Genomic DNA, 123,122 nt, shown 5'->3' on the forward strand with positions numbered 1-123,122 from the left:
GTTAGAGAAGCGTGCAGAATTGTGCAGCCCTGAGAAGAGTTGCCACTGCTAACAAGCAATTCCTGGAACTCTCTCGCCGAAATGTGACAAGATCCTGGTGAACAAAAATAAGCCGGAAAACATAAAAATACCGCAGCCCCTTAAAAACACCAGAGGGACAGGTCACAATGTGATACAGTAGAGCCGAGTACGACTGCCATCAATCCAAACACACAAGAAACAAAAGCAAAAAAAAAAAAGAAAAGAAAAGAAAAGAAAAGAAAGGGACATAACAAGCACAGATGCTCGCACACAGAGAACAAGGGATCACTGAATGTTGTGATACAGTATATGGACACACTGTGAATGGTATAGCAGTGAATTCACTGTCACCTGAACTCTCCAAAAGTGATTCAACAAAACGCTGCTCTCTTGTCATCTGAACACCTAATGAGGGAATATGTTAGAGACAAATGATGCCTCTCCTCAGGAAGGGTTCATACAGCTGGAAAATATGGACCAGCCTTTCTCAAATCCGAGGTACATCTCCATTTCCAGCTAATGACACACAGATAATGTGATGTTCTGTCAAAGTAATAGGGACACACACTTGCAGAGGTGCCGTGATCTCCTCCAAAATGCCACAAGTCAACGTGAGATATCTCTACATGTTCTCTGTTTAAAAAAAAAAAGATTGATGACACATTCCCACATTTCCCCCAAAAAAACTAACTCCCAATACATCATCTAGTCTACTGCTGTATCCAACTTGAGGCAGCAGGGTGTCGGAGCAAATCCAGGCTGATTATGGGCAAAGGGCTGAGTACATCCTGGACAGATCAGCAGTCCATCACAGGACAAACACAGATGGACACACAACTACATAAACATTTACACTTACAGGCAATTTAACCAACCTCAAACACAGGAAGAAAACTGAAGTATCCAGAGGGAGAGAGAACATGCAATCGCCACATAGAAATGTCCCTAAAGTCATAATCAAACAGGGGACATTCTCCATATAAAGAAGTGCAAAGAACAATACTCTCTTTCTATCTTTTTGGACAGCACAGCCAGTTTTGAACACAAAGGTCTGATTTACTACCATTCTTCCCAAACAGTGCTAAATGGCCCACCCATGCAAATAGAATAGCAAATAATTGTTTCGTGCGTATTGTCGCCTCAAGCGTAAAGTAAAATGCGATACGTGTTGGTGGAGGAAGTTGTCAAACTCATAGGAGCTTTACAGCAAATAACTGCAAACTAAAAAAGCAATATAGAAGATGACTGGTCTCAAAATCAAAGTTTGAGGTCAAACACACAAAATATCTTTAAACAAAGTGGACAAATAAAAGTTGTGGCGAGGTAGCACATTAAATGTTTGTCAGTACAACAACAGTACGTCCTTCAATTCAATGGCCATGTTTGCATATGCTTTTGTACATGCAAAATTCTGTGACACAGGAATGATGCATATATCATAAATCTATTTTGAGGAAAGACTTATTGCTTCAGGCGGTTATTTGCAGTATAAAAGTGCAGCACTAAGTTCCAGTACAGTAGCAGATTGTAGGTATGATGTGGTACTTTGGCTCTCACTGTCATTGGTCAGCACGTCTGAAACATTTCAATGCTTCTGATTACAGACTTGCAAACACAAGGGCAGTGACAAAGAAAGATAAATACAAAATTAAAACATTCTAGTGACAAATATAAAGAGCAAGCATTACTTAGTCTGGGTATGCACGGAGAGAGTGTTTTTGTATTCAAACACACATTTAATTTGTGTTTTGCTCGTTTAAGAGAACAATTAGTAAAGTTCTATACTTTCTAAAGCATTAAGCAGTTGATAGTGAAAAAACACAATATCTGAAAATGTCTACTGATCGGATTTTATCAGCATACTGTTAACCAGGATAAGATTTAATCTGGTCAGATCATCTAGGAATGTACAGTCTAGAGATCACAGTACAGTTTACTTGTCATTTCCTTTATAACACGTCATTGAAGCTGCCTGAATTTAGTTTGACGAGTTTATTGTTGTTCTTCGCTGCACAGAGTTCAGGTTCGATGCTGTTAGCCAGGTTACTTTGTAATGTGCCGCTACGTGAAGATAACTATACGTATATATTTCACATCAGCAAACACGGTGAGCTGCTGCAACACGGACCATAATTATGCCATGGGAGGAGCGGAGACTCAAAGGCCAGACACAGCAGGAAGTGAGCAAAGAGAAAAGTGTTCTCTTTCTTCCTTCTTAGGGGAAAAGGAAAGGTGGAGAGCGGCGTAGCAGAGCCGCGGTCGTGCAGGCGAAGGTCAAAAATCTTGAATGTCAGTCGAGGGCTGGACGGGAATCTTGGTCGGACCCAAAAAGGTCAAAATCTTGAGACTTGGAACAATAGAAGAAAACTGGAGCGACTGGTGAAACAACACGGATGAACTGGCAACAAGACACAGAACTGAATCCCAACCTGTAGCGCAGTCACCAGGTGAAACACATCAGGACAGAGAGCGACAATCAGACATGAGGAGAAGAAGTCAAGGAGACAGAAATGAGAGACAGTGCGAGACTTCAAAATTAAATAGGAGTCACGCAAAATCTATCAAACATCAATCCGATTTAAGTAGAGATTTCTTTCTGAATAAATTGGCCCTATTTGATTGGATTGGAGCAAGTGGTGCAACACTGCTGATCAGACTCCATGTAAACAGCACATGTGACTGTTTTCTCACTGTCAGAGCTTTGTACACACGTTTGTTAATTCATGCCACCATGTGACACCACATGCACAGTGATTGGAGAGCGACACAACAGGTCGATTCAAGACCCAGCGCTGCTCTTCAACATGTTGCCATCTGTTGCTGGTAGCACTCTGAACAAGGACAATGTTTCCCAACAAGCTTGATTAGTCGTGCTAACAAATCAATCTGCAATACTAAACAAAGTGCTATGGAATTGATCCACTACGCATTCAATGAGTCTTTTGGTGCAAATAAATCATCAGTCACTTTATTAAGTGCTCGTGTAAACGGGGCAATTTCATCCCTCAATTCTCAAGAATTAAGTCAGTTTGAAGAAAAGGGATGACGTAAACGCAGCTAATCGAGTCTCTACACGTGATGAGTTTATATTCTTATTAAGTAATCTGAAATGAGAGTCTGGACTTGAACAGATGAAGCTTTCAGTACTGACATCAATTTCCATTTACATGGCCAATCAGCAGCCTCGCTTTGATACGTCACATATTCATGTTGAACGGCCGGCTCAAGTTCACTCAAAAATATAGTAAATATGCAACTTTTAAATACATGATATTACATATCTCCAAAAAACAGGCGAGAAAATTCCAATTGAAATCAAACTTATTTATATGTAAATTTCATCAAATAAATGAGTACAAAGGGAATTATGTTAATGTTTCATAGGTTGCACAAAGTTACACCATAAAGATGCTGAATTTTTTGAGCCTGCTCTGTTTAAATTACCCTCTGATGATGATGATGATGATGAAACAAGGGTCTCTGTTTGTCAGTTCACAATGTTAACAAAGTCATTGTTTCTTTTTCTTTTAACAACTTTTTCATTTGAACAATGAATTCCTTTGCTGCGCGACCAAGAGTCTCCCATCACACACTCAATTTCTACCGCCCACACAAAACAACTCTGCACCACACATTATTGAAACAAACAAACAAAAAAAAAGAATCAGTCATAGAGCTGTTTCTACTTCTCATTATCTCTATGGCGTGCTCCCTGCTTAACTAGAGCTCAGTCCTCCACTGTAACTGTGGAAAGGCACAGTGTACGGTACCCCTTCCAGTTTGCCCCATGTTTCCCTAATCAGACCTAGTAACGACGTCTACTTTCCTAACACAGAACCGATACATCTTCTACAGGTAGTTTTTTTGGGGCAACAAAGAAAAACACATAAGCAAATGTGACAAAACTGTCCAACTCTGATTCAGAAAAGAAACATCTTCCAAGGAGGATTTCTTCAATATGAAAAAAATAAAATAAAAAAAAAGCTGCAGGAAATGATGAATCTGTGTCCTCTTCTCCAGAAATGTGACCTTTCAAAAAGAGCTGTGAGCATTCAGAATATATAAGGTAATACTCCAGAGTAAAACTATCCCATGCAATTGTTTGCTGTCAATAGCATATAATCATATAACGCAGTGATTTTCAAAGTGAGGGGAGTAACTCCAATCATCTGCTGAGTAAACGTCACCTTTACATCGAGGCAGAATCAATGAGTATTATTTACAGTAAGAAAGGAGGTCGAGTCTGAAGAGAAGACAGAGGAAACATGATGATGATTACTTAAAAGGTCGTACTGTGTAATTGCAAAATGCTCATTAATCCCAGTGAGAACTTGCCGACGCGGTTGTCATGTTGAGACAAAACACTGACGTTTGGTGACCAAACTAAAGGAATTTCTGAACGACAGCTAAAGGAACAGCATTCACAGAAAAGGAATCATAAAGCACCGAGAATGCAAAGACAACAGAAGCTTGGTGGTTCGATGCTTAACAGTGAATTTCAGCGCATAAACTCTGTTGTTCAGTTTTCCCTCGCAGTTTAAGCTCACTGATTAAGAAATTCATCATAATTCAGATGTGCTGGATGTGATGAAAACTCTAAAATGGATATTAAAACCCGATTCATCAAGTTAATTACAGGGAAAAGAAAACGTTATAAATGTGGCAGCGACGCTATTCCCTCCTTTGAGTGGGTGACAAGGGTCAAACTCTCTAATAGCCTTTCAAGATTGGACCTTGATCACCCGACATCCCAAAATAGCTCACTGGCTGGAGATGAAAAAGCAGAAATTACAACATTCATGGATTGACAAGAACTTTCTAAAGCATTTAACTTAAGTAGAGGTATTTCTTGCACAGTCAGTGTAGTGACGAGCTTTGTGGTTTTAAAATGTCTCCCGATAAACAATATCAAACTGGCAGCAGCTGTCATTCTGTAGATGCTGATACACAAATGTTTAAGTTGAACGTGTTTGCACATTGCTCGAGTGGAGTGCTTGATGGCCTTTTTCTCCTGGCACAGCCTCCATGCTACCTTGTTTTCATTCTTAAGATGAAAGATGCTGCCAAACCAGTTTCTCCAGTTTCCCACTGTGCTACAGCTCTAACTAGTGGCTGGCAGCGACTTGACAGCTCAGCAGCCTTGCAGTGAAACGCTCACCGCTCTAACCAACTAATACTTATATTTTCAACTGGGGGGGGGGGGGGGGGGGGGGGGGGGGGGGTAATCATTAAAATTGTTTTGCTAACTAATCACATGCATCCCTAGTTAGAAAATCTGGGTTGTAACACAACACTGTGTATCATGCTCTGCTTCCTTAGTTGGAAAGACCATTACTTTATTTCAATATTCTTGTACTTGTCTCGACCGATGGTTAAAAACAATGTGTGTTTGTTTTTTGTGTCCTTATTGAACCGCTCTCTGAGGATCAGTGAAGAGACGGAACCACTCGCTTTCGTCAAGTCAACACTGACAGGAAGGAGGAATAAAGAATCATCTTTGAATTCTAAAGAAAATAATTTTGGTCACAGATTTTTGAAGAGAGTACGGAGAAAAGTAGCCTACTGATGAATGTTAAAAGTGAAGGTTATCCACAATTGGTGTGATGTGTAGAGCTGCATATTATCAATACCGAAAGTTACTGTTGTGTTTTTTAAAGTGGAAACTGGACAGAGTATATATGAATTGAAAAATCAATCATGTGAAATCAGTATATAAGAGATGGGTGATGGGGATGAATCAAATTTAAAAGTTACTCCGGCTGTTTGGACACCAGATGAAGTGAAATGCAGGTGCAGCAGTGCTGGGATTTATATGATTTTCCAAACTGAACGCACAAGGAGAGGCATTATACTGTAACTGCTGCAACAACACTGAACAATCGCTGGAGGTAGATGTTCATCAAACTGGTCAGAAAGTTCACAAATATCAACAAAAGCAAGTACAACTATGCGGGTGGACAATGGATGTGTTTGGCTTAGGGAGCCTTGTGGATTTTACTTTCTAAACAAACAAAACTTGTTCACATTCACTGCAGCGTCTGCACCCTTGCTCTGACAAAACACGTATCGTGCTCTTCCAGCCACAAAAATCTGTTTACATGTTTGCAGTCCTCTGCGTCCCCGTCTTTCCTGGGATACAGCAACACGGACTGAAATAAAAACAGTATCGCAATGACAAACAAAATCACAAAACTTATTTTGTTTACGTCCTACATTGTGAAATCCTGGGAGCGGAGGACATTCCACTAAAATCATTCTAAATATTTTACATTGACATTATTCTGTTTAATGTGGCACTAATTAGAGCAAAGTAAGACCATGTGTTTGTGTTATTATGTGGACAGATGTTCTACTGCGAGCTTTGTTAAAAGGACATCAAACCACAAATGAAAACAGTATTACTTTGCCTCAGACTTGCAGCCCGTTGCTTGAACAGTGACCTTGTTTCGTGATCAAATCCTTTTCCAGACTGACGAATGCTCGACGTCTTCTTGTGTGTTTTTGTAGGAACATGAGTGCTGACGACAGGCTGAAAGGGTGAAAGTCTGAGGCTGTTGCTTCAATGGCGTGGACTGACCGACAGTCCCACCCAGACCCAAAGCCACAACCAAAACAGACAATTTTCAATCTCGGGACTCACGCAGCTTCATCATCAGCTGTCCTCCTCCTCCTCCTCTTGTTTGCTGCCTTCGCAGGCCTCTGTACGGCTGGTCCTCCCAAGCCGGCCCGCCCCCCTCTCCTGTCTGGTCAGCCTTTTATTATCTTTTGGGGGATCCCTGACTCCACCTGCTCGGGACGGACGGATCCCAGATCTTTTGGGATGGAACGGGCCGGTCGCGTAGCCGTCTTTTATGAAGACACCCTGGGAAACTACCCCTACTTTATTGACAGAGACACTCCCGTAAACGGGGGGCTACCACAGCACATGCGCCTGGACAATCATCTGCAGAAGACACAGCTGGATCTGGACGCAGCTTTACCAGCGCCGAGGTACCTTGGGCTGGGGGTGCTGCGCTGGGCGGAGTGGGTTCCCCAGTGGTCCAGGAACCGAGAGAAGCAAGAGATGTATCGAGAGGCGTCAAGGAAGCTTCTGCAAGCTTTCTTTCCTAACTGGACCCCGGAGGAGCTGGAGAAGTGGTCAAAGGTGAGACAAGTTCATGGAAAAAATGGCTTTTTAAAAAGAGTGGGAACAAAAGATGGAAATAGAAAAGACAGAAAACAAGTCAGTTAAAAAAGAAAACAATATAAAATATATAGAAATGGAACTTTAAAGGTTTGATGTAATGAGGACAGAAAGAGAGAGAAGACACGAAAGAGTCGCTGGCAGATGAGGGGTAGGGTGCAATTTCCTCTCAAGAGGAATCCTGTGCCGCTTAATTAGACAAGGAGTTTGGACTTCTTCGCTTTTGGTCATCAAACCAAAGTATCGGAAATAAGCTGGCAACATTTCAAAGTGAGGATGTGAGTACCTTTAAAGAGGGACCAGATACGAGGAAGGGAAAAGTGAGGATGCAGCAGGATGAACACAAGTGCTTCACTCGTTGCTGTACTTTAAGAGATAAGCCGCCAGCACAAAGGCATGATCCTCTGAAGAGCTACAGAGCTGCTCTGGAGAATGAAACAAAGACTGCACTTGGATTCAAAACCAGAAATTTAATTAGAAGTTGCTTTTAAAAAAAATGAATTCCTGTTTATATCTAATGAGGCCATTCAGACTCATCAATAACTGGAACTATGGCTTCTATTAAGATCAAACGAAGAAATTAGGAATAATGAAAAGCAGCCATGGCAGAACTAGTCGATTTGTTGTTTACTGGAGCATTTTTTAATGAAGTAGAGGTGAAAAACACTGACAAAATTCTACATTTAATCCGCTTTCTCAAAGAATTTGATCGATATTGCTCTCACGTAGCTCAGTTTGAATCATGCATGAGCATAAGTTTTATGAGGTGTGTGTTACATATGCATCATAAAACCTGAATTGAAACAGTTGTGATTTGGATTGACGGTCTGCGAAAGTAATCTTATTTTTCAATCGGTTATCTCTTGATACAGATAGTTCAGTGATCAAATCAGGTGCGAAACGATTGAGCCTTTTATCAGCATCCTGTGAAATATCAGTGGGAGGCTGAGTGAATTTCTCATCTTGTCACAGGTGGACTTTGAAGCAGCGGCTCAGTCGGTCATCACAGAAACTCTCCGAGAGGCCAGGAGGCTCAGGCCCAAAGCGTTGTGGGGCGTCTCTCCTTACCCCAGCTGCTACAATGGTGACCCCGCCCAAACTATGTTAGCCAATTACACTGGCAGGTGCCCCACGTCAGAGGTGTCCCTCAATGACGATCTGTTATGGCTCTGGAAACGAAGCTCCGCCCTCTACCCTTCCCTCGGCCTGGAGAAGCTGCAGGTGAACAATTTTTCACATTTATCTTCATTAAAAAAAAAAAAAAACTCATTTGTTTTTGTCCACACCCACTTTAACCTAAAATGGACCTGCAGGAGTCAGAAAAATGAAAAGTGGTTGTGTCAATACTGTTATCTGAGATGAATATTAAGATAAGTAGTGAGATCCAGAACGATCAATAGATTGATAATGATACTGAGAGTGCGGAAGACACTTTAATCAAGACTTACAATGAGAATGAAGGAGAGTGATATCAGAATGAGAATCTGCAAAGTAAAAGAGGCGAGCAATGAAAATAGAATCAAGTGAGATTAGGAGTGAGTTTCTGGAACATATCGGAGTGAGAGAGACAGAGATGAGAATGAGAGCTAATGAGATGGTGACATTATGAATGTGATTTAGGATGAGAATTAGTGTGTGTGGGTACCAGAGAAAGACTGGGATTAAAAGCGCGCTTATCCTTAGAATGAAAAGTATTTTCTGAATGAGATCAAGAATGAGACTGAGAATAAGATTACAAGTGGGATTTAAACAGGTAATGAGAGTCAGATTGAGACTGGGCACGCAAATGAGACTGACAATGATATTTTGATTGAGAATAAGATTGACAGTAAGACTAAGAGTTATGTTAATTATTATCAGACTGATATTGAGCGAGGTTGAGGGAGAGTGAGATTGATAATGAGAGTAACAGTGAGTTCAGTGACAAACTGACCATTAAAAAAAGGAATGGACATAAAAATGAAAACTAGAATGAGAAAGTGAATACAAATTGTAATTACCTGAAAACTAACTTTGAGGTGAAGATTATGGAGGAGACTGGGAATGAAACTGAAATTAAGATTAATGCTATGTAGTACAAAGTGGATACAATCTAATTTTACCTTTAAAAGCTGATCAGTAAATGTTTTGTCTAAAGCTGAAGTGATCATTTTAACAAATGAGGCAATTAAAAGTGTTTTACAGTTAAAGCGATTTAAAAAAAACAACAACAAAAAAACGGTCTGACGAGGTTTTTCATGGTTTGTAGATACTCACTGTTCAATATGCTCCTCTTTCTTTAGGGAGGGACCACTGGAGCCAAGCTTTTTCTATCCAGTCAAATTAAAGAAGCTCTCCGAGTATCATCGCTGACTGGGGCGGAGTTTGATCTGCCCGTGTTCCCGCTGGTCAAAAGTGTCTACGTCTCAACGAATACGTTTCTATCACAGGTGGGATATAACTTATTTGTCCACTATTTTGATGCAGGTGGGCTACAAACAGATGATAATTTGGACAAATAAAGTAAATAAAGTAAATCATAATGCAGATTAAAGTATCATTGATCTGTTTTGTAGATGCTTTCTAAGAGATTTATGCTCCTGCGTTTTCAATTTGAGGTTAAATGAAATCATTAAACAAACACATACAATTTATATTTTATTTTAATCGACATAGAAAATGATGGAAAGTCGCTGTTTGTCATTTATTTCATTGTATATTTATGTTTTCAGGCTGACCTGGTCAGCACAATAGGAGAAAGCGCAGCCATGGGAGCAGCGGGAGTCGTCATCTGGGAGAGAAGTGAGACCAAGACTGAGGTAGTTGTTGTATATTCACATTCATTTAAGGCTCATTTGTGACCCTAAATCACACGCAGGTGTAAATTTAAGTGTGTGTTGTGATGGACTAGTGACCTGGCCAGGATGCACCCTGTCTAGCCAGCTGGAATCATCTCCAGCGGGAGAGTTTAATAAAGCCGTACAGAAGATGGATGGGTTATCGGATAAATGAATTGAAGTCCTTATAACTGCACAGGTGACCTTGCTGTATACTGAAATAAAACTATCCACCTCTATTTCATCCCAGAGAGAGTGCCAGGACTTGGCAGAGTTTGTCCGCAAGGTATTGGGACCCTACTCTATCAACGTAACCACGGCAACGCGGCTCTGTTCGGCCTCCCTTTGCCAGGGAAGGGGTCGGTGCGTCCGTCAAAATCCAGATAGCTCAGCCTATCTCCATCTGCCACCCCCTCCCACAGCAGCAGAAAAAGTCACTGAAAAGGTGAGACAATGTCTCTTAAAGTCGATCTTAAGAAGTAAGTGTGGATAACAGAGCTTGCTGATGTGTTGTACTCCGGTTATTATTAATTGTGTGCAAGACCCTGACTCTAACAGCTAAAATAAGCCATTAGTGAATGCTCAGAGATGCCCGTTTAATGATCTTCAGATACAAAGCCTAGTCGAACACTGGAAGCCTTGTCAAAGCAGCTATTGTGCAAAAGGATGACAAACTCCAGGACAAGTGGTGACCAAGTCCTCTGACAGATGAAACTTGTTAAATCTGAAATGAGTTTCCAGTTAATTAGCTGCACTCAGACAGAACCGCCGGAGTCTAACAAAACAGCCGTGATTAGGAATGAAAATCTCAAAATGTTGAAGAAACTTTTTTCGAAAATGTTTCTTTAGAATGGCTCTGATTAACTCTTGTGCTACTCACAGTCCAGTCTGTGTGTACATGGAGAAAGGCACATGCAAAGATAACTAAGTTCTCAAGTTATGCAAGAAAAGTTGGGAACAGAAAAACAAATTTTGAGTCAGGACTAATAAAGACAAGCAGTCACGCTGTATTTAAAGGGGGGGGGGGGGGGGGGGGCACAGCAGGGAGTCCAGTCGCCTGAGGATCCCACTGACAGAAAGAGGAAAACTATAGTGGAGACACAACAGAAGATGATCGGGTGGAGTTTCATACTTCAAAACACTGGAGCACTGCTATGTATCAGTTTCTGAAAAACCTCAGATGTCAAAAAGAAGTATTCCAATATGAAATCTGAACATGTCTGCAGAACGCTATGAAAAATGTTACATTGGGGTATTTTTAGACCGGAGCAGAATCAAACTGATACAGTATAATGTGAGCTTATTTCCTCTGAATGTAAAAGTGACTGTTTGCATTATTTTCCGTCTTCCCTCTCAGGAAGAGGTGACAAAGGCCACAGAGCAGCCAGACACAGACGCTAAAGCAGCCGAACCGGATCCAGCCGAGATCTGGAAGAAAGACTTCCAATGCCAGTGGTACAAGACTGCAGACAGGGACGTGTCAGACCAGCAGTCCCCTAAAGATGGAGTATCTGTTCGGGGAACAGGAAAGGACAGTCCTGGAGATGTAGTTAGGCCCACGATAGCCTCCACCACAGGCCCCGTGACAAAACGTGCCTCTGTGACCGAGTTTAGAGGAGGCACTTCGCCTGGAACAGGAAGTCCGATGCCTTCGCTGGAAGTACCTGCAGATGGGGGAACCAACCCCCGGATTGCACCCGACTTGACTGTTCTGCTGTTGCTGGCGGCTGGAAGCCTTTGCCTGGTACCTTAAAATGTGAACCGACCTTCCCCCGGGGGCTCAGCGTGAAAACTGCAAGTCCAAACTCGTCTTAAGTGCCCTTGACAACAAATCCCTGCAAGATGCAGGTTTGCTGCTTTGTAGCGGAACATAATCTGAACACAGTAGGAAATAATAAGAGGACAAACTATAGCAGGATGTGGAATTCAAAACTATCACTACATGTGCCAAGAGACAGTGATCCAAGCACTTTTTCTCATTTTTCTACTGGCTGGTTTGAGGCTTTCAGACGGGGCGTATTACTATACTCATTTCCATGGTTTTTACTGTATTCAGGAACTCATCAACGTAGTTTTGAATTATTAACGCTTACAATAATTCATCAAGGAATGTCCCTTCATGTAAAAGTTGTTTTAGCTTCAGTTTCTTTGAGACGGCCTGAAAGCCTGCCTACATCTGATAGGCTGGAAAAAGCAAAGGCTTCGAAAACCAAAGATTTCAATCGACAGATTTAATTATTCTAGGAATGACAAAATTTGAAAGGCTGAACATCTGTGACAGATTTAAAAAAAAAATAAATAAAAAAAGCAAACGTTTTCAGTTTAGCTACATCAAGGTGGTGACTGAATCTTTCAGGAAAAAGGTGAAAACACAAAACAAAATATCTCAAAATGTTTTGCTGCAAGGCAATTGGTCACATATGATGAATTCTTATATATTCTACCAAATACTTTTAAGCAAGGATGTAATCTGAGCAAAATCTGTGGAAGAAAAATCTTGCAACAATCCACCTCCATGTGAAAATCAGTGCTTACCTCTTTTAAGTTTTGGCAAACTTTAATATATCATCTACATGACAGAAATCATGGATGAAAGATGGCTCCCTTAAAAAAAGAACACACACAAATATGTTGGAATCATAACTGTATTATTTAGATAGATTTAGCATTGTGCTCATCAGCTAATAACTCAACCGCTTGTTGTTACATATACATGTAGGTAAACGTTATCTGGAACTCAATTTTTCATTCTGAGGCCTACAATACTCAGGGTTCTACTTTCACTGGAGAGATCAAGGGGCAAGTGCTGTAAAGTAATTGGATAGGGATAATACCATATTATCCTCTGACAGCTTGGTCGTTTGGTTCATTGCTTTTCAGTTGGAACATTCACCTGAAACGATGGATGGTCAAAGCGGAAACATGTTACATTCTCGACAATTGAAGCCAAACTATGTTTTTTTGGGTAAACTGAACCTTTAATATGCCTTAAAAAATATATATTATTGGCCATTGATGATTTATTATTTGGCTCAAATTTCATTACCACACCAGGCATTTAAGGAAAGGTTTAAAAATGCTTTTTTTTTTGTCAATATTGAGCTTGTTAATATGTCATTATAATGTATTTTAATATGATTAGAGAGTAGAGATTCTTAGACTTGTGGTAATTCAATGAGACACGCTTGTCGTTTCTTAAATTCAAACACTGCGCAAGTCATTTAATCTTCAGACTTTAAGAGACAGCGTTACCTTTATCTTCACTTCCCTGGAGAAGCATCAAATCCACAGTTTTCAGGACGAACTTGAATGAATTGAAATTACTACCAAGGTGATTCAGCTGCACTACAGAGTCGTCACAGTGGATCACGTCACCTGGATGTCTTCTTCTTTCCTCAACCTGAGGAGTTTGGAGGGTTAAGGTCTTCCTCAGGGACCCACACAGTGGTGACCCGTCGGCTCCGACAATCAAACCAGGGAACTTCAAGCATTCTTATCTAACCTATAAGCTCCACCTCTGCTCCAATAACACAAAACCAAAAGTGAAAGGATGCAGACTATTAGACCGATTCTTCAAAAAAGTTGAATTCAAACAATGAAACTTCATACAATTTTCAGTATCTTTTGTTTAAAAATGTTTTTATCTTCGATCTATTTTTACCTTTATATGTAATGGGGATCAAAAATACAGTACCTTAAAATATGACAATACTTTATAAGATCAATGATTTTCCAATTTCTTATTTCAACCCGAGGTCATAAATATCATAATTTAAATCTTAGGAGGGCTTGAAGAGAGGCATTGATGTAAGACAAAAGTTAACACGAATATTGTTCATGTAAATCATATTAGAAAGTCTCATTGACAGTGTGACTATATGACGTGGGATAAGGCGTTTGTGGCGTATGAATGAGTCTGGCTTCGGGCAAGGATTGTAGAAGAAGTTTGTTTTTAGTATACCGACTCATTCACTTTGCCTCCTCTTAATAGAATTTTTTTTTTTTTTAATTACAACTCTAAAACAACCACCTTTACGTTTCACCAATGTGACACTGACTTCTGTGAACCCCCCTACACTCCGACTGAGCTCTCTGGCCTCCTCTGCCTGAGATCCAGAGAAACTACACATCTCAACGCCGACCTCCTGGGCCTTCGAAGGAGCTCGATTGTAAATAATGAAACGAAGGTGACTCCATCACTCTCGGGATTACGGTCGGCGGTCACAAGAAACCTGCATCCCTCCTTGTAAATCACATCAGACCGCTTTTGCTGCTCATGTAAATTTATTTGCTTTTCATTAAAATATACACTCAAGACCAAGGGTATCGAAATCATTTGTTACAGAAAGAGGTCGTATGTACACAGATGCATCTGATTGTAACACAGAGAAGTCATGGATCAAACATTAACACATATATTATGAACAGGCAAATGACATTTCCCTCTTTCCTCGTCATTGGATCCTTTCTCGCTTTCACACAATACTACGGAGGCTTCAAAAAGGCTTTTCTCTGTGACACTTTCCCCTTCACCTACAAAAGAGCATTGACATCTTTACAGCAGTCTTTTAGTACAAGATGATGATCATATCTTTACGTACATTTTTCCAGAAGAATCTATCACTCCAAATGTTTCTTTGATTCGCTTTCTACCTTTTATTTCTTCACAAAGTTGAAAACAAGAAGAAAAACTTTATTTATGTCTGAATAGGCGTCGTCTACGTGGAGCCAGTGAAACGATCTTTCCCAATACGGCCCATTTAACACATTTCAAGCATTTATATCAAGTCTGACGTTCGTCTCTTGTAGTATTGCTCTTCAGTGGCTGGCTTGAGTAACCTATAAAGGTGTCCAGTTGAGGCGAGCCGATACCCCCACCATTCATCGCATTACACTAATAATCAGTAATTAGGGACACGTACGAGTATTAGCTTAAAAATCTAGTACACGTACCATGATCTACTACACAAGTCCCACCAGTGCAAAAACAGAAGTACCAGAGTCTCTTAAAATCAAGTGTCATGGTTCATGAGAAAAAAATAAATCACCATTCAGTAAAATAACAAAACACTACCTTTTGGTGGAAGTCCGTCTTAGTCGACGTCCAAAGGCCGACGACTGACTCCAAACAGCCTGTTTCCCAAGTTTAACTCTTCTTTGTTCAAAGAAAACAATGCAGAGTCTTTGCTATGACGATGAAAAGGTTCTGCAGAGAAGTTGGAGTGACGGCTGCTTAAATTTTTGAACTAGATTTTTTGTTGGCCGCTACTTAAACAGTCGTATTTAATGGGTGCGGTCAATGAACGGCCGACATCGAAGACATAAAGTAAAACCTGAAGCTTGAGCAAAAACCTCAAGATTAAAGTCCTACAACTTGGCTTAGCTGTTTCCGCACAAACACCATCCTATTTAAAGACATTAAGCAGACTGTGAGCTACTTGTATTCCTGGAAATGAAAAGTAGTTTCATTTGGTTGCACTAATGAAGAATTCCTAATCTTGAAATCAAGCTTTGCGTTTTCTGTCCATACTTCTTGTGATTGGTAGTTGATGTTAAAAGGGAATTAAGTTATTAAAGCCTCTTCGTGTTATTTATTTAAAACATAAATATCCATTATGAGCCATGACCACAATCATGAGCCAAATGAGTAACAGACTGAAGAAAATACTCACTGATGGAGCAGATCTGAGGCCTCCGTTTGTCTTGATAAAATGTCTCCGTTTTACTTTATTAACCGCGTCCCAGCAGGGGAATGAAAGTGATCCACTTGTCCTCAGACACCAGGCGGACATCTCAACAACACAGACACATTTTCTGCATTTAATTTCCTCCAGAAACACATGAAATGACCTTGCATATATGATGGTCTAGAACCAGTGATGGAAAATGAAAATGTTGCCCATTTGTCCAGTATGATGACATCTTGTAAAGGCGAATCTCAAATTTATCATTAAAATGTCCATTGTTTGTCCAGTTATTTCATTACTCATAACTAAATAGTTTTGAGTGTCCAGTTAAATTTTTGTTTTTCATCCGAAACAAATAAGACTTGAAGTATTTCAGTTACACTCCAGGTAATCCTGGATTTTGTGGATTGACATCCATCCTTCAAATCAAACTCATTCTGAGTACTGAAAGCTTTTGGATGACGGAGCATTTCAGAAATAACGTTAAAAGCCAGTGTGAAGGCTCCAGAAGGGTTAAACTGCTCTGATCATTTCAGAAAACTGTGGAGGCTTGAGAGCAGCGGATCTGTGATTTACATGTTAAAAGCTTCTTCTGCACAGATGTGAGTGGATGATGGAGTGAAACAGTACTGGTGGAGCTTAATACACAGTACTCAGTACTGACTCTTCTACTTCCCAATGACACAAACAGATTTGATCACACGTGCATGCTGACAAAGTGAATAAATAAACAAACATATAAAAACAGACAGACAAGATGCTCCTTTTCCCTATTTCAGCCTGCAGTGAAAGAATCGGATCTTTGTTGCATAAGATAAAAAATAGACTTTCAGTTCCTGTGCAAAAGTCACTGTCTTCTCAGCAGTTTATTCTCGCCTCTCCACAGACAAAGAGGGAAACGTCGACCCCGTGTGGCGAGGAGAGGTTAGTGCAATCTGAACCAAGCAGGCTGGACGGAGGAAATCCCACTGCCGACACCGTAAACTTGTAAAAGAGGTCGTCTCTCCCAACATATCCCAGGATTTATTTGTGTTTGCTGTTCCACACGTGTCTTAATTTGTGAGATTTGGTTTCTTGACAACTTGATTAGCGGAAATGAGTGACGACAAAAAAAAAAAAAAGGGAGAAAAAGCTGAGCCACGAGAGCAAATTAAGCACGATTCATTCGAGAGCTCACGACACAGACATGGTCTTCTCCAAACGAAGGGACAGAGAAACTATGAGTGCCAATCATCCATCATGCCTAGTAGCAATGGTTCCAGGACTCGGGAGGTGCACGATGCCTCAGTGTGTGTGCTACCTGCAGACGAGCGAGCTGCTTACAGACGTCCTCGCCGGGGACGTGCTGAGTCGGATCTTTGAAGCGGGGATGTGTGCGATCGCAACGGGCAGGTGGAGTTACTTGCAAATGGTTTCCAGAGTGTCCAGGGTACGTTTGATGTCGCGGATTTGTGCCGCCAGGGTGTGTATGGGTTGCATGGAGCGGTCCAGCTCCTCGCAGCGAGCCATCAGCGTGTACATGCCCTGTGGACGCAAAGAACACGGGGAATGTCAAAGAGCTGTGATACTGCATCTAATGGGGCAATAAAATAAAAATGAAGAGACAGTGTATCTCACCTTTATGCTCATGTCTACAGACTCTCCCAGGCTGTCCACCGAGTCTCTGTAGGTCTGGATGTAGCCCACACTCAGGGCTGTCATCTAATGGACAAACAAGAGAGATCCATCACCGACACCGAATAAACGATCAGTCGTGTGCATAAAATTGCTCCTGTAATAGTTTAAAGTACTTTTACTTTTCTTGATACAATTCGGCTAAATTGAATGCAACATTGGCAAACAGTTTTATTGATGAGTTTTCCCAGAACTACTTGATTTACGACTCAGGGTCTTGGTACAGATTCAGACTTTTGTGATGAATTACACGACGAAAAATAGTCTAAAAACTTCTTGAGGCAACTGCCGATATTTGAGACTCACATTCTGGATGGTTCCATTGAGGCTCCGCATCATCATCTCCACACTGTGCGCCACTTCCTGTGTGTGCTTCTGAAGGTCCAATAGGACGGTGGGATCGATGGGAGGAATATCGGCTGGTCTTCGCGATAACCCCCGGCTTCGGTAGATGGGGCCCGAACAGTCCGCTGGGGGGGAGGGAAAGATTGTGTTATGAATGTGAAGTGACCGATGCTGACACACACCAACCGCAGGTACAACACCGCTTAAAGAGACAAACAGAGTAAACAAAACACAAACCCAGCTCAAGCGAAACTGAAGAATTATCCTCATTTGAAGAAACACCTGCTCTCACAAAAGCCACTCGACACATATTTTTACAAATTATGCACTTAACCAAAAGGGCACTCGTGCCTGGAGTCATTAAATCTTGAAGCACGCAACACACAGGTGGCTGATGGAGTTTTAAAAAAGGCGTTTTCATCCGTGAAAGAGTTTCCTGTCAGGCAGTGGCAGGAACTCAGTAATAAATCCCTCCAGTCTAAACAACGTCTGTGAGTCATCCATCTTAATTGAATCAGCAGGTAGCGGGAATGAGCTGCCACAGAGGGCATATTGACCGTGTTCCTGTGTTTAAATTGAGTGGCCAGTTTAGCTGACACTCCCATCCAGAGGGGCTTCTGAGTGAAGGGCAGTGCTTCGGCGGCTTCCTCCCTGAAAAAACCTGACAAGACAGACGGCTGGTAATGGACAAACCCCACAGACTCGAGCTGCTGGACTTTGGGAGATTCGCCAAATGACAGAATATATAGTATGCGTGTATGACCTTTAAGAAAATATATCGGTTTCCATCTGACTCTCTGCAGTCTCCTTCTTACATGGTCTGAGGCTAATTTATTCTGCTGGGAGAAAGGAGAGGGACGGCGAGAGCAGAGGAGAGAGTGCGAGTCTTCTTCACCTTTGAATTATTCAGCTAAACATCTTCCCCAGTGAGGAGAGAAAGACTGGAATGGATCCTGAGAGCCAGTCTGTGATGTGTATGAAGCTTTCTGTAACCACGAGTTCCCCTTTACCATGTCACCCCAGCTGCACTGCGTTTCATAAGATGAAAAGTTATCCAAACACACGCAAACAGGATTTTGCCATTACAGTGATGCAACAGTTCTAATGTTATCAAATCAAACCTCGATAAGAGTAAGTAAAGTAAGATGATTTGATCGCTATCAGAAAGGCTGCTGAACCACATATACATGTTTTCTGTGTGTGTGTGTGTGTGTGTGTGTGTGTGTGTGTGTGTGTGTGTGTGTGTGTGTGTGTCTATAAGAAAAGGTTAACTGACCTTGTGTTTACATGATTCCTGAGCAACGAGGAGATTTTTTTCAGAAACCTGAACAAGGTGTTTAGACATTATCCCTGTTTACACATTTCTGAAAACACAGCAGCATTTTCTAACCCAACCAGTCAATTTTAGCTTTACATGTTTGGCTCTTTTACCGATAGTATTTAGTGAGGAGACTACATGTATTAATACATGAATAGCTAAACCGTGTTGTACCGAATGTCATCTAATAACTGCTATTTTAAGTTAAGATGGACATCAAAAAATATGTAAATGTATCTAAAATATATTTAAAAAGTGATTCGGGACAAATCACATGACTGCTTGCATAAACACTGGAGAACATCCGATGATCCCGTTCATGACAAGTCAACAAACACGGCAATTAATTTGCTGAAGTGAGTCGAGTGCTTCAGCTCCTCTTTACCTCTCGTGGTTTGTAAATGACCGAAGCTATGAATAAATAAATAATTGAATGAAAGCTGACTGGGCCAAAGGGGAAAACTGTGTGCATTTCCACTAATCTGGTCATGAGTTACAAAGATTACAAAAAGAAAGATCTGCCTGAATGGAATAAGTTGGGTTCAGCTCTGTACTCACAGTCGCTGCAGTCCAGACTGGGCTTGGAGCTCATTTTGATCTTCTGCTCCAGGTTCTTGGTGATGAAGTTGGTCAGGTCTCCCTCGTGGCTAACGGTCCCCTCCAGCTCCAGAGCAGAGGAGATGGTGGCCCGCCGGCCCTCCGACTGCCCACTTCTGCCGCCGCCTCGGGCCCCTGAGCCACCTGCGAGACACACAAATACCAGCCGCTGGCTTAACTCGCTAAGAACCGGGGAAACGCTTGAGTCAACACCTCAATACTTGTTTACAATCTTTTATTCCTCTTGAGAGCTGAAAATGATCAAATGGAGGTGGTTAATGTGTATGAATATCAAGATGGGCTTTTTTTCTTTTAATATAAAAATGCAACTTGATGCTGCCATTTTTTTAAAAGCCTGTTTTCAACCTATGTAGATCTTTTGTATACGACTGCCTCTGTTAAGGGTGTTTGAAGGTTTGGATCCGACTACAATTCTCCTCTGAGGTTTAACCCTAATAGCAAATCACTGACACACCACTCTGAGTTGTATGTTTGGGTGAGTTGGCCTCTACTGGCCACCTGAAGACTGACTCATTGGTTCACCTTCAAATACAAGGTAATTCCCAGGCCCCTGCCTTCCTACTTATGTGAGCTTGTTGTACAGAGAGAAGTGGTGGCTGTCATTGTTTTCATTCTCTAACTATATTCTCTCTATTTGTTGCATTCCTTACATGGAATATGTTGCAGAAAGACGAGAGACTTAGATACTCACACTGAGTGCTTTTAAATCTAAACTGAGAGCACTTGAACATGGTTCTATCCAGCTTCTATACCGCTTCCATTCTGTTCATTCCCAGCTAACTGTGGGCGAGGGAAGGGTACACCCTGGACAGGTCGCTCATCTATCACAGGACAAACACAGTGACACAACCACAAACACACACACCTCGGGGCAATTTAGTGTCGCCAATTAACCTCAGGTGCATGTTTTCAGACTGTGAGAGGAAACCCGCATACACACAGAAAAGCCCGGCTGGTATTTAAACCCATGACCTTCTCGCTGTGAGGCGAGAGCGCTAACCACTGTACCACCATGAGGCCCTGAATTTTAGTTCCACGTGAGGCAATAGTTTTTTTTCATGATGTGCTGATTTAATTTTAACCTAACATTGTCTTACTTGTGTTTTAAATGTGTGAATTAGTAACCGTTCGATAATATCTCCTTCTATTTTAGCACTGATTCTCATGAAAAACTGATTTTTAACCTCAATGGGACACCCTGGTTAACGAAAACCTACACATAAAAAGAAGATAAAGTCTTTTGCTGCCGATGATGACCGATTTGATTTTGCAATGGGTCTTTAAAAAGGTGGAATCATATGGACAAAAAGATGTCATATTTAGCTTCGAAGGTTCAAACTCCAGTTAACAAGGTCAAAGCTCTCCGACAGGCATCTACCTCCGCACGCTTGGCTGATTTCATCCAGGCTCTTGCTATCCTGCATCCCCCGGACATTGCGAACCCACACCTGGGCCATGATGTGAGGAGGACAGGGGGCGTCATCTGAGGGGAGGAGCGGAGTTTGAGGAGACGAAGAGGACGAGGTGCTGGGGCCAGGAGCTGAGGAGGAGTAATGTCTCGAGGACTGCGAACATAGGTGAAGAGGTGGAATCCAGAAGAAGATGGGTGAGATGGAGAGGCCGAGTTAAATCACTGCTTATTAATTAAGAACACATCATAGACATGTCTACTGCTATTTAAAACTCTACCCTTCTCTTTGATAGACAGCTTCTGTTCTCGCTTTAAAGTTTATCCAGTGGAAAATCTATAATTACCTTCCTGTCAGTCAGCCGGCTGTACTTCATTTCAAGCATACCAAAATCTCTGTGGACTCTGCTGAAAAGGAACCGAGATCTGAAGGCTCACCAACTTTCCTCTGCACTGGCACTTTGTTGACATTGTTCTCGATTCATCTCTTAACTCTCATTCTCTCTCACGATAACCTGCGGCCCTTCTGCTTTAGCTGAAACGTCAAAAGAAAAATCCCAGAGCTCACCTCAGCCTCTGCTCTCTTTCCTGCATGCTGATTTCTCCATTTGCTTTCATTTTTCTCATCGTCCTCCTCATCTTGTTTCTCTTTCTCTCCATCTTCCTCCTCCTCATCCTCCTCTTCTGGGCAATCAGCACCTTCATCTAACGTCTCCGCCTCTGTCTGCTGTCTGTCCGCAGTCATGGCGCCTCCTCGCTGAGACGACTCTTTGGACTGTCCAAGCTGTGCCGATTCCCACAGACCATCGGGATGATACACAGTCTCAGTGGTCTGACAAATGTTTGAGTTTTTGGGTGCCGAGTCAGTGTCTTCCGTGCTTGTGGAAGCAGAGACAGACGAATGTGCCGTCTGAGAACTGAGTAACGATAAACCAGACATCCTCCCGCCAATGTCCATCTCTGTGTCCAAATGGCCTTTGCCATCATTCACTCTGTTCTCCGCGTCAACATGGTTCCCTGTGTGTACAATGGGCCTGTCTGCTGAATCCTCTCCGGGATCGGGCAATGTGCTCCCCCCACAGTGCACCGACACGGCTCCGTGGGGGCCGTTCTCCAGAGCAACAGGAGTCACAACCCCGTTAGGTGTTTCTGGCACTCCAGTGCCAGTCACAGGGGAGAGACTCATCCCTCCACCTGCTGGAGAAAAGAGAAAGCATGTCACTGTAATACAATGCACATGACTCCCGTTTCGTGACTATATTAGCAGGTTTTACCATGTTGACCGAGTACTACTGCTTTTTGAATAATTCTGTCAATACCATGGCAGGTCTAAACACTAGTTTTTCAGAAACAATACTATGCTTCTGACATTTTTTTTGTGCTTCATCATCAGTGCAAAGATCCTTGCAGATCACAAGCAGGTAAACCATCATCCACGAGCAACGACTGAAACTCTTACAGAAACAGCGTGAGCAGTTGAAAGTTAACAGCCTTGCACACAGACCTACAGTGGCGATCTGTAGGCAGTGCAGCTCAAACCAGTGAACTTCTGGTCACAAGCTTGCTTCCCCAATCTTTGAATGCCAACTCCATCTAATATTACCTTGTGAATATGAGTTGATGTTCAATGCTAAAGGATTAGACAATGTGGGTGAATTCTTCCCTTACAGCACACTAAGTTTTAAGTCCACCACCTGTTTATCCATCCGTTAATCTTCTAGACCGCTTGCAAGGTATTTTACAGGATATAGCAACTGGAAACAAAATAAGGACACGTCAGCAAATGTAGCTACAGATTTTATTCACTTATGTTCTATACTGCTTGGATCCGCAGTTTTGAGGCGAGTCAGCAGGGTAGCCGAACCCATACCAGCTGACTACGGCAAACACAGTAAGATAACCACACATCCACATCTACAAGGCACAACTAGCCTCACATAGATGTCTGCAAGCTGTTGAATAAAACCCGGAACCCCAAAGAAAACCCATCGATGCACAGAGAGAACATGGAGACTCCACACAGAAAGGTCCCCCAGACCCAATTCGAACCAGATGTTCCTGCTAACCAACTTATCATTGTGTAGCAGGTTTACAAATGAACAATAAGGTTTTCCAGCTCACATTACACTTAATGCAATATGTGTTTTACTATGTAATTATATCGCCCTTATTGAATATTGTTGATTCAGTTTTGCTGATTCAGTTTTACTGGTTTGAAGTCCTCTCCCACTCAGTCTTATGATCAACTAACCCAATCATCTCTGAGTTTGAAGGAAGACTCAAGTAATAGAAGTGGAAAAAAAATATTACATTAGTTATCAAAAAAGAGATCAGTTGAAATAGCCTGGAACTGTGAGTCGGTTGGTGTCGAGAGAGTTTTTAGGTTTTAGAGAGTGAAAAATATAGAATAGGCCTTTCATTTGTGTCTTTGGTTGTTTATACAATAATATTAAGCCAGCTTCACTCAATGTGAATAAATATGTTCCAGTTACAGCTGCCAAAAACACCATTACAGTCTTAGTTTTCAGAATCCCTCCTGAGTGAACTAGAAAGGAGACTGCACAGTGGAGCAGCCCTCTCGGCTCAAAGCAAGAATGTCGTGGGTGCAAATACCGGGCTGGCCTTACTGTGTGGAGTTTGCGTGTTCTGCCAGTATGTGCGTGGATTTCCTTCGGGCACTCCGGTTTCTTCCCACAGTCCACAAACATGCATGTAAGGTTAATTGATGACGTTAAATTGCCCCATGTGTGAATGCGAGTGTGTGTGGTTGTCAGTTATTTTGTGATGGACTGGCAATCTGTACAGGACAAAGTGGTATAGAAGGAGGATGAAACTAGAGAGTGATGAAGGGTAACCTTTCTTCTGACTTTTTCTGAGGAAAAGCCAATGAACCAGTACTTTGGAAAGTAAACTATAAACAAGGTAATATAAACATCAGACTTTTCTGCAGAGCATCACCAAAACAATGAAGTAAAACAGTTGTTGGCAGTAGAGCAGTTCTATCAAGTTGAAGCATTGTAGATGAATAATGCAGTAGAGGGATGTGGCCTGTGTGAAAATTAGATCAAATATCCATAGACATTTCACAGGTTAGGAGTGTTGGTGTGATACTGATTTACTGTCACGCAGCTGACATTCATGTCCTGGTTGTGTGGATGGAAGACTGACCATCCTAAAGATGTAATGTGTGATCATGAAACAGCTCTGACCCTGGTATTTTCAGAACAGGCTGGTTGTGGAGGATCAGTCTGGTTCTAGCGGATCAGTCTGGTTCTAGAGGATCAGTCTGGTTCTGGAGGATCAGTCTGGTTCTGGAGGGTCAGTCTGGTTCTGGAGGGTCAGTCTGCAGATAATGTGCGGTGCTCGGTACCATTTTACAATAAATGACGTAATATCACGACGTTGGCTTTAACCCCACAGCTACACTCATTGTTAACCTGCTCCTTCAAGACTTCCACGGGGCAACTTGCAGAGTAGGTTGTTTGCTAAAAAAACACAGAAATAGAGAAGTGCAAGCCTGCGCTCGTGGATGAGGAAGTGGCTGTGTCGCCTTGTTAAACGCTGTTAGCGCAGTGCGGCTAACATTAGCTGTCCCGGGGCCTCTGAACCACAACATCTCCACTGCTCTCCTTCTATTATCTGACACGCTTTCACAATGAAGGCAATTAAACTTCATCATCGATAGTTATGTGTCGATGTGTTCACGCAGTGTCTGTAAAGTGCATTTAGGTAAAGTAATCACTCACCAGAGCAGTTTAAACCTGGAAGATGTAAGCCACCACCGAGTCCGACCGAAATAATCCTCCCCTCAAAGTTGTTAACAAACAAACGTTCCGCCTCACAAAACTACGCTTGACAATAGTAAAAGAGATAACAACGACCACTACTTCCAAACAATATTTAAAAATATTAATCAAATTTGATATGCTTTTATTCGAGTTTGTTCTACATTTCGACAATAAGTTATTTTAGTTCCAAATCACCTCGTTCCCCAGTGCCATTCCTGTTAGTGAGTCTAAATCAGTAATATAGCTTTAGTACGCAAATGAGTGCACATTTTCATGCTGCTTCATACTACACTTATTTTTTGTATGTATACATTTCTTTCCCACGTTTTGCACTTCTTTTGTTTAGGTATTGTACATAATTTTGACCTATCTTGCATTGTTTTCTTTTACCTTCTAATTTACAGCTGGCATTCTCTGTGAACAGCAGAGAACAAATTTCATTGTACAGGGGAGCATTATTTTATTGATGTGCATATGACATTAATCTTTGAAACTTGAATAGTTCTTTAGCTTTTAAAGCTGATATTTGTCTCTATTAAGGATTATTTTATGTTGCATGTATAATAGTAATTAAGTATAAAATATAGCCCATTAATACTGAAGCAAAATTAGCAAAATTAGTTTCCTTTCGAATCTCCACGGTCCATTCTGCATGCATCGATGTTATCCCAACAGATGGAGACAAACACCACAGGCTCTCTGCCTGAGGGCTACAAGAACAGTACAGTGTGTTATGGAGATTTTATCCTGCCTAGGGTTTTAGTATTAGAGCACTAAGAAATGAGGAGTCAAGGCAGATTAAAGGGTCATCCAGGTTGTCTGTCATTTCTAGGAATAACAGAGCCACTGACATTTAACCTGCACACGTTAGAGTTCATTATAAGGTTGTTTTGGTTTTTTTGGTTGTTTTTTTTAAAAATCTTTTAATGGTCTTGTCCTGTCTTACCTTGCTGAGCTGCTTCATTCCTACACTCCCAGTTGGTACCTCCAGTCAAGTGATCAGCGGCTCCTGGAAGTACCGAGAACAAAGAGGAAGCTCAGAAGAAAACACAACCTTCTCTGACGATGCTCCAAAACTACGAAACGACTTACTTTTGCAAATTATACAGTTTGCTTCACAGTTTGTCTTTACATCTGCTCTTAAAACCAATTTTTATTCCTTGGCTATTTTGTTGTTGTTTTTTAACAGCATGAGACTTTGTTCTTGTGTCTTTTGTTTTTATGACAATTTAGGTACAGCAGTTGAGTTCCACTGAGTTGAGTTGAATTGCCATCTCTTTCGCAATAATAAAGTATTTTCTTAGATTTTAAAAATTTTACAATTCTTTGAAGTGAGGATGTATTTCATTGTTATATAAAACACAATTTGAAGAAAGCTATTTTGAAAAAAAGTTGTTAATGTTTAGTTTAATTGGCTCCATGCTTGTCTTCAGTGAATTAGTAAATGTGAAAAAAAAAATGACATTGAGAATATCTGTGCTTTGAACCCTGACTTGGAAATGTTGTGGTTTCTGGAAAACTCTGCAAAAGAGTGTACAGGTTAAGATTATACATATCATGTGAGCTAAATTCCATATAAGGACCAAAATGTGGTCACGGCAGGTTTCTCTGCGTTGCCTCTTTGACAAGACACCTCGCTCAATTCTCGAGGAACAAAGTGTTGTTTGGTCTTTTAGTTTTCGAGATGTATAAAATCATCCTAAGCGACATCATGCCTGCTTGGCTGCCAGCAAAGCCCTGTTTTACAGACTTGGGGAAGGAAACTGGAGTCCATGCCTCAGTTGGTTTCCTCCCTGGACGTTATGCAGGCTCAAAACCCTCAGAGGTCTGGAGCTGATCACGGAAAGCAGAAGACTCCAAGTGTGCATGCCACCAAATTCTCCTCCTCTTCCATTTCCAAGATTCTTGGGTTCTGGGATAAACAGATACTGAACAAGTTATTGCTATAATTTTAAAGTATATATTAATTCAAAGAACTGGGAACAATTGTTCCAATTGTATACATGAAATGTTGTATATGTCAAGCTGTAAAGTATATTAGATTCAAGCTATGAAAATGGCATTTTCACCCTTGATCTGATCTCATTCCTTCACTTTGGTGAATCTCTTTAAATCTCAGTCATCAGAAAACAAATTTCAATAGAAAAGAGGTTTTATATACCAAAATGATGGACACACAAGTAAATAATGTCAACCATCAATATAGTTGTAGTGTTTTCAGCTTAAAGTCATTCAACAACATTGCCAAAAACATCCATTTTCATTCTGGTTGCCTCATAAGCCCAGGACTGTATTACAAAACAGCTCTTATCAGAGGTATTCAAGACAATAAATACCATTTAGACACCAAGCAGGTGGTGTTTATCTTTTCTCTCATAGTGATCTCTTCCAGAAATGGCCTTTAAATTGTTTAAGCTTATAATGAAGTGACCTTGACAGAGGCTGGAATAATGAGAATACCTTGATTTGGCCTGTTTGTCTCTGCAGTGGAAATCAAGCCCGTGTTTGTGGCTTTTAAAACCTTGAATGTGGTCACAAATGACAGACACCGCTGCACAAGAGGAGAGAGGGCTCAAAACCGCACTGCCACCACATCTGAAGATCTTGTAAAATTTCTAATCTAACCCCTTGCATTCAAACCAGCTGCGCCCTCGCTCTCAGTGGAGATCCAGCTGCCTCATCCCATTTGTTGCATCTCCTTATTTGACGAACATCAAAGTCTGAAAAAAAATATTACCTAATTATACAATTAGACTTCAGAAATAAGCCTTTACCCAAAACGTCCCAGTTACCTTTCCTCTTTGAGGACATTACTCTCAGAGAGAAGCGTTTTTACCCAGACATATAAGTGCCACAAGAAAGGCAGGATTTGGGAAAATGATGGATACAATCCAAACTGGAAGCACGTGTCCTGATACTAACGTGGTTTTTGCATAATTGAAATTGGAGACAGAATGTTTAAACACTCACTGCCAAAACAACAGTCACATGCGTCATGTCAGATACCCACAACTGACATATACAAACATTTTAGGTGGGATATTTCTGAGGAAACATCTTTAACATGCTCAGAAGAAGAAGAGTTGCACCTTTCTAATGCTGTTATTATTTTGTTTGTTGTTGTTATTGACTGTGAATCTACAGATTCACATTTTGATACACTTTGACTTCATCTATTGAATGGGCAGACCAGTTTGCTCAGCTCTGCCATCTTCTTACCTATTTTAAAATGTATCCACCTGATAGTTATCAAACCGTCTTTCAGTGGACCACACAAAACACATCAAATAACTCTACTTTGAAATCTAAGCAAAGCAGAGCTGCATATTACCTCTCATCCGTCCCGTATCAAACTCAACCGATATCTCAAATCTCACTCCCTACATGGTTTGTCTCATGCCAAATAGATTTCGTCTCGGTTATAGAAAGCTATTACTGGTTAAAACAAAATGTTGTTTTTGATGGAAAACATTAGTCAGTACCAGATCAAATGTGAAGTGACTGGCAAACTCTCCTGGATATAAATTGCTCTTTGCCCAGTGCTAGTTGGCATAGACTCCAGCCCCTGCAGCCTTAAACTGAATTAATTAGGTGTAAAAGACAGATGGGTGGATCTTTGGCAAATGAGGTGATGTTTTCGATGTGGTTTATTTGTCATCAGTGAAAACCACGAGTTTATATTTCAGTATATTTTCCCTACAGCCCACGAGTTGCTACTCAGTAACGGTTAGGGTTACTCGCCTAAAAGAAGTGCTGTTAGATCATCGTACTGCCGCCAATAGCCTGAGAACATGAGCAATACTCCACCCGCTGTCATTTCTCGGGACAAACCTATCACATCTGTCAACTGAGAAACTACCAGTCCAGCTGTAGGAGAATTTGGAAGAACCCATTCACCCTCGTTCATAGTCGTTTACAGCCCCTTGGTTCAGTTGAACCTGTAATCCACCCATGGATGCCAGTGGACTTTAGCCAGACATCATTTCATTAATATTAAATGACATCCAGACATACACTATAGAGTGGTTGTGGTTGCAAATTTGCATACCATAGGAAAGTGGTCGGCTGGCATTAGGTATGCTCTTTCTTCTGTTTTGTTTATTGTCATGGGGGAAATGATCCTTGGAGGAGTGTCTCTTTGACTTTCTCAAAAGTTTTCATCACTGGAGAAGATGATTGATGAAGTTATCGAAAATGTTTGGACAGGAGGTCTTGTGGTTACCAGCAAGAGGAGAGGGCACCATCAACAGCCACAATGTCCTTAAATCTCGCCCGGAATTAGTCCCAGAGTGGCAGAGGACTGTCTGAGGCATTAAACTGTAAAATTCAATCTTCAGCATGAACACACAGTTTTATTCAGCTTGAAAACTTTTCTGAAAGGGATATTGTGGTGAAGTGTACGAACCGCTCATTACACCGAAAAGGCACATTTATGAGCAAAAGGGTAAGAAGGGGCCTTTCTGGTTGGCTGAGTGGTGGAGAAAGAAGTCAAGCGGATATGTGAGTCATTCTGTGCGGCAAATGCCAAAATCCTCCCCTCCTGAGCGCTCGTTTTATCGACCAAAGTGTTCATTGTATTTCCCAACTCCGCTGTGTGTTTTTTATTGAATACTTTAAAGGGAACAGACAATACCAATAAATATAAAACCATTTTGAGTCACCATCTCTATAAAAACAGTTTCTCTACAACAACTTGTCATCGAGTTGGTATTGAGCTCCTTTTGTTAATTTTGCACATCTCCCGGAACAGATCATTTCAGAAGCGGTTTTCGTAAAGTGTTTCTGTCATTGTCAGGAAGACGTGACGGAAGTCTGCTGCGGTGAAATTGCAGCCACAGATGGCTGTGAAATTGTCAATGTTGGCCCCATGGGTTTTATTGTCAAATCTGGTTCCGTTTGTGCACTGAATGCCTCGCAGTCTACAAAAGGGGATCGACGGGAGTAGAAACCCAAGCAATAAGCACGCTTATTTGTCTCTGACTTTTCACCTAAATTTCCAAAGATCAGTCCAACAAAGTTTGTAATTCTTTTTTGTTGGAAGTCTGTTCCAATTTTTGTAGTGTGATGTTGAGTGTGGATGGTTGTCTGTCTTTTGGACAAACGATCTCTGAACTCTGATATTTGTGTCAAGGATTGCTGATTGGGGAAGGAATCACAGGCGCTTGCTGGGGAAAAGGGAAGATGGAGGAAGCAGCCAACAATAAACCATGTTGTCGAGACAAAAATCCAAACAGAGAAAAGCACAAGGAACATAGATATCACAGGAACACAACCAATGCTGAAACACAGCTGAACTGGTAAACAAGACACACAGGAAATGCCCAATATGCGACAAAGCCACCAGGTGAAAACAGTCACACTCAGGCACAGGTGAAACACATGAGGGCAGGGAACAGCAATCAGACCCGAGGAGGGGAAGTTAAGGAGCCTGAAACAAAAGACAGAGTTAGAATTTCAAAAGAACTAAAACATGAACCATGGCCTTTTGCACAGTGTGGGAAACATTCCTGCATTCCATCCGTGGATCCATCTGGGCAGTTTTAAAGTCACTAATTAACCTGAAATAGGCAACAAAAAGCATTTTTTAAGGCGCATTAGTTAAAGGATTGTAATTAGAAAATGTAAAGTCAGTATCTCCCTCTTCTTGTTTGGAGGCCTGTAACCATGACACTTGTTCACTTATAGTTTGAAAGCTTATTTCTTCTAATTTAGTTTATCTTCATAATACTGACCTTATATAGTTGTTGTTGTTTTTTTTAAAGTCTGTTTTATTCAATAATAGAAAGCTTTGAAATCAACTTATTCTTTTCTTATCATTTTTATTTCATTTGTTTAAAAAGAAAAAAAAAAAAAGCCATATCGTGGGAAACATTCACCCCATCATCTGGTTTCTGCACAGATCACACCCTGGGTACACCACTCACATGACTCACAGCAGGACTCAAACACGAGGCTCACAGACACAGACTGATGCACACAGCCAGTTTATTCAGAATCAACACAAGTTTAAGCAACAATGAGGCAGTCACATCTGTGACGGTTTCCGAAAAAAAAAGAAGCAGACAGGGACCGTGACCGGAAACATGGCAAAACCAAGCAGACAGACAGCGCAGACATGAAAAGCAGGGACAAGAGGTTGAAGGCAAGCTTCAACAAGTGAATTGAATATAGAAAACATGGAGGCAGTAGGGAGGAAAAGCAACACAGGTGGGCACAGTCAAGGTGATGGAGCTGCTCTTATCTCAGACAGATGACAATAGTGTGAAGCCACACAACTCCTGAAATAGAGGAAGAAAATAAAACACAAAAACACAGAAAACAATGAAAATGACAAACACAGTAAGAGCAGCGCCCGGCTAAAAACAGCACGGAAAAACATCAACTGACAAGCACGATGTCCATGAATGTGAGTTGAAACACCATTTCACCACAAGGATAAAAGGAAAAAAGAAGTCTTGCACAATGTGATTGTAGCTAAAACTGTGGCCACTGGCATGTTGAAGTACAGACGGTTGAAATGATTGAAATTATTAAGATTTATTCTGTGGATATAGGGCATTCATAGCATATTTATTGGCATATTTCAGTCTGAACTCAACTGGCAGTTTGACCTTTAAGCGAAGAAAACTTGCAGCCACACTGAAGGTAATCACAATGATAACATTGCTATGTGTTTATGAAAACATCTTTTTTTTTTCTTTTTTTTTTTTAACCATTGTGGTATCTCTGCTCTCAGTATACAGACATTTCTTTCTTTTTTTTAAAGTAATACTTCATGAGAGATGTACAGACATACCACTCCTCTGATTCACAGAGGTAATATTTATACTCAAAGCTGTTTAATATGCAAACCTGACAAAACACCACAAACCAATGTCATTTATTATCATTTTATCACTTCATGTGAAATAATACGCCACACTGAGTTATAATGAGCCCGACTTCCTGAAATCCTTGCACAAAAATAACAATTTTGGGGGAAACAGTAAATGTTTTTCTAAGGTAATTAAAGTTTATTTATGGCATGATGTGAGTAAATGACACGATCCAGTCAAGAGGATTATTTGACTGAGGCTGAAATTCTACCTTTGATCTGTTCCACAGTATGATGAGGAAGCCAATACTGTATAATTATGGTATCACAACTTGGTGAGGCAGGAGACGCTTGTAGGAAAAACTCTTGGGGAAAAAAGTCTTCTTGTTAGCATAATGCAGCACCACAATGCTTTAATTTACTCTGGATGCGAGGCTGTCTGTTTAGCTGTGATATCCTCTTTCTCAGACTGAAGGACATGTTTCCTCTGAGATTCTCCTCCATGATTTTGCTCACGAAAACTGAAAAATTGAAAAAAAAGAAGGGGAAAGCCACAGTTGCATGTGTTTGACCAGAGGCTGTGAAGTTATAAAAAAAAAATAAAAAAAAGCAGCATTCATACAATAATACTGCATAAACAAACAGTTGTCTACGATGAGGTGCTGCTGGCCCACACTTGTTACCTCGAGGTCCAGCAGACAAACTGAAGGCCGTCAGGTTTCCGTTAAGACCGGAGCGAATAATTCAGCCTCTGGATCGCTCTGCATACCAGTTGTTTGGCATTAAATGAGAAAGTGCTCTATGTGGTCAGTTTGGCAGAGGCAGCCGGGGGTTGGGATTGAATGGTATGTGACCGTTTTAGAGTGAAGCCAGTGATGGACTGCTTACATGAAACAAAACGTGGTTGGAAAGGAATGAATGCCTGCAATGTAAATCTGCTTACTTTGCTAAAAGGTGTCCACGTTTGAAATGCTGCCATATTTTGTTGAGAAGAAAAACAGCCCTTGGGCTTGTTGTAATGATTTGGGATTACTTTCAGTTAAATATTCACCACTGTCAAACTACATCATTCCTTTTTTTCTTTTAGACACCTCAGTTTCACATCTCGTCAAACTCATATTTCGCAGCAATATGTGATCATCAATGGTGTCTTTCATATATTTACTGCAAGTTGGCAGACGCTACCATCACACTGCTCATAAAGGTGATTCAAATCAATTTTTTTTGCACATATCTAATTTTTTTAATCACTGTCTGAGCAGCACACGTCCAAGTGTTTTAAGTCACATTCAAGCGACTTCCATATGTAGCTCTAAATTGAACAGTGTACAATATTTTTCAACCTCAGTCTGAATGACCATGTTGCATTTCATTCTCTTACATCATTGAAATAAGACAACTATAATAATTCTGCCTTGGAGGACATGACCACAGCAAACTCCCATTCAAACGATGGACAAACTCCATATCGAGACATAACTACTGTGCAGAGGAAGAATCCACTGCTCTACAGACCGAGACCAGTCCGATTGCACATCAACTTGGAACTTGATGCACACACGCTGACATGCGGGGCATCCATATTGATGCAGTGTGCCCTTCTTCAGCACACCCACTTCATACTGTTCACACCGGAGTCTGAAAGCCGTCCCATTTAAGTTATTTTGCTAATATCCACACTAAAAACTGTATTTAATGTATGAATGTAGTCAAATATGTGTGCAAATATTCACATGGCGGAGAAAAAAAACTGACCATGAGTGCAGTGCAGGAACGATACTTACTCAGTAAAAAGTCTGTCAGCTGCAGCTCATCAAGTCAACACCAATAGAAAGAGAGCGGAGTGCAACACACCTGATCTTCTATCTCTGCACTGTCTATGTGTCAGAAGATCAACTTCAATCTGACTTCTTGTCTATAGAGCTTTTGAATGGTCTTGGGCCTAAATACGTCTCAGATTTACTCGTAGAATATAAAACATCCAGACCCCTGAGGGCCTCAGGAAGAGGTTTACTAAAAGTCACAATTAAAAAGGTGAAGCAGCTATTAGTTCCTACTCCGGTGGAACAAACCTCCTGAACACCTGAGGACTGCTGACACACACTTCTTTTAAATCTGGACTTAAAACTTCATTAGGCCTTCCATTAAACACTAGATTTTAGCTGTTTTTATTACCTTTATTTCAATAAAAGAAGAAAAAACAGAAAGGATAGAATGAGAGGGAGAATGGAAGAACAGGTATCGGTGTAATTGTGTAGTTTAATAGAGTTACTGTGTTGATTATAGTGTATTTTTTCTATAGACAGAGGTTTTGTTTCGACCCTGAGAACTGTGGGGGTTCTAAATATCCTCACCGAGCATCAAAATGTGTGGGGTTAGAAGAATCTGTTCTTTATCATTTGAAAGTCGAAGAATGATGTGAAGAATGTGTTTATGGCGCTGTAAATGAGGTTCAGTGTTTCGGTTCTCACTTTAGTGCTGTACCGAACTCTTTCTAATGTATGTCAGCGTGCAGTGTTCAGAATCTGGCTCGATTTCATACAGACACACGAAACACAGACGTCCTCATTTAAAAGCCGACCTTTATACATATTTACATGAAGAAATAAAACAAAGTCTCCATGTATTGGAGGAGATCATGGGCTGACATTTTCATTCCGTCTGTGGAAAAGTCGCTCTGGAAAATCACAAGAGCAGGAGATTGGCACCGAGATGTAAATACAGCGCAGCAGAGAGAAACACATGAGGCTGTTGTAATGAATGAGGAGCTGTTCTGCATCACATCTTTCAGGGAAACACTGAATGTTTAAAGCGGTTTGCCATAAAAACGTCTCGTAGGAGTTCTGCCTCCCACTTGTGTGCTGTTTGGATCCGACGCAAATATACACAAGTCACACACTCATGCGCGCACGGTATCCACATGCCGAGGTCAATACAAGCAGGATTATTTTCATATTTTCGCCTGTTGGATGTGATGCATACTTAGCAAACTGGCAGGGCCGTTTAAAAGGAATCAAAGTTTTTGCAGGCAAAGTAGAGATGCCTAAAAGAAGACACACACTTTGTTTTTGTTTGCCTGAGGGTGTACGCATTGGCAGGCAGATATTCAGCTTGAATTTCCACTCTCCAACAGATTTTTGCCTGCAAGCATCCTCTGCCACTAGTTTCTTTATTATAGTTTGGGATTTTTTCAGTTTTTGAATCCCTGTGGTTTAACAGTATACTTTTCGCCTGTTTCAAATCTAGAAGCTAAGCTAAGCCAACTGGGTCCCGGTGGTAGCCAGAGGTATGCCACAGCTGATTTATATAGTGACAAAGTGTTATTTCTTCTTGGTTAACAAACAGATTCTACATTTTATCACAGCTAAGGAGAGCTATTTATTTTAAATACCCCTACAGCTAATAAAAAAAATCTATATGCAATAAATACTGTGGAAATATTAACATGTCCAGTCTACAAGACAAATAAAAAAAAGCCAGTATTGCAAAAATGTGTCAAAAATGAAGTTTGTTGGATTTTTTGCCACATTTTTAACATAAAGATTATTTGTAGGCCCTCAGTGATCGGTCATTATCTGATCCTAACAGGCAATGCCAAAGGTTTTGGACATCCATACAATCATGGGATTAGCTGACTGCAATATGTTAACCTTTGACCCTGAACAATCAAATTTCAAAGTACCTGGTCTACACAAAGCTGCATATTTGCTAACTCATGAAACAAATCAGGTTTCTGATGTTCAATCAGGCCCAAAGTGCAAACCTTTCATGTGGAAGAAAGACAGTCAGCAATGGATGGAAGAGATGTTGAAATCAAAGCCTTGTTAAGACACAGATACAAAACCAGTAGGGCTGCAGACAAAGCTTAAACAAAAGTGATCAAAACAGTTTAGTTTTTTTTAAATCAGCAAAATGTAAATAATGGAGCCTTTAAAATGTGCATAACAATCAACAAAATGTACACAGAAAATAAACAACCAGAAGTTATGTCACCAACAATACAGCAACAATAACAATAGCAGTCAGCAGCTTCAGTGACAATTAAGACTGTATGGGCCCTTGTCTACAAGATATGTGGTTTCTAATGAGAACACACTGGATGTTGGTTTCTGCTTCACACTCACTCAAGCGTGACTTTTTTAAAGAAGGGGCTGACACTTAAACAGCTTCACCAAACTCAAGAGTCACACACTCCCTCATAAACTGCTTTTCTTCTGTGCTCAAACACATGTTCAGAAGTAGCTCAGTGCGAGCGAATACTTTCATGTGGCCAAGAAGCCAAGACGTCAACCCCAGAGTCATTTTCTCCAGGGTGCTTTTTTTATATATATATTCTGACAACATCAAAAGTTTCTTTCGATCTTTGGCTGTTTTCTCCATACGGCAGATTTACTGACTTAACCTCTGGACTTATGCTTGAGCTCTTCCCACTCTGACCTCACTAATGTCAAACACAAACCAAGTGCACACACATGCACAGAGATAATTTGTTAAGTCAGCCATGATACAAACAATAGGATACATTTCAAAAAAACATCTTTGGACTCAGTAATGCAGTTTTCTGGGTGAATCACAAAAATGAAGTTAAGTTTTAGCTCTGCCTCGGCGTCAGTTAGTAAATTCAACTCTCATGTGTGTTTAACTTAATATTGTTGTCCGTTAATGCAGTTTGAGCTGTGAACAAACAGCTGTGTGACTCTTTTGGTTTGGATCCACAGCTCTGGAACAAGTCAGTTTCAGATCCGGCTGCCTCACTTCTACATGCAAATGAAGAGATGTGTGATTCTCCAACAATAATAATAAAACATTTCAACAAGTGGAAGTGGGCAATTTCCAACAGAAGCAACAGAAAGACCAACAAACTCATTTCAAACGCCGGTTCATGAATCAAACAGTCCCTCTCCAGATGAAAATAATAAATACCACTGAGAGCAGTTACATGGAGGTGGAGGAAGCTGTGCTGGCAGAACATATTTAACATTGAGAACAAATCAGGATTTACAGCCTTGTGAAGTCACTGAAGTCACTGGAATCCCGCTGGCCACTTGACGCCGGTCCTGTTTAGCGCTTTCTCCAGGTCCAGCTTTTCACAAGAAAGGCTTCTTTATTATACGCTGGACTTGCTTTGTAATTTACAGTCCGATGTCATTACCAGCTGGAGCTGCTGAACCAGCGGTGCGTTACTCACTCCCAGTCACTAAAGGCTCATAGCTTGAGAAACATGCAGGTTCTGTACAGCGTCTCAGTCCTCGATCAGTCGAGCTTCCATGTGCAACGATGTTGGAAAATCTTTTTATTGCATCTTTATATTTTACGCGGTTCAGTGTACCGAGTTCATCATCATTTCCAAAGTCAGAGCAAAAACTATTTCCTCTTGTGGAAGTCTGACAGTATGTCAGATGTTCTTGTACCGAATGAAAACGCTTTGTTTCGGTTCATTGTGTGTCAAAGTTGCAAATCCCTAGCTGATCGTCTTGAGTTTGTTTGTGTTTACTTATCTAGGAATTTATTTCCATTCATACTTCCAATGTAGTCAACCACTGTGTGCAAGGTTTTACCCTTTCTTCTTTTTCGGACATATGGAGGCTTTACGAGTGGGTCATTATCTGCCTAAAATGTAATGCTGGTGAAAAATATTGACATTCCACTTTTCATTCAACAATGCATTCTTGATCCTTCAATTCTCCAACATTATTTGATGTCTTTGACTCTAAAAATCCCACAATTGCATATTTGCTGCCTTGTGGTTTATAGCTTCCTTTTTTTTGCCAATAGATTTTGTTATACATGGGTAGTATGTACTTAAATAGGTATGGAATTGTTTCTTTTGAAATGCCTCATAACTCAGAAATCATGACTTCTTACAGACATGAACTGCATTGCTGAGCCAATAATATAACTTTATGATGCATTTTCAAAACTGCTTTATCCAGCTCAGGGTCGCAGGGTGCTGGAGTCGATCCCAGCTGACTGAGTACACCCCGGACACACTCACTTACTATCAATTTAGAGTCACCAATTATCCTCAAATATATGTTCTTGGAGTGCAGGAAGGAAAAGAAGCCCACATATACACAGGGAATGCATTTATGAAATATCTGAAATATATTTTTATAGAGTGGGAAAATAAAAATTGCTTGCACACAAGTTGTTGGGTCAGTTGATGTTTATGAATCATATGGACGCCTGCTTCCATTTGAAATCCAATTAGTTAATGACCATATTCATTGCCTCTGATCACATTGCGTTAATCAATAGACAGTGAATTATGGATGTCACAAAGCTTTTCTTTCCTTTCCAACATCTAAAATAGGAAATATTGCTTCTCTTCTAGCAAAGGAAACCCACCTTCCTTTGTTCACTTCGTTCCCACACTGAAAACCAAACCGGCCTCTGTAGCGTGGCACTAAACCTGACCAGCTAACATCACAGGACTGAACTTTGGGGAGAACATAATGGAAACATCTCCTGCAGCACAGGGCACTAACGTCCTGGGAAAGTTGATCTGTAACCTCATCAAAGCCGCTGTGGTGCCTTTCCCTCATGTCTTTCATCTTTGCGGTCACAGGCAGTCTCTTTGCGGTCAGACTCCACCTATGTGAAAAGAGCCTTGACGGGCTCACTGGAGGTGTGTAGGATTGTTTGATGTCTTAAAGCTCCAAAGTAGGAATCCATCAGTGCTATTTACAGCTACTCGCAAACTGAACACACTCTTAAAGCTTCTGCTGAGTGGCAAAATTACTTGTGAAGATGGCAACGTGGTTTTGAATGTATCAGCCCTTTAATTATGAATAAGTACTGATAATTATCCAAAGGTTTAGGAAAAAAAATCCCCCCCTCCATATAGATTATTCATGCTTTTGTTTCAGCTGGGTGACCACTACCTGCTGATGTGTTCAAAGACTCTGGAACATCTGATGTTTTACACACGTTTTGCTTCTTTTTTTTTTTCTCTGTCATTTTTCACTTTGAAACAACAAAGCTCGTCTTTTAAATGTTTTTGAGCAGCTGGCAACATCTGAGGAGGGGATGTCCTTGAAAAACTTTGGAAATTTCTTTTCACAACTACAATAACTTTGACAATAAAGCCAAGGACTCTCCAGAATTCCTGCCTGATGAACTTAGCAGCGTACTGCACCTAATGGAAACCAGTTTTTTGCCTGGGAGGTAGGAAATCAATCTAGAAACATCTGTTCTCTTTTGGAGAATTTGGAGTATATATGTGATGTCTAATTAATGGGCAAAAACATTCAAAGTCACCAGCATGCTCCTCGCATGCAGTAATCATTTCATAAGAGTTTGGTGATTTCGGGTCTCGGCTGTTGGAACGAGACCAATATTCTTTTGTCTGTACAGGCTCCAAATCCAAAACATCCACTTAAATGTCCCCGTCACGACAGAGTCAGACAGACTGAGCCGATCATCCTTCATTCAACATGCGATGCAACCTAAGCTATTCTTCTTCTGCTCTTGTTTTTTCCTTTTCCTTTTTTTTTTTTAATTCACAAAGTCCTTTGTCTTGGAGAAACAGTCTCTGCAGTCCACATCGTCCTGTACATACTTCAGTGTAGCTTCAAAGTTTCTCGCTTTCATGAAAGGACGCTTTTTTTTTTTTTTGTAGATAAGTGCATGCGCATGAAGTCTCTGTACATACAGTATGTGTGTCAGTGTATAAGTTAAGTGTGTGTGTGTGTGTGTGTGTGTGTGTGTGTGTGTGTGTGTGTGTGTGTGTGTGTGTGTGTGTGTGTGTGTGTGTGTGTAAGTCTGGAAATCTGCCCTCCTGTTCTGCGATGCATTCAGGCGCTTCGTGGCGCCCGCTGCTGCGGCTTGCTCCTGCTCTTCCTCCCCGCTGCTCTTCCTCCTCCTCCACCTCCTCCACCTCCTCCTCCTCCCCCTCTGCCTCCCCCGTGCTTATGCTTCTCTCCCCTCTCTTTCTCCTTGTTCAGCTCCACCAGAAAGTCGCCATGGCGACGGTGGTTGCGTGGGGGGCGGTACCCAAGAGCCTTGCAGTGCTGGCCCAGGTTGGCGGGGTGGATGAGCGCCATCACGTCGTCGTACCAGGGCTGACTCCCGGCACCCTGATAGGACGAGCTGGACCAGGAGGCCAGGAGGCGATTGGTGGAGGGGCTCCAGATGGCGAGGCGGACGGTCACCGCAGTCCAGTGGTAGCCATGCTCCTCCACCTGGCAGTGGTACACACCGCCGTGAGACAGCTCAGCTCGGCGAATCAGGACGCCCCGCTCAATCACCACCAGCTGGTCACCTGTGACCACCTGCAGAGAGAGCAGAGGGGATAAGCATCAGAGTAACACTGAAGATGTTCAGAAAGTGGAGGTGAGGAATTAATGACGAAGCACAAAGAGAAACATTGCAACCTTTACACACTGGGAGTGTCACTGATCATGATTCAACCAGAAATTAATCTTTATTCTAAAAGAAAACAAAAAGTGATTTCAACCTGATGGGCCTTCACATGAAACATAATGAATTATATTTAAAACATTTGAGATAAAAACAGGAAGTCTTGGCAAATCAACCATTATGAACATTCCGTTATCACCAATAAATTTGTTACCTTCTGTAGCTCCATCATGGATAACTGTTCATATATCAGATGCTTTAATCCTTTAACTGTGACTGAGGTTGAAAGAAGTAAGTCAGTTTTAAGAATGGAAGTCGGTCAAAGTACAGATAATTGTACTCCAATGTAAGTAGTTGCAGTAAAAAAATACTTTAAACAACCTGAAAAGTCCAGCTGAGTAAACCTTTACTCATGACAAAAAGTTATAAGATTTATGTGAATATTAAAAGCAAGTGAACAAAGCAGGTGTTCATACCTGGTTTAGTTCGGGGCTGTTCTCTCCGGCCTGTTTGTACCAGGTGACTGCAGCATGTCTGGAGCGAGGCAGACACTCCAGGTAGGTGCTGTTACCTTCTGCCACCATCATCACCCTCTGCTCGGCCTCCACTTGCAGCCCGGCTGAAACAAATCAAGGAAACATGCGATGACTCACACATCTGACTTCTTCATTCTGAATCTATTACTTCTATTGTTGCGCTGAATTAATTCCACTGCTCTTTATTGATCAATTTATTCAAAGAGACGTGATAGCTGAATATATTCATTTTAATACGGAATGTTGGTCATGCTTTCCATGATGCTGGAATGCATATGAATAAATACATACAAAGTGCATTTCTTAATAGACAAGTACATTGAGCCATTCCGTTTTCTATATTTTCCATAATAGTTTTTCTGACTTCTTATTAATAGTCTGAAGATAGAATGTGCCTTATGTTGAGCTATACAAATTAAATAATCTTGGATTCTGATGCTTTGCATATACCGCCTGCATGTAGTTATTACAGTGCAAATAAGAAGTTTGTGGCAAGCAAATCACAGCTGAAACTGGAACTGTCTTTAAATGGTTGAATGAAGTCAGCTGCTCACCTCCCTGCCTGACACACTGAGTTAGTGGGTCCTCATCCTCCCCTAAATGACGGGCATTCCTCCTGCAGAGAAACAGACATTTCAGTAAACACAGAATCACAGAACCTCGAGATCATTGCAGGATCTGAGACTGAGCAAACCACAGTGTGATGATCTTATTCACAATGTCGGTTTAATTAAAGTCAAGTTCTTTGCTGATGATGACGTTGCAGAAATGTCATGAAAATTAAGTGTTTATAACATCGCTGGATTAAAGCATGTACGTTCTTGAAGAGGTCTGCCATGTTGTTTCAGTTGGTGCCGGAACAACAAGGCGAACAATGTTTCCAAAATGAAATGTTTTGTAATTGAAGAAGCATCTCACACTGTAAACACATCTATCTGATTTCAGAAGATTTCTTACCGCTGCGTTTGAATGTAACTTATGAAGAAGATGTGAAAATGTATTTTAACTGCAGTCATATAGGGGGGTCTATACCTGCGTACGGTGGGCATGTAGGGGCTGCAGGCATGTCCATCCCAGGTGCAGTAGGGATCTCTGGCCAGGCAGCACTCAGCGCAGGCCTGACCGTACAGCTCACACTGGTACAGGCCAAGCTGGGACACACCCTCCCTCGAGCCCACAAACAACCACTGCTGGAGGAAAGCATGAGAGGCAGGAGATGAATACGGGATGGGTGAGGGATAGAAATAGAGAGTGGGAATACAACGATGAGTAAAGGATGGTAAAGGAAGCAGGGAGGGGTAGGGAGAGTAATGTAGGGTGTGATGGAAGGGAAAAAAAGGGCATCAAGTTCACAATCGTTGACACACATGGGCAATCACCAGCAACACCCGATGTGTCTTCACTGAGTCACACATGCAACTCACACTGTAACAATGTCAGAGCAATGGCCACAGTGTGTGTGTGTGTGTGTGTGTGTGTGTGTGTGTGTGTGTGTGTGTGTGTGTGTGTGTGTGTGTGTGTGTGTGTGTGTGAGAGTGTGTGTGGCATCTCTTCATTATTGTGCTGAGTGAGGTGGGGTAACCATGGCAACTGGTGATGAAGTCGTCCTTGGAGATGCAAGGTGGAGAGATAAGTGATGAGTGCAACGTCGTGTGTGAGAGTGAGAGAGTTTGAAAGTTTGAGACTGGCTCTCTCTCTCTATTATTACCTTTTTCTTTGAGAGTGTCATGGCTGTCACTGGTGATTTATGCTGTGAGGAGGGGAGAAAAAAGTGAGAAACATTCCAGGCATATACCAAGTCACAGACAGACAGACAGACAGACAGACAGACAGACAGACAGATAGACAGACAGACAGACAGATAGAGAAAAATGACTGAATGTTAAGTAAAAAAGGGCAGAGAGGTGTTTGTCTTTGGGTGCGGCTGTAGGCCACAGCCATTTCTAGCCGTTCACTGAACTGCTCTCAGTTGTGTAAAGTTTACAGCACAGAGCAGAACAAACAAACTCAGGCTCGACCACACTTACCCAACAATGTGTCTACGCCACATCACTCAACGCATTTTTTTTTTTTTTTTATTCTTTGGGAGTTTGAGCCTCCAGTGGAAATAATTGTGAATTGAACTTATAAAACTTTTTTGACTTTTCTTTAAAACATAATATGGCAGCTGACTGCAGCTGCTGTAACTAATAAGGTGTTTACAGCAGAGGGTATTGTGGAAGCACAGCGTCAGTAGTCAACATAGCTGAAAGAACACCCAAAAAACTGATGTAATGGTGATTTATTTTTGGTGTGTATTCTGTGTGCTCACATTTCACAGAGCTCGGCACTCTTTCTGCATCTGTTGAAAATCATGCACGCTTTACATTTTCTCAGTGTCAGCAGTGCGTGTGCGGATGTTTAAGTCGATGCTTTCAATTAATTTCCATGTGACACGAAGAGAATTTGTCACATCAGGTCTGCATTTATTCTTCTCATGTGCACTGATATGAAAAGTCTGTGCTGCATCTTATTTTTAATAATAATGTCTAGATTTAGCCGGGGGAACGTTTCCAGTGGATTAATAATTTGCAGGGGAACAATGAAGAGACACATGCAAAAAATGACAAATATATTGTAGAAGACTTGATTTTCAGGATAATGAGGTTGGGAAGGTGGTGCAGGACTGTGATGTTTTCTGTACCTGAAAGACCTGAAGCTGCTCCAGAGTGACTTCCTGGCTCTGACTGTGCTCTCGGGGCAAATGGACGGCCTTCAGCACGAGTCCCGAGTCTGAAAAAACAAAACATTTCATTAGAATCGATTGAGGTTTTTGGTCCGCTCACTGGTGCAGGAGTTCGCCTCACAGCAAGAATATTCTCATTTAGTATCCAGAGTTTGCATGTTCTCCCTGTGTACGTGTCTGAGATTTCTCAGTGTACTCTGGTTTCTTCACAGTCCAGAAACATCCATTTGAGATCCTTTAAAATTCCTCATAAGAAAATGAACGGATTTGGGTTTTGAAATTCCAGATTACCTGTGCCGATGAAGAGGACGTCATAAGTGCCGTCCACAGCCTCCACCCTGTCCACCAACAGTTTGCTGAACTTGTAGTGAACGCCCACTCTGACCAGAAGCGGCCGCTCTCCTAGAGGCAGAACATTTTCCTGAGAAAAGAGGCCAGGATTGTAATTAGAGGAATGCACCATATTAAAGTGTGATATATAAGATGACAGTATTTCAGGGTATTTTTCTCTGCAAGAGCCTCATTAATATGATGGAGGGTTCATGCTCGGAGGCGGCGCTCCGTTAGTGAGGACCGTCTGCTGATTTAATTTCTTATTTTCACTTTAGAGTTTGAGTAAAAATGGAGAGAAAGATTACTTGACCCACTGGTCAACAGGCTGCAGTCTAATTACATTAAGTTGGTCTAATTCAATAAAGTGAGAAAACAGCTGAACCTGCAGCAGCGGGTGAGTCCTGCTGAAGAAAATGACGTCGTCCGGATACTCTCGGGTGGAGCTGTAGCTTCCATATGTGCTGCTGGGACACTGGGGGCAGGAAATAAGGGTAAAATTGTTATTTATTTTATGAAACATCGGAATGCATTTCTTTCTTTTTTATTTTTTTACCTTTTTGTCTATTTCTATTTGTATCTAGGATGTTATCTTGGTATTTTTTGGTTGAGACTCAAAAACAGTTGCCAGTAATAGTAGTTGGAAAGTTAAACACATTAGGAACATGGGGAAATTATTTTAGGACAATAAATAAGACATTACACTGCAAGAAATAACCAATGATGAAAAAAAGAATTTAAATTTCAATGGGATTTGTTGGAGGATGAAGGCTGTGCAGTAATAGTTGCTCCACATCAGGATCGGATTATACGTTAGCATATGTACAGCACACAAATGTTTTTTTACTTAAGGATTAAAAGTAACGTCTGCTGGAGGTTTTGAGCATTAACTCACAGTTCCTGGACGTGGATAGGGCACCTTGCCCGTAAACTCTGCCCACTTATACTGAGGTCCCTCCTTGTGAAGGAAGTTCCCTTTGAAAGCTCGAACCACATCCTCCATTCGGTAAACGCACACCGCTGAACCGTTCAGGATGTCGCTGAGGATAAAGAACATGAAAAGGACAACACTTAAAAAAAAACAAAAAAACAAACAATCCTTTCCACCACTTATTCCTTCACCCTGCATGAATAAAAACATAAGCTGAGTATCCCTTGGATTATTTCACTTGATGAGTTGCAATGCTCTTTTCACAGTAAATGAAATAAGAAGGCGATGCATCGTGCAAGGAGCAGTGACTCATTGTGGCTTTGCAGCTTGAACGCATCAAGTTGATTGGATGCACTTCCAGCTCATTTGGGGAGATGTGCTGCTTTTTGTGCATCGGTCCCTGTAACATCACAGCCCACAGTTTTCTGCTGCAGCTGGCTTCAGTGTTTGTGGAAGGTTTAAAGAACAATGTGTAAAAGTGTGGAGGCTTGCAGCAAAGGAGAAAAAGAACAGAGAGGAAAAAGTCAGAGACACAGTTTACATGAGTGACTCATATGTGGGTCTTTTTGAGAACGGTCACAATTTGTTGGGGTGGGAACGTATCCATGAATACGCAGCACTGAAGGTGACTTTAAAGGATCTCCTCTCTTTTTTGAAAGAGGTCATCAGAAACCGGATCAACATCAGGTGCAGAAAAAGGCCAACAAAGTCGAAAAAAATTATAAAAATGTGACATCTTGGTTTCTGTCTAAGTTGAATTTTAATAGTCTGAGAACGAGACAATTCCATCGAGATTATCGAAACTGCTGCTAAACCTCCTGAATAAATATTACTGCAGGAGATATGTCAAAATGAAACACAAATTCTCTTTATTTGACTGCTTTGAAATCAGAAATATGCCAATTTCTCGTTTCCCTTGCAGTCCAGTTGTTTTTAGTCTCAAGAGGTCGGTTTGTTTGTTTGTTTGTTTGTTTGTTTGAAGTGAATACACAAAAACTTTGTGCATTCAAAAACATCCAGGTCATCCAAAGCACGTTTGAAAATTCACATAACTTTTAATTAGTTCCTAATTCCACTTACCACATATCTACACATAAAAAAAAAAAAATGCAGTCTCTTCATTTCAATCCATTTCATAATGTTTGTGACCAGAAATTGTTCGATTGAATTTCCCTATCAGACATGATTAGGTGTGAGGCAAGGATGCTTGACAGTGTTTTATTTTTTCTTATGTATTTATTTTTTTCCTTTCTATGAAAATCACATTCAAGTAATTCTACGAACTATGTCAATTTAACTCATTTGGAGCAGGAGGACGGCACAGTGGTTACTGCAATAAGGTTTGTGGTTTAAATCTAATGCCTGGTGGAGCCTCTGTTTTGAGTTTGCATGTTCTCCCTGTGCCTGAAAGGGTTTTTCATTTCTGAATCAGCCCACAACTCAAAAAACAGCTCGTCAGGCTCATTGGTGACTTTGAATTGGCTGAAGCTATTGTGTTTTGACCCCTGTACAGGACATAATCTATGTTTATCATAGCTGGATTAGACTTCAGCCCCACCGTGACTCTTATTTAGATAAAGCAGGCAGAGAAGAGAGAGAACAACAACAAATTATGATTCAATATCATCTCATTATGTTAGGAGAGTCTGAACAATAAATCCAGTCTGTTCTATGATGCACGGGATAGACGAATAATTGAATAATGTCATTATCAATGGAAAATGAGACGACAGGTCCACTGACCATGACAGATTTACTGTAAAGACGCTTGACTTCATCTGGACAAAGGCCTACGCGTGCGCGCACGTGCGTGTGGGAGTGACCTTCCTGCACTCTTCAGCTCTGTGGCTGAGACCTCACCCTGGGAGATGCTTTGGATTTCTACCCATTCCCCACTAAGATTCCTCACACTTTCCAAAACTCCCCCTAAAAAACAGAGCAACACCCTTCAACCGACGCCAAAGTTTTGTCCAGCTTGTGCTGCTACTGTGGAGCTCTGGCATCCAGCTCTGAAACTTGGGTGATTGTCAAAACATGAGCCTAAAGACACTTGGAGAAAATGAGAGAGCACTGCTGTTTCTTCTTGGCTTGCGTTTTCTGTTTTTTTTTTATTTTATTTTTTTTCTTGTTCTTTCTCACTTTTTCCCCTGATTTCCTTTTCAGTCAGCATGTCTTTTTCTGTGAGTCATATATTTTTTCACCTGACATCTTTCTCAATCATCAGGACGCCTGCATCAGCAGGTTGCTTTCCTTCTGTCTTTTGATGCTGTGTTTTGTGAGGCTGAAGAGTCTCTGACTAACAAATTAACAACTCACATCAGAGAAAACATAAAATAACACAAAGAAGACTTTATGGCTTATAATTCACAACATTTTAACAGTGAAGCCAAAGACTGACGGACACATCCACAGGAACCTTTAAATAATAAAGGCAATGGAGGGGTTTACTTTTCTCAAGAATCCAGCAGACCCATTATTAACTTTCTCAGTATGTTTCCCTCTTTGGAATGGTTTGTGTTTATCTCGATAATAAAATTCATCTCAGGTCAAACAGCAACACTCTAACGCGCCCGCAGGCCGTGTCACAGTCAGTTCACCAACGATGACGACTCGATGAGGAAGGTTCGCGTGTGCTTCACATTGTTGGCGCGAGTGAATGAGTTGCATTCATGAGCTGCGGTGACAGAAGAACCCGCGGGCTCGGTGTGTCCCGCAGCGAGTGACATCAACATCTGCGTGTCACAGTGAGACAGGGAGCATTTATTCTGTCACAGACGGAGCGCTGAGTGACTCTCATCAGGAATGTGATGCAGCACGGTACACATGTGTGAAGCATTCAACCACTTCATCACACCACGTGTGACTGATTACAGCTTCACGTCTTTCTCTGAGGACTTTGCATGTTCTCCCTCAGCAGGTGGCGGTTTTCTTTTAGTGAGTATATTTCCGCTTCCTCACGCAATCCAAAGACACGTGGTTCTGATTTGTGACTCTGAATTACCTTTAGTTGAGAATGTCAGTGTGCGTTATGTCTTAGGATCATTGTTGATCTTCTCTAGTTCCCTGCGACTCGAAGACGAATTATTGGAAGTTAAACTTGTCTAAAAATACAAATCTTAATAGTTTTTCCATTATGAGGACATATCAGGACCACAATAAGAAAAATATTGATAAAGGTTCATGGAAAAATAGTGCTGAGTGGTGGGATCGTGGTTACTGCTCTCGCCGCACAGCAAGGAAATTCCCAGTTTAATCTTCATCTTTTCTTTAATATATCTACCATCTCTCCTCAGCCCATGTTCAAACCTTCTTGACCTGGCCTCTCAAGCTCCATCACTAATCCCAGCTGTCCGTCTTTCTCAGCATCTTCATCTCTGACACATCCAGACCAGACTTCTGTCTCCAAACCTGTGTCTTCACAGTGTGTCTCAAAGCTGTCTTATAAATGTAAATAATAAAACATACTTTTTTTTATGCGTAATCCTGATTGTATTTTCTTTTCTGAGGACGAAAAGAAAGAAATAACATGACCCTTATAGCTGGTCAGTAGTGAGGAATTTCCCCACTGATCAAAACTTTATAATTGTCTCCATTGTCATCTGCGACTCATTTTATATAGCTGGGGTATTTCACTTATTCAAGCCATTACAATCTTTTCAGATTTTAACAGCCACAGTCATTTCTGCCCCAGGGGGGCCACAAAAGCGAATGCAGCCAAACACAAATATGACCAAGATGTGCGCCTTTAAAAACCTTCACAGGTTTTGTTTTTCATGATCGTGTCTCTTGGATCACAATTGTGAGTTTATGAAGAAATAATGTTGATATTAGCGGCCTCCCTGTGTGTGTGTGTGTGTGTGTGTGTGTGTGTGTGTGTGTGTGTGTGTGTGTGTGTGTGTGTGTGTGTGTGTGTGTGTGTGTGTGTGTGTGTGTGTGTGTGTTCAACAGGTACCCTTCATAAATAGTCAGCTGGATTTGTCTCGAGTGCCACGAGATCTAAAGTTGAATCAAAGAAGTTCAGTTCAGTTCGGTTTATTTGTGTCCTTGTTGGACAATTTGTGCAGCAGCAAAGAATAAAACACAAAGAAGGCACAGCCTATCAGCCACAAAATCAAGATTGTTTAAGTGCCATCAGAGCACATTCGAAGTATTAGAAGACTCCACCTGCCCTTTCCTGAAGTCAGAAAGGAAATGGCTTTAGGGACAAAGGAGTGCTTGTACCTGTTGCCCTTCATATGAGGAAGTCTGAGCCAAAAACCAGAAGGCAAAAACTGGGACTCAGCATGTAAAGGATGAGAGCTGTCAGAAAGGATGGCATTGGCCTTCCTGGTTATTTGCCTGTTGTGTGCACTGTTGAACTCCCATAATGTTACTGCTGATCCATTCTTTTGACCTGGTGCCAAGATTATCAAACCAGCAAAGAAGAGAAAGGCTCAGCACAGATTCTATATATGATCTACAAAGGAGTACAGAAGATGAATGGCTGAATGTCCATATCTTCCTTTTCACTGTATTTATACCCACATACAGCTTCCAGTTGTTCAGGTGGGTGTGTTTGCATTAAGAGCACTCTTTTCTTCACTCACTGCTGAAAGTAAACAAGCTTTTCACTGAACTGTATCATCAAAAACACCAGCTAAATACCCTGATCAATAACCACGACTCACTGTTCTGTTGTTTTATTTAAATGGAGATCTGTCTGTGGGAAGACTCTTCGGATGGGCTGTCTCACCCACCGCCACACCGAAAAAAGTTTCATAGTTTACAAAGCAATGGGTTTTCAAGATATTCTTTTCCCGTGACGTCTGTTTTACAGAAGCACATACCTTGAAGTGGTAAACAAGCCGTAGATGAGAGGGTTCTTCTTGTCTTTCCCATGGAGAATAAAGATGTCCTCTGGAGTGTGGAGAGGGGGGAGGGAGAGAGGGAGGCGTCAGTGGAATGACAGAGAAGGGAGTAAAAATAGACAGACAGGTATAAACATTGTGATGTCTGAATTAGTGGAGAACTTTTGTACAAGTCTGCCTAAAATGTATGTGTCTGCATCCGTGTGAGCGATGCTCATGAGTCTGTGTGACTGTCAGCTATTTGTATTCATCATGTGCACGACCATGTGTGTATATCTGAGTGTGTGCGTCTATCAGTCCGACTGTGTGACTAATAGCATCGGGCGTGCAGTCAGCATGGCTGACTGGCTGCTTGTAATGAATCTGTAGCCATTAATAACCAGCCGCAGTGGGAGAGCGGAGCGCCGAGCCCGCCACAGAATGTCACCTGCTGTCACACACACACACACACACACACACACACACACACACACACACACACACACACACACACACACACACACACACACACACACACACACACACACACACACACACACACACACACACACAGACGAACACCACGCCTCGGTCTTCACTTCTCATTTCAAACACAGTCGATCGCAACGTTTCACACGCTTTCTCACTCTGATGTTACTCCGACTATTTGCACAGTGGAATCAGGAGGATTGTTGCTTTTTTCCCCACTTGTTTAGAATGATAGCTCAGTCTTCATCAGTCCATCAGCAGAGAAAATAGATTTTTTTATTAATTTTTTTTAAATGATGTTCTGGCATTCGAAGTCCATCAGACTTAGATGAAAACATCAGATGTGGTGCCAGCGCTATAATGTGAACTATCTAAATTGAACAACCATTTCAAATTATTGAAAAACTTCATCATTAAAAGTCAAAATCTTTCAAAAATAATCTTAAAGTTATTTTTTTCAAAGCTGTAAAATACGAAGAACGCGAGACACTTCATAGGAAGGAAAACCGTAATGAATAAAACCGGCACATTAATAGTTAAGAGACCAAAGAAATATGGCAGGCGTCTGAAGAAAAAGACAAAAACAAGGACAAATGTATTTCAACCTATCAATACAGAAAAATCTGTTTCCCTGCCATTGACAAACTCACAATAAGGACAAAATAAATCTGCTAATTATTCAACACACAAAAATAAATTTGTTTATCAGAAATCCCCAAAAGCTTCCCTCAACTTGCAAACAACAGGCTCTCAAATCCAGTCGTTAGCAACTAAATCCACTGATTTAATGGGGAGCCAAAAATCAAAGCATGAAATTTTAATCAGCAGAAAGCACTGGTCCAACTTTGACAAATTGTGACGAAGACTGGAGCTGACTTCACTTTTTTTTAATTAAAGTCTCTCTCTCTCTCTCTCTCCTTAAAAACAAGTTTTTAATCTTCTGTCCGCAGTTGAAGGTTTGAGCTTCCCTCTGCAGAGTGATGCATGTGCAACTTGAAACTAAACTCAAAGCTTGTTTTCACCTCAGGGAAGCTTCTCTGTGCCTGACAAGGACCAGAATTTAAGAATCTGGGCCTTATCAAATCTTTACCATAGTTTGGAAGTCAAACTTTACCAAAAGCAACAGCAACAATACGATTTTAATTCCAAGTGGTGAAAGTATTTGTACTTTGTCACTGTACATAAATAGATTTTTTGAGTATCTATCTGTACTTTACTTGAGTATTTATCCTTCTTTTTACTTTTGCTGTCTTTACTTTTCTCTTGAAGACAAACGTCTGTAATTTATCCTACTTACATTTTTAAAAATGGGCTTGTTGCCTGTTGTTACTTTTACCTTTATGATGATAATGATGATGATTCAGAGTGAAAAGGGCAGAACAGCTGAATTTACAAGGTTATCCACACTGAAGCTGCAGAATGTGACAAACGTAAGAGTGATGAAGTTACATCGATAAATATCAAATGCTAAGACATCCTGTCTTTCCAGAATGAAAGTTTTAAATGCAATTCATGCTGTTTTAGATGTCGTCGAGTCTGATTCATGTTTTCATATTGAGAAAGTTCAATCATGATCTGGATCATTAATAATGATTGAAATCTAATATTCCAATAACAACAGTTATATGTGCATGTGCATACATGTGTGTACATACATATGACCAAATGCTTTTCAAGATGCCTTTAAGAAAGGCTTTGTGTATTAAACAAGTTACAATATAATTTCTTTTTAATGTTGTACATGATTATTTTGACCAAAATCTATTTTACACAACTACCTGTACTTTTATTGAAGTGAAGAATGTGAGAGGTTGTGATCCTTTTAATCAGCGAGAAAGAGTAATTGTCGTTTTATCAATTTTTTCAAGGTAAGTAAAATCATTTAAAGGAAAGAAAAAGACCTTTATATCTATCTTCTATAGCACTTTATCCTGCTTGGAGCCAAGAGGCTTTTGGCACTGATCCCGGTTGATAAATGGCAGAGAAGAGAGAAAACCATATACAGGTTGCCAGTCCAATTGCATAAGAAAACTGGACAACTCAGAGAACGCCCACACACACATAGGTTGAGCAAACCCTTGAATCCCCAGACTATTTCTCTATATGGTTAGATTACATCTGCCACATAAAATCTTCATAAAGGGAGTATTCTATATGAACCCTATGTTCTATCGAGAGGTGACCTCAAATGTCTCAGAACCTAATTGCATTTCTGACAGGTTTTTTTCACCTATTAAATTGCAGAGTTGCTCGTGGTTATTTAATCAGTTACCTGCAGCCACAGCTCAGACGAGCCCTTGGCTTTCACAGTTTATTTAAATCACCATCAATCAAAGGTTTTCTGTTTTGCACATTTGCCACAGATAAGAGCCGGGAGCGTTTTATCATTCCATCACAACGGTGAAGAACAGAGGCTTTTGTTTTGTGTGTAGCATGCCGAGATAGTCTATAAATACATAATTTGTCGAAGCTCCAACAATACATTTGGCAAATCGCTTTAGAGTCATAGGAGAGAAAAGTACGCAAGCGGATGTTGAGATAGAGGAGTCGAGAGCAGTAAGAGATCGAAATAGACTCTGTCTTTGCCTCTTCTCTCCTTCTTCTCCTCACATCTGCGCCACACTGAGGCAGCAGTGTTGTAATGATGGGGATGGCAGAGCGTATCGCGGTTCCCACATTCCTGCTGTTCCTGATGCTTCAGGTGGCCTCTGAGGACCCACGGCTCCGCAGGAGGGCTAATCTCATCCCATCACGGCTCCACGCGCACACACTCAGCGCTGCCACACACAGTGGCCGAGTCTTAAGGAAAAGAAGTATGTATGGCCACATGCATGCACCCACACAAGCACACCCTCTCATACAGTTCCTATAGACACACACAGTAAGCAGCAGCACACAGGACCGTGGGCAGTCTGTAGCCTGCAGCGTACACATTGCTCACTCCTTTAGTCCCTTCATATATCACCGCTTCATTATTGAATTTTCTTTATGGCGTTTCTTTAAATTTTTTTTCCTCTTTCCTACAGTTTTTATATTACAACACAGATTTCTCATTCGTGGTATCGCTTACCTTTTGTTGGCCAAAGTATGGCTTCACCATACTTTGCTCTTACTGTATATCTTCCATGCATCTCTCTCACCACCTACTCTCTTTTTATTTCTTCCTTACATTTTGTGTAGAATGCCACTCAGTTCATTAATCAGAGCTCGTATCATGACCTGCCTTTCTTCTTTCTTCTATCGTCATTTTTCAAAGTGTTTTGTTTTTTTTAAATAGCAGCTCTGTTTTATTACTCTGCGTGATGTATCTTCTGTGTGCGCTATGCTTTTATCTGAAGGTCCTCAAAGCTTTTTTTCCAAGTCAGAGTCAAAAGAAGGGCATCGGAAGATTTACATCTCAACCTGCAAAGCCGAGTTTTATAGCCATAAAGGCAGCCTGATGGAAACCTTTTCAGGGTATGGATGACAGACTCCCTTAAAACCCAGAAGAAACACGTTTATCAGGTAATCTGACTGTGGTCAGATAAAACTCTTTCCTAAGTGCGCCCAAATGGTCACTCGACCTTGTGTTATAAACAGAAGATCTGCTGAGGTGGACCGAACCGTATTTGGCCATGCTGGCAACAGGACCAGGTCATCCTCATGTAAGCTAATCATATACGACATAAACAGTAAAAAAGAAAAAGAAAAAAACCTCAGCTGATCCAAAGGACAGAAAATTAGATTTGGAGGAGGATGAGGTGGATGGTCTGGATTTTCTTTCTAAAGATCAAGGGTTGGTTTTCAAGTATGCAGAGTAACACCACAAACATCTGTAAATGATCTCAAGTTAACTATAAATCGGTCAAAATAGCTCGTGTTGTTTAAGTTCATTTTTAAAGTGAATGCAAATCAATATTTGCTGTTAATGATTTGATCATTATTCTGATTTATTCTTCTGTGTTTAGTCTTTTTTTTCGGCGTCCAGTCCTTCAGGAGAATTCACATGACAACAATCAGAAGTCCACGGTCATACAATGACTGTTGAAAATAAATAATATAACTGGAGATGTCTCTGGTAGATTTGGTTTGATCAAGTATAACATCTTTCTTGTACAAGTTTTTCCGGCTAATACACAACAAATCCACCAAAGAGAATAATTAAAGTCACCTCAACCTCGTGGTTTGATAGAATTATTCCTGATGTCTATTGTTTCATGAACCATAGAGGCCAGAGTGAGCCAATTGCAATAAAGGAAGTTATTACTGTGGGTGAAACATCCTACTTTTCCAGTGGGAAGTTTCCAGTCGATGTGTATTTTCTCTCCTCTGAAGTTGGAACTTCCTTTATCCCTCGTTTACGATCTCATTTCCTGCTCTGACAATGCTGACTATTGATTCGATCTTTGACCATTTGTATTTAGGTCTCTCACGTTGAATCATGGCTGAGATGTGTTCGAACTGTGGAATAGTTCCTGAACTTTTTTGATAAAGAAAAAGTAAAGAAGTGCCAGAAACAGCTAACTTTCAGAGTTTTAGACCGAATGTCATCACCATCCACAGAAAGACACCTGAAGAAAAGTGCTCCAATCCTCCTGACAGCAAAGACTAAAAAATCTTATTTAGTGTGTAAATAAAGGCTTGTTTTGAATGCTTAGTAGAAATAATGCCGAACAGCCTGTAAAAGTAAAACACACTCAGTTTAATATCGGAAAAAGTACTGCATACACTTAACACAAACTTTGGTAAGCCCTGTAGGGGAAAAAAACAACTCTTGAATCCCTGCCTTCTGCTTGAAAGTTCCTCAGTCTGTCATTCTTCCCTGCACCTCACAGAGCATCGAGACTCCGCATGAAAACAAAAGAGAAAGTTGGAAGAATGCAGTCAGAGCAACATTTCTCTTTTTCTTTTTTCACATCCTTTGAGGAAGACGTTTCTGTTATTTACGGCTCAACTAAGCAAAACAGAAAACGCTGCTATCGCCGACAAGTTTAAATTACAACTGATTTACTTTCCAAAAGCAAATCTTGCGGGTCGGATTTATTCAACTGTAGTGACTTTAATGTGGTAAATCTTTAACAGGAGGAGAAAATCAAAGCAGAGATGCCCACGCTTTTCCACAAACGGCGCATAAATAATGAGGTCAACCTGCTTCCGTCTGCAAAATGGTTTGACCAGGTGAATCAGGGTAAGACTCTGATTGCTGAGGCAGAAAAAGGAGTGAAGATTTCAGGTTGTTATTCACGATACGCTTATAAAGAAGAGCTTTCCCTTATCTCTTTTACCACCTTTTCCTCTCAGTCTTCAATAACTCTGTCGACATCTGACAATGACAACAATCCCCCGCAATTCAGATACTTTTCATTGTCCCCTCCTGAACGCTCTCCTCTGCTCTTCTTTCTCCAGCCTAATCTTTTCATCAGGTGCTTATCCCTCGCCCATTCATGCTCCTATACCCACCTGAACTTGGAGGGATCTCGGAGGGCCTCTCTCGATCTCTTTTGTTTCTCACTTTCGCCATCCCCCCAGTCTCTCTCCCTCCCCCCCTGCTATCGCTCTTACCCACCACGTCCCCATCCATCTGTCTGTCTGGCCTATATTCTCTGGAGGACTCTTCTTGTGTCTTCTTCTCTAAACAAAACAAGGTTGTTTCCCCCCCGAGGGAAGATAGTCTTGTCTAGCCCGCAGCTTCAGCCCCTATCTCCCTCTCCCTCCTCCTCCTTACTGTCTGGTCAAATGGACCCACCCTAAGGGCAAACACCCCTATTCTTTTTGTTTCGCTTGCCCTCCGACCCTTTCCCTACATTTCTGTGGTGCCATCCTAAATCCCAACATCCTCTCATTGTCTTCTTCTCATCCTCCGCCTTCTTGTCACCTTTCCGCTCTGTCTCCATCTCTTTATTTCCCGCTCACCATCTTGCACTCATTTGCTATTAATAGCCAAGCCTCCACGTTGTCGACTGGTGTTGCAGCACACTTCTGTCTGTGACACACTTTTTTCCCCCTGTAGCTTTACTATTGATACATCTGCCGTGATGGCAAGTGTTTTAGAATATAGGAAACTTCACCGCTGAATGATTTCACCATTTTTTGCAAACAGGCAAAGTGCTTAAGCCATTATGACTCACAAATATAAGATAAGAATTGGGGTTTCAATGATACCTGATGTATATGTCCAATTGGCTGCACGGACACGTCAAACCTGAAAATATCGCAGAGAAGCTAACCAGGTAAGCTGCAAAAAAACATGCACCATGTTGCCCTATGTTCATCTGTTGGTAATTGAAGGGGTGAATAATGATTCCTTTCCCCCTGAGCAATGATGCTGTGCGGTGCATTTGTCAAAACAAAAGTTGCGACGAGTGTGCAGTTAACCCATGATTTCAATGTTTTTACGAAGCTTGCATTTTTAACAGAAGCAGCTCGGTGCTTCACTCCATTTAAATACACGGAATGTCTTTCTTTTTTTTCTTCTTTTTTCCATCTAAGAGATCAAGCCAGGCAGGTAGTTCACACATAGTAAATCTGGTTGTTTTCAAATGAAGACTTTGATGTCAACAGATTGTATGCCACTTCATCTATAAATCATTACGTCATGACTGGTGGCAATGTGTAAAAAACATTTTTAAAGAACCTCAGACCAAGATGTCGGAACTTGTACACTCATACTGGATGTGTAAACATGTAGTATGTGACATCCCTCCTAAAAATGTAACAAGTCAATGTAATGCAAAGTGTTCTGTAAAATGTAACCCTACTTTTCTTTGTTTCCTCCACATTACTGTCTGCTCCACCCTTTGCTATTAACCCCATTTCCCTCGCTTGCTGTCCTCCTTTCAGTTACCCCTCTTCCCCCCTTCAACTCACTTCACCTCATTCATCCTCTCCATGTCCTTCCAGGGAGCTCCCTTTATCATACGATCCACCCGGTTTTCTCTTTAATTTTACTACTGTGAAGCCAATTTTATTTCCTAATCAGCTCTTTCCTCCCACTCCCTCTCCTCCATTTCACCGTGTCAAAGGAATAACACCTCCATAACAGCTTTTACTTTCCCCTCCTCATCCCCCCTTCCGCTCCCTCAATTTTTCTCCCTCCATCTCCTCTCCTTTGTCCTTCTCTTGTCTGGTCAACACCATGTGCAATGACCTCTGCCATCTCGTCCTATTTCATGTTTCCCCCCCTCCATCTCTTCTCCTCCTCCTCCTCCTCCTCCTCCTCCTCCTCCTCCTCCTCTTCTGGGCCTCAGCCCCACATTTAATTCCCCTCTTTACCCCTCCGTCTTTCCTCTTTTCTCATCTTTTCCTGCTGCTTGTGAACTTGGCTTCCATTCAACTACTTTCACTAAAGCATTGATGTATGAGAAAGTGGAGGAGTTGAAACCATGATTAATTTCCCTCACTATCACAAAACATGTTTTTTTCCACACCGACTTCGAACAAAGTGTTTTTGTTGATGAGGTTAATAAGCAGCAAATAGTGAAAATGCATTCATCAGTTCATTCTGAGAGGGTTGGAATTCCTGGTGGCTCAGGAATACATGGTCCGGCTTTATATGCAGTTCATATATGCAGAATGATGGATCTTTCCTTCTTGTCTCACTTTTGACCTTTTCTTGTGTTTCCCCGATCCAATTATCCAGTAAGGGCAAACAGCCTAAAAAAAAAAATCCCGAACCCAAAGAAAAGCTTAAGTTGTGGGGGTACCAACTTCAAAAATCTGGACCAAAAAAATGGGGCTGATGAAACATCAATCATTCAGAAATGTCAACCCTGCTGTTTCTGGTATTCAGATCCCATCCATCATAGGTGGAAGGTCCAGAAATGGAGTGTTTCAGCATTACATTCGCTATGTTTTCTCTTATTCACCTTATAATGTGTTTTTCCTTCAGGGCATTAGTTTTTTCCTGTGATTTGTTAAAACGTCGGAAAATTTTTTAAATGGTTCATTCATTACCACACAGTTAAAATGACCCTCAAATCAGTGACTGGCACTGGATATATTTTTATGGCTGAGGAATAACTTTCATGGAGCATAGCCATCTTGACAGATTCATAAAGACTTGGTTTCCAAAAAAAAATTAAGTTCTACAGTTAAACTACACATGGTCAATGAATATCTCCATCACTCTCTAGTCATCATTATTGTCATAATTCAGAGCCATTCACTCTAGTTCTAACTTTCTCCTCTAAACATTTGTGTTTGTGTAAAGTATATGGGTGCTGTCTTATGTCTGAAACATTGATTGATATACGTACATGCCGACAGGAATAGATGATGAACAAGACTGAAAATATCTCAGGACACTGACTCCAGCTCAAAAACCTCATCGCATGACTCCCTTCCACAACAACAGCAACAACAACCACAAGAATAGAGACGACGGCAGCACACAGCAGGGAATCATTTGCTGTGAACTGGACGCACAAGAAAGGGATCTGAATTGTTTCAGCTTTTTGAGTAATTACCATTGGGCAAGGGTTGAATTATTTCACACTCGTAGGAAAGACAACACAAGTCCTTCAATAGAGGGACTTATGAAAGGGAACAAAGCTGTGAAAACTCCAGATAGTAAAAAAAGCAATGACAAATTCAGAGCACTACTGATTTTTGAGTCCATCCATACAGCCTTTATGCAGTGGATGCTTTGTTCAAAAACTGTAAGGCATCTCAAAAATATCATCAAATCTATGAATCACCATCTAACAAAACAACTTAAACATATAACAGTGAAGTAGCACAATTAACCTTAACATCCTTTTAGGAGACGGTTAAAATAACTGTAAAAGTCAGAGGGCACTGTTCAATAAGCTATTTGATGTCCTTTCTAAGCGAGCTTGGTGATATTAATCGGCAACTCAAAATTAGTCATAGGTGTGAATTTCTATCTATGTGTGTCTCTATGTGTCCCCCGGCTAGTTCAGTTGGTAGAGCATGAGACTTGCAATCTCAAGGTAGTGGGTTCATGTCCCACACTGTGTGCCACCTTCCCGTGGGCTCACCACCCGCTGGAAAGTTCTTAATTGGTGCAATGTGATCTGGGTGACAGTGCTCAGACTGTCACGACCAGGAAACGGCTAAGTGGGAGAAAATAGATGGATGTGTCTCTATGAGGTCCAGATGATGTGTGGGAAACAAAGGACAGGTCACTACTTCAGCAACAGTGTAGTTTCGCATATTTTGCTTTTGCAATACTTTGGGTGTTCCACAAAGTTCTATCCTTGGTGCTCTGCTTTTCACCAGCAACCATTACCTCTCTGCCATATCCTTTGGAAACCCTGCTATGTGGATGACACTCAGGTCTACCTGTCCTAAACCCTCCTCCCCTCCCCCAACAATTTATTTTTAAATGAATTAAAGCCTTGTTTTCGCAAGATTCCTGTGTTTTAAACAGTAATAAAACAGGCTCTTCTCATTGGTTCTAAAGTCCACCCAAACAAAGATCGTTTGCTTTTACACTGACAACTTCACAGTTTTCCGATCCCCTCAAATGAAGAGTCTGTTCGTCATCCTCAACAGCACATCTTACTATTTCAATTACACATCAGTGTCATTACCCAGCCAGTTCTCTTCCACATTCACCACCTTTGTCCCCCATTCACATCTGACATCCTGGTTCACTCTCCTGTCACAGTATGCAATGACTATTGTAACTCACTGTATTAAAAAACACCACCACAAAACACTCCAACTAGTTTAAAACTCAGCTGATTGTCACCAAAACCACCCTTCATTAATGTCTTCATCCATTGTCTTCATTAATTGGGGTTTATGTACGTAGTTAGCATCAGCGTTATTGGGAGGTGTGTTGTTAAAAAAAGTGTGTATTTGTATTTTTATTGTTTTTTTTAATATACATGATTACATTGATATTTATTGTGAACTGGCTAATATTACGTATGCCAAGGATGCAATCAAATCATCAGCGTATATTTCTTTGTCTGTCTGTATGTCTGTTGGCAAGATCATATCAAAACTGCTACATGGGTTTCGATGAAATTTTCACCACAGATAGATATTAGACCATGGAAAATTCCATTAAATTTTGGAGGTGATTTTCGGAGTCCAGGTCAAACTTTGGTGGACGTCAGAAATGTCTGATTGCTCGTGTTTGTAGGCGGAGAGATAAATGTGTCACATGCGGTCTCATACGTGTCTGAAAAACAAGAATGTTGCAGAACCAAAACACTGCTGGTACACTGCTGCTGGTGTCCTTAAAAACAAACATACTGCTGAATGTTGAGTGCCTCCACAGTGTTGATGCTTCACCTGAACTCTGCTGATAGATTGATTTCTTTCTGTTTAATGTAACTCAATGCTGCCATAACATTCTGGGGGGGGGGGGGGGGGTTGAATTTAACATGACACACCAGCAGACAGCCAGGTGGCAGCCACTGCTCTGCTGTTCTGAGGGTCCCGCAGACTGTCAGGGGTTTCTGGGATTTGGAGTGTTTCCGTTCAATAGAGCATAGCTTAAATACAACACTGACCGCATTCCTAACCTGATGTTTTACTCTGTTCTGTGTGAACCGTGTGAGTGTGTGTGTGTGTGTGTGTGTGTGTATGCGTGCGTGCGTGCGTGCGTTCACAAACAAATTTGTATGCAGCCTTATCAGATGTGTAAAACGTGGCCACAGGCATTCCGGGTCCAAGTGTTTATGCTCCTAACAAGTCCAAACTGTTTTGTGTACACAGACAAATCAAGACTCAAGAATGCCTGTTCACAAGTAAAAACGCCCTGTGTGTGTTATTTGAGGTGTTTGTTATTGTTGTGTGTGTTTGTGTGTAAAGGTTGGACTCTGTAAAAGACTGCATGTTTGATTGGCAGTGTTAATGTACTGTATATGTTTAGATAAATGGTAATGCTGTGAGTGAACTTCGCAAACACAGGAGGCTTCTGTTTACTGTGAGAGTCCTTTGTGTACAAAAAAGCAGAGATAAGAAACCTTGCCACACTCTCCCTCTGTTACTGTGCTGATAGACGACAGGAAATATCTGCAAGTTCTTGTTTTCCTGAGTTCAATTTGTTTCCTCAAGGGTCATTTCAATGGGCTCCACATCCAGTGAGATTAAGGCTGAGTTTCAGGTGGTCTCTCACCAAGAGGTCATGGGGGCTACAGAACGATGTTATTGTTTCCCCATTATGCCAAGGCTTTTGTTACAGGTGCACTCGTGGCCCAATGGAGCCTAGAAAGCTCTGGCCTCTTAAGCCAGGGATTGTACAACTGAATACCACCATCAGTGCTGAAAGCAGAGTGGCGCAGCGGAAGCGTGCTGGGCCCATAACCCAGAGGTCGATGGATCGAAACCATCCTCTGCTAAAAGTTTTTACTCAGTTCATTATTAATTACAATTGTGGATTTTAGTGAGACTCCCTGATAGGGTGAGCCGTGCAGAACTGAGAAATCAATAAGACTACAGAGTATGTTTACTTATCAGCATATCCTTCTCACGTTGTCTCGCTGTGTTTGCTGCTTCGCCGTTCCCTTTCCAGAGTTAGAGAAGCTCCGCTGGCCCCATGAAGCAGGGACTGTGAGCGAGACCCATCTGGGATGTTTCATAGCAGGACTGGAGAGGTGTGTGAGTCCTGTGGACTGATTCCCTGAACAAAGCTGCTCTCTGTTAGAAGTTTCTTCCTGATCAAGCACTTTTCAATTCGTTAATTACAGCATTTAAACTTTGGGCTACTAAATGTGAACGTGTCCTTTAAGTGAACCCCTCATACCATCTCTCACATTCTGTGTACACTCTTCATCAAAAAAACGTGCAGTTTTGTCACCAGGCCAAACATTTCTGGGCTTGAATGCCTCTTGGTGTATTCATGAGCAGAGTGGCACAGCGGAAGCGTGCTGGTTGTCTAACCCAGAGGTCCATGGATTGAAACAATCCTCTGCCAGTCGTTTCATCTTGTGGCGATTTTTTTTCCCTTTGGTTGGATGTTACTGTCCATGTTTGAATGCAGCTCTGACACTTTGCATCCCTTTATACAACAGTAGCTGTTTGTGGATTTCTCACTTAATTCAGTGCTTTGCTTTCCCGCCAGGTTGTTTCAGCACCATTTTGTATGAGTGTGTTTGGCATAATGGGTCAAACCCTTCCTTCCAATCTCATCTAGAGTGTTTCTAACCACACAAAAAGACTTTTGGTCCACCATTTGGTAAGGAATCAATGGCAAACTGGGTAGATTTAACACTTTGAGTCTTTTCATTTGGTCCGTACTCAAAGTTAAAAAGATAACCAGAGTTTGCGTTACACAACCCCCTTGAAAACATTTCCAGAGCTTCTGACCTCATGTATCATTTTGTCTTTTGGTGAGACCCTTCCTACAACTACAAGGTACAAACCCATCTTGCTCAGAATGTTTGAAAACTGGTATTGTTACTTGATTACAACACTGCTTTTGTGTCACGTTCAAAGACTACATAAATCTGGCTAATTACTGTGTCTCTCTTTACACTGTCTGAAGACCTGCAGATTCTGTCCTTTGCCAGCTGTGTTAGCTGGTTTGAAGTACCTCGGCAGCTACAAACACACTTCAGTTACTTCAAATACTCATTCATAACGACCAATCGAGAGATCAACAACACAGTGTTTTTATCCAAAAAAAAGCCCCAGTTACCTAATGGACAAGGCACTGGCCTCCTTAGCCTGGGATTGTGGGTCTGAGTCCCATCAGAGGTGTTTATGGAGAGTGGATGGTCATTACTATCACACTGACTTAATTTAAAGACCTACTGAGATCATTTACTACCCTTTGAGTGAACGCTCTGTACATCTTTCATATCAAAGGCAATATGCTATGTACAGTCTTTATCAACCACCTGTAGCCTCACCTGGATTCAAAGAAAGCAGGTGTTGCACTGAGAATACCAAAGAACTCAGAGATCAGTGAGACTGCTGAAAATCGTTGTTTTAATATGTCCAAAGTTTTTATTTCTTGGCTTTGCCATGTTTGCTTTGTCTGCTGTTCATGTTTCCCTCCTATTGCCAGACTTTACTGGCCTCCTACATCGAAGCTTGTGGGCTCTCTACACGGTTTGAAATGTGGTTTTTTTTTTGCACACACCATGTAAGCCCCAGTGGCCTAATGGATAAGGCACTGGCCTCCTAAGCCAGGGATTGTGGGTTCGAGTCCCATCTGGGGTGTTTTTATATACAGTGTTTGTGGCTTGAATGCCACCATCTTCCTCTCTAGCTGGCAAAAGTTCAACCTACTCTAAAAGTTATTGGACTGGACACTTGGATGGACCATAGGAAACTGTGAGTACACAATCATTCTTGAGAAAATGTATGGTCTTGGTCTATGGGCTATACAGCAGTTCACTTTAAATTCTGCAGGTTAGATGATGGATTTTTCTAACTTCAATACAAGAGAAATAGAGGAAAGATGGGTGGTCAGATCTTTTTCATCTGATTAACACCATCTCTATCAGACAATATGAAACCTTGATGAACTCAGAAAATCTCACTCATATACTGTTAGAATCTCCACCAGAGTATTTGAGTAATGAAAAGCATATTTTAAGAAAGTATAATAATGATAATGTCTGCATTTTTGTTTGACTCACTGTGTGAGGTGTATGCAAACTGTATTGTCACTAAACCCAATGTTCATCATTCTCAGTCGCCTCATACAGAATAAGACTTTACTTTTGTTCATGTTTCGGATCCTGCCTTCATATGATAACACAGCCGATCGTCTCCCTCTAACTCACGTCATGTTCCCCCTACATTACATCCATTAATCTTCTCTGAGGTCTTCATCTTCTTCTGCCTGGCAGATTCATCACAACATTGTTTGACCACATACTATCTCTCCTCAGCACATGTCCAAACCAAATTAAAGTCTTTATCTATGAACTGCCCAACCTAAACTGTTCATTTTTAATCCTGTCTATTCTTTACAGCCCTGGTTGAAATCTCAGCATCTTCACCTCTGCCACCTCCAGTTCAGCCTCCTGCCTCCAAACCATAAATCATAGGAGGTTTCACTCCTGCCTTGTAAACCTGCCCTTTTCACTCTTTCTGCTATTCTTCTGTCACACACAGCATCCGTATCCTGCCTGCACTCCTTTCTAAACCTGTTTTGTACACTACCCACTGGACGACTGACCAAAAGCTCTAAAAATGTTGCACGACCTCCATTTTATATTTAAATATAATATTGATGGATTAAAACAATTGCAATTAGTTGTACATCCACAGGTACGAGATCAGACTGAAAACTCGAATCCAAATTAACTTGAAACACATGTCACACATTCACAACTGCATAAACCTGGTGCTGCTCACACACACACACACACACACACACACACACACACACACACACACACACACACACACACACACACACACACACACACACACACACACACACACACACACACACACACACACACACACACAGAGCTGCCGAGAGGACACTGGCACGAATCCTAGATAATGAATAAATCCAGTGCAATTGAATGTTGAGGCCAGTTGCCATGGAAACCAAGGCTGAGGCACGAAGACGAACCTAAGGTGACCGAATGGCCCGTTGGTCACCGTGGTAACAGCGGTGCTATGCAGACATATAATGAGGAGGTGGTTAAGCACTTTTAAGTTTCTCCAGCATTAAAACTCTCTTGCATCACACTTCCAAACAGCAACACTCATAAACACACAGACAGAAAGCGAAAATCCAAACCCGATCCTTCTTTTCATGAAACATTCAGTGGCAGGTCTCCAGCTGGTAATGTGACTGGTGGTTGAGGCCTGTCTGATGTAATTAGTTTTACTGTGCATGTAATGTGTTTGCCATTTGATGCTGGTGCATGTACTCACGCAGCTGGTCAAAGTGCGTCTGCAGGCCGTCTGGTCCCGGGACAGAACACACCATACGAGCCTTCTGGAAAGTGCTCCACTTATTAACTAAACTCCGCTGGCCTCCGATGTCATTCTGCACGAAATATGAAAAATAAGATTAGATGTAAAATGCATGAACCTCAGAACGTCTGGCCACCATGTTGAAGCTGAAGGAGACCTGAATAAATGAGAAATGTATGGTTAGTAGTCAGTCACAGAGACAAACTGATTTATTCAAATGGACTGATCTCTATTGGTTTTATACAATGTGTATAAAACCACATTGGAGTCACTTTTTAAAAGGTTTTTGTACTTTTGGCTAAACAGACACTAACATGATCATGCCCGTCTCCACATATCCACACACACTGTTTAAACCTCCACCTTGTATCACAGTGAAGCAGAAGACGCTGCGATAGAGACAAACATAAACAGTCTCCCTCACTTCCAATGGCATATCAGTGCAAACCTGTGAGAACAGACAATCAGACATTTGCTTACCTCAACACACACCACGCGAGCGCAGATACACACACTTATCGGCATGTATGGACAGCGTCGTGTAGGCAAACACGTTTCTTTGGGGGGAACTACATGCAGGAGAGTTCCTGATGTGGGGATACTGACAGTGAAACCTACACACACACACACACACACATATATACACACACCGTACCTTGCACACTCGTGCTACTCTGGAGTAAAGCACCTTCCCAGCAGCCCCTTCTGCTTCCTGTGCGCGCTCGGTGAAGAACACGTAGACCTTATCGTCTTCTGGGTTATCAGTTTCAGACAGTGGCGCTACCCGCACAAACTGGGCATCTGGAAAGAGTGTAGCACACACACACACACACACAAAGATAAATTACAGCAAATCAACTCTGTAGTGCGGTCCGACTACGTGAAGGACAGTCGTATGCACAGGACCTTCATGTAAGCGTCTGCCAGCAGATAGAGCAGAGGTATGATGAAGGTACGACTGAGTTTACAAAGAGCAGAGAGAGCAAACATGTATCTTGTTGTTATCAGCCGCAGACGTCGACACGCCGCTGTGATAAAATCCCACGGGCGCGCAGGAGAGGATTTTGTAGATTTACAACAAAAGATATTTCAGTTTACTTCAGAATACTCAGTGAACAAAGCCAGAATTGAAGAATGAGACGTCTTTAAGAGGAGTATGCATTTATGTCTACCTATTGTGATGATATAAAACACACATTTGGGAAATGAAGATACAAATATGTCACACACCGAATGCTTTGTATGCACAAGTCAAAGCTATGCACTCACAGCGAAACAAGATAAGTTATAAAGTATGACTCTCTGAATCTCATTCACCTGGTAGTTCCAGAACTATTTTTGCACTCACCCTGCATCCAAGTGGAGTCATACTGCTCGGTCCGTATGACGTGACGGCTGCCAAGACTACGGAAAAACGCAGAGTCCCGGCTCATGAAGTCTGAGGTGATGCCAGCGTACAGCTCTCCATCTACACAGAGAACGCAAAAACAACATGGTCTGGCATTGTTTTTTATTAAATTATTTGAGAAAAAGTGCCTTCTCATAGGTCATGGTGCTGTTGACTGATTTTGTCATTGTGCAATGTGAACCGAGATCCTCTACAACCTTTCTCAAGTCGCCTAATATAAAAGAAGCATTGGCCTCCGAGGTCAGAGAAGGGTCATCCCACAACTAGAATATTTAAGAACAGGTAAATGTGCACATGTATGAGACTGGTAACATCTCCATGTGCAATGACAATAAAACCTCCTTTTGTCCTTTAAACAAAACACACTGAAGTAAAGAAGATGTGACAAGAAAACAACAACAAACTCATATAATGTCGAGTTGCTTGTCTGATTCAATGACTGATAATGCACTTTACTCAAGAGTGAGCAATGCTGCAGACACTGTTGTGCTCATCTATAATCTATTTTCTTCAGTTGTCAACTCACCAACAACAGCAGAAGCTGTCTTCTGGAGCGGATCGTAGGGGCATTTCCCCTTCCCACACTCCGTCTGGCTGTAGGAGAAAGTCTGGTACTCTGACTGAAAACAGAAGCATACAAAGAGGTCAACCAGACATAAAGAGAGAAAATCAGCCCCGCAGACGGAGACAGTCGAGAGACTTTTCCTGGGTGAAGTAGCAGACTGTAACTTTTTAATTAATGTTTTAATTTCTACATTGCATGTTTCGACTAAATTCAAAAAAGTGCGCAGCCAGCTGAGTGTTACCGCCACACACACACACACACACACACACACACACACACACACACACACACACACACACACACACACACACACACACACACACACACACACACATACAAAGTCTGCATCTAATTGAGGTTAATTGGGATAAGAGCAGGGATTTAAGAACGTGTGAAACCAGTCAGCACCGCCAGCTCCTCTAAGAACCTTGTCTGAACCTCTGCTCGGATCTCACATGGCCTTTCATGGGATTAGCTGTTGTCTGACACACACACACACACACACACACACACACACACACACACACACACACACACACACACACACACACACACACACACACACACACACACACACACACACACACACACACACACACACACACACACACACACACACACACACACACACACACACACAAGCTGTATTGTGTCTTCCTGTTGAATAGTACATTTCCTAGCCCCTAACCTAACCTTAACATTCAAACTAAGTGGCTAACATTAACCTAATGTGAGCGTAACCAAATGTTACGCTAAAATGCTTAGAAACCGATGAGAGATCCTGCATCTTAGGCCCCACAAGTATGGCATTATACCAGTTTTTCAGGCCCCAGAAAGTGCATTTGATACATGCCTTACCTAACCTTCAACCTCAGTCAAGCTGCCCAACCAACATTCCTCTTTACCAAAACACTGAAACATTTTCATTGTGGAAGCCACAATTTTTGTCACCACAAGGATGGAGATTCTGCAGAATAATGATAATGTGTCAGTCGATTTCCTGAAGGTCCTCACAAACATAAGTAAGTGTGCAATGCATGCAACTTGAAAACACAGAAATTTTCATGTCTACACCATCTGCATAAACAGACACAAACCCCTCCAAACCCAAGGACATTTAGAACCAGTAACCTATTTCTGACAGAGAGATAACCCACATGTGTCAAACAATGATAAACTATCTGTCAGATCAGAGAGACTCCTGGCCTCTAAAATTACATTTGCACTCCATCTGACATTAAACAAAAAAGCAAGTCTGATATAAAAAAAACCTAAGGTGTCTATACCCCCATAGTGCAGCCTCAATGACAAAAGGAAAGTAGTTTATATCATAGACAGATGGCACACGGTGAACCCTGAGTGATATATGGGAATAGGGGCAGACACGACAGCAGCTCATGAGCCAGTATATAAGGGCTCATACTAGGGGTTCGAACACACACGATGGTGGGTAGAAGGACCATCTGATCTACTCAGATAATACCATCTCATATAAGTATATATCATCCTGAATTTAATTCAATTTAATGCTGAGTAAACGGAAAATACTGGCTATTCAAAATGTCAAACACTGGTCTCATATTTGATGGTGTACAGTAGTGACGAAAAGAAAAACATTGTGCACAGAAAATTCTGTTAAGTCCAAGATGAATCCATGACCGCCACATGAAACATCTGAGAAACTAACAGAGTTACTGCTGGGCCAAAACCGGCGCTTAAGCTGAATCTGCATAGCTGAGTGTTTTTTTTCACATTTTGATGGTCTGATTCATTTTACCACCAAATCCTGCAGACTGCAAACTAAAGTCATGTCACATGCTAAGACTTATATCAGTGCTACACATTGTGAATGTACAGATGTGATTAAAAAAAAACATGTTTTTTTTTTTTTTTTAGAAGGCTTCACCTTCTTTCATTTGGTTTTAGCCTTACCTGATGGAAAACACTGGTTGCTATGAATGCACAGCGAGGGTTAAAGGCCCCAGTGCCGCACACGTACAGGTGAGTCTGATTAAAAGGCTGCAGCACTCGCAGGAAGTTTGCACACTCCATCTAAACACAGAGAGAGACAGAGAGAGTTAAAGTTAGAAAGACCACCACAAAGATGCACCATGTTTATTGTTGCTGTTCGGTGGCTTCTAAAAGGGAACGGTTGTGGTATATCAACTGACTGAATTTCTAAAACCATCGAACAGCAATAAGACCAAGAGCTGGCATTAATAATCAAAACCGTGACATGCATGTTTCTCATTAGGCTCTGGTTTTAAAAAAAAAGAAAAGAAAAGAAAAGCAAAGAAACTGAAGGATTTTGAAATGCACTGACTTGTCTTTGAACCCTTGAATTTTGGATGCGACTGGTTTGTTTGCTTTTTCCTCACCAAATGGCCACTTGTGACTTTTGATCTGAATAAATCTCTCGAACCTGCATCTTGATGTGGTTCCCTGCATCAGCGCTGTCTTGTTTGTTTTAACTTCCCACATGATTCAGATTAATTTGGCTTTAGTTCCGCTCTCGATTGTGATCTAACCTGCAACTGCCTTACTTTATTGCTGCACAACTATTTAGATGGTTGCAGGGTCTTAGTGTTATTCTATAACTTTTAGTGGAAAAATAGTTGCAAAGGCGGATAAGACCTGACCTGTAAGCCACTGATCCAGATCTGTGTAAAATCCTGCACTTCTTCTGCTACGTGCCTTTCAGCCGATTACCTCCCTTCACAGTACAAGTTACTCTTTTCACATGTCGCGGTCCTTATGCAATGTGGTGGTTTTGTGAGTGTGTGTTGAATCACCTCTGGGTCCTTCCCAGCCATGAGACATTCTTGGACACGGTCCGGACTGGCTGGCCAGTACAGCTACAGGGAGCCAGAGGAGAGAAAACAAGACAAAGGAAGAGACATTTACAAAAAAGAAACGTTTTTTTATTGCTCACTACATTTACGATAAAAGGGCTTGGCAGGTGCTTTACAAACAAGCAAAGCAAAGAGAGTCAGCAAAACATGACTAACCAAGAAGAGTCAGAGGAAGCGGGGGGGGAGGATTTTTTTTATACTTCTTGTGTTAAAACATGGGCATCTTCTGAGTGGAAACTGTAAAACCAAGCCGGTAGCAGCGCTGTGTTTCAATGATGCCAGATCAGCAGGAACAGCAGCTACAAAACAATTTCATCTCAGTTTCGACAGATTGAATGGTTGCATTACGAGACACTAATGCAGCTTTTTTGATTAGCTGTTAGTTTTTTGTTTTTTTGGGGAAAATGTGAAGACATAAAAATTAAATTTATTAAAATCATCATTAGATTAATTGTAATTTCCGGTTTGGACACATTCTTTTATTTCAGAGAATCTATATGTATCAATACTGTATTGTAAACGGTCATTGTAGTACAGTATATTGTGTAATTCTACCTGTGGAGGTTAACTAGTTCAGACACTTCAGCTGCTTGTTTCAGCAACTTCTGATTTACAACTTGTCATGTAGTCACTAAGGCAGCTAATATATACATATGCTTGTTGTTTCTGCAGCTTTCACAATCAAATTACATCATTCTATTTATATATCAGAGTTGGAACAGCAGATTACTGTCTAATCTCTTTGTAGGGACTTCAATCTTCAGCTCATGTGTCCAAGACACCGAACCACATGTTTCTTGTCGACAGCAGCTGTTGGTGTGTGAGAGTGAAAGCTTTAGATTAGCACTTTTATTTGGCTCAGATGTATTTGAGTTTGTATTAGACATGGCAGCACCTGCATGAAGCCCTCTCTTCACTCTCTACTTCTTTTGTGCGCATCTCATTTTGTAACGTGAGTCAGACTGAAGGCCAAGACTTTAGCCCTTAATTTACATTTCTTGTGGTCTTTTCCTCAAACGTTTTCCATCCTCTGCAATGCAGACATGGGAGAGACGGAGAAGAGATGGAATCAAGTATTACAAACACAGTGGAGACAGTCCAACTATTGTTGGAGGACTGGGGGATGCGTGCCTTTTGAGAGTTCTTGAAAGAGTCACCAAAGGTTTATTGATGGGGTTTTCTTTTTTCTTTCTTTTTGACTGTCTGAATCACTGCAACTGATTAAAATCCACAAACTTTTTCCAAAATCAGGCTGTTTACATTTGGTCGTGTGAGGTTTCCCATCTGGATGAGCTCATCCTGGGTCCAGGTAAGACAATCAGCCCTGCTCGGATCTATTGGCAAAGAGATGAAGAATGACTTCATCAGTGGGCCAATTTCCTTAAACCCTGATCATTAGTATAATTGGACTAATAAGATTTACTTAAACTGAGTTGTTTTTTTCTGCATGTTTCAACATGTAAACTTCAGCAGTAACTCCAAAAAATTATGATTCCACTGCTTTCATGTCAAGCCAGTGAGAGAAGAAGAAATAGAGGCAGAGAGGATGTTTGTGTGAAAGAGAGAGAGATGTGAGGCCTACTGTCAAATAGCAGTGAAATGACTAATGTAAATATTTCCTTGAGTCATTCATTCCCTCTGCGACCAGGGCAGTGAGAAAGAGATGCAATCGATAGGATAAGTGATTGTCCTCAGTGAGCAGCACATACCACAGACACTGTAAAGTGCGCGAAAGAACGTAGATGTTCACTCCTCTCGAGAGTGAAAATGAATCATATTGAAACTCTACCAATGATTTTTCATGATAAATGAATTTCCACACATGGTGGATGTTATTATTGAATACATCTGCAGTTTCATTGTCGATCTGGAAACTGTGACACAAACTCACGTTTGTGATTAATGACAAATGCTGGTGGTGACAGGAAATGATTTCTGGACGTCCAGTAATTGTTCCCCGATGCAGTCATTCCCACAGAGCCCGGAGCAGAGCGGAGACCATCAGATTAGATTAGAAACCGCGTTCCCCCTTATCTCCACATACCACACACTAACAACAACGTGGACCACCACTAAAGGAGCTTTTCACCTAGTAAAAGCTGTGGTTAATGGGAATTTCTCCGTTTGGTGAAATGTTGACTGTCAGTTCATCGTACATTCAAGGACAAAGCTGTTTTTTAATGCAGATAATTAAAAAAGAATGTGTGTTAATTGTATTTTTGCACTTAGCTAATTGTTTTCAGAGTTGGACAGGAAACAATAAATGTGGTTGAGAATGAGTAAAGAACACTTCTTTTTTTTTTAAAGAAGCCACAAACACATTCAAACTCTTAGTGACCCTTAATGTCATGATGGCTCTGAGCTGTAGACTCACACTGCAGGAATGTCCTGAGGGTTTCTGGTCAGATCAAAGAAAAATGTGACTCCAGACACTGTCACATTCGACATGCTACCCTCAACTCGGAAACAACGATGAGACGGTGTCCATCTTCCTGTGCCGTGTGCGTGAGGGAAAACTAAACAGAAGTAGAAATCTCAAGCAGCACTGATAAAAAGCTGTGTGTGCCATCAGCAGAGAAAATAAACTGAAATGTGGAGAATATATGAGCAAGAGTGGCTTTTTTTTACACAAGTGGGGGTAAAAAAAAAAAAAAACTTACACGCAAGCTGGAATGGAATAAACAGACTATAAATACTGTATGTACAAATATATAACTTTACAGCTTGTGCAGAGTTATGGTACAACTATGATTATCCATCCTGTTGTTGGCCGGCCGCCTGGTTGAGGTGGCTGGTGCTGTCTGTCTATCTGTCTGTCTGTCTGTCTGTCTGTCTGTCTGTCTGTCTGTCTGTCTCACTGACTGGCTGTCTACCTCTTCAGCCGTCTGCCAGCTCACAAGTACCTCTGACTTATGGCAGTATTGATCTGATGTGACAGGACAGAGGTATGGGAAGGCAGTCCTGTCGCCGCCCTTGTTGTGACCCTGAACTCAACATCCTGACTCGCTGGAAACCCATCAGCGTGCCCGTCTGGCTGTCTACAAGAAACGTGATACTGTTACAAACCTGATGTCTAATGGTCACTGTTGATTTCTTTTGAGAAAACCGGCCTCTTTGAAGCGTTTTCCCCAGGCTGTGATACCGTCATGCATCTGGATATGAATGATAGTTTTATTCTTTGCTGCATGTTTGATCTCCCATGTGCATCAACATTGATGTAAACGAATGTAAATTAGGTTTCCTAAGTTAATCTGTGACTCTAAATTGTGTTGACGTGTCCAGTGAGCGTCCCTGCCTTCCTCCATAGTTAGCTGGGATGAGCTCCAGCAGCCTCAGTTACATTAAACAGTATCAACGATCATTGGATGGATGTTCTGTTGTACTTGTCAGGTGGGAAATTGGCCAGCTGATTTAGAAAAAGATGGAACTGAGAGCTTCCTGCCTGAGTGTTTAAATCCTCCATCCAAGAAGAAGTGGAAATCCTGGTTTTTGGAAGGTTACAGTGTAACCGCAAAGTCAGATTGTTTTAAAAGAAAGAAGAAATCGACAATGAACTAAGCACGACGGTGGTTTATTACTCCTGGTGGTTTACAAAATCTGGCTTGCAGGTCATCTGGTGACATCTGCATCCTAAATTCCAGCTATTTTAGTACAAAGTATCAAACCTCACCGTCGCTGCCAGCACACTGAGGCCGTCGGTCTGCTCAGCGGTACACGTGGGCAGCGGAGGAAAGAAGCAATGTGAGAAATGTGTGGAAAATAAATTGTGGCTGGTCTGGAGTCCATTATGCTGCCGTCCAGTGAAGTGTTAGTAGGTTACAAGAAGTGAGTAACATTTTCTTTAGACAATTGGCAATGTCGAAGAGTAAAATACCTCAGTGAAGTTTTAATACTAATGAGATTACACATCGAAATTCTTCAAAAAATCCTCTTCTTCTAAAGTTAGCAAAATATAAAAAAAAAAAAAAAAAAGGAGAAAAAATAGAGCAGTGGATGAAAAGAGGACGTCTTTTTTGAAGAATTCAACAAAGATAAGACATGAGAGAGGATATCAGTCAGATGGGTTGGACTTTCCTCTTAAACGATCTGTAATTAGCCCCATCAGTGTGTGTGTGTGTGTGTGTGTGTGTGTGTGTGTAGTTCCTTCCCTCTGAGGCAGAAGTCCATATGTGAATGTGTTAGTTTGTGTTTGCGTCCGACTATTTGGGTTCTGACCTTGCGTGGGTTTTGCGTGATGTCGTCCAGACTGGTGGACAGGAGGTTGTCTTTCATGGCCACGTACAGACGCCTCCTGTCTTCATCGGGCAGTAAGGAGTGGAGGTCTCCGGCCACGAGGGGCAACGTCAACAGCCGGCCGTTCTGGATCAGCTCTGAACGACGAAAAGACAAAGCAAAATGTGTTCACAAGCAATTTTCCATAGATTTGACAAGTTACGAGATCAGGCAGCCTGATAGGTCACAAAAAGCTTCAATACGTTGTTCAATGTAATTTATTCTACAATGACACAGGCAACAAAACTGAATGGATTTTAAAATGCATTTGAAATAATGTGATTCTAAACACAGCATTGCATTTCTCTTTGATGTGCATGATTTACAATGAGTAGATGAATGTGACTTTGTAATTATGTCCATTGTTTCAGCAAGGTTTCTGTAGCTGGCCTGACACATACAGGTCATCAGTTATTAACCTTTTCTGCTTATCTGTAGCATCTGGTCTCTTCATTTAAGTTTCCATTGTATGTCTTAATACGATATCTTTCTCTCTGCTCTGGGAAATAACTCATTTGCATGGACTTTGTGCTTGTTGCAGCTTTAAATAATCTCACACACAGGCTATCACAGGCCGCTTTTATGTTTCTGTTCAATGTATTTTTGGTACCTTGATTAAAGTTCAGTGAGGAGAATAATTCCACTGGGACTGCCAGGCATTAAACACAGAGGGATAATTTTCCTTAGTTTAGTATAAAGATTGAGTCGGGATAAGAGCTTGTGTGGCTTTTAGTGCAGAAAATCTTCCTTTCATCACCAATGCAATTAACCACATCAGTAACAGACAAAAGTGTTTTTTAATGTCAATTATTTCCTTTACAGTCAAATGAATAAACTGAACTTCAAGGAGAAAAGACAAACTTTCGCACACCTGCTGCACTTATCATACAGGTAATCCTCAGAGCTTGATTTGCTACGGTCCTCTTATCAAGCCAGATTTTCAAATCAAACAAAGGAACTGTAATGTATCTCTTGGGAATAAACAAACACAGACACACTGTACCTGGCCTGCATCTCCAGACAGACTGTGTGATAACCTGCGACTCAGAAACCACAGACAATGAATGCGCAGATTACATTTTCTTTTAAACGATTGCCCTGTCGCACCATGTAAACAATGAAAACTATGGTGCGGGAGATCGGCCGATACCTGAGCGAGGACAGGAGCCGCACGTCCGTCTGTCTTGTGTTAGCGTTCGCATACTTTATCTACCAAATGTTTTTCACTCGATTAAACTTGGCTCGCAAAGCTAAAAGTGCGCGCATACAGTATACGGCGCTTTAAAGCAACACCGCTGGGCATGGCTTCACACGTTGGCAGCTCCAAATAGCGATGCAAAGTAGAAAGTGCTTATAAAACCTGTTTGAACTTAAAAAAGCCTGAAAACTGGCATAATGTGAGTAAACTCCCCAAAGCACAATATTTTTCAGAATCACACCGGCTGCTTTTTGCTTTGGACTGAACTGTGCTGAAGGAACGCGAAGAGAACAATTCTGAGAACAGCAGGTGACTGTGGCTCGGGTGGAAGAGTCATCTACCAACAAGAGATACCTCGTCTCGCACCTTGAATGTGATTGTGTGCATGAATGAGTGAATTTGACTATGCACTGTGTTATGGAAATTAATTTCGAACTTTGTATAATCTAGTTTCATGTTCTCCATGTGCATGCATGTATTTTCAGTGGAGACTCTGTAGAGGATGGACGGTTGATACCAAGGCTCAATTCACAGTGAACGCAAACTCAGCTTCATTAAATCTATCATGTGCAGTTTGTGAATCGTTCACCGGGGTGACACCTCTTCTCCAGCAGTGATGGATAACACTTCTCAAATGCAGCGTGTTTCTTCAAGCAGCTAGAATCTGAAGTGACACACACACACCTCTGAAGTGAATCGTGCATTTGTGAATTTCCTGCACGTGGGGCCAACATCTGTGTGAATGAAGCATTCAAACCTGGAAGCGTCTTCATTACTCAATTACACAAGAGCCACTGAAGAGTGAAATCAATCAATTTAGTTATGGATCAATTGTAAATGCAATCACAGAAAAGTAACTTTAGCATTCTGTTCGTGCGTGGCCTCCGTAAGTTTGATTTACATAGAAATCCAACAACAAATACAAATATATAGCTATCACTATACTTTTTTTTTTAAATATATATAAATATTATTGCAGTAAGGGATAAAACCTCTAATAAATCCAAGCAATGCAGAGCTGAAACCTCATACAGATCCAAATTGAAACCTATACTATTACCTCTAATCTCACCTCTACATCAAACTACATCAAACCAAGTAGTACATTTTGGTTGAATGCTGAATTTTCCGATAAATATCCTAATCCTTTGGCAATAAATGACATCCTTCCTTCATCTTTCATCACAATCACCCTGCATCACACCTAAAGTATAAAGCAATGCATCCATTAAAACTTTAATTCATCTGGTGGGACATCACTGGGACCAGAACTGCACACATCAATTATCTACACTGGAAGAGACTGGGGAAGATGCAAGATTTTATAAAAGAAAGTGATGACTGACCCTGAATAGTTTGAACAAGCTGCTGAATCTGTTCTTTCAAACTGAGTTCACTGCATTATGTGTTTAACAAGAAGGAGTTCAGGGACGATCGGGGTGCAGAGGAGAAGAAAAGCCCTCCAAGAACGTCTGACAGATGCAAAGAGCAGCACGACACAGTTAAGATGGCAGTAATCTATCAGTGAAAGGCTGTGAAACTGTGGCAGGCTGCATGTGAGATGTGAGAAAAGATTTTTTTTTTTTTTTAAAAGCGAGCAGCAGACTGGGGTGAGAAAAAGGCCACTGTCAGCCGAGGCATATTTGTAGCAGCTCAAGCCAATACTTTTTTTGAGGTGATGAAAAAAACAGTCAAAATAGCAAATGATCACAGGGCTCTACTTAAAGATCTCTTCCAAGAGAGCAGCGATGCTCTTTGTGGACTGTGGACTGAGGAAGAAATAATTCCTACATTACAATTCCGTGATGAAAGATAGGCTCAGTAGGCTGCTGGTTTGTAACGGATTCCCTGTGGTGATTTTTAAAATGCATTTCCTCTCCCTTTTCTTCATCATGGCTTTTCTTCTTTTGTCTGCATTACTGTTAAACCATGACAAAGTGAGCCATTTGCAAGTTCTCTTGCACTCGCATAACAATTCTCATTTGGACAAGTTAAAGTTAAAATTTAAAACTAAACTCTCCAAGCCACAATGAGTCAGAAGAACAAACCATTGACACTTTATAGTTAGACTGTTTCCTCATTGCATTGTTGTGATGTTGTTGCATCTCTTATATGATTACGCAACATATTTCTGATTTTAAAATCAAAAGCTCTAAACAAAAAATTCAATTAGTGTAATTGAGTTTCAGGAACAACAATAATATGGAATATAACGTTTTTCTAACTCCACAGTCAAGAATGTGCAGTTCCTCTCAATGTCGTCTGCTATGATTCAAGCACCCATTACTGAAATAAAGTTAACTTTATTTAACGAAAAAGAAAACAAACGAACTTTGACTCCGGGGATATTTTTTCAGAAAACCTTGAAAATGTAAAACACATCAGAATCCTGAAACTGCAAAAAAATCTATGTATTGCATTGAAGTTGACTTGGAAATCCCTTCCTTTTCTCTATGACAATTAGAAAACGTCCAGTCGCTTCCCTCTGAAGTTATTCTGGGCACATCCAACCAGCCTTTGGCCGACCGAAAACATACCGGAGGGATTGCATATTTGGCCAGATATGGAAACGCCTCCTGGGAACCGCCCAGGACGGGATGGAAGATGTGACTGGGAGGACTGACGTCTGAGCTGCTCAGCTCATCCTACGCCGACCACATGCATGTCAAGTCTCTTCTGCGTTGAAATTATTTTGAATCTTTTATTTTCTACTGAACTAAAACAGTATTTACCATTTTGTGCCAATTTCTCTGGTTGTTGGTTAAAGTTTTACACGAGTCAGCATTTTGCAGACCTCCAGTCAAATGTTAGGAGGAATTGTTAGTTTTTGGTCCCGATCTTAGTTTCTTGTTTGAAATTTGCACTGAAGCTTTGTGTTTTTTATATTTATAATTTATCTTCAGCTTTTCTTTTGATGCTTCAGTAAGATACAGAAGAAGATCCAGCCAAACAGTCAGAGTTGAACCTCAACTACAGAATTTATTAGTGGTCAGTGCGATCATTGATATCACTTACAGTTTTACAAGGGTGGAGATAGTTTGTGTTTAATACGTTTTTATTGCCTTGGATTTTCTGAGGGCACATCAATGTCCAGAAAGGCAAAGCGATGCCTCAGCAAGGCCAGAAAAGCCTTCAAAATGATGAACAACGTTTGGAAGAGAAAATCCCAATACACCAACATCATACTAAAACTGTACCCGAGCTGTGTGCTCTCTACCGCACTGTATTGCTCAGCACGCTGGAGGATGACCGAATGTGACATAAACAAATTGTCCACCTTCCTTACAAAAAACCCTCAAAAGGATCCTGCGCTCTTTTGATGCTTCAGCAACAGACAACTGAGACAAAAGGTCCAACAAAGGACAGAAGATCCAACAAGAATTATAGAAACGTGAGTCTGATTCTTTTTGTAATCAATCCAAGTTCATCAAACTATGTAATATGATGAGACAACAGGTCTTCATAACTGGGCCCAATTAGAAGGATTCATGCTGTGAGCCCATGGGATTTTTTCTTTTCCATGTCGGCATGTACAGTAAGGGGAAAAAAAGAACATCCAGTGCAAAATGCTTGAGTATTTTGTACTTGTCCAGAGCATGTACTGCCATTGGTCCAATGTCGGTTGGTTTTGAGCTTTAGCCCCCAATGTGTGGAAAGATGGAATAAAAGATGGATGGATAATATATTTCTTTTCCATGGGATGGATCAATTGTGCATGATGAGGTTTGTTTTTTCATAATAAAATGTTAAATTAAATGTATTGCATTGTTACATGTTTTAAATCACTTAGGTATACATTTTATAAATACAATAACACCGCGCCCAAACAAACAACCATTGAGAGCATTTGGAACAGTGAAGGTGGAGAAAGTTGAAGACGGCAAAGCAGAGAACAGCAGGGGATGGGAGAAGGTGAGAAAACTGACATGACAAAGTGACAGCAAGATGAAAACGCTCTGATGGGTGAAGACGGTTACGAGATGAGAATGGGAAAAATGTCAAAACATGACACGGTGATGGACAGACGAGGTTGGGAGGGAGATGGGATGGGGGAAACGGGGTGGGAGAAGAGATTCAAAGAAATCCTGATGTAAGAAATTAATAAATATAGACAGAGGAAGGAGAGGATAAGCTCAAAGATGAGGGATGGGAAAAGACAGGTGGGGATCGGGTGGGACAGGTTGATGAGAGCAGAGGACAGAAAGCCTGCACGACTCACGCTGGGATGACATGGCAGGGGTGATGATGGACATATGGGTGGATTGAGAAGGAAGTGGAATCGGGCGAGAAAGCGGGATGAAGAGGAAGAGTAGCTGTGCGCGTGATGGAAAATCGTAATGTCATAACAGAGTGAAAAATTATAGAGGGATAGATGAATGGAGGAGGAAAGGAAGACGGCCCTGGTGAAAAAAGAAATGGAGAGACGGGGAAAATGTTGCGATGACAAGGTGAGAAACGATTTGGTGGGTGAAGTAAAGTGGAGGAAGAAAGACAGATGAAGAAAGGAAAAAGAAGGAGGGGGCGAGAGACGAAACACCATCGCTGGAGACAAAAATTAGAGGAAACCACAACATGCTGACAGTCGAGCAACGACACAAAAGATGGATGGGCAGAAAGGAAATGAGCTCAGAAAACGAGAAGAAGACATGACTGAGTGGACGAGGAGAGATAATCTGCATCAGAGAAACATTCCCAGCCAGAGAGGGACGTCTTTCATGCTGAAGGTAGACAGCAGAAGCTCAGTGGGACATCTCACTGGGTGTGTTGTTAATATTCGGCAGACGGGCAGAGAGGTAAATTGTTTTGCTTCACACTGATCCCGGTCTCATTAATCCCAGAGGGGGAACCAGCACGACAGGGAATTAAACAGAATCAGACGTTTTATCTTTGTTTTGCAACGAGTTTAGTTATGTAGAATTTTATTCCAAACAATCCGTCTCTGACATAAAAGACTGAACGCTCTTCGATAGACGTTCACACGGACGACACACCTACGTCCACAAAGCAAACCTCCATCTACAAATTTCCATTCTCTGACATTTGCATAACTGTTGCTGGTTTTGTGGCAACATGTGCCACACATTTGTTTAATTTTTGTACCGGCTGACGTGCTACAGCTTAAACAGAAGTCCCTGACGCTGAGTCAGGGACTCAGGACAGTGTTTAAAGTGAACACGCATTGTTTTCATTATTGTCCATCTAGTCGAGCAGGTGCAGAAGAACTACTTACTTTTACTACTGACGTGGTGCACATGTGCAATAGCAGCATTTCAGAAAAGTTCAGAGTTGAGCCTTAACTCAATGCAAAACACAATTTGTTGGGAGTGAACGTCAACTCAGACATCAACATCATTTATAGTTTTACAAAGGTTGCGACATGCTGTGTTTGGCTCATGTTTCCTCCCCTTCGAAGCCCCAGTGGCCTAATGGATAAGGCACTGGCCTCCTAAGCCAGGGATTGTGGGTTCGAGTCCCATCTGGGGTGACAGAATTTATCAGATAGGCCTCATTTGTTGGGCCTTGTTGCAGTTTCCTTGGATATAACCAGGAAACAAAGTACTTGATGGTTTCTGTGTGGGTGAATGTAACAACTTTGAAGCACCACACAAGAAGGCTTCAGTTCTTGTTTTTGACATGAGTTTTAAAAATAGTGTTACATATAGGTTTTTAATTTGAAATGGTGCAAAGACAACCGAAAAAAAAATTTTTTTTAATGAAAAAAAAAGAAATACTGGTGAAAGGCTCAATAGAAAGCATATGAATGCAATGTTCGAATGGATGTAATGAATGCTACGTCAGACAAATGCCTCTCTTTAGGAAGTGGTCCTGATTTCAATAAGACTCCCCGGCAAAATAAAATTGCCATTGTTTTCCATCTCTTCTCTTCACTTATTTCTAAAGGAAGGAATGTATTTATTATTTTATGAGGATGGCTGTCAACTTCTCTTAAAATCCAATAACACGTACTCCACTTGTCAACTTGAGAGCTTCCATTTGAATGAAGGCGGTTCCTGAGAGCCGCGCTCTTCACAGAGACTCAAACCCTGGCGGGATTCACGCCTGGCTCCGACTACTCAAGCATCCAGCACTTCATCTGAATTACAGAGTGCACGCCACAAGAGCAGCATGACCTTGTTTAATTCAGTATGAAGGGGAAAAATTCAGTTTAATTGATTGTGAAACCACCTCAGCGGTGAAAACACTACCAACGTTCAGCATTGGTTTCAGGACCCGACTGGGTCAGACAGGCTGATACACAGCTCACACAGCCTAGTGGCTTTGGACTTCATTAAATCAGCATTAGAGCGAGGAGGATCTGTGAGAGGGAACTGAGAGTGGCTTTGTGAACACACAAGCGCAAATAAATGCAGTCCAACACATTGGTAAAGATAGACACAAAGTGGGTGCAATCAGTGAGTCAGCAGCACATGCTCGATATTAAAGCTAAATTAGGTTTAACAGCCACATCAACTCAGTTTATCTGCTGGTTACGATACCGCCTCGCTTTCTTTATCCTGCACACGATCATGGCAGGCATGGACACGCACGCACGCACGCACGCACGCACGCACGCACGCACGCACGCACGCACGCACGCACACACGCGCACACACACACACACACCACATTTTTGGAAAATTCTGAAACAGTCAAACGTCTACCATCTTGACCACACATGAATGGCTCTTATTCAGTGTGAAAGAAAAACATAAAAAAAAGCACATTCTTTTCTCCACCAGTGTATACACACACACACACACACACACACGCACACACACACGCACACACATTTCAACACACAGGGACCCTGGACTCAATCACGAAACACCAGCTGCACCCACCCCACCCTAACTCCTGGGACAGTTGCCTTGGTAACAGCAACCATGCCGACATAATTTGCAGGAGAGGGTGTGTGGCATGTCGAGGGGTGTCTCCTGGCCTTACTTCACACACACACACACACACACACACACACACACACACACACACACACACACACACACACACACACACACACACACACACACACACACACACACACACACACACACACACACACACACACACACACACACACACACACACACATTCATATTCTGCCAACCAGCCTTATCATGATCATTGGATGCATACAAAGAGGTGCACTGTTTTGACAGTGGAACTGGAAGTTCAAGATCTGGCACTCGACCACGACCAGGTCTGCAGCGAGAGGATTAGTTTGTCTGTTTAGTATGATCCGTTTGTTGCTTGTCGCTCTCTGTCTTCTTCTTTCCTCTCTTTCCATTCCCTAACCAATCGGAACAGCAGAAAGTCTCTGACTCTGGTTCTGCAACAGTTTACTTGCTGTTCAAAGGGAATTTATCCTTTCGGCCGTCACCTACACCTGCCCAAGTGGAACTGGTGGATTATTGTCTGTGAATTTCCCTTGAGTAACTTATGTTGTTAGCACACATGTGTGAAGCATTACCTGTGGGGAGCAACACAATACATTCCCATGCATCCTCTTACCCTTACCCAACACAAATAAATGCCTGACTCTAAACCTAACCGATGGATTCCCCCAGCAAACCAACCGTATCTCAGTCCTTCATACATTGTGCGGTCTAGCCTTTTTTTCCCAGTTCGGTTGGTCAGACTGCACAAGGAAAGTGGACTGCCAAGTTCTGGACCACACAAGTGAGTGAAACACGGGCAGACACACACGGACGCGCACACGCAGCCGTATCATTGAGTGGCCCATTCCCATTGACGTAATGCATTTATCCTAATCTTAACATTACAACTAGGTCTCGAACCCTTCGCCCCAAAACCACGTCTTAACCCTCAATTGTAAAACTGTGTAGAATTCTGCATTTTGTTCCCCACAAGGCAGGTCAGACCATCAAAAAAGAGAAATATAAAACCGAACGCAAGCAGAAACACACTTGAGAGTAGATTCTTGAGCTATTATTAACCAAACACGGTCGTGGAAGGTGAATCAATCCACCTCACAGTCTGCAGCAACTTCTAAATAGATGCTTTAAGAAGTCCTTGCGAAGGCGTTTGTTAAACTTTTAGTTTGTGAGGATTTCATCGACCCAGAGGCAATCCGTTCTCCAGCCTTTTCAGCAACTCAGAATTAAAATTGATTTTTTTCTAAACAGCCCTCGGCTGCCAAACGCTTTCAAATTGCACAGAAAACTGGAAGAACAGCAAAACAGAAAGTTGTTGTGAGGCACATAAAGCGGAGAACTCAAAGGAAAAAAATATAAAGAAATACAAAATTAAAAAACAACCAACAGAGGTGAATTTATTTTGTGTGGGAGTAAAATTGCCTTCTATAATTCAGAGTGACTTCTTCAGAATTGATCATTTCATTTTCAAACTTGTTTGTACCTTCATTGGGGGAAAGAAACCTGCTTCAGGAAAACCCTGACAATTACAAGTTGAGGTTTATGGTGAGTTTTTGATGTGTGTTTTCATAGCGACACACAACTTTGTTGGTCTTGTTTACTGCTGCTGTAAGTCAGTTTGATAATGAATACGTTCGTATGCTCCTTTACGAAGTCACTGCACACAGGGACCCACAAAACACAGGGATTTAAACCATCAAACAAATGTTTAGAAGATTACTTCCTTCACCTGATGCAAAACAACACCGTCCTCGGCATGAAACCCTTTACGACTGACAGTTTTCCCTCCGGGGGACTAAAGTGTTGTGCTTCCTCATGAGTACGGTGCTAAAACTAAATGAACTTCCTCATTCTGGTTGTTGAAAGGAGCACAATCTGTTAGTTCCCTGCACACACACACACACACACACACACACACACACACACACACACACACACACACACACACACACACACACACACACACACACACACACACACACACACACACACACACACACACACACACACACACACACACACACACACACACACACACACACACACACACACACACACACTCGCTGAGTGCAGCAGTTCTTATTGCCATCAAGCTGACAGGAAGGTCAATGAGGGTCGTGACCTCTGATCGGAGCCAATTGGCCTTTGACTCCTGTCACTTGGAATCAAAGACAGCAAAGGTTAAGATGTAAAAGAACACACACGCTAAGACATAATCCTGCAGGTCCTCATACTCGCGCGCGCACACACTCGGTGAAAAGCCTAAGTATGAATAGTTCCATTATATTGGTGGAGGCGTCTGCAGATTCAGATTTACCTCAAAGTGTTTTTGTTCATATATATATATATATATATATATATATATATATATATATATATATATATACAGTATATGCTACTCAGCAAGGTAGGTTCCTGTTGTGTGTGTGCGTGTGTGTGTGTGTGTGTGTGTGTGTGTGTGTGTGTGTGTGTGTGTGTGTGTGTGTGTGTGTGTGTGTGTGTGTGTGTGTGAGTCTCGATATTTTTATCCAGGGTGAACATTAGATTAAAGGCTGCCGGTCATGGGAGCGCTGATGAACCTCGATGTGATTAGAGCAAATGTGTGCCGTGTGATACAGCTAAGGACATTCCTGCACTGCACAACATTCACACCACACACGCACGCTCACGCACACCACTGACATTCCCAAACACACCTGCATACAAGCAAAAGGAAAAGAGAAATTCAACAGTGTATGTCAAAACTCCAAATTTTCACATCGATGGCAAGAAGACCTGACATAGAGCAAACAAAGACTGACTTTGGCTTATTCAGCAGCTTTGTGTGCATGATGTCAGTTGCCACATCATGCACCGTGCAGACAGACGTCATCTGATGCAAAAAAAAAGTGTCATTTTATAAATAGTTAGGCAGTTACATTATGTCAGGATCAGGAAGAGCTGAGGCAGATGCAATGCAATGACATTAACAAGCCCGTCATGTGTGTGACCTGTCAAACAGTCTTTACTGGCAACATCATCACAGTAGGTATTTTTAGCGTTTCTGTTTATGAGCTGTCAGTATACTAAATGTTTTTAGTCATTGCATTGAGGAACTACAATACTGTTAGTGGGGTATGAGAATCTTAAGCAGGAGTACAGATACTGTCAAAAAAGACTGTGGTAAAAATAGAACAACATTTGACTGGTGCAAAAGCAGACAATAATCCAAATTTTGAAATGTATAAAAGTGGGGGTGGCGAACATGTGCGCACACACGCACTTTATTATTTGATATTAAATGTTCATATCTATATGTACTGGATTTCCATATGTGTATATGTGTGGGTGTATACTGTGCTGAACTATTTTTTATTGTATTATTTAACTCGCTCAACTTGTAGCGATGGTGTATTTCTTGTATACAAAAATATTAACAACACTGATGATATGTTCCTGCTCCAACTTGCCATGTTGCGTTTCGGGAACATAAATCAAACACTTTGGAGCTGCAACTGCAATATTCATGGAAATTATTAATATTTGAAACCAGAACTTAAACCAAAGAGAAGCATTGCATCTTGAGTTGAACCTGTGACGGATCGCTTTGCCTCAAAGATTTAATTGACCGCTCAGTTATACTTATATTACGGCCAAAAACAAGCCACTGCAGCCACCTTTAATAGCCAACATTGCAGAGTCTACTTCACCCGTCGTCTCTCCTCTCTGTACCTTCCTGCAGGTGTCTCCAGCTGTGGAGACAGACGCTCCCGAGCTGCGGTTTCTACACTCATCAGTCTGCAAGAAAAGATTATTTCACTGTTGCCTGTCACATTGTTTCTCTCTTTACTTTCCTCCAAACCCTGCGGGCTTGTGTCATATGTTCTTCATCTCTGGGGCTGTTAAAAAGGAGTTTGGCAGGTGCTTTTTTTTTTTTTTTCCGCATGAAGTTCTGTTATATTGTAGTTGCTGCTACAAAAATAAATAATAAAAATGTAATAAACTGTCAAGGCATGTTATTGCCTAATATAAAGCGAGAAGGTGTAATTCCTTTATCATCCATACTCACTTTCAAGTAACCATAGCAACGGGTGTTATAGATGTTCCATCGTACACTTTATATGAGGACAACGGACCAAGATGAGTGCTTTCTCCTGCTGTTTAACACTATTTCAAAAACATTTTGGCCCATTATCACAGATTAACACCTGACAATAAAATAATCTGAACACTTGCATTAACCGGAGTGTGATAGAAAACAGATCAAATTACATAAATCATCCATCGTGCGTTAGTCTGTCAATTGAAAATGAAATTAGTATAGTGCACACTGGCTCAGCAGCGGTCCATCACTGATTACACAAAAAACATCATAACATTTCATTTGAGATGTTTACTTGTAGACGAATAACCAAGCTCAGCTGTTGAGAAGAGGCTGACGGACAGGGACAGGGGACAGACAGGGACAGGACATCACCTCGACGGGAACAACAGAGGAAATTAGCGAGCCAGAATAGAATCCATTAGGCACATGGTATGGTGTCTGTCAGCGCTGCTTTACCACGCTTGCCTGAAAGAAAAGAGCAGGCCTGAGACGGTGGCCTGGTCTGTTCACAGCTGCACAGGTACGAGAGGAGTTCATCAACAAACAGGCAGGGCTGGATCATCTCTCACTTTATGAACTGTGACAAGTTGTGTGAAGGAAACTTGCCCGTCTCCGCAGAGCACTTGCAACATATTTCAAGTCTAACAGGAAAATAGCTTTGTAAGATTTGTCAAAGTTTGTACCGGCATTGGGAAATGTGTGTGACATAAAAGATATTCAAAAAAGAGAGGATGATGAAAGAATCGAGTTGCGATTTCAATCGTTATCGTGCTCACGGGAGTCCAACTTTGTTATTTTCCTGGTGTTTCATGGAGAGATCTTCTTCCTTACACACACACACACACACACACACACACACACACACACACACACACACACACACACACACACACACACACACTTATCATCAATCTATCCAATTATTCTCCCACAGCCTAAAGCACTGTCCATGCGAGGATACACATGTGTGTTGTTTGTGTTCAGGGTGTGTGTCCGTCTTTGTCCGTCTGTTCGTCTACTCGCCGAGCCCCGGGGACCTCCGGCTGTCTGGTGCGACGCTCCCAGGGGGAGGACTTTGCTGGCTGCTGCACCAGAGGCTGCTGAGGGGAGGGGTTGCCGTGTTGACGGGGAGGGCGAGGAAACCGGGGCACATTTCCTGTGGAAATGGGGTTATCACTCCGCCAATTACTGGTGCAATTACAGTGGGAGGCCTGCAGAAGCCTGGGAACAAAGCCTATAGGCACACACAGATGGGCACTCGTGAAGATGCGCGAGCGTGTGCTCACCACCAATTTCATCTCCTGCACACGTGTCGGCATGCTTTCAGTTCTGAAATCTGTTTGTCTGCCGAGACCACGCCGCTTTGTGCCTGTCACAAAGAGTCTGACATGGAGTGGGGGCTCCTGCTGTGACCGAGAGTCGCAAAGCACAATGAACGCACCGATTAACTCCTCTGATATCCCTGCCTGTCAGTCGGGGTGTAGTGAGGTGCTCTGGATGCAGTATTAATTGTCCCCCCTCACAGGATGTAACTTTTATCTGGAACGGGCAATGTCCAGGTGTTTCGCACCGGACTGATAACTGCACTCGAACGCTGCCCTTCTCACTTGGGTGTATTTGAGCGCCTTGCAAAATTCACTCCCTGCTGTTTTTGAGTCATAAGCTCAGTTTTAAGCGGTATTGTGTGAAGCTCAAATGGCAGAAAAACACATTTCTTAGGAAACGAATTGCGAAAACTGAACGGCACAAATATGGAATCACTAATCAAAATTGTTAACTTGAGTAGAAGTTGAGGTTCACCTGGAAATAAAAGAACAGGAAACATGCTTCCAGCTTGTGAACTGTGTCATCCATCCACAGAGAACCTTAACCTTACCTCCATAACTACTTCTAAATTCATGAATATAGATATTCAACACCTCATATAAACTAACTAACAAGTGTTAGTCTTCACATTTTACACCAACTGAACACTCTTTACCTTCGGCACTGCTTAAGCAAATACGCAACTTGTTTTTTTCTGATTGCCTCTAGGAAAAGGCAGATCTCCGATTGCCAAAAACATTAGAAGCCAAACACTGACAACACGTCCACTCCCAACAACAAACCCAAACACCCTTGCAAATAATGTTTTCCAGATTTTCTATAGAATCTCAAACGATCAGATTATGATTGTTTAAGACTATTGTTTAAATCTATTTTAGACAACCTGTTAAGCAATTAAGTCATTTATTCAAACTGCTAATGATTTGAAAATCTGCTGCTCATATCAACTGGAATAGATGTATTTTATATTCTAACTGTAATAAATTACATCTTCTTGCCAGTAAACCAAACCCAATGTTCAAAGTTTACAAACAACACAGGGTCCGAGTCAAATTCCAAAAGGAGAAAGTATTTCTACCAGCTGTTTGTTGTCTCATCGTTAGTCTTAAATAAAGCCAGTGATGGATGAGGAGTATGTTTCTGCTCTGTCTCTGCCAGGTCATCTGGGCGACTTCCAGTAATGTGGCCGCTGTTTCTCCCTGTCACACACTTCATGAGACACCTTTCCTCTGTTTTGTTAAGCCTCCCTCTTCTTTCTGTGTGTTTCCATCTTTTTATGTCTGACGCTTCATAGATTGATAAATACAAACGGGTCTGTTATTGACATTTTGAATAATCAATCAACTCTACTGACGAACACTAAAAGGAGTAGAAATACTTTGTTTCCACCTCTCGTCTGGAGTCTCTTCCTATGAAATCACAGACATAAAGTCATTCTGTTCGAACCCAGACTGAAATCTTCACACACATTTAAACATGTGCACTCACGCATACCACAGCTGAATTATAACCATGCACACAGACATGCCATGTCTGGACTGTGTCACCGACAGACCAGGCCCACGTGGACAGCTTGACCTTCCACCTTAGCACAAATGATTATTCATCATCATCGCCGTCGGTACTTTGCGTTGCTGTGTTGCTACACACACACACTGGAGTGTATTCACTGTTTGCTTTTAATCAAATTAAGACTTTTTTGTAAGAGAAGTATTGCTGAGAAAATATTGTTTTCTTTGCTCCATATTCACTCAGTTACACAGACGGCAGCGTGGGAGTCTCATTCAGAACAATGCTGTTGGGTAAACACATTACTCACTTTTTGATGTGGATCCTTTAAATTGGTTTTAGTGTTTGAACATATATAACGCTATGTTATGATCATGATGCAGATGAATTGAAAAACAAAACTGAGATGACAGCAGGTTTTTTTTTTGTTGTTTTGATTTCCTTAAGCGACAGCCATAAATTACAAAGCAGAGAAGTGTGTCTTCATCGTACCAACAGACTCACTTCTCTATAAAAACACTACAACTGGCTTCACTGAGAACAGAAACCTCCCTGAACAATAACTACAGTCACTAATATAAAACACTGTATCATCTCAAGCATGCATTATTAACTTGTTGGTCTCTGTTTCGGGATTCGAAATCATGTTCCTGTTTCTTAAAACAAGGTGTATAATACCATCTATTTTCTAGAAAACAAAGCAAAATTCTAACGTATCGTGATTCATTCCTTTTTTACTGCATCTGAATGTATTTTAAAGAACGCTTGCCATTTCGTCAAGTCAGTATGACATCTGTCTACTTTGCTGCTGAGTGTGTGAAGTGAGGTCTATGACTCCACAGTGGATGAAACAATCACTCTGATTGGTCTGGAGCGGTGACAGAATCTCCCCCTCCAAAAAAAATCCCTCAGTTACTGCCCTCTGCAGCAGAAACTCTTCAAGTGAAGGCAACACTTTGCAAGAGCTTACGTACGTCCGCCTCCACCAGACTGAAAACTCACTGCAGCCTTAAAATCATCCGTTGTTTCCACTTCTTGGCTGAGCTTCAAAGCATGTGAGACATATGGTTTGCTTTGGAGACATTTGCTTTGAGAAATGGGCAGTAACCATATCTCTTCATCTTCTCAATGGGCAGCCGTAAAAAAAAGGTAGCAATACTGTGGAAGTTAAAGACAGCCGAGACAACCGTGGTGATTTACAGTCATTCTCGAGGGTCATACCAATAAAAAAAAAAAAAAACCTCTCCTTTCAAGTCAGGCCAGATGATAAAACCCCGCTATCGGTCCCTACACGTCCTCCCTACTATTTTTTTTTTTGAAACAGGAAGAGGACGTCTGACTTCCAACCTTTGTGGCAAATGCCTGATCGCACCATCACTGTCAAAACAAAACAAAAAAAAAAAAGTCAAATTCTTGTGGTTTCTTCTTTTCTACGCTTCCATGGGAACATCAGATCGGTGACATCCCAGGTTAAAGATTAGATGTTTGGTGTTGGCGTGCATGCTACAACCACTATAATTCACGATTTCATACAGTCTCATCATCCTTTTGATTCGAGGGAAAAAGACATTCCATCTTCAAATGCGAGTCAAAAACCCTCACGACAACACGCATAAACACATCTGAAGTGGCTTTCAGCAACACTTCGATTCGCTGACAGCTGCATCTGGAGTGCTTCATTTTGAGAGATCACGACTCAGCACAGTGGGGCAAATGCATCTTTATTTTGGACCAGGGACTTTGTAAATTGCGTACAAACTATGCCCTCTGCTCACATCCTCCGTCTCCAAACGTTCCCCTCATCTACAGCTAATGAGGCAAACTAATGGCTGGAGTTGGTCTTAGCACTCTGGATCCCACCTGCTTGCGGCCTGCAGCTCGCCTGCAGACCGTGTCTCTGTGGATTAAATCCACTAATGCTCCTAAAGTAAAAGGAATGCCGTGAGAATAAACGCAAAGGTGAAAATAAACACACTCCACATATTCAAATTTACATAGACTTTTTTTTTGTCTTTTCTGACATGGATACTTGAAGGTTTGAGAGGAAAAAAGTTGGCTACTTTTCATGGCTTTTTCACAGAGTTTTCACCACATCTGACTTTAAACACCCTATAATAAAGTTAATTTCCCTGGTCACTTGTAAATATCACCTGAACCATATGTGTAAAAATCCCCTCATTCAACTCTTGACTGTGATATGGAAAATAAATGCAGACACTCTAGAAAAACATAAAATAAGAAAATAAATAAGTGAGAAACTCAGCCCAGTGTGGAGGATGGCTCCTCAGACTGGAGCAAATTAATTCTAAAGGGAAATGGAAGAAATATGAAGCTTGTGGATTTTCTCCTAATTACAGGCTTCGGGTTAAAGATAGCCACTGATATTAACACCAGAAATCTCTCCAGGGGAAATTTACAGCATGTCCGCTGTTGTCAGGGGTTTTTGTTGCCAAAACAAGACTGTAATTAGACTCCTTTCTCTCCCTCCATCTGAAAAGAGGAAAAAACCCTTCGAGCACAAAGTCCCTTAATCTGACTTTTCCAAGTCTTAAGTCTGAGTGAGGAACTAAAGTTTAGCCACAAGGGGTTTTATTCATTTCCATCAGCAACTAAAGGAAAAGTCATATAAAACGGCAAAGGAGGCGGAGATCTTTTCAAAAAACTTTAATAGTTGTAACTTTGTTTTGTTTTTTTGCCAAATTAGTCTGCAAACAACCAGTAAATTGAGGGCTTCGTCCAAAATAGAACTCTGCCTGGATCGAGTCTTTCCTTAAGTGAGGGGTGAGCAAACAGCTGCCGGTTGACTTCAATAATAACAAGCAGCGGTCGAGTCACTGCTGGGTACCGGTTCCATTAAAATTAATAATAGAGAAAACCCTGATTCTGTGCCAGATAACGGTCCCAGTGAAATCCACATCTCAGCAACATCCTCAGCCCAAAGCCTGGAAAGCACTGGCCTAGATAGAAACACATCTGAAAGAATAAATGAATAATGAATTATCTCTTGATTTTCAAGATCGCTCAACAGAGTTTTTAATAGTGTGTGCAGAAAAAAAGAAAGGTGAGGCTGCAGAACAATGGGAATGATGTGTAATACCCAGGACGTAAACGAACAAAATTCTTACAGGAAACAAGTTGAAATCTGATGTTGAGTTTTCTGCTCAGAGTAAACAAAATATAGAAAACTAAAGTGATTTGGAAGGCTGACAACTTAATTTGACCCAATTGCTCAATAAATCTCTGTATATCCCAATGTAGTGCTTTCTGAAAAGCATTTGAAAAGCAATACTGATCTTGTATTAAGCCTTTGTTCGTACGATGTGACTGCAGTTTGTTTGTTTTTTTAAACTTGAAGCACTGCAGCATTGCTTCCGACAGACTAGAGCCCACATTTACTGACTCTTTGCATCTCTTGCAGCACACCTTAGTCTGTGCTTCTCCCTGGCAACTCTCTAAACCACGACAGTCCCTTATTCACTGATGCACAGCAATTTGAACACAGCACATGAGCACTTATCTCATAATTCTTTAATTTCTGTTCCTGATATTTGTTGAACAGCGGTGGACACTTTTTTTGAGGGTTGACAGTAGTTAGCTCTGTTATTGAACACAGTAAAGACGATTAAAGTGACTACAACAAACAGGGACTATGTACATGGGGGGATTCTATCAAAAAATTGAAGTAGAAGTGTTGTAATATTTGCATTAATAACACAGATTTTCATTTCCAATTGACTGTATGCAGTCCAGTCATGGCGGCATGTAGGGCACCACTTGGCTCTAAGATTGTCTCTTTCCCAGTTCTTTTATAGATTGTATCCAAAATTCAACGTGAAGTTAAACCTTTGTTTTGCTCATTAAATCATATGTAGGTCTCTGGTGATGCACAAACAAACATAAAACTCACACTGAAGTTAGAAAAAAAAACTGGTGGACAAAGACAGACTTTTAACAGTATCTATAATCTAATAAAGCACTGTGTTGGCTTTGGTATGTTGGAAGGAGGGAAGCCTCTTTATTTTTATGACATATATCTGCATTCATTTAGGCCAACAGGAGCTACATCCACTAACAGCTGCTCGTCTGACTCTCTCACACGACACGGCCATATCATATCCTTCTACTTTATTAGAAACAGACAGCTGATCCAGGGTTTGAATGAAGGCAGCTGTAGTTTTTTTGTTTTTTTGACATCTTTGTATATTAGACATGGCCAGAAGTCAATTTGTGTTGGATTTATCCAAAATCATCTTGCTAAAACTGGAAATATTTCAATAATTTGTACAGCACTTTTTTTTTTAAACCTCTGAACACCCCTGAATCCACTTTTACAAACAAACATAAACTTGCATCTGGACACTGATGAACTAATTTACTGTGAATAGTAGATCAAGCAATTTGCATGTTAATAGCAGTGACGTGAAAACAACTCATTACATTTACATTACACTTTGGGCATTTGTCCAGACAGAGAGAGAGAGAGACAGCGGGACGAGCTCAAATACCCCAATTACAACCATCAAAAACAATCAGCGGCATGGATAAAGAAAAAAATATCCTAGTCGGCGTCCCCATTCATACCAAAAATCTCTCATATGATTTAATTCGAGTATTCTCCAGTGACTGATTAACAGTAAATGTCTATTACAAGCCAATTCATGAAGCCAAAGCTGAATGAATAAAACATGACTCAGCCTGTGTGGAGTTAATAGATTCGCTGAATTAACCAGCCGCAGCTCCTCTAAAGCTATATGAGAGAATTATTCTGTGACTGTGGTGACGACTCTTTAAGTTATCATGTAGTCAGCTACGAATGCTAAATGCGTGTGCGTGCCTGCGTACGTGAAACCCATATGAGAGTACTTAGTTACTCCCATGTTGTTGTATTTGTACATGTGTGTTTTTACACTGTAAACTGGCTTTTTTTTTTTTTTTTTTTACTTTATCCCAGGATTTCTTCGTTCATTTGTGTTTGTTAGTCCACCAAAACATGTGTCCCCTAAATCTTCTTTGTGTGTGAAAGTAGTGCAGAGATTGTATCTTTAACTGCCATCTATCAAGAAAATCATACAGCCATTCACCGAATGGCCCGAATCGTGAACTCATTACATTCAAGTGTGTGTGTGTGTGTGTGTGTGTGTGTGTGTGTGTGTGTGTGTGTGTGTGTGTGTGTGTGTGTGTGTGTGTGTGTGTGTGTGTGTGTGTGTGTGTGTGTGTGTGTGTGCGCGCGCACAGTGAATAACAGGGATAATTTAGTCATTAAGAGATAGGTGGGGGGTAAGAAGGTAATCAGGCGTGTATTTAAGTATTTAAAGCTGGTTTTTTTCAGACACATGAAGCTGTCCGGTCAGTCAGTCTGATTACACTCCTCCAATCACAACTAATCTCTCCCACTGTTTCAGGGCCTCTCACTTTTGCCAGACCAACGACTTGTAATGTTGAGTATTTTGCACATTTATCACCTCAAAAAAGTAGAATGACAGCAGATGTAAAAGTTTGTTGTAGTGATAACGGAATAAAAGTTTCTGGGGAACCAATGTTCTGCAACTATCGATAAAAATCGTTCTCACTTTTGTTGCAATAAATTGAACAGCATCTGGTGCACAATCTCTTTTTGCACAAACAAGACATAAATAAATGATTCTACAACACTGAACGTAGCACTTTAACGAACCAATCACTAAAGACTGAATACCATGACCAGGACTTTCAAAGTCAGGAAATGTGGTTTTACAAAAGGGGGGACTAGTCCCATCTGGGGTGACCGAAAGGTAGGATACAGCAGAAGTGACCTCAACTGAAGTGCAGTATTTATCTAATTTCCCTCTGAATATTTAGCTTTCAACCCTGAGTTGAAAGCTAAATATGATCTAATCTGGGGCACTGGAATGTCCCATTTGAGTGCCATTTGGGTTGAAAGAAAGCAAAGTTAGAGAAAAAGTGTCCTCACCTGCTTTTGCCTCATGTTTGGAGTGCTCCTGCTTCACTAGCATGTACATGATATACCTCTCTCCATAGTGTAACCTGAGGGTTCAATGTGTGATGGTCGGCTCACTCTTATGCGGAGGACACAGCAGGATGGAGACGGATACTGTCTGCAACAGTCACTTTACTTCATCCACCTTTTTCAGTCACGATACAACACTACTTCCTGGTTACACCCGCCAGTCATCAGGCACATGTCTCAAGTGACCAATGAACTGTTAGAAAGGTGCTATCTGCTTCTGAGAGAGTGGGTTCGAGTCCCATCTGGGGTGCTAGAATATGAGATTGCAGCAGTGGGGTCATCACCTGAAACGTTGTTTCTGTCTCAGCTCCCTCTGAGAACTTTGCTGTCAAGCATCACTTGATAAGGCACTTTCTCCTAACTAAGGATTGTTGTTTTAAGTTCTAGAAATGGAGGATACAGCAGAAAGGCTTTTACCTGAAATCTTGCTTTTGTTTCTTCTGCTTGCTTTGAGGCCTCACTTGTCTAACAGATAAGGCACTGTCTCCTAAACCAAATAATTCTGTTTTAGTCCCATTTGGGTGACAGAAACTGAGGATACAGAAAGAGTATCCTCGTCTGGAATGCTGCTTTTGCCTCATCTTTGGAATGCCCTGTTACACGAGCATTTCCCTCTCTACATAGGCTCTCTATGAACTAGTGGATTATGAGCCCCAGTGGCCTAATGGATAAGGCACTGGCCTCCTAAGCCAGGGATTGTGGGTTCGAGTCCCATCTGGGGTGGTAAAATGAGCTTTGGTATGGAGTGCCCAGCTCATATTGTTGTTCTTGTCTGAGAATAGTGCTTACAAGCCCCATTTGCCAAATGGATACTGATCTTCTAGGCCAGTTAACGTTATTAGTTAAGTCCCATCTGGAGTAGTCCTCCTCTTGAGTACACTGTTGTTTCATCTCTGTATGAAATCCTACCATTCAAGTACCAAGAACAAGACTCTTCCTGAACATACAAATGGACAAGGCCACTTCCTTGTCGTCAAACAAATGAGCTGGCCCTGTCCATTTGTCTTTTTGACTCCCATGTGGAGTGACAGCAAGTGAGGATACATCACCTGAAATACTAGTTTTGTCTTACATTTACTTCATTATGTCTGTTTCTACATTACCTTAATCGTCTATGTCCCATCGTGGTTGACAAAAAGAGTGGACAGCAGTGTTCGGGTTCTCCCTAGGAACAGTACTTATATCTCACCTTTTTATAAGACTCTATCTTTCAAATCCCAGTGGCTGGACTGGATTATAAGACCCTGGTCTCCAAACCAGACATGGTGCGATCAAGTCCTGTCAACAAGCAGAAGAGTGCTGATAGCATAACCTTCATGTCTGTTAAATGAAACCTTCTGTTTCAAGTTTTGCCCCTCCTGAGTCCAGGAGATTACCATAACATCACCAATTTCTCCCACTGTGCAAAACTGATTTTCTGAAATGCAACTTTCTGAGACTTAAAAACAAGTCTTTCGCTGCCAAATAACTCCAAAATATTCAACCTAACACATAATTATTTATTTAAACCTTCTCCCTTCCCCACATCCCCTCTTACAAAATTCTGTGTCTTTCAGATTTCATTACGAGGTCAAAACAGCTTCGTCACACATGCAGTGAATGCAGTTGGGGATTAATGTACCATACAGAAACATTAAATAGGTGCAAATTCACGACATACTCGGAGGCCCCTGTCGCACTGCCGGTCTGTTTCAGAGCTGTTGCACCTTCACCCCGATCCTCAACATCTGAATGAATGGCTGCAAGGCGTTATGGACATCATTGTCGTTCCACTTCTATTGTGCCTTTGTGCCAGCATGCCAATTAATAACTGAGGCACAAGTGTGTGTGTGTGTGCTGTCCTGCTGCTTTGCACCTTCACCTGTTCACACACACACTAATGAGCTTCAGCTCACACCTACATCATCAATTAAGTTTTTAAAAAAGACTGACTGGATATAAAAGGTTTTATTGGAAATCCTTATGATGATAGTTTACCATGGGTTGCTGTGTGATTCACACAAAAAATATTTCTCAATTGTTTATTTTACTGGTTGTTTTTTTTTTTTTTTTTTCACTTCGTCATTAGTTCCCAGAGATAAAGTCAAATCTAAATGTGCAGTGACCCTGAACCACATAACAACCTCAGAGTCAATGTGTTTAAGTGGAGCTGAAATCCTTTTCTAATTACAGCAATTCCAAATGAAAAAAAGGAAAAAGCAAAACTCCTCCGTCTGTCTGAGGAAAACCTCTGTGGTGATGAGAAGGGAAGTGACCACAGCATAGAGCTCCCACAGAGAGATAGACACACACACACACACACACACACATACACACACGATGGTGGACATCACAATCCCTGGACACATTTTTTGGTTCCTGTTCCAAAGGCGAGCCCACTGCTCACTGTAGATGTGAGACATACACAAACCTCGGCTGTTCAAAGACATGAGGATTCGCCTCGGCAGAAATAGCACAACAAAGAGCGAAGTGGGCAGAGATCCTGGAAATGCTCTGTGTAAATACACGAAGGGAAGCTTTTATCTTCAAATGTAACCACGCACGTGCAGCAACGCACACATTTATACACACTCCCTCCAAACACACACATACACGCACACACACACACACGCACATGTATTCAAGGACATACAGGCACATGTACAGAATCAGTGCCGACATTAATGAGTGCTCACAGGCACAAAACACTACTTTAGGAGGACTTCACATTTTCACTTTGAGATTTCATTAGAGCTAAATTCCCACCTGGGAGAACACGGTTTTCCTTTTTCCCACTCCTTGTAATTTCTAGGCCATGACTCCAGCCTCATCATATTCATCACATGGACCTTCTGAGTTTCTCCTGTGTAAAGAATTTGTAACCAGTTGGTTTATTGGTCCACAGGAGCGCCGGAGTAGAGCGATGCATTTACCTTGGACGCCTTCAGAATGCTTTTAATTTGAGAGGGCTTCTCGGTAAATAGAGTTAAGAGGGCAAACGATCAAATCGCCAAATCCTCTTTTAATTACGACACGCAGATTGCATTCTCATTACTTTTGAACAGTCATGTTTGTCGACCCCAAACAGCAAAACACTCAACGTAGGTCAGAGCGTGAGTTCCTTCCTTACTTAGGATCAACTCCAAGAGCATCAGATGCAGCACCGGTCACACAGACTTCATGATGATGACCTCTTTTTCTCCAGTGAGGAAGAGCCACACCCAGCTGCTGCCACCGCAAGGTGAAAACACAACTGTTGACAAATGGAGAACTGATGCAGCCTCACGGGCACATGCTTGAAAAGACGAGTCGGTCGGTTTTTGAATTTCCTCTCTCTGCGTTGAGTAGTTTTATATACTGCAGGTTTTTGCAGGAGAAAATGTATTAATTTGGCCCCGAGCCAAGAAATAATGAATTTGGTGGCAATCTGGGTCTGGGATTTCCGCCAACTGATCATCTAAATATTTCTTTGTTCGCCAAATCTGAAACTAACTGACATAGACACTTTTTCCAGTCGCAAAGGAGGAGCTTTGCTCTCAAGAAGTCACTTTAAGTTAAGGAGGACGTCTATAGGTGTGAAGCACCAAATAGTTTCCAAGACGCCGGCAAACATCTGCTGGAAATAGGTTTAAGGTCGATAAAACAACCTCAGGACTGTTTTCTTTTCTTGCAAGAAAAACACAGTAGTGTTGACCCTATACCCAGAATGTCAATATCGATCCATCTCATATACTGCTTTACCTACACATATGGAGTTGGGGAAAGCGAGGAATATGGATTGAACACAGAAATAGACGGCGATACACGTTCATATCCTAGAGTCAATTCGCCTCAAATTCATGTTTAGGGACTGCGAGAGGAAACCGGGAGGAATCATACACACACATAGGGCGAAAATCCAAAGTCCACACACTTTCAGAAAATCATACAGAGACGTTGTCACCTGTTTGCTGTTTTGAGCAGTAAAGTAGTGAACATTCCTCACAGAGCTCCAGCTGCTTGTCTTGATCATCTGGAGCATTTATGGTTTATTTTAGGGATTGCAGGTGAACCCACCTTCATGTTTCTGCAGAAAAAGTACGGGCCATGTCTTGCAATAGTGGTCATGTGTAGTTAAAGTTCACATTTCTGAGCACTGAACAAAAAAAATGCAACAAAAAAGCTCTAATTCCTCTTTCGGGTGTCTTAGAGTATCGACGATGAAGTCCATCCACACTTTGAAAGTGCTGCTACAACCGGGATGTATTTGACACAGGTGTGTATAACAGGGAGGGAAATAACAAGACAAGTATGGACGGAAAGGGAAAGTGGTTTGATTCCCATCTGTTGCACGGTGTTAAAGGAAGACGGAAGGCAAAAGAGTGAGAGAACTTGTAATGAAAAGACCTTGAGAAAGACAAGAAATGATTCTCATGCTGCTTCTTACCGGAGTGACTGAACTGCAGTCTTGGTTGAGATGCTCTCCATGCGCCCGTTAATGAGACCCCAAGATGGGCCAGCAGGACCGCCGTCAGCAGCCAGTGCATCCTGCACCTCACGAGTGAAACGCTGAAGTCAGTCTAGAATCTCAGGTGAGGTGCCCAAAGGAAGTGGTTGTCTATTCAAAAAGAAAGAAATCCTCTCAGGAGGTAAATGTCCAGGTCACACCGACGTGTCAGGCTTCAGTTAGTCCAGCTCCTTTAAATAAAGTACCTAGAGCACTCAAATGCACACACCCACTCTACCTTGTGTGTGTTTGTATTTATGTCTATGTGTGTGTGTGTCTGTGTGTGTGTGTGTGTGTGTGTGTGTGTGTGTGTGTGTGTAGGGGGGGGCTTCAGAGACATAGAAGAAAATATATTCCAAGAAGAAGAAAAAAAAACTAAGTCGTCTCTCTGCTGCTTCCTCGCAGCTTGACAGCTCTCTTCTGTTCTGTCTCTCGTCCCAGCTCCTCTCTGCATGTGCTCTCTCTCTCTCTCTCTCTCTCTCTCTCTCTCTCTCTCTCTCTCTCTCTCTCTCTGGGAGGCGGAGGGAGAAAGATCCCAGATCTTTGTGGCCACCCTGTATACACACACACCCACCCACACACACACACACACACACACACACACACACACACACACACACACACACACACACACACACACACAAGTGCAGACGCGCTCGCCTATTCACCGCTCACAGAAAACCCAGTTAAAGTGGAAATGAGACAGACAAATCAGCTTTCATCTTTATTCACGTCTCTCTCACTCCCCCTCTTTTCTTCATCCCTCTTTTCTTTCCACAGTCCCTCTCTCTCACTCCTTCCCCTCCGCTGTCTCTATCAAGAAGTTTTTAATATGTGACTAACTTGGATATTATTTATTTTGAAAAACCAAAACAAACCTCAAGGAGCACAAAAGGGGAAAGAAAAAGAAGAGATAAATAAAAGTAACAAAGATTTAAAAAAAAAAAAAAAGAAAGAAAGAAAGAAGAACAATACCTTGAACATAAATGTCTACACAGACATGAACAATGATTTGTTTTAGCTGTTCAGGAGCAGCAGCTTGTCAAACAGCCTAGATGATGATTTGATGATGATGAGCCCGGCGGCAGCGCCTCCTGAATCAAGAAGCCCTCAGACTGTGAGCAGGTTGATGAGAGGAGAGCAACTCAAGACACGTGAGCCAAGGAGTGCGTTAAAAGTAAAGTTCCCGCAACAAATTCCAAAACCAAACCCTCTCTCTCCTCCAACAACTCGCTCCGCTCTCTCATTATTTCCTCCGCGCTCACTCCTAACCCAAATGCAATCATTAAAACCCCGCGCCTTCTTTTCCCGCTCGGTTATTTTCATTAGATGGCGGCTCACATGGGGTACAGGCTGAATTTTTCACCAGCTCAAGTTCAATCACGGGCTAGCGGGGACAATTTATTCATTCTCTGGGATAAATAATGAATTTAGGTTGCGTGCAAATGAACCGGCGTACTACTCCCTCTCAGGATTTCTGATTCGTAAATGATTTATTCTCCACGCTTGTTTGTTTATGTATAATTAGTGATGGGTGTTCGTTTTTTGTTTTTTTATCTGATTGTGACCCAGCAGTTTAATTATATGATGAAGATGTCCTTTAAATTGATGTTTGCACAACCTCTTACAGCTTCCAAGTTGGCCGAGGAGCGTGTGGTCAATCCCGCCTGTTAATGATCTAATTAGTGATGAGAAGGAGTCGATGGTGGAGTGACCTTGAGTGGGACGGTGGCCGGGGCTGCAAGCCTTCGCTAATTAACATTAAATGATTCTGTTGACATGATGACAAAATAAAGATTTGTTACAAGGGTGTAAAAACCACTTGGTCCTTTGCTGCAACGTATGTTTAAATGTCTGATTTCAGCCTCTTCTGCCTCTTTAGACTCTTTTTATTGGTTGGTCGTTGGGTCCTGCTGGTAAGTAGTATAAACCTTCTTATCTTATATTAGGCCCCATTTACACGACAAAGTTTCAAGTGACAATGCATTGCTCTTAGGTTTTCTTTTCAGAAAAGTTTCACATTTACACAGCAAAGTATTATCGACGACGTCTCGTTCACACAGAAACGGCGGAAACGCTGAGTGTAATTTTCATTTTTGGCCACTAGTAGTTTCTGTTGTTTGTTTTTGTCATGAAGCCACACACACACGCATGCGTGCAGAGAGCAGTGCACTACAAACATGAACAGTTGGAGTACACAGACATTTGTATGGACAGACGATTGCTTTTACAGGCTACTCTCAATAACTGCATAGTCACAGGAGAATATCCACTTGGAGTTGCAGTGGCTTCAAGCACCATTGTCGTCCGTTTTCACTTGAAAAAGGTGCGTAAGAGCCAAAAGCTTCAAGAACTGTTGTGTGTGCTTCTTTTACTGACTCAATACACCATCCTGTGGTGTGAAAATGTATTGCAATACTAAAAGAGGCTGGTACAACTTCAATAACTTTGGTAACTTCAGTAGATACATACACGATGGCTTTGGAAAGGAAATCATGGCTCTTAGTATTTAATCATTCAGGTCCCAATTTATGACTATATTGATTTACATTAAACTAAGACAACATGTTGTACCTTTATGAAACATAAGTAGTCTTTTTCCTGGCTACACCTCTCATTGTTTTGATTCTCTTAACGCCAATGGTTGTCATCTCGCAAACTTAAATGATCATGAAGTGAAGTTAGCGTATTCAAATAGAGCACAACAGAACTTCACAAAGGTTCGACTTCAAACACTATTTTGCCGTATTTAGACTTTATTAACAGACTTTTGTTAACGTTAGCAGAAGTTTTTACATTTGAAACTGTAAATGTGTTGCATTAGATATAAAAGGCAGCACACGCTGGACCTCGAAATGAACTGCTCACTGTAATATTCGATGTTGGTTGAGACATTTTATATTAACATTCATACAATAGCAAATCATGAAACCGTCTATAGAAACTATCAACATCAGTTTAGTAAATGTGATGCTGGTTACAGGGTCAAACTTTGGGGAGAAAAATAAGGACTCCTGAAAGCATTTTGGAGAAGATAAAGTCTGCAGCTTCAGAATGAGCTCCTGCAGACTTTAAAGAGTCCGGTTGCATGGAAACTTGCTGGAAAAGGAAACTACTCAACGGACACAAACGATGAAAGCAGTGTAAGCAAACAATGCATTTTCACAATCAGGAAGAACTTTTTGTTGTTACGGTTGAATAACTTTGAATTATTATTAGTTTTGGAGGGCTTTCTGTGGAGCTTGCGTGTTCACCATGTGCGTGTTTTCTCCAGGTACTCTGGTTTAATCCCAAATGTCCGTCACATGAATTATCCATCGGTGTAAGTGTGTGTGATTCGGTGATTCTCTGTGATTTCCCGGTGATGTCCAGGATGTACCTTGCAAATTGGACAAATTAGTAAGAAGATGAATGGAAAACAGACTTTTTACTTTGTCTTCTATCCTATAGATTGTTTTTCTTCTTCCTGAGGGTCTGGTTGGCACCACTTCTCGTGTCACGTGTAGTTGGAAAACAACTATGTTGATTCAAAGGCTCTGCATGCTACATCCACCTTAAAAACATTGACTATTGACAGTAACTCCTAAACTCACACGGACAATCCTCACTGATCAGTCGGCCTGTTAATTACAACTAATGACCTCCCGGGTGGCTGGGACAAAAGGCCTCCGCTTTCCGTCTGACAAGTGACGTTGATGAGTCGATTAGCATTTTGTTCTGCCGGTTAAGACCATTGTTGCCGCTCTCAGAACTCGGCGCTGCTCTTCTGCACTGAGCACCGAAACACACACTTCCATTAGCTCAGTCACATTCCCTGTGTTCCATGAAGTGAGCGAGAATAGTAGCGTTAATGAGTGCTCATTGCTCCCTCTTCCGCTCGCGTCATGGCCTCTTTTATATAATGCCACCGCCCAGGGAGAACATGCAAAAGTCCACAGAAAGACCCGAAACACGGTGATTCTCGCTGTGAGGTGGGAGTGCAAACCAGTTAGTGCATGCCAGTTAGGTTTATTAAGTAAATTACATTTCAAATATAAATAAAGACAAATTAGTCCTTTAAATGTTCGAACCATAAATATAATACAAGAATGAAAACTCTCCAAACTGAGACGTTGGCTGGGCTGTGAGTGTGTTTTCAAATCAGGTGGGACTCTGCTGCCACCTTATGTTTCTTCTGGCTGCTCGCCTGACAGAGATCTGACAAATAGACGTCTGGATTTGTTTCTGTGCTGACGGCTCGTGACTTTGTCCACCTTTCTGGTGTCCAAAACACATCAATACCCGAAAACTAAACAGTGAAGACGTGGATAAAAGAGGAAATTAACTTTTTCCAAGTGGTAGTTCAATTGAAGTCAGCACACTTTGATATGTAGTGACATATTTTGACCGCTAGATGTCAGTGTCGTACGAGGTAAATTCGGACTGCGCTAGAACAGGGAACGTACTGAAGATAACAAAGTAGTTAAAAGATATTAAAATGTAGTGTTCAGTGGAAATTGGTTGCATGTTTGCTTTGTATATTTTGTTTATTTATGACTGTGTTTGTTGATCTACTGCTTTTGGCTCTAGAAACGTTTGCTCTTAATGTTTCTATCTAAAAATCCCCCCTGTTCCGTGTCGCATTAGATGTCTAATTGATATGTTAGTTACTTTACTGAAATACATTTTGTTTACATATTCTGTGCTCATGCCAGAAGAGCTTTACGTTGCTTATGGAGTGTGTATTGCGTGCGACTGGGAGTGTTTTCGTTATTGCCATCAGGTTTAATCACACAGAGTAATTAGATGTGAAATACTCCACCAGATGTGGATTTTATGACAGGGTGGAGTACGCGTGTTTTCGGGGGAGTGCATTTGACTTGACCGTCCCCGTCCTGCGCGCTCCCGTCGTGATGTGTTGGAACCTTCTGTACGGGAGCGCGCCTGACGGGAGCGCGCTTCTCGGCACCGTAACGTTGAAGTTAGAATAAAGCGGCAAAATAGGGTGAAAAACACTTTGTCGTTGTTGTGAATGAGATAGTGGGGAATTATATTAAATTAGACATTGTGTGATGTTGTATTTCTTTTTTTTTTTTTTTCCTATATAAAAGGATCCCCAACTGTTGTCCCAACAGGTAAACAGAGACAAGGGGCAGGGCGCTGCGTTTAAGGGCTAAAAATAAAACTTTTGGAGACAACAGAATAGGTGGGCGGTGTGATGACTCACAATCATGGGGCAATCCTTGTCAAAACCTCCGTCCAAGTCATAACAAAAAAAAAAAGAGCCCAGACAGAGACAGAGGACTGAGCCGTACCAGTCCCGAGTCATCACCAGAGATCCTCTATTCGAACAGATGCACCACACTGAAGCTCAATCTGGAACATTGCATCGGAGTATAAAAGCTGAAGGGGAATTTAGAGACAGTGTGTGGGAGATCTCCTCCCAGAAAATTACAGAAGGTGTTGAAATACTTTACCAATTAAACCAGAATAATGAATACAATTAATAGATAATAACCTAATTATTCACAATCATTCATGATTTTTTTTTCTTGGGTGCAATCAGTGGGAAACTGTCATTGAGTCAGAATTATAGTCATTGTATGTATCTCTGCACTTATTAAACACAAGAAATGTAATCATCCACTGTACACAATAATGCCCTTTTCCATAGATTTAGAGATGCAGACAGCCTAAACCTCATAGAAACATCAATCTGGAACTCCTGCTATGAAGTGCATTGAACAGTTATGTAATAACTAAAAGTCTCTGCAGCAGCCTGTGGATTGTTGTTGACAGGCTGAAGAAAATCAGGCTCACTGTGACTCCCTCATGGTGAGTCAGAGGATGTGGTGGAGAAGAAACCTTAAAAAAATAAAAATAAAAAATCCAGCACATTATACAGAGGTGCCATTTTAGCGTTATAAAAACATGGTGAACCTCAGGCCCATGATGAAATCAGTTTCAGTGATAGATAGATAGATAGATAGATAGATAGATAGATAGATAGATGGATGGATGGATGGATGGATGGATGGATGGATGGATGGATGGATGGATGGATGGATGGATGGATGGATGGACGGACGGACGGACGGACGGACGGACGGACGGACGGACGGACGGACAGACAGACAGACAGACAGACAGACAGACAGACAGACAGACAGACAGATAGATAGATAGATAGATAGATAGATAGATAGATAGATAGATAGATAGATAGATAGACACTCATAACACTCAAAATAGAAATAATTTTATAAAATATAGGTTGATTATTCAAACATGTCTGGAACAAAGTCTAAAGTTGTCATCTACTAGCTAATAACTGTAACTTGATTGAAATGGCCAAATCACACCATTCATATTTTTCAAAAAGAAGGAAAATGTCTAAAACAATTCATGGAAAGCGCCAAATGTGTTAACTGAAAAAAAAAAGCGTCAGAGTGAGAGGTCTATCATTTTTGCCCATCCTCCTCCTTCGACGCAGATAATAGGCTCTGTGTAACCCGCCCAGTCTCCCCATCCTTCACTCCGATTGGTTAACTCGGTCCCTCTCCCTCTCCTCCCATTGGCCCGCTCGCACGGACAATGAGCTCATATTGGTTAAAAATAGTTGGGCTCGCGCGTGTCTAAAAATAGAGGCGTATATAAAGCGGGCGGCTGCACCGAGCAGCGCGCTAGTCCTGCTCGGCTGGCTGAGACGCAGAGAGGGAGAAAGTGAGACATGCAGAGGGGAGAGAAGAAACCGCCGTATCGTCACTCTCTGCACCCTCCCTCCGGCTCATTCCTCCGCAAAGTGTTGCACCAGAGGCAGCGTTTTGTCTTACATGGTGCCCGGTCGCCGCTGCTGGGTGGAGCAGGCAGTGACGAACTTCCTTCCTCTTTGGCTTTCTGGGTTCGGTCTGAATAAAAACTCGGGTCCTTCTCCCCCAAGCAGAGCTCCCAGGAACACGGGAGGTGTTTTAATAAGTAATGAACAATAATAAGGCTTGCATATGGCTGCTTAAGTTATAAATACAGGAGTTGTCTCAAGCAACTGGTTTATACCTCCATCAACTCTGCTCCTCTCAGTGGAAACCCTCTGGAGTGTTGCTGGAATCATCTGTTCAAAATCACCCAGATTTGTGATGTTTCTAATACTTTTTTTTTTATTATTATTATTATCAGTGAAGGTTAACATGTGCCCTCCTCCAGGCACATTGACCAGCGATCCTTCTCAGTCAGAGGAGTCTCTCACATCCACCCACTCCTCTTGTGATCCATTGTTGGAGACCTGTCCTCCTACTATCCTTCCATTTTCCATATATATTTATCCCTCCTCCTCCTCCTCCTCCTCCTCCTCCTCCTCCTGCTCCTATATACCACACAGATCTATCATATGAGCTGTTGAAGGTCACCCTCGCTAAATATATACCATAAAAAAAGTGCAGGTGCGAGGGAATTTAAACCACCTTATTATATTTTAAAGGAATAAAACAAGAATTGAGGCAAGCACTATGAATCAGAAAAGCTCTTCTGTGTCTGCCAGGCGATGCACTGTCACCATAGTGAGACGGTCCCTGGTTCAACTCCTGGGTTGCAGGCCACTCTATTGATATGTGGGTTTTTAAGGTACTCTGTTTTCCTCCTACAGATTAAAAACATGAGTTTGAGATTATTTGTTGACTCATAGTGGTGAATGCTGGTGCGTTTGCCCTGCGATGGCCTGATGACCGCTCTGGGTTCTACCCTGCATTCAGTCAACTGGGACCAAAGCAGTGTAGAAGATGGATAGATGTTTATCCTTCACATGAACAGTGTCACTGCAAGGATGGAAACTCCTGTCTTCAATTAAAGAAGCTGGAAGCAGAAAAGAAAAAGAAAAAACCCTGCTCCTTTGTTAATTCATGCGGGAGTTGTAAAAATACAATTCAGAGGGTTTAAGAAACAGTATGTTCTGTATGTTAACATATACCACATGGAAACAAAACCGGTATATTCCATCAGACCACTCATATTTTATTGCTGGGTTTCCACTCCTCCGCGCTGCCTTACACAACTTGGATTGTTGGAGGCAGAGCAGCTCCCCAACGCTCTCCTCTCCCATCGACATCCAGCATCGTCCCACACAAGCTGAAACTGCCTCACCTCAAGCATCCCACACACTCTCCAGCAGCTCGGCAGTTAGCTCACTCTTCTCCGAGTGGCTCCGTGTCAAGCCTCCGCTCTTCAATCTGGTAAAACGTGAAGTGGGGATGTTTCGATAGAATTCGGGGTTTGCGGCATTGCATGTTATTTGTCAGCATTGCTGCATGTGCCAGTAGGCTTTGGCACCTCACTCCATTCATATTACATGTGTATTGATTGAGCCCGAAGCGCATCCCGAGACCACAGAGAATAGGAAGGGAGTGTTATAGAAAGTAATTTATTACACAAACCAAAGCTAGTTTACAAATACAGTTTCCAGTCATGTGCGCGTGTGTATAGTCGAGTATGAACAAAACCACATTTCATATTTACAGACTTTGCATACAGCTTGGTTTTCCTGTTCCTTTGTTTACGTCACTGCTTCAGCATCCAAAAAGCAGGACTTAAAAATACAATAACAACTAGAAATAAAATGACTTGTACATGGAGACTCAATGTTTTTTTTGTTTTTTTTCCTTTTGTCTTTAGTTTGTGTTAAAACAAAAAAAATAAAAATAATTCAAGCCAGCACTCGTGGTCCTAGTGATGCTTTCAACGGGCAGCCGAGAGGCCAGCCTTTCTCCAGACTGCCTGAACAGCAGCATTTGGCAGGGATGATTGACGGGTCGTAACAACCAAGTGTAAATCATCAGGAAAAAAAACTAAACAATCAGGTAAAGCACAGAAGAAAAGGAAATAAAACTAAAGCAACAAAGAATAATTCCCTAATCCTCCACCTCTGATTTTCTTTAAAATACTGATAAACAGGTTTATGACTTCTTTTCTTTTAAAAAGCTGGAAATTAAGTATAAAAACGAGACTGGTCTCTGGAACAGGCTCCTCCCTGCAGGCCAGGAAGAACAGGAGGGTGTGAAGCCGTCGGGTAAAATCACAGGAGGAAAGACGCCAATTGGTTGCATTTGGAAATGCACAAGTTAAAACACTTAAAATAAAGAGTGTCTGAATGTGAGTGAAACACTCAGAAAGGTCAGGACACAAACACAAGTGGCCTTGATTCAGATTCCATTAACAGAATACTACCTGAAATCCACAGGCGGTTTTTTATTACTGGTTTTTTTTCCTCCACCTCGTCCGATGTACGAGTTCAGATTCCTTCTAGCTGACCAGCCCGACAGTTCTGATGTTTCCATGCACTGCATTCTGGGTAAAAAGGTCATGTCACATATGTTGTGTTCCTCATTAGCTGGTAACCAGATGGCAGGTACCAGCAGTTAACCTGGTAAAGGTTAACCTCTAAGTAATGGTCAATTACTACAATCCTCCAGCACCTTTTTTTCTTTTTCTTTAAACTCCTGAAAACCACACGACTTCTTGATTTTGTCCGATTGAGTCCTATACATGCCTACGTACCCATCAACTATTAATTCGTTCATTCCAAACAAGGAGACCGGTGGTGTGCATGTAAACGAGCCCTCTCCTCTCCGTGTTCTCGTCCCGGTCTGACACCGGGAGGAAGACGAGCACCAGCGGTCGGCTTTGTGAAGCGGGACGGGACGGGAGGGGAGGGGAGCCTCGGCAGTGCGCACAGGCTGGTATATGCAGGGCTGTGAGCGACCTTTGTCATCCGGGGGGGGGGGGGGGGGGGAATACAATAAAAAGACCACGATTCACCTCTTAATGCAGACACACCCGCCAGGACGTGTGCAACCGTCTGGCCTGGACGTAAACTGGACAACATTGCTGTGGGAACACGTCTTCTATCTGAATCGGGACCAGATGGTGACGGATCAGATCTACGGTAATCTGAAGTCGACGCAGACGAGCTGCTTTTTAAATTCGGACAGCCCGCGAATAATAGGAGCAGTGGGTATCAGGTGACTGTGACAGATTATCTGGGTAAAGAGTAGAGCTGGGTCTGTTTGTCACGCTGCGTCTGTAAGCACAGGATTAGCTGCGGTGAGACTAAATGGCACTGAGGCGGACATGTGAGCGCGTCGTTCCAACACCTCTCTGATCACAGGACACATGAGGCTCCGGCGCCCGGTGGCATGTGACCGTTCCTCTAAAGCCTCGGACGAGGCTCTCCCCTACAAGCTAATAAACGTCAATGTTTAGAGCAGCCCTGGTGGTCTGCTCAGGTAATGCATGACATGAAAAAGTGTTGTCCTGGTCTGGAGGTTACCGTCTCATCGTGGTCACGCCCCACGCACCGCGTCTCGTTTCTCCCGTCCCTTCAGCTGTCCCACTCCACGCCCCACCAGTCCACCGGTGGCTGTTAACAGTGGTACTTATTGAACTGTGCTGTCTGTTTGCCCCGCCCACCGGTCAAGTCACCGCGGCCGCAAAACCTAAACCTGTTTTGTTGTCTTGTCATCCATTCAGAACACAGTCGGCGGGAAATGCCACAATTCACAATCAACTTTATGGATTACCAATCACGTTTTAAATAATAAGGGCCAGGATGAGTTAAGTGGCTTTGTTGTCGCAGTGTTCAGCTGGTGGCTGCTGTGATCTTCCCTCCCTGATGGTAACCCCACACGTTTACAGCGGTAGTCGTTAACTGTGCTCCGTCCGTCCGTCCGTCCGTCCGTCTGTCCGCCACACCCCACCCCACCCCTTCCCGCCCCCTCAGCGTCAAAGCTTCCCAAACCCAAGTCCCAGGGTAAATTCAGTCCAACAAACAGTTTACAGCGGTAATCGTTTACTGCACTCTTTTCATCCCCTCCCTCCCAGTCCCACCTAGTAATCCCTCCGTCCCTCCCGAGCCCGGCCCCCGGGGCGTCGTGGCCCCGGGTGGAAACAGTCCAAGTGTGCCGGCGGGCCGCTTTACAGCACTACACATTTATTGCTCTTCTTTCCACGGCGGGCTTGGAGCGCCGCCCTTGTGGCCATCTCGAACACCTCCCGCACGCCGTCCTTGGTCTTGGCTGAGCACTCCATGTAGCCAAATGCGGCGATCCGCCCGGCCATGTCCCGGCCCTCCTCCGACTTCACCGGCTCCTGAGAGATGAAGAGGAAAATAAACATTAGATTCTGAAACTTCCAACCTTCTGTAACATTGCTGTAACTTTCACTGTTGGTAATTTGGCGCAAGCTTCATTCAGCTGCTGCTATATAAGGAAAATCATGACAAGTTTGTACTCTACCTCCTAAAAACGTCCCCATAATGTGGTTGACCTCATTATTTGACACCGTTTAACTATTTTAATGGTACACATGTGAGTGAGGAGATAAGGTATCGCAGGTTCTGAAGAAAATTAAGGACTGAGGCACCTGCTTCATTTTGGCCAGCTCCCGACGTGTGTGCTCGTCGTTGCGCAGGTCCTTCTTGTTTCCTACCAGGATGATGGGGACGTTTGGGCAGAAGTGTTTCACCTCGGGGGTCCACTTCTCTGGAATGTTTTCTGTGACCGAAAGAGACCAGACAAGATGAAAACACATCAATAAAGCTTAGTCAGACATTTCATTTACTATGCAAGCTTGTATTTAAAACTTCATTTTGCTCCTGCTAGCACAGAAGTGTACATTTACATTTTTTTAGCTGTGGATAAACCTTTGGCAATTTCAGCCTGTCATTTCGGAATAAAAGGAAACACTGACAGAACTATTAAATCGGTATTTGCATATTTTCCAGTATGATGCGTACGTCACTAAGCCTTTGCAACCCTGTGATCGAGGAGAGCTTTATCTTCTCCTGACTCTCTGTGCGTTTCACTTAAAGGAAAAAATAGGAAAGCAAAGGGAAGGAAATATTAATAACCAAGTAAATAATCTGCGACTTTTTCGTTTTGCTACAACTAAACTAAAACCACAGAAGAATTGTGAAGTTACAGCAGTTCGGATATTTACCAAGCAAACACCAACAAAAACTGTTAGTTTGTCAGTGTGAAAGCTGCTTTAACAAGAAATGTAATGTGTGACCACATAGAATAACTACAGACTTCCACTACAATAAGTCTTTCGTTTACTACCAATCCAACATTTAATCTCTGGAGCTTTTATTCTCTTTCTTATGTAGAGTTTTCGCACATGATCAGGGAAGAGCGGTTCATAATGACAGTGAAGGAAAAGGCCCAGCATATTGTTTCATACAGGACTGTATGCCACTGCGTGACAAATGGCGAGTTTCAGTGTGTGCATATGCAAATGTCAGCACTTCCTCTGCCCAAGGCAGGAAAAGCACACAATCTCCAGACCCCAGAAATAACTTGTGATCAAAACGGAAAGATGACGGAGGATGTGAGAGAAAAAGACTGAGACCTGGTGTTTTATGTCAGTGGACGGTGTCGCACTCACCCAAGCTGTCGGGGCTGTCTATGGAGAAGCACATGAGGATGACGTCAGTGTCTGGGTAGGAGAGAGGTCTCAGCCTGTCGTAGTCCTCCTGACCTGCTGTGTCCCACAGAGCCAGCTCCACCTGACGCAGAGAGGACAGACAAGAGCCATGAGACGAGAAACGCACAAGGAGGATATGAAACCCGTCTCATCAGCCGTGATCAACATGACATTCACAATGAAGGCAGGAAATAGATCAGTAAAGGACAAGAGTAGATTTAACCCTCACCAAATGGAAAAAAAAAAAATTGTAATATGAATGACATATTAACGAAAAAACAATGTCTCTTAGAGGTCATTTGAAATATATGTGAGCAACACCTCGATCTGCAACACAAATGTCCTACATTTTAAAGATTGTGTTGAAGATCTGCATTAAAAATCACTATTTGCCAATTTCTTCTGAACAGCGCAGCAACAGGAAAAAGAAAAAAAATGTAATCTCAATGGCGGTCACAGAATCCTGTGTGAAAAGACTGCAGCGCTAAATAGGGAAATAAAACCGGATCAAGACGTTTTGGAGAAGTGTGACACTTTAGAAGTAGCTGGGGTCCTCTGCAGCAGCTCGGGGAGCGGGGAGGGCTGAGGAATCAACCAACCAATAAAGACTCAACGTCCCAGAATCCCATTAGGCAGAATGAGGTCAGGTTTTGTGAGTTTGTGATTGATGAGCGAGGCCGTGTGTTGCAGTCACCCAGAAAGGCAAACATACGGGACAATAAAATTACAGGAACACTGACTCCATTTGTCCCGGTGTATCCTCACTAGATGAGTGCAGCTTGAGACGATTGGATTCGACAAACTCGTAGAAATGCAGTGAGATCTCAGCACAAAATGAGCAGACTTTGCAGATGACTGCAGCAGTGTGAGGGAAGATGTCAAAACGGAACACCACAGTGTTATCACCACTTGCTCACTTGGCCCTGAAGGTAGAATTAAAGCGCTGAGCATGATTAAGCACCCAGGGAACAAAACTAGCCTTGATACCAGTGCAAAAACCAACGCAGAGTCTAACATACGCAGGGATGTGTTGTGACATTCACAATCGTCTACATCAGTACAAAGAAGAAGAAAAAAATTGTTTGTTTTATTGCTTTAGATTGAAGTGTGGGAGGTTCAACAATACTAATGAAAACTAATTCTCACATTGCACAGAGTAGACATTCTTGGTATAATGTCGGACCTCCTGATGGTTTTCCACGAGCTTACCACCATCGAGTATGGAGTGAATGAATAATGCAATGTAAAGCATCTGAGTGTCCTGAAAAGCACTAAAACCCATGCATTATCATTATTATAACTCATCGTGGTAAAGGCAATACACAGCATCAGGACGATTAGTGGGCGTCTCACCTGTTTCCCGTCCACCTCGATGTCGGCAACATAGTTCTCGAACACGGTGGGGACGTAGACCTCGGGGAACTGGTCCTTGCTGAAGACGATCAGAAGGCAGGTCTTCCCACAAGCTCCATCTCCAACAATCACCAGCTTCTTCCGGATGGCAGCCATCCCTGTGCATGAAACAAGAAACACGATTTGTAAAAAACCTTTGTGGCATGTAGTGATGCACTGCTGCACCATCCACCAATATAGTTGACAAAGTTCACCACAGTGCTGAAAAGTAGCACTCAGCCCGACGTTCAAAGCCCCTCAAGGGTGCAGCAAGATGATTAATGAAAAAAAAAAAGGAAACTCAAGAGAGAAATGTAATGGTCTTTGTATTTGTGATTAATGCTGTTCCTGGGAATGAGGAAGTCTCACAAACCTCCAGGCTTATTTAATAACTGCACAGACAGCATGATAGGGGAAGGAAACATTTCATACTTGAGGATCAGGCTGTCATAATCGTGTGTGTGTTCAAAGACAAAAATGTAAAGAACTGCATCCAAATCAACAAAATACTGCAAACAATACAGAAGAGGCCCAGAAAACCAATTGGCAAAGTAAAAATCTAATGTCCCATGACATGGAAGCATATATATCTCAACATTTGTTTTGTTTAATGTTCCCAGACGTCTGAAATAAACTTTCAAATCACAACATTGCAGTAAGTGGTCGATGGTGGCGAAGACGTCTGCCACCTTTCAACCGTCATGAGCATTAACAGCTTTTAAAGAGACTTGTTGGTATCTGATGATGAGACATTTTTTTTAAATGTTTTTCACAGTCAGGAAACTATGTTATCAGTTTACTGTAGCCAGTGTTTAATCTGCTTAACCTTTATTTAAAAAGGAAAAACAGTTGAGATTGAGATCTCTTTTACAAGGGTGACCTGGCCAAGTGGTCCGCAGCACGTCACATCCTCACACACATGAAAACAGCCTCATTAGTCTGAGTGTCAGAAACTAATCTAAACTTCTACACACAAAAAAACAATGCAAAGTTGTGCAATATATTAAGGTGAATCTAATTAAGTGTATTTACGTGGAAAATGTCTCTCTTCTAGCATGTGATAAACAGCTTGCAGTCTTCAGGTCAGTGAGTATAAATGCTGATTGGATGATAATGTTCTTTTCAGGGAGAGGTGAAGGTATTCCAAGGCTGGTCAGTGTGGTTGATACCTGACCTACTCATTTAAAGACTGACGGGACGCAGGCAGCATCTCAGAGCTACCAGGAAGTAAAAACCTAGCATAGCTTCCAGCAATCGATGACAGTAGAAGAGCCAACAGGCGTAGGTGTGAGAATGACTTTACTCAACTGAGCCAAGGGAAGTTGGGGCAAACTGAGTGAGAGGCGGTCTTGTGTCATACGCCCACAGCTGCTTGGATCACTCCATATTGGGAAATAACATTTAGTGAAATGTTACAAACACAGGAACTATGTGAAAACATAACTGATATTTAGCTGATTGGATCCCAATACACTTATTACCTAATTTGCAGTGGCGGAAATACAGCCAAAAACAAACCAGAATTGGAGTCACATTTTACAGACAGTCTGATCAAAAACATAAACAGGAAAATAGCAATTTTCCCTACTTGCATGTGCAGGAACTGAGCCCCAGAAAAAGAGGGAGATGTTGGGTGTGGACATTGGGGAACAGTTTCTTAATTCACAACGTACACATCAAACGCTCCACATTAGTCACAGTGGCAGAGCCGGCGGGACGCCAATACAGTGCACAGACTTTTTAACTGCACAAGGACAACAGGACCTCACATGGGGAAGGTAATAAATCACAGCTCTGAACGGTTATTTCCTCCACGAAGCGAGGAGGTGCAGCGGCGGGCGGTGTCAATCATGTTATCCCAACCTGCCATCTCCATCACAGGGCTCAGAGACAATTCTCCTCACACCTAGTCTAGTCTTTGTCGGTCCTCACCGTCATGTTAGCGTGTTAGAGCAAAGGGGATAGAGGATTGTGTAGGTTTCCATAAGATTTTTTGGGATTAAAAACCGGATCAAAGTATTGTTTTGAATGATCTCTTGCTATACCCATCAGCAGTTGATGCCTGATGTTTTCACATACTCAAAACTACATTTAGTCAACAGTTGCCAGCACAATCAGCTCATTTTGGACAAAAAAGCAGGGATTCTTTAAAAAGCCCAGCATATTTGAATATGCTTCCCGCAGTGACATGTTCCCAGAGAAGACACCTGCTGCGGTAGATCAGTCCACTACCTACACTCACACTGTACGTGTGGCAACTCACTGAGATGATTAAAATACAGACAAAAGCAGTTTAATCGCTCTTGTCAGTTAAAATTGACTTTCGGTCTCACGGCCCTTCTTTTAATGCCCCCTGACTCCCATTAGGTTTCCACTCTGAAAAGCATCAGTGCACTGCGAGGTGCTGCGAGCTTCCTATAAATGGTAGATGAATACTCTAAGTAGGACAGCAATGTCAAAAAAGATCAGTCCATTCCCTTTATGACTTGAGGAAAAAGGAGACAGACAAAAACGAGGGCAGCCATAGCCCCGAGGTGGATGTCTGGTCAGTGTTGGGATTGTTTGACCGTCGGGTGAAATGAGTGTGTGTCACCCTCCTTACAGCAACTGCTGGCCTGGCGTCTATCAGCAAATTATCAAAGCTACAAACGACACTTTACAGCGAGCAGAGGTCCCGACACTGGGAGTAACAGAGAGCAGCTTTTAAGCATCAATGTCAATGGGACACTATAAATTAAACACATTATGTAAACCTTTTGTACAGGAAACTTGAAACATAATCCAGACAAAACACAAGGAAGGATGTAATGAGCAGGAGAGAAAGATAACAGGAAAATCTCCATTAGGAGTTGAGATTATTGTGTCTGAACCAACAGAATGTCCATTTCACAAGACCAGAAACGTCAAAGTCAACATTAGTGTTACCATTTTACTGCAGTGCTGCAATTCATACAGGAAAACACTAAATACACAAATGTTCGCCCATCTACTTAAAATACACAATGTACATTAAAGGTTGGTAATTTGGGGAAGATTGACCTTAATCTTATCCTTCACATTAATGTAAAATTAATAACACTTTCACACTTTGGAATTAGCACTCACTGATGAGGGGGGGAAAAAATGGACTGTTCAACTTTCGTGTATTCTATATGTAATGAAATGACCTCACATAAGTGTTAACACAACGTGAGGGTGCACAAATCCAGCCAGCGTTGATATTATTGTGGTGTCCTCGGATACTTTCTCATGCAACAGAAGTAGCTGCTGTGCCGATGTTTGCAGGTCTGTTATTATTCTTGCTCAGTCTTGTACATGAAGTTCAAAAATGTGTTTTGCGCCTTACTCCAGCAGAAGCAAGAAAACAACAAAAAAAAGTGCTAAGAACCTCATTTGTATGCAAAAAGTTATAGGAAATAAACGTAATGTTCTAATATAAACAAACACACTTGTCAGCTTCAGGTTCGAAGGCCTTATAAAGCTAGTGCCCACAAAACGCTCTGAAAAACAAGGACGACGACACACTGGGCTGGTTTTCAAACCACAGCTGTGAGCCTCAGGTCGATCGATCCAACAAACAGAATGTGAAATCACCACCAACCACACACGCCACCATCTCAGGCTGCTGTGAATAACTCAAATTTCAAAGTCACTGTGAAATTAAAAATGCCTGGAGAGCAGTGCTAATGACGCAACACCAGATCTACAGCCTGCTGGACCACTGGATACTGAGCTTTATTTCCCAACCCCAAGTACAAATAAATTGGCTGCATACGCAAGCTACCCTGACAGGCACAGCAACAAGTAACCACAACTCGATCAATTATAATCCAGCTGGATAAGAAGGACCGGGCTACATGTGCAAATCCACACCCCATCTGTGTTTGCCAGCAAGAGACCAGGAGATGAAATTAAAAGAGACAGACAAACAATGGATAAGGAGAGACGTGGAGCACCTCAACAGGATCAAATTAACAAAACAGGATTGATACGGAGCGAGCAACAGGGAACACCCAGGTGATAAACAATGTCTGGGGAGGAGGACGACAGCTGACACCAGTCCGTCAAAAAAAAGGTGCGCATCATCCGACTCGCCTCAAAATGTTTGCCGGAAGCAGAAGTTCACAATACATTTTATAAAAACAAATGAATTTGTTAAAAACAATACTTTGCCAGCGTTATCTCTCCATGCAGATGGACAAATCCTGTCAGTCGTCCTCTCAAACAGCCGGTATGTGTGACAGCAGGCTGGATCCTCACACCAACGCGCGTGCGTGCGTGTGTACATAACCAGTTGTCCAACACAAAGCCATTCTGTGGCTGTTTCGCTCATCAATCAAGTGTTAAGTGAAAAAGTATTCATTAAGCATTGTGAGTGTGTATGACACAGCTTTTAATGTATTATTAAAGTGGTTGTTGTGTACTTGATGATTCATCACACCGTCCTTTAGACAGACCACACACAGGCTACGGACGCTTCTAAAAGCCTGAGAGTGTGTGTGTGTCAGGAAATAACCCACACAGTCTTCACGGTGGAAAATTAGTCCCAACTAACACACCGTCGGCTGAAAAAATTTTCAACTTGACAGAAAGTTGGCGAGTAAATCTGCCACTCGACAGTACATATGTGGGGAGTAAATGATCTCTACCATAAAAAAACAATGTCCAATTAGGGGTGGCTGTACGGACATTTGATTTGATCTGTTGGCTGAAAGCAACCACCTCCCATCTTCACGGAGTATTCCACAATAACAGATCTAGTCTGTGTTTAAGTATCAAACAGGGCTCGATAAAGACATGCGATTTAATTATCAGCTTTTTTTGTGTGGGAAATTTCACCAATGTAAATTCATTCATATCAAAATTGCGTTGTTCCATGAAAAGCTTTATTTTAAGTTGAAAGTAATGTCACAGACAGAAGTCCTATGGTTACAAACTGAATAGTTCTCATTATGTGGAGCCAGTTTGGAGGATTGTCTTTGACTTGAGATGGTCAGCCGATTGTGGCGTCTAGAATCACAATCACTTTAAGACGCCTTATTGTGTTTAATACATGATTGACAATTTGATGCAAGTGAAAGATTGATGAAATGTTAACCATCAAATAAATTCTTGCCATTTCAATGTTGATTTCTTGGACTTTTGATTACATTGTCAAAAAATGACCTCCCTTACTACAAATTATTATTAATGGATCCTAGAGAAAACTGAAGAACCATCCAGGGTGTATACTGAATTTGCAAATAAACCACCGAGAAAGCCACAGTGTCTGAAAGTCGCTAATATTCTTAAACACTCAGTTTCTCTTCTGTTAAATCAAAACGTTCACTTTTTGTGAAAGTATCCCAGCTATGTAGCATATCTACTGTTTTACCACATGGTTCTGAAATATACATAAGTGTGATTGTTAGAAATAATGGAAATCAATAAAAAATAAAATAAATGAATCACAATTTCGCAAAATAATCTCCCTAAAAGTATCATTTTAAACTGACAGTCTTATTTGGAAGATTTACAAACATTTCTTTGTGACGCTGGAAATGATGGAGGAGTGGCAGCACAGGAACACAGTGGAAACATTGATGATTCCTTTGGCACGTACCTCGATATCGAATCGACTGAGGAGACATAGCCAAACAAATATTGGGTATAGCTGTTTTAGTTAGTTTTCAGATCAAAGTTGTATTAAATACAGAGTAAACCTTGAAGTATAGCAGAGCTCTCAGAACAGTCGCTTTGGATACCGATCAGCTGCCACGACCCATCGCCCCTGCTAAGGAATCTAGTCAACACCTTTGACGGTGACAGCATATGAAGTGTTAGACTAAACCTGTGTCATTATCATTGCGACAATAACTGGTATAACATAAGTTACCCCTATAACAAAATTAACAAATCATTTAATACTAAGTCTTTGCTGGTCCTCAACACTAACCTAACTGGTTAGTTAAAAAAAAAAAAAAGTCCTCCATTTACTGTGATATGCCAGAAAAATAAAGTTGTGTGTTGTAAAATGTTCCAGTGTTCATTTCAAACATTGTTTTAATATATATATATATATATATATATATATATATATATATATATATATATATATATATATATATATTTTTTTTCTCCACTGGGTGGGTCACCAGAAAGATGGCGTCATCACACAGGCAACAGATGGCTGGTGAGTCCGCAGTGGAAGAATGGGGGGGTGGTCCACATCCAAACTCAAACACATCACAACACACTGTACACATGGGGGGGGGGGGGGGGGGGGGGGGGCGCTGGCCATAACACTTATGTTCAGAAAAGAATAACTAATAAACTAAGAATAAACTAAAACACACCTCCCTCAAAGTTGAAATATCGCGATCCATTTACACCTGGAAATCCAGAAACACTCTATAAGTGGATTACATCAGTGTTATTTGTTTCATATGTTGTCTAAGATGACATATTACGAAATGAGCTTGCAGTTGTTGAACATGATAAACAGGGAAGAAGCCTGAAGAGCCGAGGAGCCTCATTGTTTGTTAAGGCTCGACAATCTAGGCGAGTCTGTGCTGAACACTTTAAATGCTTTTCTAAGTTTGTATACTTCGTCTAAAGACAACTAAAGAGCCTGGCTGGTGTGTTTTGCCCACTCGAGTTTCTATTCTGAACCCGGAGCGGGTCTCTTTCCACCATTTTTTTTTTTTTTTTTTTTTTTTTAACTGCGAGACAAAACTGCGGAAGAGGCAGAGCTCGAGGTCGCTAACTCGGCTACCGTTAGCCTGCCTCGCTGGTACGGCCTCTTCAAAAAGCTCCGCACAACTTTAAAAAAACCTCCCGCCCTACTTTTAAACGCGACAACACGACAGAAGCGGCGATTTGTAACCCGGAAAGTAGCTTACCTTCAGTTTATGTGCCGTACAGTGGTATTTTTCGGTGTTTTCTCTGCGCCGAGTCGCTCGCTGCTTCCTCCAGTCTCCGTCTGATACAATGAATTACTTCACGGGCGCGCGCAGCCCGGGCTTGTATTTTCCAACTTGGGGGGGGCGGTCGGGTACGAGCCTTAGAGCCACACCTGCGCGGGCACGAGGCGGTGCGCGTGTGAGGAAATGTGTAATGTCAGTGCCATTAAATAGCGTTTATTCTCAGAGGTGTTTTCATTCACAGTAGGACGTTTATCATAAAACCTGGATTTTTAAATGAGAGGTGTTCTTATTATTATTATTATTACAGGCAATGTAAATAAATATCTATGGAAAAATCTCAAAATGTATCACTGTTGTTTTTAAATATCAGAGAAGGATTTTTTTTTTTAAGTTGAAAAAAAGGCTTTTTTGATTTAGTACAAGCCTTTAAAAGTGATGAATACCATTTAATGTGGCCTAAACTGTGGTTTAAGTCTGTTGAAGCTCAGTTATAACTCTCATAACGCATGAGTGTGCATAATGCGCCACCCGGTGGCTGAGTTAGGTATCTCAACACATTCAGAATAACAGCCAAACCTTTATCCTTTAAAAAAAAAAAATTGCTACCCCTGTTTTAAAAAAAATTGAAAATAAAAATCAGTGAATGTTTCATACAAACAGCAGATTTGTCATTAATCTGATAATTAAAAAAAAAATCTAATCAACTTTGAAATGAAGTGTCTCAATTCTTACAACTGTTGCATTTCAGTTTTCAACATTCAGTATTTTTAAGATATGCTCTAAAAATTGACTCGCCAAGCAAAAATAACTAGATAATAATTTTACAAACTCAAACAGGATTTAATATCATCTCCTCACTCAGCCAAAGAACCCCCCCCCCCCCCCCCCCCCCCCCATGTCTTTTTAACCATTTTGTCATAAAGCTGGGGGATTTGCGAGCACAGGTAGAAGATTGATGCTGTGCATCCACATACATAGGCAGGAACTTCCACCAATTTAGAGGTACCCTGAACTCAAGGTGTTTACGGTTGATCAGTTTGGTTGAAGCCAGGAGCTTCACCTCGGATAACTGCACCACACCAGGGGAAGCAGATTCACTTCAACACAGGCCTCTTTCTGCTGCAGCTATTCGTGTTTGTGCAGTAGAGAAACTGGGAGATGAGGATCAGGTTTGTGAAGATGGAAAACATCAGTGTGACTGCTTGAATCGGTTGCTGGCTTGTGAGGTAGAAACCTGCAAGGCTGCTCGCATTTACACTGTAGAGGGAGAAGAAGCATCCGATTGACATGGCCTCCTCCATTTTACAGGTTTGCCATAAATGTACTATAAAGATCACGTTGGTCTTCAGGTTGAGAACTGCAAAAAAATTAATCTTCATGACCAGCAGGCCAAAGTTTGAACACTTTTACCAGAGAGATTTATGAATAATTGTAAACTTGATACATCAATGAAAACACATGAATTCAATGTTTCGAACAACAGTTCTGTATTAAGTTTGTTTTTGTATTTTTGGAAGGAGGTTTGTGGTCCACAAATCAGGAACAGGGGTGCCAGTTGGCCATTTCTCATGTAGAAACTTCAGTTTAATGGTGCAGCAGAAGGACATTTTTTGGGGCCCATATCAAATATGAAATATCTACACTTTTTTTCTTTTTAGCATTTTGTATGGAGAAATATTTCATCACTTACAATGAAATCAATCAAATGTATGAAGGTTAATACAATTCAAAGTACTTAATAGATGAGCTTTTTTAAGTGATTTAAATGCAAAAAAAAGACAATGTAAAACCAGTATTTAAACATAGAAAATAAATGAATGAAATGTAATAAACTGAATATTTAATTCGGAGGAACAAGACTGTATGAGCCTATAAATTAAAATACAAAAAACACAAAAAAACCAACTAATGAATGAATAATATTGTCTATCAATTAGAAGCCTAGCTAATTTGAAAATATCTTTAAAAATACAAATAAATGTATAAAAATCTCAAATAAAGGAAACGTGTGCTAGAATGAGATTTATTTTAAAAAGATGTGCTTGGAGGAACAGAACAATACAAAATATAATATAAAAACTACTTTTAAAAACATTATTCAATATATGTGCACCTTACATGAATTAAAAGCAAACAAGTTAGATCCGTTTTTCATTTAATATTTAAAGAATGCCTCGTGGTTTAGTGGTTAGCCAACTGGTGACACAATTTCTTTATTTTTTAATCAATATTGAGTTTGATAATCACTTTAATCCAGTGTTTTCCTTTTAATCCAGATGAAATGTGTTAAATTAGCTTTCTAACTTTGTGCAAGTCACACCTGTGAAGGAATTCCTTTTTTGAAATGAACAAATTATACAAAAGGACAAAACTACAGAGCCCAACATTCATACAATCTTTTTTTTTTTTTAATTTCATATAGAGATAAAGAAACATATTTAACCTAAAACAAAAGTCTGTGCGACAGCCACAGTTACAGAGAGAAGAGAGTCATTAGTGTGAAGAGGGTCAAGAGTAGAGACTGATACAGTGAATGAAATCAGTGAAAACTATTTCATTTCAAAATTTTTTAAATAAAACCGCCATTGACCTTTGACAGAATGAAGAGAACAACCAGCAGCAATCAGAGTTCAATCCAGAGGGTTTTTTTTTTGTTTTTGTTTTTAATCTTCAGGTCACAGGGGGTGCTGTTCTTCCAAACTCACCGCTCCTTCTCTTTAATCCCACAGAGCTGGAGGTGATTGTGTTGTTGGGCAAAGTGGCTAAAAGATTCGACAAAGTCACCAACTGCACACGCAGCTACCAGAACACGCATCAGAACTGATGATGCAGACAAGAATGACAACAAATAAAGAGGAAAAACAAGCTTATTAAAGTAAGCAGATGAAGACGCATGTGATATTAGACTTTAATAGGGCTCCGTGTAAAATGAATGTCTCACTTTTGTGGGACATTAGGCGGCAGTGTCGAGTCACTTTGGTCACCTGACTTTCAAAGATCGATTTCTTAGCAGAGGTCCAGAAAGTAAACGTTTTGTTTTATAAATGTGTTCTGTTTCTATTTGACTCAACATGTTGTGGCTCAA

General features: G+C 41.6%; 4 protein-coding genes across 5 annotated transcripts in view; 1 reads left to right on the top strand and 3 right to left on the bottom strand.

Annotated features, from left to right (window-relative positions):
• LOC308113729 (hyaluronidase-1) overlaps positions 1–12,305 on the top strand; it is a 17,787-nt gene extending 5,482 nt beyond the window's left edge. The window contains exons 2-7 of the mRNA XM_080470173.1: positions 6,529–7,165; positions 8,177–8,425; positions 9,487–9,633; positions 9,916–10,002; positions 10,271–10,465; positions 11,378–12,305. Of these exons, the coding sequence (XP_080326299.1) occupies positions 6,584–7,165; positions 8,177–8,425; positions 9,487–9,633; positions 9,916–10,002; positions 10,271–10,465; positions 11,378–11,773 (1,656 nt within the window). The 5' untranslated portion in view covers positions 6,529–6,583 and the 3' untranslated portion in view covers positions 11,774–12,305. The remainder of the gene's footprint in view (positions 1–6,528; positions 7,166–8,176; positions 8,426–9,486; positions 9,634–9,915; positions 10,003–10,270; positions 10,466–11,377) is intronic.
• Positions 12,306–14,289: 1,984 nt separating this feature from the next.
• On the bottom strand, positions 14,290–24,872 carry borcs6 (BLOC-1 related complex subunit 6). The gene is made up of 7 exons (XM_080469187.1): positions 24,817–24,872; positions 21,639–22,267; positions 21,041–21,227; positions 19,603–19,785; positions 17,688–17,851; positions 17,325–17,408; positions 14,290–17,231 (listed from the first exon to the last, which is right to left on the bottom strand). Exons 2-7 carry the CDS (start codon positions 22,254–22,256, stop codon positions 17,106–17,108), a joined length of 1,362 nt encoding a protein of 453 aa, XP_080325313.1. The 5' UTR covers positions 22,257–22,267; positions 24,817–24,872; the 3' UTR covers positions 14,290–17,105.
• A 14,440-nt stretch (positions 24,873–39,312) lies between these two features.
• On the bottom strand, positions 39,313–99,747 carry sema3h (sema domain, immunoglobulin domain (Ig), short basic domain, secreted, (semaphorin) 3H). Of its 2 annotated transcripts, none has more exons than XM_080470589.1 (18): positions 99,234–99,747; positions 73,755–73,909; positions 69,480–69,542; positions 68,620–68,739; positions 66,649–66,742; positions 66,063–66,182; positions 65,370–65,515; positions 64,673–64,787; positions 49,382–49,451; positions 44,520–44,664; positions 44,010–44,099; positions 43,586–43,715; positions 43,253–43,341; positions 42,278–42,319; positions 41,602–41,759; positions 41,124–41,185; positions 40,510–40,652; positions 39,313–39,945 (listed from the first exon to the last, which is right to left on the bottom strand). In XM_080470589.1, the coding sequence occupies exons 1-18, from the start codon at positions 99,331–99,333 to the stop codon at positions 39,469–39,471; spliced, it is 2,319 nt and encodes a 772-aa protein (XP_080326715.1). In that variant the 5' UTR covers positions 99,334–99,747; the 3' UTR covers positions 39,313–39,468. The 2 variants fall into 2 exon arrangements, with proteins under 2 accessions (XP_080326715.1, XP_080326716.1); XM_080470590.1 differs by having other exon boundaries at positions 41,602–41,756; positions 99,234–99,720.
• A 7,921-nt stretch (positions 99,748–107,668) lies between these two features.
• Positions 107,669–120,111, bottom strand: rhoab (ras homolog gene family, member Ab). Its single transcript, XM_080468695.1, has 5 exons — positions 120,014–120,111; positions 113,094–113,251; positions 111,702–111,822; positions 110,679–110,809; positions 107,669–110,405 (listed from the first exon to the last, which is right to left on the bottom strand). The coding sequence occupies exons 2-5, from the start codon at positions 113,247–113,249 to the stop codon at positions 110,232–110,234; spliced, it is 582 nt and encodes a 193-aa protein (XP_080324821.1). The 5' UTR covers positions 113,250–113,251; positions 120,014–120,111; the 3' UTR covers positions 107,669–110,231.
• Between the last annotated feature and the right edge of the window lie 3,011 nt (positions 120,112–123,122).

This window comes from Lipophrys pholis (assembly GCF_963383615.2).
Source record: "Lipophrys pholis genome assembly, chromosome: 8".
Lineage (NCBI taxonomy): Eukaryota > Metazoa > Chordata > Actinopteri > Blenniiformes > Blenniidae > Lipophrys > Lipophrys pholis.

Excerpts from the sequence above, each read along its gene's own strand:
- borcs6 (XM_080469187.1), bottom strand. The coding sequence starts at position 22,256 with ATGAGTCTCTCCCCTGTGACTGGCACTGGAGTGCCAGAAACACCTAAC. Across the intron at positions 21,228-21,638 it reads GAAAGAGAGCAGAGGCTGAG|TCCTCGAGACATTACTCCTC; the intron begins GTGAGCTCTGGG and ends CTATGTTCGCAG. Across the intron at positions 17,409-17,687 it reads TCAATGGAACCATCCAGAAT|ATGACAGCCCTGAGTGTGGG; the intron begins GTGAGTCTCAAA and ends TTTGTCCATTAG.
- sema3h (XM_080470589.1), bottom strand. The coding sequence starts at position 99,333 with ATGCACTGGCTGCTGACGGCGGTCCTGCTGGCCCATCTTGGGGTCTCA. Across the intron at positions 44,100-44,519 it reads CCTATCCACGTCCAGGAACT|TGTCCCAGCAGCACATATGG; the intron begins GTGAGTTAATGC and ends TCCTGCCCCCAG. Across the intron at positions 41,186-41,601 it reads TACATGCCCACCGTACGCAG|GAGGAATGCCCGTCATTTAG; the intron begins GTATAGACCCCC and ends GTTTCTCTGCAG.
- rhoab (XM_080468695.1), bottom strand. The coding sequence starts at position 113,249 with ATGGCTGCCATCCGGAAGAAGCTGGTGATTGTTGGAGATGGAGCTTGT. Across the intron at positions 111,823-113,093 it reads TCGAGGTGGACGGGAAACAG|GTGGAGCTGGCTCTGTGGGA; the intron begins GTGAGACGCCCA and ends TCTCTGCGTCAG. Across the intron at positions 110,406-110,678 it reads AGCTGGCCAAAATGAAGCAG|GAGCCGGTGAAGTCGGAGGA; the intron begins GTGCCTCAGTCC and ends TTCATCTCTCAG.